We start from the raw sequence: 128,834 nt of genomic DNA, 5'->3' as shown, positions 1-128,834 counted from the left end.
AATACAGCTATAATTTCCACATGTTAAGAGATAACACCCAGCTTTACCTCACTACAGCCTGCACGTCTTTGAGATATGTGAGGAAACCAGGGGACCAAGAGAAAATCAACATGGTAGCTGGTGGAACATAAAAACTTTTCTCTGTTAGCACACTTCACACTGTCAGCACCATGGATTAGGCTTGAACTGGGTCACTGGAGTTACAAGATAGCAGATTTATTGGCTGCACGACTTTGTGACCCTATGAAGTGCACAACATGAATGGGTTTGATGAGCAAATGTTGGTGTTTGATGAGGATAATTGGAGGTATTTCATGCAACTGTTATTTTTGCCCTTCTCTATGGAAGAGGTTACGGGTTTAGCAGAAGTCATGGTATGTTGATATCTCATAGACAGTACTTAAGATGTCTAGCTTGTGCTGTTGGGGTAGTATGTCAATCAATCTGACTGCTTTGATCGGCATGTGTTGAGTTACTGTGGTAGCTGATCCCATCAGGCATACAGGTGGATACTTCAATAATATGCCTTGTCACTGTCCACTCTTCCCCATGACAATAATATTTAACTGCCTGTAAAGTGCAACAGGGACAACTCAAGGTCATGAAAAATGCAGAAGAAACCCGAGCTTGGAATGCTGAAATTCCATTGTAATTGGGGCGGCATGGTGGTGCAGTGGTAGAATTGCTGCCTTACAGCGCTAGAGACCCAGGTTCGATCCTGACTACGGGTGCTACTTGTACTGAGTTTGTGCTTTCTCCCCATGACCGCATGGGTTATCTCCGGGTGCTCCGGTTTCTTACAGGTTTGAAGGTTAATTGGCTTTGGTAAAATTGTAAAATTGTCCCTAATGCATAGGTCATAATTACTGTATGGGGATCGCTGGTCAGCGTAGACTTAGTGGGCCAAAGGGCCTGTTTCCGTGCTGCATCTCTAAATTAAAAACTGAGCTAATCTTTATATTATTCTGCTACCCAACAGCTGGCCAAATTGAAAAACTCCCCTGCTGCCAGCAGGAAATTCATTGCAGAAGTTTGAATAGAGCATTCCCTGAGGACCATCATGGTAAATCACTGGGCAGATTTCCTTTTGGGAGAAATATAGTTGATGGGAATCGTGGGCGACCAAAACATTGGGGCTGGCTTCAGCTTTGAGGCGATGTTACTAATTGCAATGGGAATCGAGATTTGCAATTTGGCAGAAGGAAGTTTGAAGGTTTGGTGGAGGGTCAGTGACGCACCCCCTTTACATGATTTATGGAGGGAATTTGTATTTAATCCACACCTCCTTCTCTAGTTTCCAAAATGGAATGATTTTACAGATGTACTTTGCCAGTTGCCAGTTACATCATCAGTCTGGGCACTTTCAACAATCTATGGATTCTATTAGGAAGTGTTTAGAGGGATATGTGTCAAATGCAGAAAAAGGCGACCAGCCCAGAATGACATCTTGGTTGGCATGGACAAATTGGGCCAAAAGGCATGTTTCCATGCTGTAGAGATTCATTACTGTCTATGACTCTGTTACAGGCAAGAACCCGGGTATTTATTTTCTGATTCCCTTGTCTTCCATGGATTTTATATACAAAAAGTAAAGCTTCATTATTTTAGAACGTTGATGTCATGAAGGTTTCTTCCTATTCCTGTCAAGCAATTAGAGTGTATGCCTATTGCATGCTGTGGAAGATTTAGAAAGTTGAAATAGCATCAGATGCTTGACTCGTTATTTTGCTGTTTACACTAAGACATGACATTGAACGAATGAGAAAAGAAGTTGCTATATTTGCTATTTGCTCTTTTTATTCATGTTCAGGATAGTTGTCATTGGCAAGATCAGCATTTAAGGCTCATCCAATAATTGCCCATGAATTGAGTTTGGAGGGTAATTAACAATCAACACATTGCAAACAAAGAACAAAGTGCTGGAGTAACTCAGCAGGTCAAGCAGCATTCATTGAGAACATGGATAGGTAACATTTTGGGACAGGACCTTTCTTCAGACTGATTATTAAGGGGGGGGATTGGAAAAAAGCTGGAAGAAATGAGGGACAGGACAGGTAATCGGGTGATACAGTTGAGGGTGGATTTTGACAGATGCCCATACCTTTTTTCAGTCACTCCTTTGTTCCAGCCTTCTTCTCCCCCTCACCCATACAATGTCTTGACCCAAAATGTCACCCATTCCTTCTATCCAGAGATGCTGTCTGTTCCGCCGAGTTACTCCAGCAATTTGTGTCTTTCTTTGTAAACCAGCATCTGCAGTTCCTTCCTACACATCAGCTATCCTTGTTCTTCAGAGATGCTGCCTGACCCATTGAGTTACTCCAGCACTTTGTATCTTTCTTTGTAAACCAGCATCTGCAGTTCCTTGTATTCAATACTATGCAGTCAATTTAGAGCCACTTATCCACCAGATTGAATAAGTACAATGTAAGTGGAATATTCTGGGCAGTATTAACTGCTAAAACTAACATGTTGCTGTCAAGTCCACTTCAGGTCAATATCTTGCCTTAGAATGTTCAAGCATGCTGCAGTGGGTTTCAGAAATATCAACAAGAGAGGAGACGGGTCTCAGCCAATTTCTTGTACAGGAATCTCAAAACATCTTGTCATCCGATAAGTTCTGTATCAAGAAAGTGCATCAGTGTATACACTTTCTTAGATACCTGAGAAGATTTGGCATGTCCACAAGGATTCTCTCGTACTTCTATAGTTTTGCTGTGAAAAATATTCTGATGGGATGCATCTCAGCCTGGTATGGTAACTGCTCTGCTCTTGACTGCCTGAACCTGTCGAGAGTGGTGAACACAGCCCAATCCATCACAGGCCCGTCACTTTCATCCAGTCCATTTTCACAGTGTGTTGCATCAGGAAGGCTGAATGTATCACCAAGGATGTCTGTCACCCTGTCCAATTCCTTTTCTCTCTTCAATTTCCTGCGGAAAAAAATACAGGAACATTTGGACAGGCACATGGATTGGACAGGTTGAGAAGGATATAAGCAGGTGGGACTAGAGTAGATGGGACATTTTGGTTGGTGGGCAAGATGGGCCAAAGGGCCCGTTTCCACACTGTATGACTCTGAAAGCTCTGATATGCACACTTAAGAACAGCTTATTCTCCAGTGCTATCCTACCCCTAAACCATCACCTCTTTCACATGGTGTTGCCACGTACTACTCTTAAATCTATTTTATTCAATTATCCTGTTATTGTACTTTCATATTTTATTGCACCACAATTTTGCACACAATATTGCATCAATTTGCTATTTTACACTTATTGTTGGATTTATCATTACTGTAATATATACTGTGAACTCTGAGCTTCACGGGAACTAGGGATAGTATTGCACCCTGGTATACACAAAGGCAACCTACATGTTGCAGAATTATATACACAATGTTGCAGCTGTTTCAATACCTGGTTACAGGTTGAGAATAGTGTAGCATTTATAAAAAAAGATACATTGGTAGATCAATCACTGCTGTTACTTGTAAGTTGCTATGTTCAATAAAGGATATTTGATCAGCTCCACCTCTCGTATTTGCCTGATGACGCAGCATTTCCACAGAATCTCAATATATTACATTGGCGTTGGGAACATAGGAGTGCTTGAAGGAATAACCATGTGTGAAGTAAATTGAGAAAGGATTATCCAGGTAGTATATTGATGCTGGCAGGCAGCAGACAATTCAGCGGACACGGCAACCTTGATTACTGCAAAGAGTCTCAGTTACTAATTGACGGCAGGGCTGCATGCACAGCAAGATGCATGTGAGCCGATAAGTGCCACAAATTCAGATGAGGACATTGTGAAGTGAGTAACTCACACCTTCAGAGATTTTCAAGAGATAGAAGTTTGGTGCAATGCAAAGGGACCAAAGGAAAAGCATGGTGAATATGTGGCCAGCAGTCGGCACAGACAGATAGCACAATGGGCTAAGAGTTCGGCTGGCGACCGGAAGGTAGCCGGTTCAAATCCCGCTTGAAGTGCATACTGTCGTTGTGTCCTTGGGCAAGACACTTCACCCACCTTTGCCTGTAATGGAATGTAATTACGGCGGCAGGCGCGGGCACACCGCGACGCCCTGTGTCTCCCTTTCAAGGGAGATGCTAAAAATGCATTTCGTTGTCTCTGTACTGTACACTGACAATGACAATAAATTGAATCATTTCATCACAGACTTCGTTGGCTGAAGGGCCTGTTTCCGTGCTGCATCTCTAAACTAAACAAACCTTAAGCAGCAGAGAATGTCATTGTTCCAGCATCTCACAATTAAACACTCTTGAGTCTCTTGACTCTTGCTTGTTAGAACGAGGTGTTGGTGAAGGCTCTTCATTATTGGTGATCCCCTTGGCACAATTATGTGGGGTTTACAAAAATCCCCTAAACAGAACTGTTGATAATGAGTAGGTTCTACTGTTAAACTTGAAAAAATGTATTTTTTGACACAGGAAACTGCTGATGCTGGAATCTTGAGGAAAGAAGAAAATGTTGGAGGAACTCGACGGGTCAGGCAGCATCTGTGGAGGGAACGGACAGATGACATTTTGGGTTGGGATCCTTCTGCAGACTGATTGGAAGGGTCTCAAGACTAAACGTTGTCTATCTGTTGTCTCCACAGATGCTGGGTGACCCACTGAGTTCCTCCACCACTTTCTTCTTTGCTCAAGATTTATTTGTTAACATTTTATCAAGATGGAACTATCTGATGCACATGCACAGCTGAATGTGGAATTGGAGTCAGAACTGCATAACAATTAATGTAGAAGTGTTGGATGCATTAAGTGTTGAATGCATCCACCAAGCAGTCAGCTGCATAGGATTTTCCATCTGAAAAGGATAAAGGAGATCTGTGCAATAATGATATTCTCATTGTCAAAGACATTAAAAAAATGCTTAGATGGAACAAATTGTGGAGAAAGAAGATGTCAACCTGGGTTCAGAATCTACAAGAACAGACACAGACATGTGACGGAAAGGTTGGACGCATTCTTTCCTTGAATGCATAGATGTTACTCAAATAATGTTCCAGATTTAGTCACCACAACTGAATCACCTTCACAAGTCTTCACACTGCTCTGCCATTGCTCTGGGTGACAAGTTGCTGAAGGGCAAGTAGATAAGTTGAGCCAATCTTAATAATCAATCTTTTCAGCGCCATTACAATTTGTACAAACTATTTGATATGTCAGCTGTGTTAATATTGATGAATTCCAGAAGCAAGAAATTATCCACGTTACACATACAATCCCAAGGCAATCAAGTGCTCTCCTAACAACCACACTGTTGCCAATGAACGAATGAGCAAAATACACGAGGCCTAATGTGAAAACAGTTCCTCCTATTACCATGGCAACAACTACAGAACAAAACAAAAATAAGTCACTAAATTCATTCCAATACACTCTCAATTATGTCACATATTCTATGCATACTATCATCTTCATCTATATATATATATATAACTAAAAGCCTCATCTTGTATGTATGTATGTATGTATGTATGTGTGTATGTATGTTCCCGAAATACACCCAAGACACTACACAATAGCACAACAATTTTAGGGGCACCTTACTCACCATTCGCCTGCAGTGTGCAGTATCAAGTTTTGTTATATTTTAAAAAGTAATTAACTTTATAAACTTTAATGTACTTGACAGTTTAATGTGAGTGTGGCGGCGCCTAACGGCAGCAGCTCGACTATAGTCATCTGTCTTTTTTTACATTTTTGTCTTGTTAAATGGATGTCTTGAGCTAGTTTTAATTATTTTTTTAGCTGTGTATATGTGGGAGGTAGAGGGGGGGGGGGGGGGGTTGGCTGCGGGGGAAACCGTTTAATCTCTTCTCTGTATGGGGACCAGACTTTTTTGCTGTCGGGTCTCCGATGTAGTTGGGCCTAACATCGTGGAGCCGGCGGGAAGAGCTGTGGTGGCGCGCGGCTGTGACCCGACTTCGGAGCTTCAGAGGCTCCGGCCGCAGGCCCGGTGGACAGGAACATCGGGAGCTCGCAGTTCCCTGGTGGGTGACCGCTTTTCGGAGCTCCCGCGATGGCAACTTCTCCCGCTGGAACCGCGGGGTTTAAAGGACACAGAGCCGGGGCCTAACATCGCCCGATGCGGCTTAAATGGCGACAGGACTTACAATCGTCCGCCGGGGACTTTAACATCGGAGCCCCAGTTCGCCTCGACGCTGCAGTTGGACTGCTGGATCCCGGGAGAAGAACAAAGGGAAGAGATAAGACTTTTGCCTTCCATCACAGTGGGGAGGTGTTGGAGACTCACTGTGATGGATGTTTATGTAAACTGTGTTAAGTGTGGGTCTTGGGTTTTTGTGTAATGTAAAAACTGTAGAAAATGCAATTTCGATCAAACCAAGTTGTTTGAATGACAATAAAAGGCATTCTGTTCTATTCTACTGTGAATGGGACAAGTTTCAATGTGGCAGTCGTGACTGTGCAGTGTGCTCCCACTTGCCGGGCCCGTCAGCCGCTCCCAGAAAGAATGAAGAAACGGAATTTGAAATAACTGAATGTCTCAGGGATCACTGACGCCACAGTGGTCTAGTACTAGTCTATTACAAAATAAATAGCTTTTCCTTAAACTTAGGGCAGTTATCAAAGGTCCATGGGTTTGTATCTTGAAATGGCTGAATTATTTCAATATCTTGCAATGTGGGGAAGAATAGGAAAAAGCAATGCTCACCACCCTGCTTCCATTGTAGACTTCCAATATTTCTCCCTTTTGAAACTTGAGCATTTGTATTCTAGACGTAGTACAAGCAGGGAGATACAATCAAACCTAATAAATCACCGTTTAATCCTTGACTGCAATATTGTTTTTAATTCTGCCCACTATACTTCAAGGGAAATAAAGAAGCCCTGAAGGGGCACAGAAATTTACAATGATGGGGGAGGGAACACTTTGGTCCGGTCAAGAGATCAGAGGCTAAACTAAAAGGAGGAAATTCAAGAAATATTCAACAGAACATATAATGAGGAGGGAAACAAGGAAGCAGAAACAAAGGTGGAGTTGTTCTCCTTAGAGCATAGTATAACAAAAATCAGTCTTCTGTCGTAATATATTTGTTTTATTTCCAGAGAATCACAAGATTTGTTGACTTGGTACTTTTTATAGAATAATGCAGCAAATAAACAGGTTGAACAAGATGCTAATACCATTTGTCCACATTTGGCCCATACCTCGACGAACCTTTCCTTTCCATCCACCTGTCCGAATGTCTTTTAAATGTTGTTATTGTACCTGTGTCAACTACTTGCTCCAGCACCTCATTCCATATGCCCACTGCCCTCTGTTTGCACAGTGGCGCCGTGGTAGAGTTGTTGCCTTATAACGCTAGAGACCCAGGTTCGATCCTGACTATGGGTGCTGTCTGTATAGAGTTTATATGTTCTTCCTGTAACCATATGAGTTTCCCCTGAGTGCTCTGGTTTCCTCCCACATTCCAAAGACGTGCAGTTTTGTAGATTAATTATCCTCATTAAATCGCCCTTTGTGTGTAGGATGCGAACCTGGGATAACATAGTTCTTGTGTACGGTTGATCCCGTATGCAGAAGGGCTTGTTTCCACGCTGTATCTCCAAACTAAACTAAACTAAATATAAAGTTATCCCGCAGGTCCCTATTAAATTATTCACTCTAGACCTGTCCTTGATTCTCCTACCTTGGATAAAAGACAATCATTCACCCTATCTATTCCTCTCATGACTTTATGCACAACTATAAGATAAACTTCCAACTTCCTTATATTCAATTCCCTTGCTGATGAAGGTCAGCTGCTAAAAGCCTTCTTCACCACCCTAACCATCCACAAAGCCACTTTCAGTGAACTATATACTTGTACTCCTAGATCCCTCTGGTTTATAAAACTCCCGGCTTTATTGTTCAGTGTGAAGGTTCTGCCTTGGTTTGACAGCGAAAATGTAATACCTCACACTTACCCGAATTAAACTCCATTTGCCATTTCTCAGCCTATTTGGCCAGCTGTTCACAATCCCACTGCAATCCACAACCATCTTTACGGTCCCTAATAGCACTTCCAGGTGAGACAGAGGTTCACGTGCACCTCCTCCAACCTCATCTTCTGCATTCGGTGCTCCCGATGTGATCTCGTTTATATCAATGAGATTAAGCATATACTCGGTGACTGTTTCACCGAACACTTGCACAAGACCTGTTGAATTTCCCAGTTACTAACCATCTTAACTCCCCTTCCCATTGTAACCTTTCCATCTTGGCCTCCTCCATTGCTAGATTAAGGCCACAAACAAACTGGAGGAACCGCACCTCATATTCCACTTGGGTAGCAATGGTATGAACATTGAATTCTCCAATTTTAGATAACTAACCTACAACCCCCTCCCCCTCCTTTCCCTTCCAAGGAGTGGAAGGAGAAATGAGGCAACAATGGACTTCTCGGTCTGGGGGCAGTTAGACAGAAAGTCCTTGATCCAGAGGCAGATGGGTTGGGAGAGTCCTAAATCCATGAGTTTGGTGATCAGTCTGCTGGGGATGATGGTATTGAAGGCGGAGCTAAAGTCAATGAAAAGCATCCTCACATAGCTCCCCTGGTGTTCGAGGTGGGTCAGTGCAGTGTGAAGAGCAGTGGCGATGGCATCCTCAGTGGACCTATTTGCTCTGAAGGCAACCTGGTGTGGATCGAAGGTGGGCGGGAGGCTGGCTTTGATGTACTGCTGGACCAGCCTCTCGAAACACTTCATGATGACTGGTGTGAGAGCGACCGGTCGGTAGTCGTTAAGGCCGCTGATAACAGGCTTTTTTGGTAGTGGGATGATTGTGGCAGACTTCAGGCACGGTGGGATGATGGATTTGCACAGGGACAGGTTGAAGATTTTCGTGAAGACCTCGGAGAGCTGGTCTGCACATTCCTTCAGAACCCTTCGTGTCACGCCATCCGGGCCGGCAGCCTTCCTCGGGTTCACCGCCCTGAGCACCCACCTCACTTCATGCTCCTTCACAGTGAGGGTGTAGTTGTTGTTGTTAGGGGCTGGTGGGAGAATGGTGACGAGCTCTTCTGGTTTTGCCTCGAAGCGAGCAAAGAAGCAGTTTAGCTCCTCTGCCAGTGAGGCGTCGCCGTCGGCCCTCGTGATGTTGCTGGGCTTGTAGTTGGTGATGTGCTGGATGCCCTGCCACACCCGCCGTGGATCGTTGTTGTTAAAGTGGTCCTCTATCTTCCTCTTGTGGGCCGCTTTGGCATCCCTGATGCCTTTCTTCAGGTTGGCTCTAGCAGCGCTGTACAGGGCTCTGTCGCCAGACCTGAAGGCGGTGTTGCGGTCCTTGAGGAGAGTTTGGACCTCTTTTGTCATCCACGGCTTCTGGTTGGGGTACACCTGGATGAGTTTGTCGATGGTGACATTGTCAACACAGTTCTGGATGTAAAAGAGTACCGTGGATGTGTACTCCTCCAAGTCCTGATTTCCAAAAATGTCCCAGTTTGTCCTTTCAAAGCAGTCCTGTAGCTGTGAGGAAGCTCCTTCAGGCCAAGTTTTAACAGTCCTGGTGGTGGGTTGAGCTTTTCTCCTGAGGGGGGTGTATGCTGGTGCTAAGTGAATGGATAGGTGATCCGACTGGCCTAAGTGTAGTAGTGGTGTGGCTCTCAACCCCTTCTTGATGTTTGAGTAGGCCTTGTCTAATGTATTTTCTCCCCTGGTTGCACATTTGATGTGTTTTCAAACTTGGGGAGAACTGATTTTAAGTCTACGTGATTGAAATCACCAGCTATGATATGGGCTGCTTTGGGGTAGGTGTTCTCTTGTTTGCTGATAGCGCTATGGAGGTAGCCTAGGGCTATGCTAGCATTAGCATCTCGTGGGATATACACAGCTGTAACTATGACCACGGTAAACTCACGTGGAAGGTAGAAAGACCTGCATCTAACTATCAGGTACTCCAAATCAGCAGAACAGTGTCTGTCTATGATTGTGGTATTTGTGCACCAGTTGTTGTGAACGTAGATGCATAACCCCCCTCCTTTGCTCTTACCGGAGTCTTTGTTTCTATCTTGCCTAATGCAATTTTTTTTCAGTTCCTCTGTCTCTCCAGTCTAGATCCTCTGTCCTCTAGTACATCTGGGAGATTGTTTGTGTCTTCCTTAGTGACCTATTTTTTTTTTTCTTCCCAAATGACTCTTGCACACCATACCCTAAACCAAGTCCTCTCTTGTTATCCAACATGGCAGATAGTCAGTTCATCAATCTGGTCAACTATAAGTAAGAAATCAAAGAGAAAAGTAAATTAAAGCCTGTTCTTAAATTCCCAGCTCTTGGGGATTCCCCCAGTGTATCAATGTTACCTATTTCCTCATAGTTTCCCATGGACAGCTAAGAACTTGAACAAATACCAGTTGATTGTTTCTAAGAAGTGATACATGTTTGACTAGTTGACTACTTTGAGATGTTTAGTAGCATAGTGGATAAGGGAGCATCTATGGATTGATTGAAAGATACTGCATGGGGACGGCCCTTTTGTCTATACTGACCTGTTCACATTAGTTCTACATAATCCCACTTTCACATCCACTCCCTCCTACACACTAAGATAAATTTACCGAGGCCAATTAACCTACAAACCCACATGCCTTTGGGATGTGGGAGGAAACCGGAGCATCAGGAGGAAACTCATGCAGGTCACAGGGAGTACGTGCAAACTCCACACGGACAGCACCCGAGGTCTCTGCTGCTATGTGCCGCCTTGTTAAGTCATAAGAAACTATAAGCAAAAAAGAGAATGTGCTGAATTGATTATTCAAGGTGTGGAAATTTTCCATAACCTCCATATATGAAGTGGTGAGTCAAGTGAGACCCACTTTTAATCCATTGCTTTGCCTCCCTCCTAGACATTGCTTTGATTCTTTCCAATGTCCCAAGATTTAGTTCATATCAGAACATTCTTATCTGCTTTCAACATGCTCAGCAGCAGAGGAATGTTCAGCTGTAAAGCTGTCTCAGGTATGCTCCCATGTCGACACTAACCAGGTGTCACATGGTCAGCGTGACCCCACTTCACACAGCTACATTTCATGTTGACCAGGCTTCTTTGTTTCCAATCCTTCTATTTAATTCTTTCTCTCAACTATCAGCAAGACTATGGGATAGGTGCATCAAGACAGAAGTTAGCTAATTACAGGAGGGAAGAATGATCATCATGATATGTTGAAGATAGATATAAAATGCTAGAATTACTCAGCGGGACAGGCAGCATCTCTGGAGAAAAGGAATAGGTGACGTTTCGGGTCGAGACCCTTCTTCAGTCTGATGTCAGGGGAGTAGTCGGTACAGAGATAAAATGTAGTCGGAAACAGTAAGACTGGTAGGAGAACTGGGAAGGGGGAGGGGATGGAGTGAGAGGGAAAGCAAGGGCTACTTGAAGTTAGAGAAGTCAATGTTCTTACCACCCAAGCAAAATATGAGGTGCTGTTCCTCCAATTTCCAGTAAGCTACCCAAGCGAAATATGAAGTGCTGTTCTTCCAATTTGGGCTGGGCCTCACTCTGACAATGCCAAGGACAGAAAGGTCAGTGTGGGAATGGGAGGGGGTTAAAGTGTTGAGCAACCGGGAGATCGGGTAGGTTTAGGCGGACTGAGCGGGAATGTTCAGCGGAGTTGCGGAGGGAACGGTGTCTGCAGAAAGCAGAAATGGGTGGAGATGGGAAAATGTGGCTAGTAGTGGGATCCCGATATGTTGTCATCATGATATGTTGCCAGGAAGAAATGACGTAAATAGCTTTCAACAAGTTTTCATGGATTATAAACATTGGCATGCCATAAACTCTAATTGGGCGATATTCTGGCTGTACTTATACTCCTGTCTATCATTACAAAGTGTCAAATGAAATCAGTAGCAATCACTTTTTAGCTGATTGCATCACTGTGAAATCTTCTGCCGAAGCATATTTCCAAGGCAGTATCAAAACAAAATGAACCCTGCAAACAATCTGGATAAACAGTTGAGTAGCTACTGTAGCGATTTAGCTGACTTTGTGGTCACAATATTAAACTTTGTTTTTCAGCAGGCAACTGAGGCTCCTCTAGATTGCAGAGAATGCTTAAGATGAATATGCAGTTGAGATTCTAGTTCTCCAACACGAGGAGGGGTGCATGGGAAAACGTGGAATTTTCCTTGCAGATAAATGTTACAGCAAAATAATTTGGACTGGAAAATGGACAGGGCATTGTCAATAGCAATTTGTTTACCTTTCCCAGTGAGCCAGCAGAAACATTCTGGTGCTATAGACCCTGCCAGGAAATCATCGACCTGTTCATCTTCAGGATTTTTTCTACAAACCCAGGTGGCTTCCTCGCCATTCATGATAAATGACTTTGCCCATACGCTTGTCCTATGCCCATCTTTACTGGCTTTTCTCCTATTTCCTCAGAGGATTTCATTATCCTCCAAAAAAAGGTTTCACTATTGTACGTGACAATATTAAACTGAACTAAACTGCAATCAGCTGGGTAGTTAAACCATTATGTCGCTAACTGAAGGTAGACACAAAATGCTGGAGTAACTCAACAGGGCAGGCAGCGTCTCTGGAGAGAAGGAATGGGTGACGTTTTGGGTGGAGACCCTTCTTCCGACTGAAGAAGGGTCTCGACCCGAAACGTCACCCATTCTTCAGTCTGATGAAGGGTCTCCACCCAAAACGTAACCCATTCCTTCTCTCCAGAGATGCTGCCTGTTCCGCTCAGTTACTCCAGCTTTTTGTGTCTACCTTTGATTTAAATCAGCATCTGTAGTTCTTTCCTACACATGCTGCCGACTGATGTTGTTTAGATGTTAAGGGAATCAACGGATATACGGATGTGATGCTGAAATGAAAGAGCAGTCATGATGCCACACAGTAGAATATGTGAATGTAGTACTCTGTAAACAATCTGATTCTTTTATCCAGGTACGTTCAGAACTGCTACATTTGATTCTTTTCTGTTGTGCTGCTTGCAACATGTCGCCACAGACAGGTGCCATCTTAATTTCCATGTGCTGGAAATGCACCCCTTGATTTTCCTGTCACACTTACACCATCATTTTCTTTAACATCGTCCCTAAGACTTAGACGGCCAAAAAAAAAAACCAAGAGCCACACGTTGGCCACAAACCCCCACCCCCACCGCTCTGTCAGTCAATAAGATCTTAGTTAATTTAAACCTGGCTACATTTTGAATTTCCTGCCAGTTTTTCATGACCCCCATCCCCCCTACTTTTCAAAAATAAGTTTATTTTAGACTTGAATATATTGTGTGATTCTACTTCCATAAGTCTGCAGTGAAGTTCAAAGATTCCCAATCTTCTGGGGAGAAGTTTCTCATCCTCATCTTAAGTTGTTGATTCTTTATTTTGAAACTTCATTGGTCAGTTATAGATAATCCACAAGAGAAAACATCACCTCAGCATCTAGCACACACACAATTTGTCTTTCTTTGCCTCTTCTAATTCCATCTCTGCAAATGCCCCTTTCTGTGTTTAAAAGACTTATAAATACTTTCAAGACATTGACAGTGTATTGTAATAATGCATTTTGTTACAACAAATATCTTCTATTTCTAAGGAGCCACGGGGAACTGCAGGTGCTGATTAACAAAAAAGACAAAGTGCTGGAGTAACTCAGCAAATCAGGCAGCATCTCTGGAGGACATAGATAGGTGAAATTTTGGTTTGGGGCCTTCGATGGTATAAACATTGAATTCTCTGATCTACTAAGCACAAGCAACACCTACCCCCTCCTCCTTCTCCCAAATCTTCCTTATGCCCTATCTAGATTCAGCCATTTTTCCCCTTTTCCCTCTGCAGTCCTCTTCCACCTATATCCCTTCCACTTAGTTTCACAAATTGCATCCCTTCCAACCTTATCTCTTTATCTCACCACACGTCCTTATCTCACATTTCTGGCCTTTGACCAAGCAACTGCCAATCAACCCCCCTATCCTCCTCCCCCTATCAGTTTGAAGAAGGGTCTCCACCCGCCATCTATCCATGTTCTCCAGAAATGCTGTCTTATCCGCTGAGATACCCTGGCCCTTTGTGTATTTTCCTCCATTTCTAATAGTTACATTACTGGATAAAAGTTTCCTTTCACTCACAACTCTTGTGTTGTTGATATTATTTTTAAAGAGCCAAAAACATCACAGTTATTTGATTAACACAGCAAAAAAAAAAAAATGTTGTCCACAAAATACAGTTCTTGACATTCTTTTCTTCAATGAAAAGGACAGCTTGCAAACTAAATCTGTTAAAATGAGCTGAAACATTCCTAGCTGTTTTAGAATTGAACAGCAGCTTGATCAGAGTCGACTTCTTCGATATGTTTGCTTTCTGTTTCTGAAACCGAGCCAAGCTTTGAATTTAAATTATTTTCAGAGAATGGTTTCTGTCTGCAAATGCTGTGCAGAAGTAACCATTCAGGAAGTGCACGAGCCAATCAGCCTCAATTTTATATGCTGGTAAAGAAGGCCGTCCAATTGCATTGGAGGTACTTTGCAGACTGACAGATCATCAAGCTTGTGTGCCAAGCCCTTCTCTGACTACTGAGTTACTGTCCACCATGTTTTTTTAAGTATTGACTTAACCCTGTGTTTCAGTACTATGCAACCCCAGAGGTAAGTAGTAAATAGTTTATTCTGTGTACTTTTAAAGTGTTAAAGTCTGTTTCCATTTACTTTTGTGGCCTGACTGCTGTAAAAACCAGCAATCCAAGTAGTTTCAGTAGTTACAATGGCAGTGTTTTTACTTTTTGTTCCCTTGGTCACATGTTAGTGCCATCTTGCTAAGCACTGACTCTGCTTAAAGTGCAATCATCTGAGTTTTTACAAATATTCCTGAAGAAGGAAGAATTGGCTTTAGTCTCACAAGAGTTTTTGATCCTCAGATCAAACTGAAGTGGCCTTCTCTTTAACAGAAGGTCCTTGCCCTATTGTGTAGCAGAGTCACATGCCTGATGGTGGGCAAATAGAAGAAGCAGCACAGGAGCAGGCTTCTGCCCTGCAGGGAATCAAGGCAGGCTATAGTTAGTTTGAATTACAGGCAAGATCACCATCGTCACCCACCAGGTAGGATACAGATTGCTGCTATGCTTAAAATTAGATCTGTTTCTATAGTTTAGTATATCTCTTTTTAGTGTCAAGACAAAATGGCAAATTACATTGGGGGGGGGGGGGGGGAGGTTTAGGTAGCATAGAAAGGAACATATGCTCTGATATTTAGAAATCATACCTGAGGTAGATGTGATATCTACAGCCCAGAACCAGACTGCTTTAAGATATTGCCTGCATGTGATATTGAATGCCTTTGTTCAAGAAAGGCTGACGTGCTGAGTCACATACATGTGGATTCAGAAGCTCATGAATGAACTGCTTAAAAATATGAACATGATTAATTTGTGCGCGTAATGGCACAGAATCATTTTGTTTGGGAATATTTGATGCTCCACAATCCGTGAATCAAATTGTGCATTACTGCACCAATTTTTTAAAATGTTAATGGTAAGAGGATTTTAATCTTGCAGGTTCATATGGTTTTCTCCCTGATTGGGAAGTTCCAGCATAAACATCCACCCTACATATCATCATTATTTCTTCCTCCTGAGCACTTTTCTGTTTGTTCCTAATCAAGCTTGCATTCTTGTGGAATGGGATTCATATTATAGATAGTCAGATGGAAAGATTACTAGTGCAATGAGGTTATAATGTTGTTCTTCTTTTTATATTTTCAATATGCTTTATTTTGTTCTCCAATGATATTCGCATTATATCGTGCCTTTCACAATATCCCAAAGCCTTCTACAGATAGAAAAGAAGATTTGAGATGTGGCAAGATAGACACAAAATGCTGGAATAACTCAGCGGGACAGGCAGCATCTCTGAAGTGAAGGAATGGGTGACGTTTTGGGTCGAGACCCTTCTCACCCATTCCTTCTCTCCAGGGATGCTGCCCGTCCCGCTGATTTACTCCAGCATTTTGGGTCTATCTTTGGTGTAAACCTGGATCTGCAGTTCTGTCCTACCCATTTGAAGTATGGTAATGTGCAACAACAAATTCACTCTTAAGTTCCCATCAACATGATTATGTTGGTGTCCTGATGATGTGCTATTGTTTAGTTTGAAAGATATTTTCCAAGTTACTGAGGATAACCCCACGTCTTCTAAATAGTGCATCTACCTAAAAAAAGGATGGGCTCTCAAAGATGTCACTACTCTATGTGGAAAAAACATCCTCTACTGCATTTGAATGTCACCACATTTCCTGGAGTGGTGTATGAATTTGATTAGAGATGCAGCATGGATACAGGTCCTTTAGCCCACAGAATCCACGCTGATCACACTAGTTCTATGTTAATTCCACTTTCTTATCCACTCCCTACACACCAGGGGCAATTTTACAGAGGCTGAATTAACCTACAAACCCGCATGTCTTTGGGATGTGGTAGGAAACTGGGGCACCAGGAAGGAAACCCACACGGTCACAGGACCAATGTGCAAACTCCACAGAGACAGCACCTGAGGGCAGGATCGCACCCAGGTCTCTGGTATTGTGAAGAGCATCTCATCCAGCTGTGCCATTGTTCTGCCCAATTCAGAAACTTCTAAATCAGAAGTGAGATTGTGCACAAGCTGTGCCATAATGAACACTGAATCTGATTCAAATTCGGAAAGCCTGTGAAGATAAGGAATTAACCTACCCCTGACAGTGATGTGCAAGTATGCATGCCTACTGCAACAAAATACATCTGCATTTTATAATCATCTTCCACTTACAATTTTTAATTAACTGCATCAAAATAATAATTGAAGCTTGTTATTAAGAATACCTTATGATACAGAATTATAATACCTTTTTTTTATACCACAAATACGTAAGACCTTGTTATTTATTTACCCTGCCCTTTGCTTTAACTGCACAGGCTAACGTTATTACGAATTGAAAGTTGAGATGCTCAAGAAGATCATACTAATGACTTCATCTTTTTTTTCTCTTGCTGCTTTCTCCCCCCCCCCCCCCCCCCCCCCCCCCCCCCCCCCCCCTCGGGTGATGGGGGATGGGCACGGGTGGGAAGATTTTCAAATGTTTGTCCCAGAAGTGGTACAGCTGCAGTCTGAAAAACCCGCGTCGGAAATCATGGAGAGTACCACGTAGCTGTCAGCTCCATGGCATTTTGCAGCTGATGTGCACTGCGCTTCCAGCCTCCTTTTATTTTAAATTGCATATTTACTGGGCAAGATTTGAAGGATTTCACTTATTTTACAGTGTAATGTTGGAAGGAAGGAAGATACTGCAGCTGATTACCGATTGAGTGGATAATGGTAAAATTGTTTCACGTAAATTTGCCTGCTCCATTCTTTCCATTTGTCAGTTAAAAATATACGCTTTATCATTTGATTTTATAACTCATTACAAATTAGGTTAGTAACTGGGGAACTGGCCCAACCACTCTTTATTTGCCACTGCCTGGTATTGTACGTTTCTTCAATCCTAACAATGGTGCGCACAAAGGAAGTATCTTTTTTGAGCCACGTCAGGCTATGACTTGATTTGTGGTAAGTCAAAATACTGTGAGTTACATTTATAAAACTGTTTTGCACAATACTGATGATTAATAAATAAATAAATAAGGGGCGAAGAAGATTTATATTTTTTGGTTGACCTATGCAGAATGCACAAAAAAATTAAACTTTCGTCTTTACCACATAATTCACTTTATTAATCACATTTGCACACTAGTGATGTTTAATGAAGAATTAAGTAAAAGTAAAGAAGGAAGTTTAATTTTTTTTGTGGTTGACCAATGCACAATGAAAGGGCGGCACAGTGGCGCAGCTGGTAGTTGCTGCCTCACAGCGACAGACACCAGTTTTGATCCTAACCTCGAGGGCTGTCGATGTGGAGTTTGCACATTCTCCTCATGACCACGAGGTTTTCCTCCAGGTTCTCCGGTTTCCTGACATCTCAAAGATGTACGGGTTTGTAGGTCAATTGGTCTCTGTAAAAAAAAATGTCCCTAATGTGTAGGGAATGGATGCAAAAGTGGAATAACAGAATGATCTGTTTCTGTGCTCTATCTCTAAACTGTCCTGCCCCCACTACCTTCCCCTCCCCCCACCACAATCAGTCTGAAGAAAAGTGCCGACCTGAATCGCTGCCTGTCCATGTTACCCAGCGATACTGCCTGACATGTTGAGTTATTCCAGCACTTTGTGTCTTTTTTTGTTGTAAACCAGCATATGTCTAAACTAAACAATGCATGTTTCACTTTCTTTCTCTTTGTTCTTCACTGCTCATTGACCAAATGCATGTGCAGATTGAGATGGAGTTGGCCCACTGAGTCCGGGAGGGTCTGGTAAATTCTGTTCCTGATGTTTGCTGTGGTAATCAATGTCAGTTGGACAGCAGTGAAGCATTAAATTCATCTTAGACCCTGAACCTGAATGCTATCCAGAAACCAGAATTGGATTATAGCAAGTGGTACAGTGGCGCAGCGGTAAAGTTGCTGCCTTGCGGCGATTACAGTACCAGAGACCCGGGTTCGATCCTAACTACGTGTGCTGTCTGTACGTGGTTTGTACGTTATCCCTGTGATCGCATGTGTTTTCTCCGAGAACTTCGGTTTCCTCCCACGTTCCAAATACGTAAAGGTTTGTAAATTAATTGGTTTGGTATGTGTATAAATTGTCCCCAGTATGTATAGAGTAGTGTTAATGTACGGAGATTGCTGGTCGGTGCTGACTCGGTGGGTCAAAAGAGTTACTCGCTGGTAGGCACAAATTGCTGGAGTAACTCAGCGGGACAGGCAGCATCTCTGGAGAGAAGGAATGGGCAACGTTTCAGGTCGAGACCCTTCTTCAGACTCGCTGTATCACTAAACTAAACTAAGTGAGAATGGGTTATTTGTTCAAATACAGAGCACAGAATGATGATGGTATGGGAAGAGGCTATTTGGCCCACAGAATCTGAACCCAGCTCTAAAGCAATGCAATCCTGCTGGTTCATTTCCCTGCCCATTCCCAAAGGACCTTCAAATTCATTTTTTTCCCCCAGATACTTATTCTCATTTTGAGAAATTAATTTGAGTCTGCCTCCCCTACAAACCCAACACTACATTCCATATCTTAACCATCACTGTGCATATCTAATATTATGTATTAAAAAATGTCCCACATTACAATAACTGCACATATGTGCTTCATATGCACAATGAGAATGCAGACTTGTGTATATTTGTGGTGTTAGGTGTAAATTGTTTTAGTTTCATTAATAAGAATTTCATTCTTATATATATATCAATTAACGTTTCAGGTCGAGACCCTTCTTCAGACTCGCTGTATCACTAAACTAGACTAAGTGAGAATGGGTTATTTGTTCAAATACAGAACACAGAATGATGATGGTATGGGAAGAGGCTATTTGGCCCACAGAATCTGAACCCAGCTCTAAAGCAATGCAATCCTGCTGGTTCATTTCCCTGCCCATTCCCAAAGGACCTTCAAATTCATTTTTTTCCCCCAGATACTTATTCCCATTTTGAGAAATTAATTTGAGTCTGCCTCTCCTACAAACCCAACACTACATTCCATATCTTAACCATCACTGTGCATATCTAATATTATGTATTAAAAAATGTCCCACATTACAATAACTGCACATATGTGCTTCATATGCACAATGAGAATGCAGACTTGTGTATATTTATGGTGTTAGGTGTAAATTGTTTTAGTTTCATTAATAAGAATTTCATTCTTATATATATATCAATTATTTGGATGAGAACACACGTGGCAAGATTAGAAAAATTGCAGATGATACAAAAGTAGGTGGTTTTGCACTTAGTGAAAATGGTTGTGAAAAATTGCAGCAGGAACTTGATCAATTGGCCAGGTGGGCTGAGGAATGGTTGATTGAATTTAATACAGAGAAATGTGTGGTGTTGCATTGTGGGAGTCGAACATGGACAGGACCTACACAGTGAAAGGTAGGGCTCTGCAGAATGTTGTAGAGCAGGGGGATCTAAAAGTGCAGGTGCGTGATCCCTTGATGGTGGAATCGCAGGTAGATCGGGTGGTCAAAAAGGCTTCTGGCACATTGGCCTTCATCTGTCAGAGTATTGAATATAGAAGTTGGGAGTTCATGTTGCAGTTGTACAGGACGTTGGTGAGGCTTCATTTAGTGTATTCAGTTCTGGGCACCATGTTATAGGAAAGATGTTGTCAAGCAGGAAAGCTTGAAGATTTACGAGGATGTTGCCAGGACTAGAGCGTCTAAGCTACAGGGAAAGGTTGAGTAGTGTGACTCTATTCCTTTGAGCGCAGGAGGATGAGGATGGTGTTTTAGAGGTATATTAAATCATGTAAGGAATAGATCGGGTAGATGCACAAAATCTTTTGCCAGTGCAGGTGAATCGAGAACCGAAGGACATAGGTTTAAGGTGAAGGGGAAAACGTTTAATAGGAATCTGAGGGGCAACCTTTTCACACAAAGGGTGGTGGGTGAATGGAACAAGCTGCCAGAGGAGGTAGTTGAAGCAGGGATTATCCTAACGTTTAAGAAACAGTTAGACAGGTACATCAATAGGTCAGGTTTGGAGTGATATGGACCAAGCACAGGCAGATGGGACTATTGTAGCTGGGACATGTTGGCCGGTGTGGGCAAGTTGGGCTGAAGGGCCTGTTTCCGCGCTGTATCACTCTTATGATTATGATTCTGTCCACTGTTCTGACAATGCTACAACCAGAAATACCTATTTACTTTGTTCTTGTCTATTCTTTATGAAATTCTGTGTTTGGACATCCCTTCTTCTATTGTCCTAATACAGCTCATCCAAAACACAGATGATGGTTTGTCATCTGATTGACTATCATAACTATCCATTCTCTTTGATGTGACTTGGTGACCCAGTGCTACTTATCTGTCAGCCAGTTGTGCGTATTAGTCCATGGATGGTTCCATTCGTCCCTCTCTTGCTGTAGTCACCTCCAATGTTCTACCTTCACACTCCTGCATTGTAACATCTGAACCTCCTTAATGACATTTCGGGTTTTACACCCCATTCTTTAAACCTCGACCTGAAACTCACCCATTCAGCTTCTCTCACGAGTTTTTTCATGGATTTTGCCTTTCTACATTTGTCCTGGTGTCTTTATGACTTATCTCTCATGATCAGCCCCCATCCCCCCCCCCCCCCCCCCTAAATGTTGAATTAATAAAAAAATCGGTCCTTGGTGATGGATTTTAATTATTTTGATTTACTGCAGTTAAGGCTGCTTTTATGAACCCGTATTCAAATCCTCTTGCAACAATGTACTGACCTGCTACAATATTGTGCATTTTAGAGATTTTCTTTGTGTTTGTGACTTTTTTTTAACTGATCTTTAGTGGCAGCTTTGTGTCTTTAGCTTTGACTCCATTCTGTTTCTACAGCCTTGACATTCTCACCAGTGTTCAGCTGAACTCTTTCTTATCACGATGCATGTTTTTCAACACTGGAATTTTGCCCCTTATATTTCTACCTTTTAAATGGAGGGTTGACTTGCTGGGATGGCTGGCTGTTTGCATGTATCTGCTGTCCCGAACTACTACTTCTTTTCGTGTTCATCTTCCATGTTTCAAATGTTGACATCGCTGTCATCGTCTGTCCTGAAAAGGACGCAAACTTCCGACTACAATCAGTAGGAACCATCAAGTTGCAATAGATGACGGTGGTAGCAGAATTAGCTCGGAATACTTCCAGTTTCCAGCCCCGTGACGTGGGCTTCTGCGATGGGGCCTGCCCTAGGCTATCTAGGTGGTAGAGATCACAGCTTTAGGATGTCTGTGGAGTAGGGTTACTAAATGTCCCGTATTAGCCGGGACATCCCGTTTTTTGGGCTAAATTGCTTTGTCTCGTACGGGACCGCCCTTGTCTCGTATTTGACTGCTACTACTCGGGTCGAGGGGACGGGTCAGAGCACCGCGTCCTGCGCCACCCCACACGTCCCGACATAGTGCATCCCATGGAGTGCAGCAGCAGTGCCTCGCCCATGGCCCCCTTGGCAGCCTGGACAGCTGTCCAACCTTCAGACCTTTGCTTACCGCCGACATCACCACCCCTCCTTCTCCTGGCTGATCATCGGTTCATGAGTTGGATGGGGTGCTGGACTTTGCACGCGACGTCACACGGGCCAAAACTCCTCAGCTGGCAGGCCGGCTGGGCTTTGTGTGCAGTCCAGCACCCAGGCTAACTCATCATTCACCCAGCCACGGCCAAGTCGGTCAACGAATTGCCATTAGGAATTTGTCCCGTATTTTGTTCTTTTGTCCCTTATTTGGGAGTGAGAAAGTTGGCAACCCTACTGTGGAGGAAGCTTTAGTGAGTTGTTGCAATGGATCCAATAGATGGAGTTGTACAGTAGCCACAGTGTAAGATAGTAAAATTGAATGAATTTGCAAGATAGTGTGCGAGGTTCTAGTCGAGTAGTTCATTGTTGTCCTCGTGGCACTGTTGAACTTCTCCTGTATTGTTAGAGCACAATCATCCAGGTAATTGGAGTGTATGTCAACCCCACTTCTAAATTGTACTTTTTAGATGATAGAAAGATATTGACAAGTCAGGAGGTAAGTCACTGACTTAAACTATACAGTTAATCTAAAATCCAACATGAAATGCATGCTAAGGTTATTTCCCATGCATTCATTGCTCATATTTATTGGTCACCTCTATTATGATGATTGCAGACTCTCAACCCCACTGCTACTTTCTTCAAATCCTTTCAATCCTGTTCTGGATTATATTCCCATTCTGTGCCTCACTTGTTGATGTGAGTCATCCAGTTCTGTAATCGCATGAGATGCCGGCAGTCGGCTGATTCTGGCATTTTGATCATTCTTGAACTTAAAACATTCCACAAATGGTGGACATGACTTCAGTTGTCTAGATCTGTAGTTTCCTCCTTGCCTCTCAAGTGTCCTTTTTGACGTGCTCCTAAAAATCTGTCTCTGTTGCAAAGGTTTTGGTCATCAGTTCTCGTCATTATTTTTGTGGCTTTGGGTCAACTTTTATTTCATAACATTCTTAAGAAGATGATTAAAGTAACCGCACAAATATAAATTATTCATATTGATTTTGATAATGATGATCCCTCTTATACCTTGAGTTTAACTTCAGACTCTTGGTGCTGTTTCTCCTAAATCTACACTGCTATCTTTGTCCACAGTATTACAGGCTTCTTTAAATATTTGTGCTCTTAGTTGTATTGAAATAACTTCCTGTTACACCTCGCCTCCAGCTGTCTCTCCTCAAAAAAATGTCTGCAACACGTTAGTGTTTTAAAGTTCTCATTTTGTAAATTTTCAAAGTGTTAGATTTGTAGCATTTATGTTAACTTCAAATGTGTACGCAGAATTTAATGTAGCTCCCAAGTAGCAAGACAACTTTCCTGGTCTGTGACAATGCTACAAACGTGTTTGATTTATGGTTGTGATCTAACAGCAAGTTTGCCTGTTGACTAACATGTATTACTGACGGTGTACATGACTAAAACTTGAATGGCCTTAATTGCACCAGCTAGATCAGGAAGTAGTGTTACTGTACATTTTGTGTTTTTATAAGCCATACACTGTAGGAGGAAAAGAGGACATGAGGTGTTGCGCATTATTAAGTCTTTGTTTGTCAGAGTGATTCAAAGGCAAAACAATGAGTGCGTGCTCTCTGGCAATGTGTGTTCATTGTAACGCTAGCTGAATTCAAGTGGGATCTGTGCAGGCAGTCAGCAGCACAAGGTGGGGGAGGGAGCGAGGAAATAAACTAAATTGAACATCCAAAAGCACCAAATTGAGTTTTAAAACTATTGTACAAAATGGCCACCCTTTTTCTCTTTCCTCAAAAGGAAAATAACAAAAATGTGGTTCAAAAATCTACTGGGGGCCTAAAGAGATGACAGATCAGTCAGAGAATTAGTAATTCTTTCTTAGTCAGATGATCTGATGTTTTCCTTAAACCATCTGTCTCATGAGTAAGCTTTATTTTTGTGCAAACGGTGATTGTCAATTGGAATCTGTTTGGACGTTGGAATGATTACTAACTGAGAAGATTGTTTTAATACACGACATATCAGTTTATTGCTACATTCAGATATTCATCCTCAATACAAGGCCTGAATCTCGTATAAATATAAATATTTTGTCAAACTTAGTTTAAAATGTAGCAGCTGGCATCGTACATACTCGAGTTATTCTCTGCATGACAACCCCTATACTCCAAAAATGCACAGGGTACGGCCTTTAAAGTTCCTATACCTGGGGAATTGCATGCATTCGCGGGACCTACCTAGATCTTCTTTTGTCAGTATTTTCAGCACAGTACAAACATGGCTGTGCCAAAAGGGCCTACATGCAAGAACAGGACCATCATAATTGTGGAAACCGTATCAACGCTATGCCATGAATGACTGAACATGGCTTTATTTGTGGTTTTTTTTTGGCAGGCTTAAATTTTCCTCTCACTCCCCTAAAGTCTCTGTGCATCTGTCTGCCAGTCAGCTGCACATATACTTTGCTGTTTCTTATAATCTAGGCTGCAATGCAGAAAGATGCTGTCTGTAACAAGGTAGCAGCCGCTGTACTGCTTTTCACTGCAAACCAATCCTGTCTCACCGTGCAGCATTTAGCCAATAGCTGTGCAGAATATGTTAAAGATTGACAATCGCAGTAGCTGGACTCAGAAAGGCCTTCTGGAAATTTCCTCCATCTTTGTTCCACCAACAACAAGGTAATTTCAGCCAAGCTGAAGAACTTTATATATTTTTAACAGTTAAAAGGTGTGATACTCTGTCATTTATGTAACATACACGACACGGCTAAAAATGAGCATTTTTTTCTGTTTTGTTAACAGTTTATATTTGGTGTTGATGGGATATGCTGTACAAGCTGTGAGACAAGAACAGACAGCCCAGTGCATTGACTCCTTATGCCCAGAACCCTCTTGGGATGTGCACTCAGCTCAATTCAACATAATATTGTTGTAAATGCTGTAGCAGAGACCAAAAGCAAAATTGTTTTAAATTGATTAAAATAATGATGTAATTCAGTGTCTAGGAAAAGCAGATGTCATGCCCAAGGTAAAAAGCTGGTTCAAACCAGTTTGAACAAGTCTCCCATATCTGTATCTACAATAGAGCTGCTTTCTCTGTAAATATTTCAAGGCCATAAACATCTTTTCAGTTGTATTTTAAGATTTGGGGCTATATTTGTTAAGCTGTACAGAACCAAATACATTTTACTTGCCTGCAGTTTACAGCCAAAGATATTTTCCTTTAAGGTTCTAACTGGCTTTTAATACCAGTGAAACGTTCTTTTGACTTTGTTTATGTTCTGTGCTAAATATTTCCTGAATTAAGTATTGGCTACATGCAGTTTAGTGGTTGTTTTGCAGTGCAATCTGATACAGTTGTTATCTTTTGATTTAATAAATGTAATTGTATCTTAAATCGTTCTGTGGTACAGGTTTGCAGGCTTGACAATTGCTGAAGTGATTATGGAGGGTGCCACCATTTTAGGCACAGATAGGAACAGACTGTGTGCCAGGCTCCATTTTTAGACTCTGCATATTGTAAACATTGTGCACTGAGGGCAAGTAAATGGTTGATAATGGTACATGCAAAGCAGCTCAGTTAACCACTGCTAACATGATTTCTGTTTTTATATTTAATAAGCAAATACATCCAGTGCAAAAATATTTTGATGGCAATCTGCTGATGCATGGTTATTCACTACCTCTAAAACCAAGAGACAATTGGCTTATGAATTGGGACTTTTTTTAAATGGTTATGTGGTATAAGAAGTGCTGGGTAGACACAATGTGCATCAAGACCCTTCTTTCCTGTTGAAACATTTCACAATTAAACCATAAATGCACTTTCCCATTTGAGTTTGTTTGGACAGATAAGATATTAAAGGTATGACTATCACGCAGTAAATGTTCATAGATCCTTATCATATACTCCTTTGATGATTGCATGATGCTGTTAATATTAATTTGCTTACATTCAAAGTATGTAATGTGAATATAGACCTTTGCTCAGTATGACTGCACAAGGAAGTCATTTTGTGGCCAATACATCATTGCAGGTTTTCTGTTTCATTCTAAATAACACGTAATGTAGTCAGAGAAAAAATAAAAAGATCAGATCTACAGATTTGAGGTTCTGTTAATTTGCCTAATACGCCCACCACTAACCATTCACTGTGGGGAGCAGAATATACCTTTGAGGGAATACTGTGAGTTGACTTGATCTACATCTGCTTGTCACATCTGCTAATTCCCTCACCCACCCAAATGAAAGCTGCATTTGTTTCCCCCTGACCCTGACAATGTTAGGGGTTTTTAAAGAATCACTTTTTTATAAATTATATTTTAAGTCTCTTGTGGTTTCTTATTTTGTACTGACACCTTTATTTAAGGTCAAAGTCTATAAAATATCCCATTACATCATTTTACAGAGAGAAATACCCTGTGTCTTTTTCAATACAGTAAACATAGGGGATATTTTGTAATGACTGGAAAACCTAACAGGTTTTTTCAGTTTTTGCCAGCAGGGCCGGTTAATTATCTTTGCAGTGACTTTGATTCATTCACATTGTGTAAAAGAAAAAGAATTAAAGCATTGCAACTGAGTCAAAATTATTTCGGGGAGAAAACAATGAACTGAAAAATACAAATGACACGGGCTGCTGCCCATGAATGTCACGGCCAATTTAATTGTGCATTCCTTCGTCACAATCTTTCTCTTTTTTTCACTCTCTTTACCCTGGGATTTTCCCTCTGCTAGTGAAGGCTCTGAATTGTCCTGAGGTATGAATTACATATTGGCACGTTTTCAACTCATAGGGTTGTTTGTTAGTAAACCTCAACCTGCCATTGTCTATGTTCAACATTGAAAGTGAACATATTTAATCATTGTATACCCATATCTAAAAAACATTGCAAATGATCAATCCTAATTGTGAGGAAGTAGCTACGTGTAACCCATGGCATTGCGTGGCATTATAGAGCATTTTTCTAACCAACATCAGTGAGATGCTAACAATGCATCACCAATATAACAATTTTGGGATGCAATTTATTTGTCAGGAAATAGCTGCCAGCATTTACAGTATCCAATCTTGGTACTTGTGCCCATAGTCTGAACACTAACAATAAATTACAGAAGGTAGACACAAAATGCTGGAGTAACTCAGCGGGACAGGCAGCATCTCTGGAGAGAAGGAATAGGTGATGTTTCGGGTCGAGACCCTATTTCCCTTGACCTGAAATGTCACCCATTCCTTCTCTCCAGAGATGCTGCCTGTCCTGCTGAGTTACTCCCAGCATTTTGTGTCTATGCTAGCTGATCTGCTGAGTTCCTCCAGCATTGTTTTTTTCATTTCATTCTTCCACTTAGGATCTTGACAAATTAAATTGAATTGCATGGTTATGGGTAGACAGAGTGGAAGAAAGCCAAGATGGACTTAAGGCCAGAACTAAGGAGCACACATAACTTTGTCCAGCCCTATATTTCATGACCAAGTTTAAGAGGGGTAAGACCATAGGGGAATCTGCAAAACAGGATGATTAATGATACCACTGAAAATTCCAGGGCTGTGTCTTGCACAATGAGAGATTAGACAAATGTAAACTGAAATGTCTCTTTTTATTATTGAAGTCAAAGGAACCACACAGCATTGACCATAAGTTGCTATTTGGAATATCCACCATGCAAGTCTGCAGGCTTTCAAGTTAGGGATTTGAGGGAAGCATTAAAAGGTACAGGAAGTCTCTAGTTTTGTTTCTGAGAATTGCTTGTAAGCTAGAAACGAAATGAAACAGCGTGTGGGAGAGGATCACAGAGGCAGGTGTGTCGGGAGAGTGAGCAGTCCTGGGAAGAGTAATCGTCAACCGACTTCATTAACTTTGAGTGAGTGGGTCATTCCCAGCTCCGCTTGGCTCAACCCAGTCCTCCATCATTACTGCTCAGGGGTGGGGATGTGGAAGAGAAGGCGAGCAGAAATGCCTTGTTCCCACTCCTTAGCATGTACAAAGCATCCACAAATTATGCCAACGTAATTTGCGGAAGACCTGTATTTTCTTGCATGGTATTCAAATGAAATGTATGCTTTTAACAAAATATTATTGCTTGTGAAATATAATTTTGTGCGATGATTGTCTAAAACTGTGTTGGTCTCTCTTTTCCGTTTGTATAGTTTGGCCGAGGACCCGCCTAAACAGGAGGAGGAGGACGAGGAGGAGGAGGAGGAGGAGGAGGGGGAAGAAGAAGAAGAAGAAATAGAAGAAGAGGAAGAGGAAGAAGGAGGAGAAGAGAGGGGGGAGGAGGAGGTGAAGGGGATGGAGATCTCAACCAGATCAAGAGGTAGGTCAAGAAACGCCTTCATATTAATCTGTTTATCATCTATCTAGAATGGCTCATGTATGGTGAAAATCATGAGGTACTTGTTCTATTGAAATCCTAGCTTTCTTGAGTGGTCTATATGTGTCAGATCATATTGGTTTGCATGTGTGTTTATAGTTATTTTACAGTTTTTATCCTTGTTTTCAAGTCTCTTGATGATGTCACCATTCCAATCTATGTAGCTTTCTGCAACCTTGTGAGGTATCTGGACATTTCTCATTCTTGCATCCTGACACTTATTCTAATGAACTTACCTATGCTGGCCATCACTTCAGCTGCTAAAACCTTACTAGAATTCAATCTTTAAAGCTGTCTGCCTCTCTTTCAGATGATCATTTTGAGCAGGCTTTTAATCACTTGACCTTGTGCAATGGAGTCAAATATTACTTGATAGTTCTTGTGAAACTTCATGTTTGGATTGTTTTATTAAGGATCTTGTAAAATATATTGTACTATTGTTAATCTGAATTGGAAATTTAGAATATAGATTTTGTTTAGATTTTGTTTATATTTTATTCCTTGCTGCATGTGTTTTTGTCCCCCATTTGCCTATTTTTCCATTAGAGCTGCTGCCTTACAGCACCAGTGGCCAGGCCTCAGGGAGTTTGCACATTCTCCCTGTGACCGTGTGGGTTTCCTCCTGATACTCTGGTTTCCTATGTCCCAAAATTGTGGGAAATTTAGTTTGCTGCCGCAAATTGTCCTAGGGTGTAGGTAGTGGATGCCAAAGTGGGAATAACACAGAATGGGTGAATGATGGTCGGCGTGGACTAGCAGGCCCGAATGGCCTGTTTCTATTCCGTTTCTTTCAATCATCAATCAATCATTGATTCTTAGCCAAGTCTTATTCTTTCAAGGACACCTAGGGAAGGGCAAAACCATTTTTTTGTATTAAAGATACATTTAGCTACATCTTGGAATAAGAATTTACCATTTCTACAACTTGGCTACCTTCTGATTTAAAAAACAAAACAAAACACGTTTTTCCTTCATATTGATAATGTAGTGAAGATATGTTTGGGCATTCAATGCAGTTGACCCTCAAACATGTAAACTTTCTCTGGGCCTAGTGTCAGAATGTTTCATGGTTGAATTTTAGGCATACCAACCGCATGAAATAACACCAAGCTCTAGAGTGCAGTCTTTGGCTTTGAAAATGCAGATCTTGCAGATATAAGCTTTCCATGACTGATCCTAGAACAATGGAACAGTTCAGGGTGTTACAATTTAGTGATATTCAAGTTTGGCCTCAGAAACTATTGACCAGTTAGAATTTTTCTGTTTTCCAAGAGTTCTGATAAGTTTAAAAAATAGTTTAACATTCAGTCAGTATTGTCTCTGTTCCTGCCCTATGTTGTGCTGAGCAGATTGTAAACTTATAAATCACTGGAAATATGCAGAACAATCTGCAGAAGTATATTTCCAATGTTTTAATTGGGCATTAATCTAGACTTTTTTTTCCTTTAGAGCAAGATTAATAGATTTTGCCAGTTGGTCAGATACGTATTTGGCAACAAAGTAAGCAGTTCTGCCTTCTGGCTTAAAATGAAGTTTAAGCTAGAGGGGATTGCTTTTTGATATTCAATTTTTGGATGACTGTAGGAATTCTTGTTTAAGTGGTTTATTGGTCAATAAACTAAGAGTTGGATTCTATTGTTCACCATAAGGTTTTTCAAAAGAAGTAAAAGACCAATGGGATACCTCTTGTGATAATTGGCATTTGAATTGTGCCTGTCTTTTTTTTAAAGGAAAAATAAGGAGAACAGTCAGTGATCACCAGTTCTGGCAAGATTGTCTTCAAATACTGGACTAAAGGGCCTGTCCCACTTGGCTGTCATTTACGCGACAGGCCGGTAGTGACTGACGCGCAACAGTCGTCAGATGTAATGCCCCTATAGGGTGATTTCACGAAAGGTCACTGGAGCGTAGATCCGCACCCACGTGACCGAAAATCTCAAGTGGAGGACATGCTATACATCCGGTACATGTTAGTGAATGGGAAAACATGCACTTTCCCACCCGTTAAAAACATCGAAAACGGCCAGTTTTTGAGCTGCAATTTACTGTGCCAGTCGGGGTGACCGTGAGGCACAGCTACCTAGATTTTCAGTCCAAAAAAAAGATAGAAACTAAGGTAAATTAAAGAGGGAGCTGAAGGTGCCAATCCAGCGGAAATGCTTATCGGACATTTGCCGTGGTGCCGTGGAGATTTAAAGATCCAAAATATCGGGAATTATCGCGTTTGCTCGCTGCATTTCATCAAAAGTAAGGCATTATTGACTTTTTTATCTTTATCGATGAACTGCAGCGAGCAAACGCGATAATTCCCGATATTTTGGACCTTTAAATCTCCACGGCAAATGTCCGCTGTTCACTTCCGCTGGATTGGCACCTTCAGCTCCCTCTTTAATTTACCTTAGTTTCTATCTTTTTTTGGACTGAAAATCTAGGTAGCTGTGCCTCACGGTCACCCTGACTGGCACAGTAAATTGCAGCTCAAAAACTGGCCGTTTTCGATGTTTTTATCGGGTGGGAAAGTGCGTGTTTTCCCATTCACTAAAATGTACCGGATGTATAGCATGTCCTCCACTTGAGATTTTCGGTCACGTGGGTGCGGATCTACGCTCCAGTGACCTTTCGTGAAATCACCCTATTCAAAAAAAGAGGTGAATGAAAAGTAGCAAGCTGCAGACCAAATTCATCTGTGGGAAGGAACTGCAGATGCTGGTTTAAATTGAAGATAGACACAAAATGCAGGAGTAACTCAGCGGGAACAGCAGCATCTCTGGAGAGAAGGAATGGATGATGTTTCAGTCTGAAGAAGGGTCTCGAAACGAAACGTCACCCATTTGACCTGAAACGTAACCCTGTCCCACTTGGCCGTCATTTATGTGACAGGCCGGTGGCGCGCGAAGATTTCATTCAGGACGAAATCCCGCGCGCAACTCCACACTCCTCCACGCCACTCCATGCGCCCATCCCGCGCTACCCACATGCGACCAGGTCGTGTAAATGGCGCGCAAATGATGGCCAAGTGGGACAGGCCCTTTAGAATCACACTTATTTTGCGATAGAAATATTTCTGTTTTCACTATAAGAAGAAAGATAACATTATTGTAAAATATATCACTATTGTGAAAGTGTTCCAATTCCTCTGTATAATTTGAAAAAACAATACAAAAAAAAGCAAACAGTATGACAATTCAGTCCCAGATTTCTTCTAAATAAATCTAATGCAGTAGCATTATGAAGGATAGACATTTATTATGTATTAAGTGTTAAATAATTTCATGATGGCATATGCTGTGAGGATATGTGGACCAGAGAGCCAGCACTGGATAGAATGATAAATATGGTCGAATTTGGGCACCTGAAGAAGAGGCATGAAGACAGAAGAGATGATGTGGTCAGCTATCTGAAAGTGAGCATCACAACTGTGAAGGCCTGAGATGTAGGGAAAGGTTGGGCAGGCTTGGATTATTCCTTGGAGTGCAGTGTGCTAAACGATGATTTCAGTTTAGTTTAGATATACAGCACGCAATCAGGCCTTTCAGCCCATCGAGTCCGTGCCAACCAGCGATCCCCGTACACTAACACTATCCTACACACTAGGGATGATTTACAAGCCAATTAACTTATAATCCCGCACGTTTTTGGGATGTGGGAGGAAACCAGAGCACCTGGAGAAAACCCATGTGGTCACGGGGAGAACGTACAAACATAGTACAAACAGCACCCATAGAGAAGATTGAACCCGGGTCTCTGGCGTTGTGAGGCAGCAACTTTACCGGAGCTGCCTCTAATGGAGGTGAATAAAATCATGAGGGGAATAGAAAGGATGAATACACACAGTTTTGTTTAGAGATGCAGCATGGACACAGGCCTTTGGCCCACTGAGTCCATGCCGACCATCAATCACTCGTTCACACTATTTCTATTTATCCCACTTTCTCGTCCATTCCCTCCACCTTAGGGGCAATTGTACAGTGGCCAATTAACCAAGATAGCTGCATGTCTTTGTGATTGGGGGAGGAAACCAGAGCACCCGGAGGAAACCTATGCGGTCACAGGGAGAACATGCAAACCCCACACAGAAAACATCTGAAATCAGGATCAAACCTGGGTCTATGGTGCTTTGAAACAGCAACTCCATCAGCTGCGCCAATGTGCTCTTTTTCCAAGGGCAGGGGAATCAAGAATTAGAGGGCTTAAAGTGAGAGCAAAGATTTAATAGGATCCAGAGAGTTAATGTTTTCACAGAGAATATGGAATGTGCTGCCAGATGAAGTAATTGAGGTTCACGATTCAAGATTCAATTTAATTGTTACATGTACCAATTAAGGTACAGTGAAATTTGAGTTACCATACAGCCATACTAAGTAAAAAGCAAAAATACACACAGCACATAAAATAAAGTTTAACATAAACATCCACCACAGTGGAATCAACATTCCTCACTGTGATGGAAGGCAATAAAGTTCAGTCATCTTCCTCCTTTGTTCACCCATGGTCAGGGCCTTTGAACAGGGCCGTTGCCGACGGTCCGCTGTTCAAGCCCTCTCGTCGGGATGATCGAAACTCCGTCGTAAGGAAGGATCGGAACACTATGGAGCTCCTGAGTCGGCCGTTTCTTATTGGAGACCGCTGCTTCACAGTTAAAAGTCCACAGCCCCTGCGGTCGGAGCTCCAACACTGGCGGTACTCGGCAAAAGATCCCAGGCTCTGCGATGGTAAGTCCGCGCAGCACCCGTGACTTGAAGCTCCGGGCCGGTCTCCAGGAAAGGCCGCACCACTCCACATTGTAGGCTGCAAAGGGGGGCAGAGATGCAACACGGAGAAAAATCGCATCTCAGTCGAGGTAAGTGACTGAAAAAGGTTTCCCCTGATCCTCCCCCACACCCCCCACATAAAACATACCAAGAGACATTAAAACTAACATTCAAGACACATACTTAAAATAATAAAAACAGAGAAGGGACGACAGACTGCTGGCGAGGTGGCCATTATGGGCGCCACCCGATTGTCCACAATGCAACTATGATCCAAATACAGAACCACACAGGTTATAACATCTAAAATACATTTGGACAGATACATGGATAGGAAAGGTTTAGAGGAATATATGCCATATTCAGTCAATTGGGACTTGCTTAGATGGGGCATCTTGATCGACGTGGATGTGTTGGGTTAAAGGGGTCTGTTTCTGTGCAATATGATTCTATGACAGGACAGTACAGTGGTAGAGTTGTTGCCTTACCGCGCCAGAAACCCAGGTTCGATCCTGACTATGAAGTCCTTACCGACTACCTGCAGGATGCAGGATTATATAAAGATTTATAAAATCATGAGGCAAAATGGATAGGGTGAATGCACTTAGTTTAATTTAGAGATACAGAATTACAGAAACAGGGTTTTCTTGCCCATCTATAGAGAGTGGTTTGGGACTACGAGTAAAATTATCACCCTGTTGAGGCAAAAGTAATTGGTCATTAAAAAGGATGTACACTGTGTAAAAATGTGCAGCTTTGAATCTGCTTTACAATGGCAGCAAGTAATGCATTAGCACTTACCTGCACAGTCATTATATTGAAGAAAATATTTAATTAACTGAGAAATGTATGTATGACTTGGTGGTAAGTTATAAGAATCCATCCAAAACAAAGATATTTAAACCCTTTTTAGTTTTCTCTCTTCTAACACAATGGAGCTTGCACTCGCTTACGCTACCTACATCATAGCAAATGTCTGTGGTACTATATATTGCACAGCCAATTTTCATTTTTGCTGGAAAATGTTTGCGAAACATGGGCAGGTGGGGCTGGCATTGATATGGCATCTTGTTTGGCATATGGAAGTTGGCTGAAGGGCATGGTTCCATGCTGTATGGCTATGATTATTAATTTTCTTCCTTATGCTTAAGATTTCTACTTTTGAATTTGATTTCCCAGATAGTTGAACTCAATAGCTATGGTTGATAAGATGCCATTTTAAATTGATATAACAATATTCAGTAGTCAGTTTCCTATGGTTCATTAACATGCCCTAAGGATATTTGTACATGTTTGGTACAGTACTCCGGACTAGGTCAGGGGAAACAACAAAGAATTGATTTTTATGATAGTGCATTTTACCTGGGACAGAAGGGGCAACTTAACTGAGACTCCACCAATTACGATGGAAAAAGCTGAATCTTCCTTAGGTTTCTGAAACTGTTTTCTCTTAATAGAACATGGTCATTTTGTTGCCATGAGTGAATGTTTGGTTTAATGTTTAGAGTTTATTTTTCAGATCTTGGTTCGGGAGAACGTACGGGTCTGAAAAGAAAGCAGCTTAGCCCGCAGCCATCTTCAAATGGGCATTCTCCACAAGATGAATCATTGAGTCCAATAAAAAAGAAGAAAAAACCTGGTTTAGCCAATTCGAGTAAAGAGCAGGTATAGTAACATCCGAGTGTGTCCAATTCATGCTCTGATACTTTGTAATTTTATCAAGCTGCATCACCCCATATTATTTCATGGTTATAATTTGAAATTGATTACAAAAACCAAGAAAATATAAAGAAGAATGAAAGACCATCTATGAACAACAATCCAAATTTGAAATTGAAAACATAAAAAGCTGGTAAAATAACCAGTGCAGGTCAAGCAGCATCTGTGGAAAGAGAAACTGATAATGCTTTGGGTTTTTTTGTGGTCTTCAATTCTGATCTGCAACCTAACCATGGAATCAACTGCAAAATGGTTAATAGTAGAGCATAAACCATCTCATAAACTTCCAGGACACCATTTATAATCCATAACTTCACCTGACCACAATTAAGAATCTAGATTCAGTTTAGAAATACAGCAAGGAAATAGGCCTTGCAGCTCATCCTGTCCTTACCAACAACTTGCAGGATGCTAAAGGGTGACCGTATCAAGGTTTAAACATCATGAGGCAACTGGATAGGGTCGGTGCACAGTTTAGTTTAGAGAAACCGAATGTACTCAGGCCCTTCTGCTCACCAAGTCCACCCTGACCATCAATCACCCATTCATGCCAGTTATCCCACGTTCTCATCCATTTCCTGCATGTTTGGGTAATTGTACAGAGGTCAATTAAACTACAAACCCACACGTCTTTGAGATATGGGAGGAAACACGAGCACTCGGAGAAAATCCATGAGATCACAGGGAAAATGCAAACTAAACACAAACGGCATCCAAGGCCATGTTAGAACCCTGGTTTCTGACGCTGCCAACTGCACCCCTATTCCACCCCTGTGGAGATGAGTGTGTTTTGTCAGCTTGGCTTTTAGAACTGCAAATGCCCTTCTTACAGGAACCTGTCAAGTTTCCTTCTGAAGGAGTTACTGTTACTTTAACCAATTAATATTTTGAAAATTTGTTCCTAACTCGGGTATGCTGTGCCTTTTTTTGTGGGGGGGGGGGGAAATCAGCTGCATATTCAAAGGATATATTTTAAATTTAGTTTAGTTTAGAGATGCAGTGCGGAAACAGGCCCTTCGGCCCACCGAGTCTGTGCTGATCAACGATCCCCGCACACTAATACTATCCTACACACATTCCCAGCCAATTAGCCTACAAACCTGTAAGTCTTTGGAGTGTGGGAGAAAACCGGAGCTCCCGAAGAAAACACGGGAGGTCACGGATAAAACGTGCAAACTCCGTACAGGCAGCAGCTCTACCCCTGTGCCACCTTGCCGCCCTGCTCTATATAATGCTGGTCTATATTTCTGATATAATAAAAGCTGCCCAGCTCAAGAATTATTAGTAAGTGTGGCAGTTATTGCCCAAAAGTGCAATATCTTCATTGACATTAAATGGTAAGCCGAATTTGGCTTAAAAAGATGGAGATGCCATAGTTATTTGAGCAAAGTAAGAGAACGATCAATGATTGCAGAGAATTGTCAATGTCATATTCCTGCATTAGTGAGTAACATTTTTTTCTGGTCCAAAAATGCTCAACCTCGTTTTTTTCATAATTTTCTTTTCTGTATGTTGACATGGTTACTTCATGTTTATTTTATTGAAACAAAAATAGGAAATTAGCTACTGCTAGTTTTGCAGTGCACATCAAATTGACTGCAAATGTTATTTTAATTTGATTTTATTAGATTTTACCAGTGCTAAGATCCTTTTGTAGCTAAGACCTTTGATATGTACTATATTTGAACCTCTGTGCAGCAGCAAATTGAAAAATTAGTAGATTGATATCAAAATATCAAGGATTTGGAACTTTTACGAATTGACATCTAAATCTGACAAATCTAAATTTTGTTTTAATCTGCTCATCATTTATGGATTTAGTTTGGTGTAATGCAGCTTCTAAATTATTTAAACATCTTTTAGATTTTGCAATGTTTTATTTGTGACTTGTTTGATGACAAAGTTAGATAGGTTTGTTTACCATCCTTGGAATTATTTTATCTATCTGTTCAGCTTATAAAGATGGTAGGGTAGCTTTCTCAGTATTTTCAAAACTGTACCTGTTTATCATACCCGTTTGTGTTTCTTAGACACAACACTATGCATGTGACATGTTGGAAGGTGGTCTAGTAAATTAGTTTCTTTCTAAATTGAGTCTAAAATTCAATTGATATCATCATGGTTTTTTGGTGCAGGTTAACAAAAAAGTAACATTATAATTTGAATGTATCATAATCTGATGTCCAAGCTTATTTATTGTAAGTAACATATAAGACCCCTGTTATGAAGCAGTCATACACAAGTGTCAGTTTTAAATCGAGTGCAAAGCTTCTCTAAATGTACTTAGTTATCAAGCTCTCATTTACTTTTGTTAATCTAGATATCCTATGTTATGTGGGAACATTGCTGGTATTCTTCTAACTAAACTTGGTGACAAAGGACCAATGCTCTGAGCACATTTAGCAAGATTTAGGTGGATGTGTACGCAACGTCTGGCTGTGCATCTCATTTCACAGATACTTTTCTGAAAATGGCAACTGCATTCCAATTGGAGTCTCCGTAACATGTCTATTTAACCATTGATTTTAAAACAAGGTAATACAAGACCAAGTATGGCTTTGTTGTTCCAAATCACTTCCTAATCTTTTTTAAACAAAATCACTGAAGTATAACTCTTGAAGTTTATTTGAGTATACAAGCTTATGACCATCAAGCAGATATTATATGATCTGGGTACATTGCTGTATTGATAATCCAACAATTTATCCTGCCTATATTAAATCTAAATTTTATCTGTCGCAAGTTTAATTTTACATTTACAATAGGGACGATTATCAATATTACGAGGGGTCAATGCAGTCTCGTAATGTGCAGTATATTTCTCAATCTTTCAAAAAGTGCGGTCCTGTTAATATATCACAGATATAGTGCTTATTCAAAAACAAAATGCAAGCCTTCATATAAGAATAATCTTAGCCAGGATCAATATTTATTGTTTTTGGTTCAATTTGGTCAATAAAAATTAAAAACAATGTATCTTTTTACATTTTAATTACAATTTCCCATGTACAGGAATGTTACATTCCTGTATAGTATAAAAACGTAATTAATTTCTTAATTTCTTTGTCATATAACATGCTGAAACACGCATCTTCAACTGTAAGCCAATAGCAAGATATTTACCCGTGGGGCATGCCTCTCACTCCATGTCACACTTGACAACATTTGAGAGAAACTTGGTTGGTTTTAGTTGCCGAGAAATCAGAAAGAAAATAATTCACTTGCATAATCAAAATGCATTTTATAGCCAATTATAGATTGTGGTTGGAAAATGTGCCATTCAGAACAGACATAAGGTATCAATGAGACTACTGGAAATGTACAACATTTAGTTGACAGTTAAATGTTGACCAGGGTTCTAGTGGAGCTCCTTCGTTGTATTGTAGAATCTTGCTTGAATCTGGAGGAAGGCATATCCTTAGTTTAAACTCCTATCTGAAAGTATGCAGCGCTGGCATTAAAGTACTGCTTCAGCACTGAAGTGTCATCCAAGAGCCTTTATTGAAGTAGAGTGGACTAAAGTCTTAAACCGTAGGATTATGTGAGTGTCAGCTTGGAGGTAAGGCTAATAAATCGATTGATGCCATGGCTCAGATCATTATTTTCCAATGTCAATCCCTTCTCTTTATTGGAAACCAGAGATAAAACATGCTAGTGTAGTGGTCACTATTTCTGAATATACACTTTTAAAAATGTATCCACAACTTTTCAAATATCTTGTACGCTGACATTTGGCTCTTTTTATGACAAAAAATCGATTCTGTGGTTATAGGTTGGTAAAATTGAACAGTCAGCCCATGTTGGCATCATTTTATAATCACATTTTTATGCAACTATTTTATTGACATTGATAATGATTTAATGCCGAAGAAACCTATTTCTTCTAAATGCACATGCTCATGGAACGCCTTTCTACTTTTATCCTCTGAGGTAGTTTTGTGGATAAATTGCTATTATAATGGTACTGAGAAATTATTCCCATTCCAACATTGAAATATATTATCAGTGTTTTTTGTTGCACTGATTTGTTTTTCTTTATAAATTTGTATTTGAGAATTGATGAACAGATTTGGTTCCCAGAGAGAGAGAGAATTAATAAGTGCACATGAAAAGGCAAAAACATTACAATAGCAATCTATAGAACTTACAAAAACTACGAAAACGCTAATATTTGGTCAGTGTGACCTTATCTCGTAGAATTTATGACATTTGGTGTCATTATTTTTATATTAATTCTGAAAAAAATAATACGTTGGAAGCTTGGTATTCATTGGTCAGTTAGACTATGCTGACTTCAGTAAACGTCTCCATTTTCTACAAGACACAAGTTGAGAATGCACACCATTTATGTAGAAGAAAGCTCAACAACATTGAAGAAACTCGGAACTCAGATCTAAACCAATGTGGTCCACTCTTTTGCAACTTTTAACCTTCAAATCTTCCATCACTGATGTATTGTTTCCACCTGCATCTGCGTGGATGTTATCACTGTTGCTATTTTCATTATTGCCTGGACAGCACAATTAATGTTTATTTCAACACATGGACTATAGTCATTCAAGAGGATGGTCTGCCACCACCTACCTGGACAGTTTAGGCTGGGAAATGGAAGCTGACCTTGCATGTGACACTTCCATTCATGAACAGTCATTTATCAATACAAAGTCTGCATCTTAGGCTTAAGTGAAAACAGATGATACCTTGTTACTGCCATAGTCTTGGCTACTATATGACATCATTTGTGGTGTTTACACATTGACTTCATTGATAACTGTTGATCTGGCAAAAAATTTGATTGTTGAAATTTTGTTCCAGATGCTCAAAAAACATTTAATAATAATAATAATAAATTTTATTTATGGGCGCCTTTCAAGAGTTTCAAGGACACCTTACAAAAATTTAGCAAGTAGAGGAAAAACATGTAAGCGGAATGAAATAAATAGTAGAGACATGACTAGTACACAAATTAAAGACGGAATTCAATTCAAAACACAATATTAGGCAATTAATGCACAGATGAAAAGGGAGGGGGACGTGGGGCTAAGGATAGGCAGAGGTGAAGAGATGGGTCTTGAGGCGGTACTGGAAGATGGTGAGGGACACGGAATTGCGGATCAGTTGGGGGAGGGAGTTCCAGAGCCTGGGAGCTGCCCTGGAGAAGGCTCTGTCCCCAAAACTGCGGATGTTGGACTTGTGGATGGAGAGGAGACCGGCTGATGTGGATGTGAGGGTTGGTAGGGGGAGAGGAGGTCAGTCAGATACGGGGGGGGCAAATGGTGGAGGGCTTTGTAGGTGAGGACCAGGATTTTGTAGGTGATCCGGTGGGAGATGGGAAGCCAGTGAAGTTGTTTGAGGACTGGAGTGATGTGATGCCAGGATTTGGTGTGGGTGATGAGTCTGGCGGCTGCATTCTGGACCAGTTGGAGTCGGTTGATGTAGGTGGAGCTGATGCCAAGGAGAAGTGAGTTGCAGTAGTCCAGTCGGGAGGAGATGAAGGCATGGATGAGTCTTTCAGCAGCGAGAGGTGTGAGAGAGGGTCTGATTTTGGCGATGTTGCGGAGGTGAAAGAAAGAGGTTTTAATGACATGGCGGATGTGAGGCTCAAGGGAGAGGGTGGAATCAAAGATCACGCCAAGGTTGCGGGCCTGGGAAGATGGGGAGACAGTGGTGCCGTCGATGGTGAGAGTGGGGTTATTGATTTTGCTGAGTGTGGATTTGGAGCCTATGAGGAGGAATTCTGTTTTATCACTGTTGAGTTTGAGGAAGTTATGTTGCATCCAGGTTTTTATAGCTGACAAACAGGAGTTGATATGGGAGAGGGGGGGGGGGGATTTGGTGCCGAGGTAGATCTGGGTGTCATCGGCGTAACAGTGGAAGTCCAGGTTGAAGTGGCGGAGTATCTGACCATTTGAGATGGCAACCAATTTTGCTTACCAATGCATGGATAATTGATCATCAGATCAATAGGATCCAGAATGATCTTAAGACACGGGGTCTTCTGCTGCACCACATTTTATCTTAAACCTAACATAAACAGTAAATATGTAGGTCTAGGTTTATTGTCACATGCACCAAGGCATAGTGTAAAGCTTTATTTTGCATGGTATCCAGTCAGATTAGATGATACTCTACATAAATACTATCAAACTCAAGTACAATATGTAGAGCATGGGGGATGATACAGAGTGCAGAATATAGTTCTCACCATTGCAGTGCACCAGTTCCACAGACAAAGTCCAATATCCCAATGAGGTCAAAGTGAATTGGACAGTGACCAAGCTCTGTGTGGAGTATACGGTTATAATGAAAGTATCATTAAGTGTTGCATAATTCCAGAAATATGTACAATATTAAAGTTCATTCTTTTCAGTAAAAGTAGTTTGACTTTTAAGCATATTTAAGTATACCTTGATGATAAATTTGGCCAATAGAAAATCTGTGAAAAACTTGGATGAGGAAAGATTGTATTTAAATCTTTGGATTTATAGAATTGGAAACTGCTGCTACTTTCTTATGGTACTAGTGGAGCATGCATAAGATGGACCGGTATAAAACCAAGCCATTTCAGTTCTTACTGATCAAAGTTGCTAATGGGTAAAATTGTTGTGCATGTTTTAGACCGCTGCTTTATATTGTTCCAATAAGCTCTCAGTTGATACATTTGCATGGCATGTTTGTTGACTATACTGTTTTGATACTTTTGGCTAGTTTTGTTTCATTTAGGAAATTTGATGGCTGAAATTTTTTTAATTTAGTTTAATATGTGCAGTTGGTTCTGTTAATAATATACTTGCATAATGTAAATTGATGAATTATAATACGAATTATGAATTGGGGAACACTACTTGTATAAAGAGGTCAGAATTGGTTAGTACATGATTTTGATCAGGAACTAGAGAACCAATTGAAAGTTACTTTGGAAACTAACAAGCAGAGAAATAAGCTATTTTGGGAACAAAGGTCTGGAGGGGAAAACACTTTCCATACTTCCTGTCTGTATGTTCATTGCCTTGTTAGAACATGGCTGCTATTTAATCTGCGGGTGGCCATTGAAATTGACAAGCAATAACTTCTACTGATACTCATGCAAATGAATTTTATTTATCAATGTAAAATGCAGCCTTTAGTATTTTCAGCTTGCAGTAATAAAAATAAATGCAGCTATTAAAAATATCTTTTAATTTTGAAAATCCTGTGGGAAGGGGAATAACTTTATTATTGGGTCTGAAACTCTAGCTCCTAACCCATTTTCCACACATGTTTTTATAACACAATTTTCCGTAATGCGAGGTTTCTTTGTGACACAACCTTCATGTTATAACAGAGCTAGCTACCTGTACACTGTAACCATGTGATCTGAGCAATTTTGCATGATATTTTGCCTCACTGAGATGGATTACTTTGAGCATCAACCAAAACCCGTGTGGTTTTCTTAATAACCCTCTTGATTCAACAGCAGCATGTTCTATCGTGCCATTTAAACCTGCACCTAATGGTGAAACAGTGACAAAAGTACACTTATATTGTTTAGCAAATCAAACTAATCACGTAGTGATATGTGGTGCGATGCATCATCCATTGGTGACTGTAGAATCTTAATATTTTCATCTTCAATAAGAGGATGGACATAAATTCCGTCATTTCATCTATGCATCATCGGGGGAAGTATATTTTTGTCTCTGATTTTAAAATTGGACACTTGTTCCCTGGAACCTCTTGGCTGGATTACATTTTAGTTAGACTGTTTAAAATTCTCTATTTTTCTTAATCTTTTTTCCCCTCATAGTATTCAGATTTTTCAATTTTAGTATGAAGCTTTTATTCATCAGTATTTAAAAAGAAAATGGTATGAAGCATTAAGTTAAGATAATTCTCATTCTACCTAGACATTTCCATAGGTGACACCATCTTACTGCATCCATTGTTCTGTGTTGTCTCAAAGAGAAATGGTTAATCCAGGCAATTTCAATGTAAAATTATAAGCAGTTAGACACAAATTACTGGAGCAACTCAGTGGGTGAGGCAGTATCTCTGGAGAAAAGGAATAGGTGATGTATTGTGTCGAGACCCTTCTTCAGACTGAGTCAGTGGAGTCAGGGTATAAGTCTTCATTGCTGGAAATATCTAAATGACATTTTGTTGGCATAGAAGACATTTTGAACACAATTTAAGTTTTGGAGGGTCTATCCCAATTTTCAAATATTTTGTCCCTTTCTTTCAGCTTTGCTTGAATTTTGTTTCTCTAGTGTGGTGTCTATTAGGTTTCTAGTATTATCTCTCTGCCATGGTCCAACTTTTATGTTTAGACATTTTTTTAGATCCTTTTTAAAGTGTTCTCAGGAATTGAGACTGAAATATATTACACTTTATAAATTCGAAAAGGGGCTTAACAAGTAATTTAACAGGCTCCCCTTTCCTCCTAACATGTGTGCTAAAATTTGTTGGACTGACTAGTCACTAATAGTTTATCATTAGCTGGTTTAGATTGAGCATCATTAATTATTCTGCATGGTCTTTTTTTAGTTAGTTTAGTCTGAGCATCATTAATATTTCTGCATAAGTAAAGAGCTTCAGAAAGCTTTGGATTATTGCACAGTCATCTCCTATCTTATAACTGTATGTAATTTGAAGGAACCGTGCTTTCTAATTTGGCCAGCCTGTTACATTTGTAAGTTTTAGAGAATTGTCCATCAACTTGTTCTTGGGATTAACTCTGTATTTTGATTTGCAACAAACAGAGTGCTATTTAATATAAGATGCTTATTTATCAGCAATTGATCGTATGTGTTGAGAAATGGAGTGGACCTTGATCTTGGTGCCTTCCTGTCTCCTAACTTAATTTAGTGTTGTTGATCAAATGCAGTAGATAATTAAAATCCTCAGGTTTGATGTTACATTAAATTATTACTGTCTTTCGTAGAAGGTTGACAGAAAGACTAAGCTGGCTCAAGTTTGACTAATTAATGAACATGTTGAGCTTTAGCAGATCCAGCAACATCAAGTGTCACAATGTGATCTTTATCTGGATCATGTAGTCTCTTCATCTGTCTTGAGTTGCTTTTGCTCGCCATTTAGCACCGTTATACAAATTTACTGCATACATTGATTGCATTTTTTAATCTAACATGGACAGGCTACTTTCTTTTCAGCATGATGTGTGTTCACAGTATATTAGAGCCCATTTGAGATGTTCTCCAACATTTCTTGGACATTGCCTTTCTTTCCTTGAGTGTTGCTCTCACTTAGGTCAACTATCATTTTTTGTTGTTCTTTTACCTTGCCACAAATTCATCCCATTTCTCTTCCAGTGACTCTTGTGTGTGTCCCTGATTACCTGCCTCTGATTAGATGGTTGTCTGTACAAAAACATATATGTTCTAAATATGTAGTGGAGCCAAACTACATTCAAGACTTGTTCCATCAAGGCTGTATTTCTAACAATAAAGTAGGGGGGTTAATTAGTTGCTCCAACACATGGTTTTAGCTTGCAATTAGTAACAGCAATGATCTTTATACTTTATTTTCAAATTAACAATTTTGGATAAATGCTCTGTGGACTCCAAGAGGTTTCAGTCTTGGTTCTGTGCTTCTGCCTCGGGAGTAGGATTGAAGTTGGAATTTCTAACAATGCTGAATGCTGGCATTTAAGGATTCAAATTGGAGAGAGCCCTATTAGAAAATGAAAGGATTCTAATGTAAAGTTAACTTTCACGCACAGCACCAGCCCAACTAAAAATATCAGAAAGTAGAACGTCAGTCGGAAGATAGTGGTCGTAGAGTACGAGGGTGCCCCTCTGCCATTATAGATGCTCTCACTGGGGTCTCCTCAATATCCCACAGCTCCGCTCTTGCTCACCCTCCCCCCATTCATAACAAGGACAGAGTCCCCTTGTCCTCACCTCTCCCCCCCCTTCCATCAGCCGTCGCATACAGCATATAATCCTCCCACATTTTCGACACCTCCAACGGGATCCCATTACTGGCTGCTTTTCCCATCTCCACACCTTTCTACTTTCCGCAGAGACCGTTCCCTCCGCAACTCCGTGGCCAACTCATCCCTAAACTAACCCCTCCACAGGTACTTTCCCCTGCAACCGCAGAAGATGCAACACCTGTCCCTTTACCTCCCCCCTCGATTCCGTCCAAGGACCCTAACAGTCTTTTCAGGTGAGGCAGAGATTCACTTGCACCTCATCTGCTGTATCCACTGTTCCAGGTGTCAACTCCAATACATTGGCGAGACCAAACGCAGGCTCAGTGATCATTTCACTGAACACCTTCACTCAGTCCGCCTGAACCCACCTGATCTCCTGGTTGCTCAACACTTTTAACTCCCCCTCTCATTCCCACACTGACCTATTTGTCCTAGGCCTCCTCCATTGTCAGAGTGAGGCCCAGCACAAATTGGAGGAACAGCACCTCGTATTTTGGTTGGGTAGCTTACACCCCAGCGGTATGAACATTGACTTCTCTAACTTCAAGTAGCCCTTGCTTTCCCTCTCTCTCCACCCCCTCCCCCCCCCCAGTTCTCCCCCCAGTCTTACTGTCTCTGACTACATTTTATCTCTGTACCACCGACTCCCCTGACATCAGTCTGAAGAAGGATCTCGACCCGAAACGTCACCCATTCCTTCTCTGCAGAGGCGCTGCCTGTCCCGCTGAGTTATTCCAGCATTTTGTGTCTACAGTTAGAAGATAGTGACTGAAGCAGCAATAGGAGATACATTCTGGGGAAAATAAAGACAAGAAGATTTTACAATGAGCATGTTGATCAAAAAGAGGAGATACTCGAAGACTGCACCATATTGGAAGAAATCAGGAAAACAGGAAAATTGCAAAAAGAAGGATTAAGAGTGGATTATCTTGTGGCATAAGAAAAAAAAACATTATACATAGTGGTGGTTCAGATTTGAAGTGGGTAATGGAAATGGATTCAGTAATGCTTCTTAAGAGGAATTGATAATAATTGAAGTGAAATATTTGCAAGCGAGGCAGAGCTTTGAGGCCACATGGATGTGTCTAAGTGAGAACGTGCAATCTTGATGGGCTGGTTGACCTCTTCTTGTGCTGCATTTTCCCATGATTTGTAAATAAAAACCCAAATGCTGGTATAACGTGGAGAAATGTGAAACTTTGGTGGCAAAATCAGGAAGGCAGATTTTGATCTGAATGGTGTCAGATTAGGAAATGGGGAGGTGCAACGAGACCTGGGTGTGTTCGTACATCAGTCACTGAAAGTAAGCATGCAGGTACAGCAGGCACTGAAGAAAGCTAATGGCATGTTGGCCTTCATTTCGAGAGGATTTGAGTTTAGGAGCAAGGAGATCCTATTGTAAATGTACAGGGCCCTGGTGAGACCGCACTTGGAGTATTGTGTGCAATTTTGATCTCCTAATTTGAGGAAGGACATTATTGCTATTGAGGGAGTGCAGTGTAGATTCATGAGGTTAATTCCCAGGATGGTGGAGCTGACATATAATGAAATAATGGGTCGATTGGGCTTGTATTCACTGGAATTTAGAAGGATGAGAGGAGATCTCATAGAAACATAAAATTTGTAAAGGATTGGACAGGCTGGATGCAGGAAAATGTTTCTGAAGTTGGGGAGTCCAGAACCAGGGGTCACAGTTTCTGAGCTGAGGAAAAACTTCTTCGCCCAGAGAGTTGTGAATCTGTGGAATTATCTGCCACAGAAGGCAGTGGAGGCCAATTCACTGGATGTATTCAAGAGAGAGTTAGATTTAGCTCTTAGGGCTATAGGAATCAAGGGGTATGGGGAAAAAATAGGAACGGGGTACTGATTTTAGATGAACAGCCTTGCTCTTATTGAATGGCGGTGCTGGCTCGAAGGGCCGAATGGCCTACTCCTGCACCTATTTTTCTATGTTTCTATGCTACATATATCTTTGCCTAATCTGTATGTTTTTTAATGATTTGTGGTAGCATTATTCAACAAAAAAAAATTATCCCTGAAGGTTTTTCCAATTAATTGCTTAGTAACTTTTCATACTTGGTGAATGATGTATTTTTAGTAATAAATTCATGAAATTGCATAGTGGTTATATTTCCAGAATATATTTTTTTACTGCATTCCTGAATGTTTTACTTGGCAATAAGCAGAATACAGCTAACAACAGTGTGGGGTTTGTATGTTTGGCATTTATAGTGCAGATGAAAGTGTAGGGAATATTTTACTTGTAATTCACCATTGCATATCCCTGCGGGTTCTTATTCAAAAGGTGAGGAAGATGGAGGATGAGCATACTAATTCAGATGAGTTGGCATCAAAATGATAAAAGCCAGTGATTTACCTTTTTGACTGATCTATTTTGAGCTCTGTCCGATCTCAAATCAATGAAAATAGAACTTCCAGGAAAGAGTGGGGAATTTCCTGGGTTTGTTAATGAATACAAAATTATATAAATGTGACATTAATGATTAAAAGAGCAGCTAAATGCCTTGAGTCTCAAGTAAATAGCATGCATTTTCCCCGTATGTTACAGATTATGTTTTTTTTATTTTATACAGACCTTTATCCATCCAGAGAATTTGTAACATATTAAAGAAAGAAGAAAGATTTTAGTTTTCATGACCTCCAGACTCGCCAGTATATTTTAGCCAGTGAAGTACATGCTAAGCAGTCGGTTTGTGCATGTGCAAATTTGAAATAAGCGCTGATATTATTTGATTTGGATGCTGGGTGATCAACAAATGTTGTGTTAGCGGGCGGTGGGTACGTGCTCATATAGGCTATAGCTATTACTCAACTTTCTCAGATTCCTCAACTTTATAAGAAACCCATGCCACCCTGGCTACACTTTCATTTCACTCCTGCCATTGGGAAGAAGGCATAGGAGCCTGAAAACTGTATGATCCAGGTTCAGGAGCAGCTTCTTCCTCACAACCATCAGGCTATTAAACACTATAATTTCCAAATAAGCTCGGAACTACATAGATTTGGGGAGATTGTTTTTGTCTTTGCACTATTATTATATGGATGTATGGATATATATATATATATATATATATATATATACCTGTTGTGCTGCTGCAGGTAAGAATTTCATTGTTCTGTTTCTAGACATATGACAATAAAACACTTTAGACTCTTGATCTTCTTCAGACTGAAGAAATGTCCCAAACTGAAACATGACGTATTCATGTTCTCAAGAATTGCTGCCTTACCCACTGAGTAACTCCAGCACTTTGTGTCTTTTTTTTCCCCACGATGGAATGAGCGGCATGGGCAGGTAGTTGAGGCAGGGACAATCACAACGTTTAAGAAACTAGTTAGACAGGTACATGGATGGGACAGGTTTGAAGGGGTTTGGGCCAAACACAGGCAGGTGGGACTAGTGTCGCTGGGACATGTTGGCTGGTGTGGGCAAGTTGGGCTGAAGTGGCTGTTTCCACACCTATGACTTACATGGGCAAGAAGTGGAACTACTCCAGCTTACCAGTTATCTTTCCAACATGCTTGGAAAGAGTGAGAAAGGCACTGACTCCTGGTTGCTAAATTTATTCATTCTATTTACTGCAACCTTTAAGATTTAAAAAAATGAATTAACTGTGACTGGTGTCCAAATGCAATCATAAAAATAAAAGTGAAGGCATAAAGACAATGGAAGAGACAAATACACACTGTGAGCGAAGGTGACTAAACATACAAACATGACAGAATTAAATGGAGGCCAAAGGAACAGCAGATGCTGATTTACCAAAAATATATATCAAAGTTCTAGAGATACTCAGTGGGTCAGGCAGCATCTCTGGAGAACATGGATCGGTGGAGTTTCAGGTCAGATCCTTTTCCACCCCCATATTTGAAACGTCCTCCAGAGATGCTGCCTGACCTGCTGAGTTACTCCAGTACTTTGCTTTTTTTTGACAGAATTAAACATCAGATTCATTCATAAACAGGTTTCAGCCACTGGCATCTTATTGGATGATCTATTTTGAAATACATTTTCAGATTACAACTAATTACAAATTTGCGATGACTGACAAAAGTCATTAAAAAATACAAATTGGTTGGTTTAGGGATTGTTTAAAATACATAGATGTGAATAAAGTTATAGAACAGTTCAGAGTTCCAAAGGGAAGTTATCCTTTTTAATAGCAACATGTTAAGTTTTGTGCTGGAAAGTTTTACAGTACTTAATTTACCCAAGTCAGCCACAACACAGACTCTGTAATTAAAATCTGGGTCCTTTGTTTTCAGTGATCTGGAGCAAAGCATCAGGGAGTTGGAAGTATTGGAGTATTAAAGCAGCTGAATGGAGACACAAGAAACTGCAGATGCTGGAATCTTGAGCAAAACACAAAATGCTGGTGTTACTCAACAGGTCAGGCAGCATGTGTGGAAGGAATGTATAAGCAACATCTTCAGACCACATAGGCATCTTTTTGGGTTAGGACCCTTCTTCCGATTCCAATTTGAAGAATCGTTCCAACTCAACATGTCACCTATCCATTCCCTCTTAAGATGCTGCCTGAACAACTCCGGCACATTGTGTTGTGATTAAAGCAGCTCAAGTCAGCACTGGCCAAGTATATTCATGGATTTTAGTTCTTTGAGATGTAGGTACATCATTCTTTGATGAATCAGACACCTATCACTCTTGTTAAGGCACATAAAGAATGCTTCAGTATTCAGTTCCAATTTCTTTACCCATTGGGAAAGAGCCTAAAACATCATGTCATACTTTGTCAAAAAGTACCCTTTCTTCATTTCATTCTTTCTTCCACAATGTAGCCAGGTGTACCACCAACACATCTCCTGCCTCCTCCTGAATCTCAACACAATCCGAATGATAACCAACAACAGTTTGGTTTTCCCTGTTCATCGACCTACCCTGCCAACAAGCTCAACACACTTGCCTCCACCTTATAGCTTAATTTCAGGCCATCAAGTGGACCAAGCCATCCGCAATCTCATTGTCCTACTTGACCCAAAATGGAACTTCCAATCTCATCACAAAACCTACCTTTAGTTCAGTAAAGTGATCAAAGGGGCTACTTTCAAGGTCATAAAGAAACACTTGCCAAAACTCACTTGGGGCTCCATCATGATCATTCAACCCTAGCCTTGCTCCAAATACGGAGATTTCCAGAACTGATCCAATAGTGTCTGCTTTGACATAGGAAACAGGACCCCCCCCCAAAAAAAAAATGATAGTTCATAGGCGGAAGATGAGAGGGAGAAGATTTTAAATGGACCCAAGGAACAACAACTTCTCGGAGAGCCATGGAATAAACTGCCATAGAAAGTGGTTGAGGCAGGTTGAGTGGTTGAGGTCCAATAATAACTTTTTTAATGCATTTGGGCAGATTCATGGACAGGAAAGGTTTAGAGGGATATAGGTCAATTGAGAGAAAATAGTACTTGCTTAGATGGGCATCTTGGTCAGCATTGACATTGGGCTGATGAGCCTGGTTTTGTGCTGTGATACTCTGTCTCTATAAAGACAGCATTTACCCAAACATGGCATCAAAAGTGTTCCGGTAAATCCAAAGTCAACTTGAAGCAAGGGTAATAAAACGCTCCACTATTTAGATTCCTGTCAAGTACAAAAGCAAATGGCAGTGTTTATCATAGATTAATTGGTACAATTCTTGAATATCTGTAGTTGCTCCTTGAGGCGGTGTCTCAAGTCAGCCATCTTTAATTGTTTCAACAATGATACTTGTGTCAAGGGGTTGGAAGCAAAGGTAGTTGCTCGTGAATCAGAAGGAGTGCATTCTACAACATTTATACAACATGTGGTTCAGTCATGATGAAGACTATTATATTGGCACATTGGTAGGCAGTCAGAACCTTTTTCCCAGGATGGAAAAATCAAATGCTAGAGGGCAGAGCTATAAGGTAATGGGGCAAAGTTTAAAAGGAGATGTGCGGGGCAAATTTTTATTTTACACAGAGGGTGGCGAGTGCCTGGAAGGCTTCACCAGGGTTGGTACTTGGGGCAGATACGATAGTGACATTTAAGAAGGTTTTGGGTAGGCACAGGTATATGGAGGGATATGGATTATAAGGCAGATAAGAGATGGTCTTGACATCATGTTCAGCGCAGACACTGCGGGTTGTAGGGCCTGTTCTTGTTCTGTACTGTTCTGTGTTCTAAGAAAAGAGGACTCAAAATTCTTTGAGGCACTGGAATCAGTCGTGGGATAAGAGGAACCTGTACATTATGTCATAGCTGGGAGATTCATACCAAACTTTCAAGACTTGGGCATCTGCATAGAGCAGTAGAAATAAGCTGCACACGAGAACTGGAGTGGTAGATGACACTCATGCAGAAAATAGTACAGTTTTAAATGGGAGCAGACTATATGAGAATACGGAAGGAAATAAAACTGACATAGATTATATAATTCTAAGCATCATGACTAAATTCAATGAGCTGCAGAAACAGCTGTGCAGGAACATGTATAGCCATAAATGAAACTTTACCTCCCACAAAAAATGGTCAGGAATAGGCACTTAATATTGGCAGATAAAAGATGTTTAGAACAGACGGGGAAGAAAAAATGTGGGTGGGATGGAGGTACTGGTTAGAAAAAGACATTATAATGCTGGAGGGAAGGCATGTTCTTGAGAAGTCAAATGTATTATTCACTAGGTTAGAGTTGGATAACAAGAAGGGAGCCATCAAATTACTGAGGGTTTGCTCCAGGTTTCCCAATAATAAGTGGCAGCATAAGGAGCAAATCGGCAGGGAAATTACAGAAATGTGCAAGAACTATAGTTGTGATTTTGGGAGCTATCAAATGAAACCTTTGATTGGCTAGAATAACGTTAAAGGGCAAACATAGCAAAGACTTCCTCAATTGTAATCAACAGAAAGACCTTGGCCAATGAGGCACAGAGCAACATTGAATTGACTTCTGGTAAGCAAGGTGATCCAACTGCACCAAAGATCAGGGAGGGGGTACTTGGGAAGCAGTGATCATCAAGTTAAAAAGGTTTACATTAATAGCACCGAATGGCATGGAACAATCAAAAGCAGAGATTCTCAACTGGAGGAGGGCTTACTTCAATGGAATGACAAACACCGAGGTAATGGAAAATTAAGTATTGGAGATAAAACTGCAAAAGAACATCAAGTAACATTTTTAAAAGGGGAGATGTTTTAGGTACAGACAGGATAACATTTCCACCAGTTGGAAAATTAAGGGAAACATAACCAGTACAAAATGACAAAGGATGCCCAGAGGCATACAGAAAAAGGGGAGGTTTGATGCGAATCAGATGAATAACTCGAATATCAGCTTGAAGGCAGTTAATATAACAAGAGAATATAAACCAGAGGCAAGGGTTAGCTGACATTTTAGAATGAATTGTTTATACCGTTGGATTGTTAAACGACCCAGGTGGAATAGGAGGTGTGGTTTCTCTGGTTTGCATTTGGCTTCACGGGCAGTGGAGAAGGACAAGGACGGAAGATCAGTTTGGGAAATGAAAGGAGAATTGAAATTGCATGCAACTGGGAGCTTGTGATGGCCTATGGCGTCAAAGCACAGGTTCTCTGCAAACCAGTTACCAAATCTGCATTTGGTCTCTCCAATCAATGCAGTGTTGGCCACATCGGGAGCACAAAGTGTGGTAGACGAGGGTGGAGGAGATACATTCCAATCATTGCCTCATCAGGAAGGGCTGTTTAGTCCCTGGAAGGTGGCGAGGAATGAGGTATAGGAACAATTTTGCACCTCCTACAGTTACAGTGGAAAAATGCCAGGGATCAGGGAAGGGTGGATAATGATGGATGATCTGACCAGGGAGTCACATGATAGTGATCACTGCAGATTTGTTAACTTTCTAAGAAACCTCGTGCACATCAAATCTCCTCAATCTTCTAAGGAAGTAGAAACATTGATTGGCTTTCTTTATGATTGCATCAATGTGCTGGGTCCAGATGGGTCGTAACCTGAAACATCACCTATCCATGTTCCCCAAGAGAGCTGCCTGACCCACTGAGTTACTCCAGCAGTTTGTGTTTTATTTTGCATATTTGCACCTGCAGCTCCTTGTTTCTCCGTGTTATATTGTGGCACCATTTGCAGTATTTATCAATATAGGTCCATGTGGGATGGTTTATATTCTGTTTCCAATTCCACCACTTTTTCAGTCTGAATAATTGTTTTCATGCAAATTTGAGCATAGACCTAATAACGATGCTCCCCTCACTTGAACCAAAAGCTCAGAAATATCTGCTTTTAAGGTGTGGTTCCAAACTCTCTTTAACATGATCTCAAACTCTGGCCAGTCATCAACATTGTGTAATAAATCATTCTAATGCTGTAAGTTCCACAAAATGTAAGAGCAATAGTAAAGGAGAGTAAACAGATATATATTTAGTGTTTAAGAGGGAACTGCAGATGCTGGAGAATCGAAGGTTACACAAAAAAGCTGGAGAAACTCAGCGGGTGCAGCAGCATCTATGGAGTGAAGGAAATAGGCAACGTTTCGGGCTGAAACCCTTCTTCAGACGGGTTCCGTCTGAAGAAGGGTTTCGGCCCGAAGCGTTGCCTATTTCCTTCGCTCCATAGATGCTGCTGCACCCGCTGAGTTTCTCCAGCTTTTTTGTGTAACCTATATATTTAGTGTCTTAACATAAACACAGAAATCTTCAGAAATGACACTTGTTAACATATGGCATTTGCATCCATTTGTTTTGCTGAATAAAACATATCAGGCATGTGAATGCGAAAATGCCCTAGCTATTACCTTTACATGTGATTTCACATCCTAATGGGAGCTTGGCATCGTGTGGGTTTCAGTTTTATATTGTGAATTTGCATGTACCTATTTGACATTTGGGCAACGCTGTTCCCAAATAATAGCTTCCATGCTCAAACTGGTCAAGTCTGAACACCATGGTAATAAAATCACTTTTTATTGCCCAATATTTATTTTACATAGTGTCTAGAGTGGCCATGCAACAAATGGTTTAATATATTTGGCATAATATTTGGTTTTGTTAAAACTTCGCCAGAGGTACAGAGTTTTTGAAATGAGCATTTGTCTATCATGCATACCTTCAACTTTCCTCTTCTCCTTCAAAGAGCATTAATTGTGAAATTTCCAATTTGATTATTTTAGGACACAGCCAGCTAATATTACAAGAACATCACTCTGGAACCATGTCTTTAACTAACTTAAAACCACTCAAAGACCTAATTTACCTTTTTTTCCCCACTCTCTGATGGATTTATTTACAGTTCTGTTCTGTATTCAATATTCTTCATACTTCAGTGATTTTGTTTTAGGGTATATACTATGGATTGTGTCATTGGTATCAGCTGAAATCGGTAAATTAAAGCTTTTTTTATTTTAAAAGTTCCCTTCTTTCATAACAGCAGCACATATTTCCATTTGTGGGTTGTATGCTTAGGGAGAATAATTAATTTTTTGTCAGTGATTCCACCTAATTTAAGGAATGTAAGTAGCATAAGAGCCAAATTCAATGAATTCAAGATCACAAAGTTTGGTGCAATATGCTTTGAATTTGTGAAAATCTGCTTTGCAAAGATAATTAAATATTCTTGAATACTTCACTTGTGCATCCACCCTAAATTGTCAAGTTAGTTCAGCAATACAGTGTGGCCATTGCATTGCATTGAATCCTCACCTTTGATTTCTTGATAATTCCCAGAAATTGATGCTATAATTGTTCTTGCCAAATCAAAATGCTCTACATCACTGTGTTATGACTGAAATGCCACAATTACAATCACATTGACAGAACCTATCTGATGCACCTCTGCTGGGTGTAGAAAAATCTCCACCAAGTTGCAGTAGCGCCATTGTATTTTGAAGGTTGGACCATAATCTCATAGCCTATCCATTGCAGAATAGGTTCCAATTAACCAATTTGTAGTACCCAATTGAATGTAGGAGAAATGAACAACTGCAAAATAGTTTGACTTGTGATGGCCAAGGATTACAATGGAGTTTTTAAATGTTGAATTAGTTTGTAGCATTTCTCCTACTAATAAATTTAAATGTCATTCACATGGCCACATTTGATAAATTTGACTTCCATCACATCTAGAGATGGATGACAAATAACTTTGGAAACTGAGCAGGCTCTAAGGACTATTTTGAACAGGGAGGAAAGGAAGAGAGATCTATGAATGAAATGCCATGGTGTACTACTGAAATAGCTGCAGTACGTAACAGTAGGATGTAGGAAATCCTGACCATAAAAGGGGGATCAGTTATGCAGAGGCTCCAATTGGATACATATATTTTGATAGGTAAGGCTACTGAAGTGCTGGTCAACATTGATGAACAATTTTAAGTTAAGGCATCGATTAGGGTTTCATATAGGCCCATAAGTTCAGTTTTAGTTTACTTCAGAAATAGTGTGGAAAGAGATCTTTAGCCCACTGAGTCTGCGCTGACCAATGATCACTCGTACATGAGTTCTATGTTATCCCAGTTTTGCATCCTACACACTAGAGGCAATGTACAGAAACCAATGAACCTACAAACCTGCACGTCTTTGGAAAGTGGAGAACCCAGAGAAAACCCATGCGGTCACAGGGAGAATGTATAAACTCTGCGATGACAGCACCCGTAGTTAGGATTGAAGCCAGGTCTCTGGTGCCGTAAGGCAGAAACTCTATCGCTGCACCACCGTGCTGTCGAATAAATGGAGGAGCAATGGGAATTAAAATACCAGCAATTGAGCTTCTGATGAGCTCAAGTTTATAGCTGATGGATGATGGATCAGGATAACATTAGAGCTGTTGAGACTGATGATAACAAAACCATTATCATTGGTTTCAACAGTGGGTGGAGGCACGGATAAACATGGGCATCTTGAGGTTAGATATAATGACGGGGCCTGGCTTAGCTTGAGAAACTGGTCAGGGTGCATGATAGAATCAGAGGGTTGGTACAGAAGGCGTGTAGGGACAGAGACCAAGGAACATGTTTCATGTTAAGCTGGTATCTCTGTAATTCTGGTTTAATTTACTGTGCATTGAACAAATATTTTCAAAAGGTCAATGGAGGTGCCAGATATTTTTGGTGCTCGGATTGATCAATGGTTTAGCAGTGCTGTTAAATCAAAAATAATAATAATAAGCCCTTCCAAAACTGAATGCAGTTAATGATTCTTATACACAAGATAATGGCCCGCCTCCACATGACCATGGGGTTGGAGGGGAAAACATAACTGTTCTTCAAAACTTAGTTTTCTTGGAAAAATACCAGGCAAATAAATTGGTAGCTTTTGTTACCCCAAACGTGAGGAGCTTTAGTAATATTGCACAGAGAGTATATATTGGTATTCACTGTTAATACATTTGCAGTATTTTTCAGTAAATGTAGTTACTTTGTGTGTATTTAGTATTTAAAATTGCAGTATTTTGTGAAGTATATTATTTTTACTGTAGTGTAATTGGAATACCGGTACTTGTTAGGTATCAAATTGCTTATTCAGATGGGTTTCTGCTACAATTACTCAATAAAATATATAATATTTTCAGCAATATTTTTTTGCTGAACCTTAAACTCAAACCCAATTGAGCATTGCATTCTTTGCTTTCTTCCCCCACTTTGTCTAAAACGATGGATATCAGTAACTTTTACTACTTTTATCTATTTTGTATTCTTTTACTTTGCAAGACAATGTAAGAAAAAGTATGTGCATGTCTTGTAAGTAAAGAGTACAGTTGCATGAATTTGACCAGACTTGCTTGTATAATTAAAAAAACAAGCTTGTCATTAATTTGTCATCTTCTGACTGTCTTGTAATAATCTAGCAATCTTGTTCAATGGACGGTTGTTCCTATTGCATTCTTAACCATCTGGTACTCAGGATGAGAAGCCTAACAGAACTGGTATTTTTTTTGCACCCTAACAATTGGTGATCATCCCATTTTGAAACCAAGCCTGTTTCTCTTGCCTGCCATTTCAGTTGACACTTAGACGTGGTCCCTTTGCTTCTATGAAGCAGCCATTCACCAAAGACCTTCTTCATGTTGTACCACAGGATGGTCGAAATGACTTCTATTGCTGGGTGTGCCACCGGGAGGGCCAGGTTCTGTGCTGCGAACTCTGTCCTCGTGTCTACCATGCAAAGTGTTTAAAACTGAACGCTGAACCGGAAGGGGACTGGTTCTGTCCAGAATGTGAGGTATGATAAAAAGATAGTTGAAACTATGGTGAGGGAAATGGGTTTAAATTTGTACAAATTCAAGAATAAGAAAGTGGGATTTTATTTTGATTATATGTAATAAATAAATTTGGATAAAAGATGCATGAAGCCACAATTCATAGGATAAGGTTCATCAATAACACAAACTGGTATGGATACAGGGAACTAACTGAGTTGCTAAGGACATGACTAATTTCTGTGAGCTTAATTGAATATTTCTTTATTGTATCATTAACCCTTTGAGCTATAAAGGTAGAATTTTAATCAAATAATTTATTGATTTTCTTTTCCTAAGTTCCAGGTTTTGTAGTTTTGTTAATTCATCTGTAGCACTTTTACAAGCAGCAGCTTTAGAAGCTGGCAGATAAATAATTCACAATGTTTTCCAAAGGGTTAATGCGGTAACTTGGTCCTAAACTTGATGGCGTTGGACTCATTTGGGACCGTTGCCATTCAGACTGTTGTACATTTCATGAGTAAGAAGAGTATCTGACTGAAGATTAATGGTGCACTCCCTGGAAGACTGCATTTTCAACGGCATGTCATTATCTTTATTGTGCTGAGGTGGTTCCCAATCCATACAACAGAAGCAGATTTGTGTTTAAAAAAAAAAAATAATCCTTCAATCTGTTTGCTTCACAGAAAATCACGGTCGCTGAATGTATTGAGACTCAAAGTAAAGCTATGACTATGCTCACTATAGATCAGTTGTCTTACCTGCTGAAATTTGCACTACAGAAGATGAAGCAGCCAGGAGTAAGTACAAATGGCAATTCTGTGAAATGACTGTTATTTTCCTGTGACTTCTAAAAGGGACACATTTCTGATGTTTGTTCAACTTCTCGGTTAAGGGTCTTGAGTGGTAGTGAGATTACACACTAACGGGAGGGAGTATCAAACTGAAATAGATAATGCACTTCAATATTTATTAATAAAATAAAAATAAAGAATCAAATACAATGCTGAATAGGAATCTTTTAAATGGCGTAGTGTCAGAAATATTAAAAGGTAAAACAAGAAACAACATGATCACAATTTTTCAATATTCCTTTGGTAAAGTAAAGTCAGCTATGAGTCAATCAAATCATGAGGCACTTGATTTTAATTTAATATACTGATCTGGAACAAACGTAATAGCAAAATAATCTACTTCTTTATGCCTCTTAATGATTTGCTTAATTGTTCAACATCTAGCTGCCATTAGCTACAGAAGTAAAATCCTTTCTGAGAGTGCAGTCCCAGTGCTCAAGATCTTACTCCTTGCAAATATAAACTGCAGCTGGAGTTTGTCAGAAATTGTGCTTTGAAAGAAATTAGACGGCAAGGTGGCACAGCGGCAGAGAGCCGGGTTCGATCCTAACTATGGGGGCTGTCTGTATGGAGTTTGTACGTTCTCCCCGTGACCTGCGAGTGTTTTTTCCGGGAGCTTCAATTTCCTCTCACACTCCAAAGACGTACAGGTTTGTAGGTTAATTGGCTTTGGTAAAATGGTAAAATTGTACCTGGTGTGTGTAGGATCGTGTTAGTGTGCAGGGATCGCTTGTCGGCACAGTACTTGGTGGGCCGAAGAGGCTGTTTCCGTCCTGTATCTCTAAGTTAAACTAAACTAAATCAGTGACATTTTATCTTTTTTACTTCGGTCTTTTCACTTCAATGCCCCTGCAATCAATGGAGTGGGTCTCTCTCAGATGACCACTGAAAGTGTTATCCAGTGGAGATTCTCTTCTATCTTCCACTATCACAGCTCCGAGTGGATGTTACCACATCATGTGCTGACTACCTCCCATATGATTGGGGAACATGAAACAATATACAAATGATTCATGGAACCGAGCATTGACATATTAGTATTATTTCTGTCAACCTGACTGTATATGATAGATTTTAATTAAGGTTATTGCAACAATATATTACTCCGATTCACTCAGAGCACAGCTTTTTACTGCCTCCAAAACATTGTGCAAAATTGCATTAGTGGCCCAACTGGCTGTGCTAAACGTCATTGTTGGATTTGTCATGCCATGGCTAATCATTTGCTGCAATTATGGAGCAGCTGAGTTTCTTGTTTGACTTCTTTCTCCAAAAAATGAAACAAAACCCAAGCTTTATTAAAGTATTTTCCGAAACAATTATTTTGTTTCTAATTATTTGTAACTTTTAAAAATACTGTGCTGCTTATTAACAGACTGAACCCTTCCAAAAGCCGGTTTCATTAGAACAACATCCTGATTATGCTGAATATATCTTTCATCCAATGGACATCTGCACATTAGAAAAGGTATGTTTTCGGACCTCGGGACTCTTATTAACAAATTAGGTCCCATTTGCTTGTGTTTCTGTTTGATTTTTTCCTCTCTTTTCTTAATTGTGTAATTGCCCCTTCTTGTCTCTCTCTGCTTTCAGTTTGGGACTTTTACTTTGGAAAATCATGAAATCCTAGTTCAAAATAAATGCACATTTGTATAACAATTTCAGCATGTTACAGTCTAGTGCCATCCAGTGGCAGAGAGCGTATTTAACAGCATTGTACTTCAATAAATGCACACACTTCCAATATTATGCACAATACCATTGTTTACTAAAATATCTGTCATTGCTAAAGCTATGTAGCTAAAATATGAACCTGTTGGTTTATTAGTTATTATACATGCTTTGAGTATAAAAGTTGGTTCATGCATGTTTTATACCAGGGATCTTTTCCTGCTTGATTAGGAAATTGACTTGAGCACTTTGGGGAGCAAGTCAATTTAGTGAGTCAAATGTTTGTCTTCCAACAATTGGACATCTAATGTTGCCATCCAGTTTACCCGTTGACAGACAATTTGACTGTTAAATCTACAACCTGCAAACTGTCTTTGTAACTTGTAGAAATAGTGATAATCCCACAGGCAATTGGCATGAGAACATGATTTAAATGGCAGATAGACACGAAAATCTGGAGTAGCTCAGCAGGATAAGCAGCCTATCTGGAGAGAAGGAACGTGTGATGTTTCGGGTCGAGACCCTTCTTTAGACTGGATAGGGATAAGGGAAACGAGTGAACGAGATTTAAATGGCTCCTGCTTTTGCATTGATCTCTTGCTCTCTGTTTGTCAGCCTCATTGTAGAGCTCAGTATACAAGTATATAATTACACAGCATTGCTGTGGTTCTATTAGTTATTACAGTCTATAAGCATGGTGTGCGGCTGAGATATTTGCAGTCTGTGCTGGTGTCATGGGCCAATGGACCTTTTGCCCAACTGACCTAGTATTTATACTGTTGAAAATCTTCCATCATTGGGGTGGCACGGTGGTGCACCGGCATAGTTGCTGCCTTACAGAGCCAGAGACTCGGGTTTGATCCTGACTACAGATGCTGTCTGTTACAGAGTTTGTATGTTCTCCCCGTGACCGCATGGGTTTTATCTGGGTGCTCTAGTTTCCTCCCTCATTCCAACGATGTACAGGTTTGTAGGTTAATTGGTTTTGGTAAGAATTTTAAATTGTCATTGGTGTGTAGGATAGTGCTAGTATATAGAGATCGCTGTCGACGTGGACTATGTGGACCAAACGTCCTGTTGCCAAGCTGAATATCGAAACTAAACTAAACAGCTTGTTCCTTGCCTTTCTCCTTTATCTAGATTCTCCTCAATGCATCTGACCTTTTTAATTCAACCACTAACTGTAGAAATGGGTTCCATGCTCTAACCTTGATGTGTAAAGAATTTACTGAATTTGTTTGTGAATAGCATATAAATTTGAATTTGAATTTTGGAATAATTAAAGGGCGTGAGACAAAGTAAGTTTGTGTCTTCCCTATAAAATTCCTTCATAATTTAAATATTTTGTCTTAACAGTCATACAGCACAGAAACAGGCCTTTCTGCTCACAGAGTCCAAACCAACCATCAACCACCCAATCTCACTAGTTCTATGTTACCCCACTTTCGCATTCACTCCCTTCACACAATGGGCAATTTACAGTCCAATTATGCTACAAATTCAAGTATCCTACACATTTATAGACGAGCAGCAAGGTGTTTTTTTTTTTTTATTGATGGGTAGGGTGTTTGAATATATTTTGTCATTTCATAAGATATGGGTGTTAGTGAAAAGCTCGGTGATTAACAGCCATTTTAAAGTTCCCTTGAACTGAATTGCTTACCATGACATTTCAGAAGGGAGATAATATCCAGCTTTATTGCTATGAATCTGGAATTCTTTATACTGGGAAAGTAGGTCAAATTTATTTCCAAGAAACCATTAGTGAACAGATTTGTTTTAACGGTATTTCAGTAGTTCCACCATACTGCATTGCTACTTTCATGTGGAATCTAGAACTTGGGGGCAGACCAAGGAGTCATCCACTTAAGGTGAAGATGATGAGGAATTTCTTCTGAGGCCCAGGATCTATTAATTTCTTTATCACAGGTTTATGGATGCCGAGTCAGTGAACACATATGAGGGTGAAGATCGATTTTGGTTATTAGGGGAATTGAGAGTCGAAGAGAATGGGCCGGAGAGCAAGGCTGTGCCAAGAATCAGCCAGAGGGTTATTGAGCAGAGAGGTTTGAGGGGCCATATGGCTTACATCTGTTTCTGTTCTTATGTTCTGTTATTCTTCCAGATTATTCAATTATTAGAATTTATGATTCCCAGTTACTGTGGTGAATTTGAAATCGAATCCAGATCATTCAGACCAGATCTCTGGATGATCAATTCAGTAATTATTTCACCGTGTGTACCCTTCACTGTACCCTTATTGACCAACCTTACCAGCCCCTTATTGGAAATTGATCACATCTTGCTCGCTCTTCTTATTAGGATGCTTTATTTTATGGTATTGTTAATCTCTGTTGCTTCTTTAAATTATTTTTCAATCTCCAACACACCCTTTACTTTTTGCAGCTGTTTTCTTTTTAAATGTGCGTATTGAATGAATTATATGTATTAAAATTTCCTCTCCACATGTATCCCATATTCTTTACAATTAAATTCTGCAAAACTTTTGGGAAGTATATTTTTAAAAAGCACCTACTATTTGTTTAATTTAACAGGCCTCTCTCATATTTGGATATTTTTTTTATTGTTGAGCATAGCAGATCTGGATTTGAATGGAATGGCTCTGCCCAGTAAACTGCCTGTAAATAATTAATTACTGCCATAAATTATAAAACTTGTGCGATTTATGTGAATGAACCTCTTTTTTAAAATCTTGTGCTTGTTGTAACAATGTTCCAGAAGCCAATACCAAACAAAATCTGAGACCGAATGATTCATTTTGCTTTTGAGACATCAAACATAAAACAACAAAAGGTACAGCACAGAAACGGGTCCATTGGCCCACAACATCTGTGCCAAACATGATATCAAGCTAAACTAATCTAATCTACCTGCACATTATCCATAGCTCTCCATTCCCCACATATACCCTCTCATATCTGCTTTCACCACCATGATCTTCCGCACATCTTTAAATTTTGTCCCTTTCACTTAAAGTTCTGCTCTTTAGTCTGACATTTCTACCTTGTGAAAAAGATTCTGACTGTTTACCCTATCTATGCCTCTCTAAATATTTGGTCTCCCCGCAACCTCTGGAAGCTCAGAGAAAACAATTCAAGTCTCTCCAAATGGCATATAGCTAATAGCTAATCAGGCTGCATTCTGCTAAACCTCTTCTGCACATTTTCTAAAGCCTCCACATCCTGTAATGAGGCGATCAGAACTGTACACAATATTTAAAATGCATCCTAACCTGTCCTATAAAGCAAAATCATGACTTACTGACTATTTACACACTGAATTTTATCTCCTGTTCTGCGTTATGTTTACATATTCTGTTGTGCTGCAGCAAGTGAGAATTTCATTGACCTATCTGGGACACATGACAATAAAACACTCTTGACTCTTATACTCATTCATTGTCCCAACCAGTGAAGGCAAACATACCATAAGTTGTATTTACCACGCTATCTACTTCCATTGCCATTTTCAGGGAGCTGTGGACTTGGACCTCAAGATCCTACTGTACATTAATGCTTTTAAGGGTCTTGCCATTAACTGTATACTTACATTCAACATCACACATTGCAACTCCTCACAATTGCTCAGTTTGTGTAGCACCTTACACCTTGTGCAATCCTGGTAAATGCCATTGTTCAATGACAACAAAATGACTTGCTTGTACTCGAGTTACACTCTGGGCAAGTTGGAGTGTATCTCAGTCTACTCAGTCAATTGGATTAAATTACCATGCTCTCACTAAAGATAGACTACATTGTGTGACCTTGTGGGCTTTTCCAAATTGTGGTTGTGTAATAAATGAATATGCATTTAATACCACTGAGTATTTCTATTCTTTCAGAATGTCAAGAAGAAGATGTACGGTTGCACTGAGGCTTTCCTAGCTGATGTCAAATGGATATTGCATAACTGCATAATATATAATGGTGGTAAATATCATCGTTAATACACAATTTCTTTAAAAATATATACATTCCAGCTTCATTCTCCTATTCTGATGGATATCTGTGGTGAAGGAATATGTGGATTCTAGGTATCTTTGTCCTAAATTATAGAAACTTGCTGCAGGCATAAAATGACACCACTGCTATCTAAATTAATATGAAATGGACATCTTTTCATTATCTGCCATTCTTGAATCCTGTGTTTTGGGGAAAATCCAGAATTACAATCCAGAAGTATCATGTTGCACTAAATTTCCCTGATATTGTTGTACCCAAGTGCCATTTGGGTACAACTGTGAATGGGAATATTGCTGATGATTTATGTTAAAGTTCTGCTGTATAACACCAGCCAACTAATTGTAATTCTTACAAACCCCAATTTCTGGAAAAAGTAATGGTTGTTTGTGAAATGGCCTCCTTTAGAAACAAAAACCAAGAGTAGGCCATTCGGCCCTGAGCCTGCAAAATATGATCATGGCTGATTCCAACTTGTACCTGATACCCTCTGATGGCCACAAGGGCCACATCTAACTCCCTCTTAAATATAGTCTTGTACACTATATTTCCCTGAGCCTATAGCCTCGAGTCACATTATGATTTTGATATCAGTGCACATTCTTGGACATGTAATTACTTATTTTGGAAGAAGAAATATGTTGGACAGTCTTTATTTATTTTCTTTCCTTTGGTATTAGGATGCTTTGTGGACTTTGTTTGAATAAATGGCATGCTATCTAACAATGGTGGGCACCAAAGTTCAAACCAAATTTGGTTTTGTGCATGTTGGCATTTGCCATAAATGCACTAGATAGTATCAGAGGGTGGGAGCTCCCACAGGGTGAGGACTCTGTCAAATTTCCCCCATTCACTTTCTCTTCCATTGCCAGTGCATACTGTAACTATTAATATAGTATCTCATTGCTACTCTAGCTGATGTCTGCTATCTTGGTATTTACTGAAAATTAAACCATTGACACTTCATGCTCTTTGCACAACTGGAACACAGTGTTTGTGGAATATTTACCCACCAAGTTAAAGAAGCACTTTAGCATGAGAGATTCCAGCAACTCTCACTTTTCATTAAAGCTGAATTGCAATGGTTTAAGATTATTCATTGTGGTATCAGATAAGATGTCAACAATTATTTCCACTCTCGTCTATTTTCTTCCAATAGATTCTGTGCCTTTTGGTACTTCAAATTAGTCATAGTTGAGCTTTGATGCAGTCAAAGTTTCCTCTTAAGTGCACAGGTGCAACACTTAAGCCAATTTGATTTACTCATTGTAACAGCAATGATGGAATGAGTACTTTGGACACAGCAAATAGTTTAGGCCCTTCCCCGCCGAATAGCGTTCCCCGTACACTAACACCATCCTATACACTAGTGACAATTTACAATTCTTACCAAAGCCAAACTATGGAATGTGGGAGGAAACCGCAACACCCAGAGCAAATTCCATGCGGTCCCGGGGAGAAGGTACAAACTCCATACAGACAGCACCCGTAGTCAGGATCAAACCTGGGTCTCTGGCTCTGTAAGGCAGCAACTCTAGGGCTGCACCACCGTGCCACCCTTGTGAAACCTGTGCTTCAGCACTAGCTGTAGCTTGGCCGGTCTAGCTCTACCAAAAAATTCCCCATTGCTCAACAGTAACTTATTGGCAAAGTGTTGGAAGCAATCTGCCTGAATCCTAGTCTTACACAATCATCTTTCCCATCATCTGTGCACCGTGTTCCATGGGATGAACAGTAACGTTTATTTTAGCAACACCTTTAAGCCCATGGTTTCCACCACAGGGAAGGGCAAGAGAAATGGATGTCTGGAAAATACTTCCAATTCTTGTGCAAACTGGCTTGGATATAGATTACCATTCCTTCATTGGAATGGAGTCAAAATCCTGGATTTTCCTTCCCATGCACTTTCTGGGATTACCTACAGCATACAATCTACAACGAAGTACAGAACAGAGCCACACAGGGACTGGCCCTTCAGTCCACAATGTCTGTGCCAAACATGATGCCGTTAATTTAATCTCATCTGCCTTCAATTGATCCATATCTCTACTATTTCCTGCAAATCCTTGTACCCATCCAAAAGACTTGTATCGCCTCCACCACCAACGCCGTGTTCAAAGCACCCACCACCACTTTTTTTCCAGAACAATTGCTGATTAGCTTTAAATAGCAAAAACCCTTGAAGATTAATTCACCACTGATGACTACCAGGAGAATATTTTTTTTTATATCGATTCCTGTCCTTGGCAAAATGCATTCATGCACCTTCAAATTGCTTGTTATGATCAAATAGGAATAATATCTTTCTTCTGCCCCATAGTGTTTAGCTCCATTATACAGTGCAGAAGGTTGAGGATTAAATTATGGCTTGTATGCCTTAACTACTCAATGGATAATTTTGCAATGGCAAATGAGCTATAATTATCACGTATGCAGTCATTTCAATAGTATTGTACTGAAAGAAAACATAGAGAGATCGAAAAGCTTTGCAACATGTGTCTTGTGGCCTTTAATATTTATCTGAACTAGTCAAAATGGGATCAGTGTCTTCTGAAATATGATATTTCTGACAACGTTACACATACGATCTTGTATTGTGTAATGCAGCTTCTGCTCGTCATGATTTGATCCATTTACTGGTTTAGAAAAGAGACAATTTCCACTTAGTCAAGCAAATGTAGAGTAAATCCGAAACATGTCACAGTGTAGTTATTAGGTGCACTCCTCATGTCATTAAATTAGATGCCAGTGTCATTCTGTGTTCTGTTTTTAATATCAATAATAGATTTCTGTGTTGCAGCCAATCATAAATTAACAGCAACAGCTAAAGTGATCATTAAGATCTGCGAGCATGAAGTAAGTATTGATGAGGCATTTGTGTGATTTTGTATTTTTATACTCTGATTTAATTGGAATTATTTAGACAGGATCATTTACTTTGGAATAAACCTATGTTGTTCAAAAAATTGAAACACAATGTTAAACAAACCATTCAGATCACAGTCTGAAAGAGAAAAGCTCCTTTAACCTTTCTGATGAGATTCCTCCTAATCATCCTTCTATTCTTCTTTTCTCTGTCAGCTATTCACTCTCTCGGATGTCCACTGTTTGTGGTTTTAGTTGATGCTTTGCTCCATTGAAGAAAAGATGTGGTTTCAAGCTAATATGTTTCTCCTCTTTCCCCTTAAAAAATAGATGAATGAAATTGAAGTTTGTCCAGAATGCTATTTGGCTGCATGCCAGAAGAGGGACAATTGGTTCTGTGAGCCTTGTGTAAGTTAAAGTATTCTGTAAACTGAATGTCAAGATGTCCATTAAATCAAACAGCTGATCCCTTATGATCTTTAAGAAAGAACTGCAGATGCTGGAAAAATAGTTTCTCCAGCATTTTTGTCTACCTTATGATCTTTAGTTTGCTTTAAGACATTTCTAAACACCTTTACAATCATCCTTTCCACTATCCAGAAGTGGTTATTTCTAAATCATTGCTCCTTCACTCAAATAGATGCCACAGAGAAACATATTTTCATTAGTGCGCTATTGTTGGGCAGTGGGTCGTTGGTCAAGGAAACGAGAGGAAATTTAAACATGACATGAAAGTTTGCAAAAACCATCCATTGCGCTTCTCACCAGATATTGATCACATTATTCAAGATGAAAGTTGGTCTGAATCCACTTAACTTCTTGATGTGTTATCATCACCCAAAATTTGTTATCCCACTCCAGGTCAGTTCCTAATCCTGTTCAAGGGTTGTGAATTTTCAAATTGCATCCTCCAGTCCTCTATGAAGAATAGCTTAGTTCCTTTACATGGACTACCTTCCACTTATCTTATTGATCTTTCAACAAGTGGACTCTGAGTCTTTGTTCAATCTGGTGGAACAGACGTGTTGTTCAGACAGAGGGTAATTATTGGCGTTTTTCATCAAACTTATACAATCACAATTTTTGGGCAACCTCTACCTTTTGCCACTGAATCAGTGAACATAAAATCTCTGATACCTGTGGAATACTTCCCTGCTAAACTTAAGGAATGGAATTCTATTTCCCAAAAACTAAATCAAAACAAGTACAGTGGCAAGTTGTTTCTGAATAATGATATTGAGTAATATTTTGAGTCAAAGTAAAACTGACTTCTCTCAATTTCTAGTCTCTGCTGTGAGGCTTCAGGGCACAGTCTGGTTGTTTTCAGAGCGATAATTTAGGTTGCAAGTAGCGGGCATGAACTCTGGGGAAAGCTAGCACAGTAGCAGGACACTGCATAACTGCCAAGAGTGCTGGTCGCGATTTCCTTTAAAAAAAAATGATCGCTGTGTCTGTGGCCTGCAGGGTTAATGCTTGTGCTGTGCTACTGATTTTCCACAGAAGAATTGTGTTTAAATATTGTTTATTAGGTGCAGTTTGCCTATATATATAACCTATTGGTTATAATTACTCGCATTGAACTTGTGTAATTCTTCATGTTCTACTTGATCTTCTCCATTCAGCAATGCAGTAATCTTCCAACAGTTCAGATTTACCTGCCTCTTATCACAATTTTTTTTTGTTTTTTGTTTGCAGAGTAATCCCCACCCACTTGTCTGGGCAAAGCTTAAAGGCTTTCCCTTCTGGCCTGCAAAAGCACTGCGGGACAAGGAAGGACAGGTTGACGCGCGATTCTTTGGGCAGCATGACAGGTGAGTAATGTGTAGGAATGAACTGCAGATGCAGGTTTACACCAAAGATAGACACAAAATGCTGGAGTAACTCAGCGGGGCAGCCAACATCTCTGGAGAGAAGGAATGGGTGATGTTTCAGGCCGAGACCCTTCTTCAAGAAAATAATGTTGTTGTTTTAAGTGTACTATTATTCATGTGGCCAGAGCCCCATGCCAAAGTTTATTTGCTTTTTGCTAACTCACAGTGCATGATCTCAAGTTCTGGAGTGGGGCATGAGTGTATATCTTGAGGCCAGAATAATCAGAGCACCAATCCACTCTTAATTCTAAATGGAACATAGGGTGTGTTTTCAAAATCTAAATTAAGGAATGATTTGTCTTAAGAGCATCCAACTGCATTGCTATTGGTTAAGGAGTTCCTAGATTTGAATTCAGTAATGATGAAGGACCAGCAATATAATTCTAGATGTGGCTCAGTGGTACCCAAAATGGTGGTGGTCCCATGCACCTGCTGCACTTGATCTTCTTGGTGATGGATGGTTTGGGAGGAGCTTCCAAAGTAGCCTGTGTACTCATGGTGGAGGGAATTAATGTTTAAAATGGGTAATGAAACGCCAGTCAAGTAGGTTGCTTTGTCCTGCATGATGCGTTGCTAGCTGGCATTTGCGCAAAGTGGCTGGTTATCCCCTGAGTTTACTAAATCCTGGCAATAACTCCATGCATTGATGTGGCTCCATTTACATAGCAAAACACCCCAAGGCCCTTCACCGAAGCATTATCAAAATTTGACTTTCAGCCACATGAAGAGATGCAAAGACAGATACCTAAATGCCAAGGAGGGATTTGAAAACACTGAGGGTAATTGTCTTAATCAGCGATGCCACACTGGAATGAATTGTATATCAGTGACCCACAAGCATGACCATTGAAAATAACATGATATGACGATGACAAAACGTGTTAAAAGATCTCTCAAAATTCTTGACCTCTGGCCCTTGGATCAAAAGACAATCTGATCCTCAATGGGTTTGATTTGCATTTATAAGTAACATGTTTTTGTCATTGTGATGTTGGAGCCGAAGAGAAAATATTGGCAAATAAATCTAAAAGAGGCATTAATATAACAATTTTTTCTCCTATACACAGGGCTTGGGTTCCAATAAATAACTGCTACCTCATGTCCAGAGAAATCCCCTTTTCTGTGAAAAAGACGAAAAGCATCTTCAATAGTGCAATGCAAGAAATGGAGGTATATGTGGAAAACATTCGTAAAAAGTTTGGAACATTCAATTATGCACCTTTTCGGTCACCATACACTCCCAACAACCAATTCCAGATGCTGAAAGATCCCCAGAACCCAGCCGCAGGAACTGCTAAGCCTGATAAATATGAGAAAATCAAACTAAACTTTGATATGACTGCCTCGCCAAAAATAGTTCTCAGCAAGTCTCTGTTAATCGGTGGTCCCAGTCAGAGAATTTCACTAATGGACACGCCTCGTTCACCAATGAGCACCAATTCTTCAGTGCACACTGGTTCTGACCTAGAAACTGATCCTACAGAGAAGAGCATGAAAGCTACTTCCAGTCACTTTAGTGCAAGCGAGGAGTCGATGGACTTCATTGACCGGAGCACAGGTATGATATACCTTAACTTTAACAACTTGTTTCGAAGTGTATGTTGAGGCAGCATTTGATGGAGCGGGAAGGAAAAGGTGAAATTAACCATCTTTTTTTTCAAAAGCTATATAAAAGGAACCCATTGGAGAGGTTGTACCTTTATAACTCCTTCAAAATTTATGCTTATAAATTTGATTGCCAATTTTTTTTCGATATAATTCCCATATACACTGTCCCCAGTAGGTTGTGTAAAAGCATTTCAGTTGCCCTGCACTGAGGACTGTCAGTTCTGTTTTCCAGACATCACAGTAGAACAGAAAGTTTTATACCAGAGTGGCATTAGACCTAAAATGAATTGGGAATGGGTGACTGTATCCCAGTAATTTTATTGGGAGGCAGAAATATTGTATCATTAAGTCGACAGATGCTACTAGGAATTTGTGCAGTGAAAAGTGAAAAGATTTAAAAATAGATGTTGAAGATTGACACAAAGTGCTGGAGTAACTCAGTGGGTCAGGCAGCATCTCTGGAGAAAAAGGATCGCTGCCGTTTCGGGTCGGAACCCTTCTTCAGACAAATAGACGCTCTAGGGTTTTAAAGAGTAATCTAAACATCTTAAAAAGTAAATCTAAAAATATATGGTCTTGGATTTTAAGAGGGTAGTTTTGCATGCCGTTTCCATAGAGAGTTCTGTATTTTGGAGATGATGTGCTGATGTTACCAGTATGTAAAGATCTTCCAAGTAATGGAGACTGCAACTTTGGTCTGGCAAACTTGAAATTGTGTTGACATTATTAATACCACCTTACACAAGATTCTTAATGTTATTCCAACAGAAAGGAGATTTGAGGATAGGTAAAGGATTATCACTGAATATGGAATTTGTCTGGCAGATGAACTTGATCTTAAAAATGAAGAAGCCCAGAGTCATGCAGGGATCATGCATTAGCTTGATGGATTCTATGTTCTATGTCCATTCACCCATTCCCATTCTGTGTCGAGTTTTGGATGACAAACCTTCCTCCTCCAACTGACTTCATGTTCATTTGTGGTACAGGTTACAAACAATGTTCAAACCTGAAATTCTCTGCCCGATCCACATTGATCCAGTTTGTTTCCTCTTTCAGCTTCTCCTGGATCTATGAAGACAAGTCAAGCTGGCAGTGTGTCGGGCAGCCCAAAACCCTTCTCTCCTCAGTCCTCCACTCCCATTGCTGCTAAATCAGAAAGGACTCTGAAAACCCCTCCTACGGGCAGCATCCTTAATCTAAACCTTGGTTAGTTGTGACCACAAAATGTTTTTTCCATTGGCTTTATGGGATTTTTAGTCAATCTATGGCCACGTGAAGAGGCTGTGTGGGAGCAGTGTATGTGCATGCATTGGGATTGTCCAGTGTTGTGTGCCATCTTCTTTTAGCTATTTCCAGCCAGGGAAGGGGACTTTGAAATGAGTAACGTACATTGTTTGAGAGGAAATTAGATGCAGAAGGTTGGACAAGTATCACTTTTTCAAAACAAAAGCTTTGTTTTATGATTCAACAAGGTTGTCCCAGTAACACACCATCCCAGTTATTTTCATAGTTTATTTTTCATTGTATATTGTAGGCCACAAGATAGAGTAGGGAGATTGTCATGCAGTTTTCTATATTTGGTATGATTGAAAAGTTGTTTTCTTTCATTATTACTTATTCTGTGGCTTCAGCTGTGCTTTTCATTTCTATCGTGGTCCTAAAACAGTAATAGCTTGGTATTCTGTCCAATTTATTGTCTCAAAGGCCATGTTGTCATTGATTTGCCAAACTCCATTGTTTTCACACCATCTCTTAATATTGCATTCTAGAATGATCAGTATTCTGAGACCATGTTCCACATTGGCTTTGGGTCACCTCTCTGTCTTTTCAGATGTCTTCAACAGAGGCTTGCTTCAGGCTGATACCACATCATTGGTTTTGCTTTCTCATTAATGTTTTATTCTGTCCTCTTGTCTGATAGATCGCAGTAAAGCAGAGATGGATCTGAAAGAGCTGAGTGAATCTGTGGTGCAATCAGCTCCTGTGCTCCTCACTTCACCCAAAAAACACCCAGTCCGGAGCAGTTTCCTGCTTAATCTCGACAAGACAATAGAAAGTTGTAAAGCACAGTTAGGTGAGAATGTGTTTGTTATTTATCAAATTTTAAGGCTTCAGGAAGGACTTATTCGTTCTTTGGAATATCAGTGTAATTAAAGTTTGGTAGAAGATTTTTTTTCCTAAACTTAATGGTTTGGAAGGCAGGAGAGTTGGCATTTCACCTTTTAATTGTTTGTTTGTGGTATGCATTTTTTAAGGGACAAATTAATTTCCCCATACCTTTGGTAAAGTTGGAGTGATGCATTTTAATGGACAAGGAAACCAACATAGACACAAAGTGCTGGAGTAACTCAGTGGGTCAGGCAGCATCTCTGGAGAAAATGGATGGGTGACGTTTGGGAAGCCTTCTAAAGACTCGTCAAATCAACATGATGGATATGACCTGCTAAAATACATTTATTGAAGAGAAGTTTAGTATTAATGATATTTGAGATAGAGATTTGTATTTACTCGCATTTAATAGAGAATCCAGCACTCTGTCTGGAATTGCCAAGACTAAGATGTGATTTAAAATAATTTAGTGTGGCTCCACCCAGTGGGTAGGCCACTTATTATGCGAACCCTCGGCAGTCGGTGGTAGGGTCACACGACTGGGTAATGGCGGGAAGGAGTTGTCATGAGGTATAAGGGTGTGCCCCGGTATAAGTATTGAGCCCCGGGTCAGCCTTCCCCCATTCGCGTGTGTGTTGTTCTCTTTACTTCAACAATAAAGATCTCTTTGATTCACCACACATGGCTTGCTTATTCGCCTGCCATATTGGTGACCCCGACGATCCAAAACAGTCATTTTGGATTTAAATCATGGACGCAGTCAACTATCAACCTCAACAGCCCGAGGTCGCTGACAATCCGGCCCAGCAGAATTTTGTCTCCCTGAAGTTGCCCGTGTTCTGGACATCGCAGCCCAGTTCCACGTTCGACGCATAACAGCCGACGACACGCGGTACTACTATGTGGTCGGCGCGTTGGATCAGGAAACGGCCGGTCGCCTGATCCCTTACCGACGTGCGCTACCGGATCAGGACAAATATGAGGGCCTTAAAGCGCTGCTCTTGCAGACCTTTGCGCTCAGCTGCCCGGACGGACCGCACAGCACGGCTCATACGTATGGGCGGCCTCGGCGATCGCAAGCTGTTGGAGCTCATGAGTGAGATGCTCACCCTCATGGATGGGCGTCGGCCCTGCCTGGTTTTCAAGCACACCTTTTTGGAGTAGATGTCGGACGACATTCGCCTACTGCTCACCGGTGAGGATTTCGCAGGCCTCCTGCTGTTAGCGACGGACGAGCTGTGGCAAGCCAAGCGGCAGGGTGGTGACTCGATCGATCAGGTATCGGCTGGAGGGCCCAGAGACCAGGCCCTATGTCCACCGGGAGTTCAGCTGCGTCGCCAGTCCTGAACGACCCTGGTAAGGGGAAGTGGTGTTACTACCACCAGCGCTCGGGTCCCGCAGCCCATCTGTGCCGCCCGCCCTGCTTGTATCCGGAAAATGCCAGGGCCGGCCACTAGTAGTCACTGCGGCGGTCGGCCTGAAAAATCGCCTCTACACGTGTGGGATCGACACTAAGGACTCGGGCGCGGAGGTTGGCGCTTTACCCCTGTCGGGGGTGGACACTCGTTATGGCAAGTGGGGTCCTTCGCTGACTGCAGTCAACGGCAGGTCCATATGGACGTTTGGAGTTCGCACGATCATGCTCATCTTTGGCCCATGCCATTTTACCTCGACCTTTACGGTGGTTGATGGTTTCCCAGCCATTGCTAGGCACAGATTTCCTCTGGGCCTAGTCTCTGTTAGTGAATGTGCGGGATCAATGCCTCGTTCGCCTACCCTTTCGCTTTCATGCCTCCGGTTCTGGGGGGAGGGGGGGGGGTCCTGTGGCGCCACCCGGTGGGGAGGCCACTTACTATGTGAACCCTCGGCAGTTGGGGATAGGGTCATATTACTGGGTAATGGCGGGAAGCAGTTGTCATGAGGTTTAGGGGTGTGCTCTAGTATAAGTATTGAGCCCCGGGTCAGCCTTCCCCCATTCGCGTGTGTTGTTCTCTTTACTTCACCAATAAAGATCTCTTTGATTCACCACGCACGGCTTGCTTATTTGCCTGCCATATTAGTTCAATTTCACATGCACATTGTGTGTTTCCAGGAGGCTAATGGCAGCCAGTCCAGATATGATTGTTATCCCACTGTGTGTGGCCATGGGAAAGGAGGGCACGTAGTCACCGATCAACGTACGCTGGGTGCCACGATGGCACTGACCCGGGCCACTGTACATCCAGTCCCAGCCCCGTCTGCCTGCACAGGGGAGACAAACAGTGAAACGGCGGCGTGGCGAGTAGAGCTGCTGCATCACAGTGTCAGAGACCACGGTTCCATCCTGACTACGGGTGCCGTCTGTGCGGAGTTTGTACATTGTCCCTGTGATCACATGGGTTTTCTCTGGGTGCTCTAGTTTCCTCCTGCAGCCCAAAGTGTGTGTTTGTAGGTTAATTGGCTTTGGTAAAATTGTAACTTGTCCCTAGTGTGTAGGATTGTGTTAATGTGCGGGGTGATCACTGGTCGGCGCAGACTCGGTGGGCTGAAGGGTTTGTTTCCACGCTGTATTTATCTGATCATCTTTGTGATGATTAAAATACAAAGACTCTAAACTCGTATTTTAGAGTCTTTGTATTCTGATCATCACAAAGATTATTTGTTTCGTTGGACTGAAGAGATATTGGCAAAAGTTTGAATATGTAAGTGCTGTGCTCTATGAGGCATTCTATACTGCATTGTAGGACCAAATGATAATGTGTGACCTCTTTTGGAATACAGGACAAGATTAGAAAGCCCTATTACTCAGAAAATAAAATGTTACATTTTTCATAGATAACTCGCACGAGTTATCTCCCTCAAATTGTTAATCTTGTTAATTGATTTGAGGAAGGACTGCAGTTAATTTTCTTGAGAATAATCAGTTTAATTTATGACTGTTATAAAATCCAATGATCCCTGTTGGATTTTGTATGATGTATTTTGAACAGTGATTACTGTTCCTTTGTAAAGAAACAGCCTAATGGTAAAGAAAAGATTAATAATTTGATTGAATTGCTGGGATTTCTGCAGCTTTCTAAGTCATAAACCAGCAAAAAGGCTACTATCCAGCTTCTCTTTACTTTGAAATGTATTGGCAACTTTTTGGGAATTTTGGGGGCATTTCTGCACAAAACAGTTATCATTCACTTTCAAAAGCAAGTTAGGAACCAAAGCAAATACTACTTTGGCAATTTCCTGGCGGTTTATTCTGCCAGACTTTAGATGAAGTTCACTCTATACTAACGACCGTGTAGCCGGACACAGTGCAAGCTCCATCCTCAAGTTCACCGACGACACCGCCTTTGTTGGACGAATTACAGATGGTGAAGAGTCAGAGTGTAGACATGAGATCGATCGACTGGCCAAATGGTGCGATCACAACAACCTGGCTCTCAATGTCAGTAAGACCAAGGAACTGATTGTGGACGTTGGAAGAGGAAGGATGAGGATCCATAAACCAAAAGTAAAACAATACCGATTTTTTGCATGGGAATTGATTTGATCCAGATAGTTCAAATCACTTAAAAATCAAGGGGATTGTCCTTGCCAAATTTATGCCAATTATATTCTTGTATTTTTTTTAAATCTTATGGAGATTTTGAAGTTGAATTAGTTCCACTTATGCTGCGAAATTACATTTTTATTTTAAAGCACCACCAGGCACCAATACTTCTTGCTCTCTACTGGCTTGTTTTGACAAGTTGCATATAAGAGCATCATATTGGTTAATAGGAAATGCTATTAATAATGGAGTTAGTGCACTCTATATTGGAATATTCTTTAGTTTGATACGTTTATTATCAACTTTTGAAGCATGTACATTTTTTTTGAGACTTCATTGATGATATGTCTGGTATTATTTCAAAATTCTATATATTCTTATCCCAAGGGATAAATGAAATTTCTGAAGATGTTGATGCGGGTGCGGAACACAGCGATTCTGAAGATTCAGAAAAATCGGACACTTCTGACAGTGAATATGCCAGTGATGAAGGTCCAAAGCTAAACAACGGACAAGAAGAGAGAGAGGAAAAGGATGGTACCAGGAGTGAAAAGGAATCTCCCTTTGTGAAAAAGAAGCCTAAACATTTAGTAGTTCATGGGGAAGTGAAGCAGGAGACCAATCCAAGTTCTCTTGTGGCCAAAAATGAGGCTCTGGGGAAGGAAAAGGCAAATGGGGATTCGGACAAAGAGCACATTGAGAAAATTAAAAATCTACATCAAGGAACAAAGGAGAAACTGGGAAATAAAGATGAGACTGATTCTCCAACAGTGCATTTGGGACTGGATTCTGATTCTGACAATGAACTAGTTATCGATTTAGGAGATGAAAGCAAAGAAGCTGTACGAGAAGGCAAGAAAGGTGAGAAGAGCAAAAAGGAGTCAACACCAACAATGAAAGAATCGCCAGCCTCGTCAAATACGGAAAGTATGTATACTTAAACCTGTGCTTTCCTTAATGGTATTATACAGTGCCCTCCATAATGTTTGGGGCAAAGGCCCATCATTTATTCATTTGCCTCTGTACTCCACAATTTAAGATTTGTAATAGAACCATTAGACTAGTTGAATCAGAAATTTATTGGCTTGGTATAGGTTTCTGTGACGTTATTTAATAGAGCCATATGTATGGTATGGAAGCAAGCCCCTATGACCCACCTTGTCCATGCCGATCAAGTTGGCCTATTGGGCTAGCCCCATTTGTCCACATGTGGCCCATTGCCCTCGAAACCTTTCCTGTCCATAAATCTGTCCAAATGACTGAAAAGTCTATAGCTTCCTTTGGCAGCCTATTCCATGTACAGACCTACTCTCTGAGTGGGGAAAGCTGCCTCTGAGGTCCCTCTTAAAAATCTCCTCTCCCAACTTAAGCCTGTGCCCATTAGTTTTGGAATCTTCCACCCTGGGGAAAAAGACTGTGACCATTCATTTTATTCTTGCCCCTCATCATCCTTTACACCTCAATAAGGTTCAGCCTCCCACACTCCAAAGCAAAAAAAGTCCCATCCTCTCCCTGTAACTCAAGCTTGCAAGCTCAGGCAAGATCCTGGTGAATCTCCTCTGCATCCCCTCCAGCTGAATGACATATTTCCTGTAGCTGGGCCACCAGAAGAGCACACAGTACTCCAAGTGTGGGTCTCACCAACGACTAGTACAGCTGCATTGTGATGTTGAAATAAGGGAATACAATAACCTAAACAGGAAGGAAAGTCTTGGGAAGTGCTTTCTTCAAAGTATTTCACTCTTTTTGTGAATAAGATGATTGTTTAAAAAAAAAAATCTAGTTTGGCGTCTTTTAATGTGGGATGTTAATTTTTACAGCGGGATTAACATGAACTAAATTTTCCTCAGTACTAGCTTGATTCATGGTGCAGGGACGTAGATTTTTTTTGGTTGTGATGTGCCATATTTTATAGGAGGTTCGTCCAAAAAGGTGATGATATGAAGAATAAAAGTTACATCAGATTTTTAAAGATTAAATATTTTCACTGGAAATTTCAGAGAGAGTGGTGGGAGAAGGAATACCTTGAACATAATATGCTCTTTCCACCAGCTTTCCATTTTATTACAATGAATATTACAATCAAAGAGTGAATTGTGAATTGACTGCTGATTATCGGTTCTAATAGTTATAAGGGGAAAAAGTAATATTCCTAATTATGTGTATAGGTAAAGCATCACCCACTGCAACCGTCTCCAGTCAACCTAAAGGTGAGGTTGCTTCTTCACATCCCAGTCTCCCAAGCCAGACCCCTTCAACCACTATAACAACAGCTGCCAGCGCGGTGTCCACATCCACAGTTTCAGCTGCCACTGTTAGCAACAGTCCGGTTAAAAAGCAACGGCCTTTATTGCCAAAGGAAACCGTACCATCTGTCCAACGTGCAGTCGTGTGGAATCCCTCGACCAAGTTTCAGACCTCCTCACAGAAATGGCATTTGCAGAAGGTCCAAAGGCAGCAACAGCAGCAGCAAGTGCCGACGACTCAACAGCAACAGTCTCAGAACACAGGAACGCGATACCAGACAAGATTGGCTGTGAAAGGTATAAATATTTTGAGTCTAGCTCTAAATCTGGCAGACGGCAAACCGCATGTTAGCGGTAATTTTGTTATAGAGTCATACAGCATAGAAGCAGGCTCTTCAGTCCAACTCATCCATGCCGATCAAGATGCCCCATCTAAGCTAGTCCCATTTGCCCGAGTTTAGCCCATATCCCTTTAAACCTTTCCTATCCATTACAGGCATGGAAAAAGTCTTGATTTTGTACTGGGGCAATAAGTAGATTGATCCTGTCCGTGATTGTACAAAACAGTCACAGAGAGAAATACACAATAGCTCCTAGGGGTTCATCGAATTATCTTGAATAATCTGCAGCATCTCAATCAAAACACAGTTTTTTTAAGATTAACGGAGTCAGCATATTGAGATCTACCATTTTTCCTTAATTGCAGGAAAACAACTCCCTATTCTTTATTGGCACCATGAACTGTACGAAAGAACAAAATTTATAAGTTCAGTTATTGCCGCTTCCAAAATGGTCAAAGCTCATATTGTACAAAAGTTGGTTATGATTTGAGAGTTTGGGAGGGTTTGACTGATAGCCAAGAAAGAAAACTACAATTCAAGGACACTGACCTATTCTCACTTTTCATACTTTGACTTTACTTCCTATTGCAGCTGTGCAGCAGAAAGAGGCAACTCTGGCAACTTCCACTTCTTCCATTACTTTGGTTACAAGTACGTCATCTCTATCAGCAGCAGGCAGCAGTTCAGCAGTCGTGAACACAGCCTCCAGTTCGGTGTACAACACAGATCTACCCATAGCTACTCCATCTGCTGACGTTGCTGCTGATCTTACAAAGTATACAAATAAGGTTTGTATTGCAGCTATGATTGAAAATACCTGCGACATAGAATTTTGTACAGAAATTATGACATAGAAGTAGACCATTTGCCCCAGTCGACCGTATCAATATCACATTGCCGAACTGTAAATACTTAAACCCATTATCCTGATTTGATACTGTTCCTTGAGCCAAATTTGAATTTCAATGTCAGCCTTGTGATCGTCAGGGAAAAAAATGAACTTTTCACTATTGAGTATGTACAAAATTAATTTTAGTTTGAGAGATGCAGTATGGAAACAGGCCGTTTGTCCCAAGTCCGCGCTGACCAACAATCACCTCATATAACTCTTTCCTCCACTCAAGGGACAATTTACAGAAGCCAAATAACCTGTAAACCTGCACATCTTTGGAATGTGGGAGGAAACCAGAGCACCCAGAGAAAACCCACACAGTCACAGTAAGAATGAGCAAACTCCGTACAGACAACAGCTGGAGTCAAAATCAAACCCAGTCTCTGGCGCTGTAATACTGCAACTCTACCACAGTACCACCATGCCACAATTTTGCAAGTCTCACTGTCGTGCCCCACATAGGAAACAAATGACTTAATGGCCTGTCCCACTTGCATGCGATTGCGTGCGTTTGGCGCGACCAACTGGAAGCGGAGTTCGCAGGAAGTTTGCGCGTGACGTCATTTACGTCATGCTTATCAATCAGCTGGGCAGGAGACGGGCCGACTGAATTTGAGCGTCGCACGGCGTCGGGCGGTGACGTCAGCACGCAACGCCACGCGCTAGGCATACGCCATCAAGACGCTGTGTACGACCGCAAGGCACCTGCGTGCCAACAGGCCGTTGGCGCACGAAGATTTCGGTCACTGCAAGATTTTCGGAGCCCTGCACGATGCCGGGACTAGCCCTGCACAACTCCGCGCTTCTAAGTGGGTCCTGCCCCACGCAGCCCTACAGTGCCCGTACGGCTCAAGCGACCACGAGGTCGCGTAATTTGCGAGCCAAGGTCGCGTAAGTGGGACAGGCCCTTAAGATCATGAAATCAAAAATATAGCAGTACAGCTCTGTAAATTAAACATAATTACAGATTTATTGAAGCTAGATTATAATCCCTCACCTCTTTCAAAAATTAAATTTAGAGAATCTTTAACACAAATGTTAAAATAGTTTGCCTCTGAATAAACTTTTTACTTAATGGCTAACACAATGCTTCATTAAATATGCTCCTATAATAAATATTCCTTCTGGGTTTTTTTTTAATGATGAGCAAACATTGAAAAAAATGTGCAGGATAATTAAAGAAATGAGGCTTCAAAGGCAGCCAAGTAGTGTCTCGGAATAAGGATAAAATATTATAATGAATCAGAACCATAAAGCAGGTAATTAGACCTGGTTCTGTTATAAGTTGTCATCTTCAACGGCCTGTTGCAAACATGTGAAGGTCACAATCCAGTCAACCGTCATAGATTGAAACTTGTAAACACTATTAATTAAATTCATCATTTGTGGTCTGTGTTCTTTCTCTCACTGGTTCAAGCATTGAATAATTATACATGCTAATTCAGCTCCATTTAACATATTTCTTGACATGAAAGATACAATACCAATGACGATGGGCAATCCATATTAACATTCGATCTCTTTAACGTATCCATTCAATCAAAATGGGCATAATTACCCTTCCCATCAACATTACCATCAAGTCAACCTCGGTGACTGCCAATCACCCCCCCCCCCCCCCCCCCCCGGACACTTATTATTATTTATTCAAATCGTTTGCTATGTCGCTCTTCCAGGGAGATGCTAAATGCATTTCGTTGTCTCTGTACTGTACACTGACAATGACAATTAAAATTGAATCTGAATCTGAATCATCACCAACGTAAAAAATATTCCGATTCTTGGTCACGTCTTCTCCCGTCATACCCCCTCCCCCCACCGATTTAATATAAGAAATAGATCAAGAATAAACCATTCAACAATTCATGCCTGTTGAAAACAATATCATTGCTGATTTTTACCTCCATTCCTATACTAATCTCATGTTCCTGCATTCCCTTTGATCTCGGGGATTACCATTCATTTTGACAACATAAAATATCTTTTCCATTTAACCAACGACAAATCTACGACAAATTCACTCTTTGGCCATGCTAATTTCTTGATTAATCGATACAACCATTACTTTTTAGATGATGGAAGCAATAAAAGGAACAATGACTGAAATCTACAATGATTTCTCCAGAAACAGCTCTGGAAACACAATAGCAGAGGTTAGTTTATTGGTAGTCAAATTAGAGTTGTGCCGTTAAATAACATCACTGACATTAGCTGACCAATCTGAATTACTGGTTTAATTTCTCATCTGGCAGATTCGACGAATGAAAATTGAAATTGATAAACTGCAGTGGTTGCATCAGCAGGAGCTTGCAGAGATGAAGCATAATCTTGGTAGGTGCCACAAATCGGCCTTCTTTTCTATTTTACTTAATATATTGGATGAATAAATCGTGTAATTTTTCCTCTACATGCCATAATATGTTATTTTGACCAGTAGATTGCAGAAGTATATCAGCATGCAAGATAACACTATGCAAAGTGGTTTCCTTTTTCTCATGAGAAGTTTCAAAGCCTTATTTTATGATATTTCCCTAATGGTGCAAATGAGATTAAAATGACATCTAACTCCTTCATTGGCTATATTTAAGAGGGAGTTAGATGTGGCCCTTGTGGTTAAAGGGATCAGGGGCTATGGAGAGAAAGCAGGTATAGGATACTGAGTTGGATGATCAGCCATGATCATATTGAATGGCTGTGCAGGCTCCTGCACCTATTCTATTTTCTATGTTTCTATGAGTGGAACATAGGTGTTTCGGCTGCCCAGCAATTTGAAACTTGACAGAATTTATTTTTACTTTTCCATTTGCTGTCAGTATACAACAATCCTTGGGCAACACGCAACCTATGAATTGTAGACACTGTTCCCTTTGGCACAAGAATTAAGATCCAGAGACGAAAAAATGAAGACGATTGGTTAAACAGCCAGAAGTGTCGTGAAGAAGTACTTTTTTGCGTAGCATATGGGTAGAATCTGCATTGGGAGGTGCTGGATGGTGGTGGCAGGAAATACAGGTCCACCACCGTTTTTCCGGCGCCCTTGGTTCCAGAGCCTTTCTGGATTATCCGTTTTGCCGGACCAACAGAGGTCACGGCCTTGTGGGGACCAAGATACCCACCCGCAAAATCGGCCGTGGAAGTCAGCTATGGGAACGGATCTGCCCTCTCCAGCCCGGCCGGAGTTCCAGAGCCCCGGCTGCAGGTAGCAAATTTATCCCATCAGTTGGCTGCGGAAGTCGGCTATGAGCTGCAGTTGGCAAACTTGACCCACAAATCGACACATTTTCAGGGAGGAGGGGGTCTTCGGTGGTGGGTGGGTGGGGGGGGGGGGGGGGGGGGGAAGGTGGGATGGGGTGATTTTGCCCAGATTAAAGGGGGAGAATCAGGACCACCAGTTGGCGGAACATCTGTGATGGAGCTATAGAGGGAGAGCTGATTACGGTATTGAGAAGATAACTGGAACATGAAAATGGAAAAAAAACAGGGAATAGGGAGAAGGTGAGGGAATGGGGCCAGCTAGATTGCTTTTGCTTTGAACTGGTTCCGAGGCAATAGGCCAAGTAGCTTGATTCCTTCAATGATAGAACCTATCATAAATAAGTTCCCATATTTGTAAGTACACTGATTTTTCAAAATTATCTCATTAGTTATCTTAATTTGACTGCATAGAACATAGAGCAATGTTGCGGAAGAACAGCCCCATCAGTCCACAATGTCTATGCTGACATGATGGCAAGACCAACCCTTGTTTGCCTGCACATAATCCATATCCCTCCACATCCATGTGCCATCCAAAAGTCTAAAAGTCGCTTGTACATGTCACTGACTGTGTATTCCAAGCACTCATCCCCCTCTGTGTATATAAAACAAAACTTGCCCCACACATCTACTTTAAAACTTGCCCATCTTATCTTATAGCTATGCTCTCTAGTATTTTGCATTTTCTTCCTGGAGCATACATTCTGACGGTCTATGTCTTTCATAATTTTACATGCTTCCGTCAGGTCTCCCGTAACCTCCGATGTTCGAGAGACAACGATACAAATCTGTCCACCTCTCTCTGTAGCTAATACCTGCTAAACCAGGTATAATTATGGTAAACCTCCTCTGCATCCTTTTCCAAAATTGCAATTCATGATTAAGAGTGGATTTAAGCAGTAGTCATTCAGCATGTGTTGTCCTCCATGGAGCTTACGGATTTTCATTCCACCTCTACCACGGAATTATATAATGCTCAAATATTAAATTGCATACCTTTTTCATGTAGGAGTATATTTTTCTAGTCTGGTGGCATTTTTTGCCAGAGTTGGTCAAGGAGTAGATTGCATGTAGAAGCTCCTCTCGGATCTTGAAGTGAGGGAAGTTGGACACCTATCTGGACACTTCTTGAATGATGTAAGAATGTTTCCTAGTCGCAAACGAAGTGAATCTGCTCAAAATGTTGGTTCTGACTTGCAGCTTGTTAAAATCAAAACAGTAGGATGGGGAACTGAAATACCATTAAGTAATTTGTTGACCGTGTTTTTGTTTTAGGAAATCTGTTCTTCAATCCTTTGACAAATAAACTGTGGTCATTTCCTGAATGATATTTCAATTTGTACTTTACAGAGCTAACAATGGCAGAGATGCGCCAGAGTCTTGAGCAGGAAAAGGACCGCATGGTTGCAGAGATCAAGAAGCAGATAGAGGCGGAGAAGCAGCAGGCTGTTGACGAAACTAAGAAGAAGCAATGGTGTGCAAATTGCAGAAAGGAGGCCATCTTCTACTGTTGTTGGAACACCAGCTACTGCGACTACCCTTGCCAGCAGGCACACTGGCCAGAGCACATGAAGTCTTGTACTCAGTCAGGTATATAGTGCTGCACATTCCCCCCCCATCCTGAATGATTACAGCACGGTAATGCATTCTTCTTTGTTTAAAAAGGGATTTAACCGAGGCGCGGCTGGTAGGGCTGCTGTCTCACAGGTGCTGTCTGTGTGGAACATTCTCCCTGTGACTACGTGGGTTCTCTCCCACATCCCAAAGATGTGTGGGTTTGTAGGTTAATTGGCCTGTGAAAATTGCTCCTCGTGCGTAGGAAGTGAATGTGAAAATGGAATTACTCAGGAACTTGTGTGAACAGGTGATCAATGGTTGGCGTGGACGCGATGGGCCGAAGGGCCTGTTTCCATGCTGTGACGTATAAGTGATCAATCAATCAAAAAAAAATGCGATTGTCAAGCTTTTTTTTAATGCATGTGCAATATAATTGAGATTATTTTTGTTAAACTCAATTTAGTGTTATAATTGCTTCTGGCCTGCCCACAGACCTGCCCCTGATATCCCTATGGGGTTTCCCATTGAGCTACTGGCATGACCTGAGTCGGCTTGGCTGGGTGTTGTCTGCGAGCATTAGGACAAGCCAAGCTATTGCTCCTCAACCATCAACTTTGAATGTGGAGAAAATGTAACCAAAACAGTAACATAGTTTTGGTCGCAGTATGGCTGTGGTACTGTCTCTGAGGTATGAAGTGTTGATACTTCATCTCATTTGATTTCTATGCCACTTTTTTCAGCAATAAAAATACGTGGGCATAGTCTTCATTCTTTACAAAGCAGCTGTAGGCTTAGATTAATTCAATTACCCATAAATGCACTGGCATTGAATAAATTTGTACAATATGCAACCACTGCTCCACATAAACAATACTTCTTGAGATGGAATCAATGTAAGATTGCTACCATCTCCCCAGTTCTGCTTTGTACTTGTTGCAGTCATTTCAGCAATTTGGTTTTAACCACTGTGTGTTTTGATTGTAGCCACTGCCACTCAACAGGAACCAGAATCAGAAGTGAACTCCGAGGCATTGAATAAAAGTGCACAGCCAGCCCCAACTGTCCAGCAATCGCCACCGGAGGCCAAAGCAGGCCAAAATGACAAGGATCCCAGCCCAGATAAGAATAAGGAAAATGTCACAGTAAGTTGAGCTTGGTACCAATGTAAATAATACTTTTTCTACACACTCAAGGCTTTAGTATTCTCAAATATCTTGTGTTTATTTTTAAACCTGTTCACCCTAAGGATGTAGCTCAGATAAAGTAAAACTAAAATAGTGCAGATTTTTATTGACCAGTGCGCTGCTAAAGGAAATCTGTTGGTTATCAAATTTTGTCCAACCACATATTGGAGGGTCACTGATTAAAAGCTTTTCCAGAGACTTTTTGAAATTTGTAATCGTGGCTATTCTTATTTTCAGTTTTCGTGTTCTTTTGATCATCTCCTTTTACATTCTATTCGTAAACCATTATTTTGCTCCTTGTAACTTGTACACAGTGCTCTTTTTCTGTTATGTAGACTGAAGCGGAAATATTTTGCAGTGTCAGGTACATAACTAGTTTTTGCTTGGATATTGAACAAGATAATTAAAAAATTCCTGTGTTTCAATAACCCACCTGAAAATATTTAATATAAAGCTTTATCCACCTCCAATTTAAAACCAATGTAATGAACAGATATATAATGTAGCATATATGGCACAATGTAATACATTAATTTCTACCAACATTTTTTAAAGCCAAGACTAATTGGATTTGTGATCAATATTTTCTTGCCTTTGTTCACCAATAATTTTTGTCTTCTATCTACCTGTACACATAGCTTGTTTCCTTGCTCCAGTTGATTGGTCAGGTACTGGACATTCCCGCAATAATGCCATTGATTATGTGACTACAATAGAGATTTGCAAATGCATAATAAAGCTCAGCGTCACTTAGACTCGTAGAATTGTACAGAAACAGCCCTTTCAATATACTGTTGTCAACCTTTTTGCTCATCTATACTATTTGTCTGCATTAAGTCCATATTCTTGCCTATTCAGTTGTCTGTCTAAACTTCTTTTAAGTTCTGATTACATCTGGTCTTACCACCTCACCAGGGTGAGTTCCAGATTTTCACCTCTCCTGGTGTTAAAAAACCTTGCTCCACAAATCTCCTTTAAAACTCCCCTGCCTCACTTTTAATCGACACGGTCTTGTTCTTGATGCCCTTATCATGGGGGGAAAGATTCCAACTCTCTGCCTTATCTATGTCCAGCCTATGAAGACAATCATGCTAAATGCTTTCTTCACTGTCATATTCACCTGTGCTGCTATTTTCAGCAAACTACTGACACGAACCCTAAGGTCTCTCTGTTTATCACCCTGCCCTGCTAGTTATTATTATAGACTTCCCAAAATGCATTACTTTGCACTTGTCAATATTAATTTCCATCTGCCAGTGCTCTGCCCAACTTTATCTTGAATGCATTATCAGAAGCATCTTGCACCCTTCTATATCTCTCATTTCCCTCTCCCCTGACTCTCAGTCTGAAGAAAGGTTCTCGACCCGAAATGTCACCCATTCCTTCTCTCCAGAGATGCCGCCTGTCCTGATGTGCTGGACCATTTTTTGGATTTCTTGATGTTCAGTGATGCAAACATTATTCCAAACAGCAAGGTTATGATCTCCAATAACTGGTCAAACCAGGAATTTTTGTCACTAGGCAGAGTGAAAATCAGTAGACAAGTAAATGGACATGAATCCTGCGCATTTGAAATCAAAGAGATTGTTGTAATGAAGGTTGTTGAGCTAGGACCTGCTTCCTGATGGCCCTGTCCCACGGTACGAGTTCATTACAAGTGTTCTCCCGAGTTTTAAAAAAATCAAACTCGTGGTAAGCACGGAGAATGAACGTAGCTGGTACGTCGGAGCTCGGGGACGTCTCTTAGTGGCTCGTAACGCTAACGGCAGGTATCGAGAAGACTCGCTAATGGCAGGTAACCTCGGGAAGACTCGTGAAGATTGTTCAACATGTTGAAAAATGTCCACGAGAGCCCCGAGTACCGACGAGCGGCCATTACCGTAAATCTCCGAGTTCGAATCATGGCAAACTCGGGCAAACTCGGGAGAACTCTTGGAATGAACTTGTACCGTGGGACAGGGCTTTAAGGGTCTAAACATATTCTGGCATGAATATGTGCTTCAGTTGAAGTTCATATATGTAAAGGGACACAATGGGTTAAAGTGGGCAGTGGGCTTACAATGTTCATCAGCAACTAGAAAGGGAGTAACATTGCTCCACCCAATGTACAACATTTGTGGCCCCATCATCAGCTTAGATAAGGAAATCCCCACTGCAAAGTTTAGAATTAATTTTCCTTATTTACACTGTAGATATCCAGTAGTTGCAACTATCACAAACCTGATGGTCCATTTTTACACAAATAATATTACTGAGACCTTCATCAATTATTGTTTGTGGAATAAAATGGATTGCACTGCAGCTTCTGGTCTCCATGGAAGAGCAGTAAGCCATGGAGATCTGTAAGTTGCTGTTCAAGATATCCTGCCCATCTCTGAATAGCTTTGTACTACTACCTCTAGTGGATTTGTCATTAAAATGCATGAAGTTGAGATGGTACAACACTTACCCATCACACATGTCAGGAAAAGATTAAGTGTTGCATATTTAACTGCAGTGTGAATTTTTAATGTTATTTACACAAAATGTTGAAAATTTACACTTTACATTGTGGAGTCATAACTTCAAATTTTGATTATTTTTAAAATATTTTAAACCATTAAAAAAAAACTTCACTTTGTTTTACCTTTCCTAGCCTCATTTCTTTTTCTAAGCTTTTTAAAAAATGAAATGTTTTAATTTGTATTTATCAGATTTACTTTTTTTTTTTAAAGTCTGACTGCTACTTTCCTGGTCTCACATGCCACAAATATATTTGGAGAATATTTTGATGAAATAGTTCTCAATTTGTTCTATGTTGTCATACAGAAGGCCATGATGAATTGCTAGCATTTTGTAAAAATAGAATTCTTACACTAGAGAGAAGCACGCATATTTTCAACCCACCAGTCTGAATTGGATTACACCTAAATTTTAGCATGATATTAATTTCCTGCATCATCCCTACTCCCTAAACGAGAAAGAAACTTAAAAAGGGATGAATAAACTTTATGTGTAGAAAGGAACTGCACATGGTGGTATATATCAAAGTGCTAGAGTGACTCAGGCCAAGTTGCATCTCTGGAGAAAAAGAAAAGGGTGACATTTCAGGTCAAGAAACTTGTACGGTGCCTTCTATTTCTCACTCCTATTTTCCTTGTCACACCAGTACTATCTATAGGTAACACCTGAGATTTTAATGACCACATTTTGAGATGCTGAAATGCCGATTTTAAGTACTTAAGCCACTGTCCTTTACTAAAATGCGCACTGGGATTAATTTTCAAAATATTATTAGTACTTGCAGCTGATGTTACCTGCAGGGCATCTGTTATAAGAAATTCATCTTTAACTGGTGCTTGATTCTCAGTGCTGGTTTCTTTAAAACTCCATTGTTAAGTTGAAAACGTTCTAGCAACTACGTTCTAGCAACTACGTTCAAGCCAGAAGTAAAAAACTACAAAATATATATGAATTAAACCAGCAACAGATTCTGCAAAGCTAAACAAAAGGACAGAACGCACAAAGTGCTGTAATAATTCAGTGGGTCAGGCAGCATCTCTGGAGGACATGGACAGCTGATTTTTTGGGTTGGGATCCTTCTTCCTCACAAGGGCCTCGACCCAAATTATCGCCTAGCCATGTCCCCTAGCACTTTTTTTGTAAAGCAGCATCTGCAGTTCCTTGTGTCTGCAAAAGGAGAAGGAGATAGACACAAAATGCTGGAAGAACTCAGTGGGACAAACAGAATTGGGTGACGTTTCAGGTCGAGACCATTCTGACTCATGGCATGAAGACTTTGAGGAGTATTACTTGCTCTTCAAAATTAATGTCAGATATTCAAGATTACTGAAGATTACAGATTGCAGGCCCTATTTGTGTAGCCATATAGCCCTGCCAACACTGAGGAAAGAAAATAAATTTGAGTGGATACAATGAAGAGTGGAATTTAATGTTAAAACTATCTTCCTAAAGCTTTTATAGAACTCTAAACCTCCCGCTTAACCAACAAGTGAGTAATTAGACGAAAGAAGGAAGCTGCAATACATTGATTTAAATGCACTTTATTCTGTATAAGAATTATTGTCCTAAAAAAAATCAATATATTAAAACCAGGAGTTGTTAATACATATTTGTAAGACATTGCAAATAAAATTCTCTTTGTAATACTGTCATTGCAGGTAGAAGCAGGTGTGACCAGCCATCAGCCTATTAAACTGGTCCAAGTCCAGGCACCGTCAGCCACCTAGATGCTAACAGCTCAGCCCACAATCGTAAGTACAACCATTTACCAACTAGACAGTTCTTGGCAATTGGAGGAAAAACAAAATACCATGAACCAGATCGAAATCTTCACAGATCCCTTGGGTTGAAAGTGGTGCTTCTATTTCTCTAAATTACCACATTCACTCATTTTCAAATGTTTGGGCAAAACATCCTAGCATCTTAGAATAATTTACTAAAATCTCACTAATGACTAATCTTTGTTCCATCCTACGGTAAAATGTCCCCTCTGTACTTTATTCATTCCACGTGTTCTCAACTATCCACGTTTCCTATTAATCCAACTTCTGAAACTAGCTGCAAACATAGTAAATGGCAAACGGGGAAATCCTTCAATTTTTCACCAAATTAATTAAAAGTTAAATACAATGTCTAGCCCTGGAGAGAAGCCATTGATGCTTATCTAAATGGTACATTGGCAAATGTGTTTGCTTCTTTGGGGTATTATGGTGGAGCTGATGGTCTTTATGATGTGTTTTTAAAGTGTGTAAACTTTATTTTTCCCTTTGTTTTAAATACAGTCAAGTCAAATACATCTCATTTTTTGAGATTGTAACATCCTTTTAGTACCGTTTATTCAAGGGCAGAGCTAGCCTGTTGTGGAGCTGTAGGAGTTATGTTTATTACACACAATGTCTATTGTGAGGCTCTCTTTATATCCTTTCTCCAATGCACCTATGTAGTGGTTTTCTTGTACTGGCTGTGTATTAAAGCATTGTAATTAGGAGCCAGGCCCTGCTTGGGTAAGATGAGTTAGAACTACCACTTTTCCCATTTTATTGTTTATTTGCTAAAGAGTAAAACTTTGGTTCAACTCTAAGGCATTGCACCTATTATTGATGAATAGTGGTGTTCAGGTGTCACTGTAGAGCTCTCTTTCTGCGCAGAATATTTCCAGAGGATTCAGTTTACCACCACAAAGTTGAAATTCGCTTTCAGGTAAGCCAAATAGCTCTACCAGAGGTGATTTTAGCAAATTTGCTACTTAACTCCCATCTACAATGATGTACACATAATGCACCTTTTGAAGCAAAACGAGGCTGAATTAATTTGTACTAAAATTTTTGTGTTCTCAATGAACTTGAATAAACAAATACTCGAATTAACAGAAATGCGAAATAAATGTTTAGTTTAGAGATGCAGTGTGGAAACAGGCTCCGGCCCACCTTTTCCACACCGACCAGCGATCCCCGCAAATTAATACTATCCAACACACATTAGGGACCATTTACATTTATGCCAAGCCAATTAACCTGCAAACCTGTATGTCTTTGGAGTGTGGGAGGTAACCGAAGATCTCGGAGAAAATCCACGCGGTCATGGGAGAACTTACAATCTCCGCACAGACTACCCCCTTGGCAGGATCGAACCCGGGTCTCTAGTATTGTAAGCGCTGTAAGGCAGCAACTGTACCGCTGCGCCACCGTGCTGCCCTTGGAGCATTGAATGTATTGGAGATATTCAGAAATTGTGAAGAGGAAACAGGTAGCATATTAAGTCAGTGATTGCAAAGTTATTTTCCCTATGTGAAACATAGGTGAAGACATTACATTATCAATTACTCTCTGTCACGGTCGCTCTAGCCCTCCCGCTCTCCCTTTTTGTTTATGATGGTTCAGAGTTGCAATTTCTCCATCTCAATGACCCGGTTGCTTTCTCTGTGTGTACAGCACATGCCTTATAGATTGCCAGTTTGTGCGAGTGGCCTTGTTGTATATTTATGGTTTTCATCAGTATTGGAAAAAAATTTGAAATGATAAGGAGACTAATTATAATGGGTGCAGTGATGAACTAATAATACAAAGATAGGAGTTCAAATCTCAACATGGAAAAATACAGTCATTAGTAGTGACCACTATTAGTACTAAACAGTCGTGAAAACACATCTGGTTCATCATTGTTCCTAATGGGAAGAAATCTGCTTTCCTTACCTGGGTCTGGCTTGCCTATGACTCTAGACCTACCTGTGCGGTTGACTCTTTAATACCTGAATTGGCCGAGCTAGTCAAACGGTTTAATAGTAATTATAGTTGTGCAGTAAATGCTTGCCTTGATGGCAGTAGCCCAATCTGAAAACTGAATCAGTAAATAAAAAATAATGTTTTCTTTCTTTACCTCTTCGATTTTATCCTAAAAGATGAGGGGAGATATTCAAACAATTATCATGTTATGACGGTTTATACACATATGCACTCAATTTGAGGAAATGGAGCTTGATATGGCTTATGACTTGATCAATGGCCATATCCAAATGTTATGAAAGAAGCAAGCCATCATCTTCACCGTTATAGGAGTACAGCAGCAATTCATGTAGAAAGTGGAGTGCTGCTGGATGTGAAGAGGTGCGCATGGTTTGTGGTGTAAAACCTACTAAATCCATAATTCTTAGATTTCTACTTAGCTTCTGGTTTGTTGGGGAGTCAGGTGATGCATGGTGTTTATTGGCATGTCTTTTGTGAATGTACCTATTCGATGTTCATGGGATATAGTCTGGAGTGTGTCATTTGCTAGATGCTATTTGGACAACTAAGGTCTCAGAATTATGGGTAGGATATGAAACTTAACCTTTCGATGAATACTGTCTTTTATATTGGGAACAAAAAGATCGACGGGTCCTTTACTTTTATTCCTCATGTAAGCCAAGAGCTTGATAATTATTCACGAGCCCTTGTCCATGCCCTTGGCTTGCCCTGTGCTAGTTACTGTTATCACATTAAGAAAACTAACCTTGAACATAATTTGCAGTCATAAAGAAAGTAACAATCTGAATGCAAAACTGCAAAGTTATAGAGTGCACCTCCCACCTTTCATGTCACCTCATCTCAATTTTTGCAGCAAACAACTGCAAAGTCTATTATTTCTGGGGGAGGGGGGGGGGGGGTTTACACTCTGGCTGCCTTGAACATGGTTGAATTGATGGAACAGTAAATTGTGGATTGAAGTTGAATCATTTTTAAGAGCATAATGTTTGGAAGCTCCCTAACATCAGTTGAACAACTGTGCAACTTGCTGTTTACCGTTGGAAGACTGAGCACTTAGAATAGTTGACCTTGCTGACACCATATGTCTGCTGTTATTGCAGTTAACCTTTGAACCTGAAACATTTAAAAATTCTCATGTCACAAAACTAATTAGAGATTTCTTCAATTTGTTGGAGCTTAGCAGATAGGTCAATTCTTAAAAGCTTTATTTTTTGCCAATGCAAAGAATAGTTGTAGCTGGCTGTTGATATAAAGTTACACCAGTGATTTTACCACATTGAATAGAATTACAAGGACCGACAAGTCTGCCACGAATGTGCCGAGTACTGCCCATCCTCCTGGCAAGGAGGTACTGAATGCTGAAGAGCTGTGCGTGTTATTGTGCTTTGCTTCTACTGTTGCCATCAAATTAGGTGGACAACTGCACTGTGCATAGCTGGGGACTTAGGCTGAGGAAGTTCCTGTTGTGAATGCAAAATAATCTAATGATCTGTGTTCTTTTAGCCTCATTGATCATTAGTTTGGGTGTATGGTAGTGGGGAAGGCCACAAGTTTGCCTTGATTCCTTTGTAGTGGCACCTGCTGTTGCTCGCAAACAAGTATCAAACCCTGCGGTTGGAATCCGCGCGCACGTGACTCTGGGAGGGGTCGTGTTTTTGCGCAGTTTTCAGGGCTCTGCCCTTCGCTCGTTGAGAGACCACCGTTGTGACCAGTTGTATTTCTGTGGCTTTGTCAACACCGTCATCGGTTAATCAGATTAAGAATAAATTTGATTTGAACAGACCGTCTTTGTCTTGATCCGCCAAACCTTGAACATTTTGACTGTTGCCGCTTACGACCTAGTAAATTATTTTAATTAATGCTGAGATAGAAAGAAGCAGCACGTGGTAAATACTGATAAATTTGTTGTGCCTCTGTACCGATTTATATTTGGGGGCGTGACGTACACTAACATTTTATTAGCTTAAATGCGGTTGTTTATCTTGGTAGTTATTATATATTCTTGTTGTAAGTCGCTGTTGCATCTGATAATTATGTCTCTCTTTGCTCTTTATTGCCTAGTTGGCAAAGGGAAGGCATTTACAGAAATTAAAACGTAGGGTGTATTATTCCAGTGCGGTCTGGGATGAAAGCAGGCACATTAAGTGGTGGAGCACCATGAGCATATATTTTCCGCATGACTCCACACAGCAGCTCTTGCTTGGAAACAGTAACTTTTGTACTTTTGCATTTTGCCAGACTGTAGATTTTGACTACAATTGAACTTCAATTCCTCAGCGCTTTCATACTGTTTTCCTGCACACAGGTCATGCCCGTTGTGGCGAATTCACCGGTTGGAGTAACGACTGTGCAGCCTGCGGTCCAGTGCGCCCAGACCACGACCCCTGTGCAAGCCCACAGAGCCTGAGAGCCCCAGATTTAATCTGAGGACAATTGAAGAAAGCAGCATAACGGAGCAAGACTTTGCATGGGAATTCATCAGAACTGCCTTCGTTCTCCAACCTTGAACAGACACATTGGTTATCTGCTTTGTATATAATAATACAGAGCTTTTGTGACACTACAAAATGCTAGCATTAAAAAGAATTTATGCAAAGTCTACAGAAGACGACCACATCTGGCAATTTTTTCTTTTTTTTCCTAGAATTTGTCAATTCTTGATACTCCATCCCTGTTGGTATTTTCCTGTAATGTGACTTGATGGAAGATTGTAGGCTCTAGTTTCTGAAAATGTAGTGAATTGGGGAACATATACAGCATGCGACAAAACTAAAAAGCCTTTAGTAGTTGGACCACGGCATATAATATTTATATGTAGGAGTCTGTGAAATCCAGTGATGTAAAAGCATGAAATGGGGGGTGGGCCATGTCTTGGCATTTCTAATGAAGGAATACAAAATAGGGAGGTATGTCTTGCTGCTCAATGTTTCTCTTCTCCCCATGTTCGCTCTTGTTTCCTCTTGGAGTGTCTGTTTTTTGAACAGGAGTTTATGTATATGAGATAATCCTTGTGTTCAGAATCGTTCCAGTGCTTTTCTGATGTGTATATTTTTGTTTTTTTTATTTTTCATCCTGATTTATACAAGCAGTTTGTACAGTTTTCAACCAGTCCTGATGAGTCAACGTTAAAATAAAAATTAGAAAAAAAAATTGACACTAGTAAATTTACCATTGTTTTTGAGAACATACTTGCTAGCCTAACTTGTGAAACAGGATTGCTTTTAGCATATGGAAGTATTTTTTCACATTTCTTTGTACAAAGTTTATATTAAAAATAGATGAAACAATAATGATGTGTATCTATTTTCCATTGCCAATTCGCTGGTAGTTTATGAAATCAATCACCGTGAAGTGCGGTAGCATTCATGTTGAACTGATCTCAACTGTGGCGCTGAGCAGCAAATGTGGATTTGCACTCCTGAATTTCTAATATACATGCATTTTGCTCTGCTGTACAGAATGGAGACTGTGTGAAAGATTAGATGAAAGTATAAGCCATCTAATTAATTAATTATTTGATGGTTTGCAGCTGATATTATGGGATGGAGTTTAATAGTTATGGCTATGTGGATCATGAATCATAAAACCTGACTCATTCTGTGTAGACTGTGAGTTCATAAGTAAGTACAAAATTGATTGCTGATTTTTAAAAACGATTAAGACTTCAATGACTGGCAGCTAAGTGTGTAATGTGGCTTGGTTAACACGTGGTGGGGCTGTTGTCCTTGAAAGCTTAAACCTAGAAAGGAGTAAATTTTTTCTACTCATGAAAATAATCACTAGACATGAAGCATTAGCGTGACCTTATAGGATCCTGCTTTGCTCTCAGCATGGGTAACGTTCTGGGAGAGGTGAATTAAATGGACATTTTCAAAGTTATTGTGGAATCTAAAAGCTCATGGTGTAGGTGATATGTTTTAGAGAGAGATACAGCATGGAAGTAGGCCCTTTGGTCCACTGCTCCACACCAAACATCAACCACCCATTCATAATAACCTTCCACATAACATTTTTATTCTCTGCACATTCCCATCAACTCCTCTCAGATGCCTTACAAGGAGCAATTTACAGTGAACAATCGCCATGTCTTTTAGATGTGGAAGTAATTCAGTGCAGCCAGAGGCAACCAATACAGTTATAAGATGGAGGTGCAAACTCCACACAGACAAGGTCGTGTTCAAAGCCGTGTCTCTGGCTCTGTAAGGCAGTGGCTCTACCCGCTACACCACTGAGCCATTATTCAAAGGAAACCAGAGCACCTGGACGAAACCCTCCTGGTCACGGGAATAATGTTGGCGTGGATGTAAAACTGCCTGCTTCGTGATTGGTAGGCATAATAATGTATTTTTCTGGTTCTGGGTGCCAAGGCTCAACGAGTGATCAACCATAGGGATCGACGTTGAGCCTTTTTACAATTTAAATAAATGAAGGCATTGAGCGTTAGCTTGCTGATAACACGACAATGTGCAGGAAAATAAATTGTGAAGTGGGCATAAAAAGGCCACGTATAGGTTAAGTGATTGAGGAAAGATCTGGCAAATGGTTGGGGTATAATGTGGGAAATGTGCATTTGTCCATTTTGCAGGAGAAGAAGCCAAATGCCCAGAGCGATCTGGATGTAATGCATGTGATTTGTCCTGGACCCGCCATATCGAAGCAATGGCCAAGAAAGCACACCACCTAAAGGCGGCTTAGGAAGTTTGGCATGTCCTTAAAAACTCATCAACTTCTACAGCTGCTTTGTAGAAAGCATTTTATCCGGATGCATCACAGCATTAGAGACCCTCGCACTATCTTTAATCCGACCATTGGACTTTATCTTGCGCTAAACGTTATTCCCTTTACTCTTTAACTGCACACTGTGGATGGCTTGATTGTAATCATGTGTAGTCTCCACGGACGGGATAGCAAGCAACAAACAAGAGCTTTCGCTGTACTTGATGAAAGACTAAACTAAATTAATTCATTCTGGTCTTGACACATTGGTTGCATCTTATTATTATGTTACTTCAACCATTTTAAGAGTAACACATATTTCACATTTATTTGAGGGGGAGTGCATTGTTCCTGTTTGAATGGATCAGACATTGGCATAGTAAGTGCATGTGTCAGACGATTCATGAGGACCTCAGGTTTTGCTGAGCTGACAGATTTTTGTCAGGGTGATGAGAGATGCTGGAATAAGTGGCTTTGTTTCTGTTGAGTATATCTGGAGTACATGCAGTAATTGTCGCCCACAAACAGCACACTCTCGCCCCCCCCCCCCCCCCCCCCCCCCCCCCCCCCCCCCCCCCCCCCCCCCGATCCTCTCCCCTGAACCCTGGCTGACCTTGCACCGGTTTCTCCCCTCCCCCTCCACCTACATCCCTTCCAGTGGTTACACAACTCACAACTTTGCTACCCTTGAGTTTCACAATTCGCAACTCTTTATCCTTTTCAGGCACAAACCTTCCTTTTCATCAAATAGTGAAAGACCTGGAATAGAGTGGATCAGGAGGGAACGTTTCCACTAGTGGGAGAATCTAGAACTAGAGGCCAGAACCTCAGAATAAAAGGACGGTCCCTTTGGAAGGGGATGAGGAGGAATTTCTTTAGTCTGACGGTGGTGAATCTGTGGAATTCATTGTCACAGAAGGTTGTGGAGGCCAAGTCAGTGGATATTTTTACGGCAGATGTAGATAGATTCTTGATTAGTATGGATGTCAGGGGTTATGGGGTTAAGAGGGGAAGATCGATCAGCCATGATTGAATGGTGGAGTAGACTTGACGGGCCGAATGGCCTAATTCTGTTCCTATCACTTATGAACATGAGTATCCCAGGCCACCAATCTGCCCATCAAACAACCTCCCCTCGACTGTATTCACCTATCACCAGCCATTTTCTGTCCTGCCCATCCTCATTTTCAGCTCTCTTTCCCGATCCCTTACAATCAGTCTGAAGAAGGATCCCGACCCAAAATGTCACCTATCCACGCTCTGCAGTGATGCTGCCTGACCCACTGAATTACTCCAGGATTTTGTGTCTCGCTTTAAAGATTCATAGTGTCTCCATTGTGGAGATGTAGGTATTTAATCACTTAAATAGCAAAAAAACATCAGTGTTTACGAAAGCCAATGAACCCTTCTTATATTTTCCAATGAAGCTCAAGGTGTCAGTCCCTCATGAGTCCTCAGTGCCATCTACCTGGACCAGGAGAGAGCTGTACCAGGAATGGGTTGGTAGGAGGGTGAACTGGGATAATGCAACCAGCGCCTTTAAGGACGGCGAGGAACATCGGTTCGTGGGAATTGTTCCAGTACATCGAGCGTGCGGGCCGACCAATCTTTGGACTGAATAATGGTGCCAAAAATGGCAGTGCCAGCATGTGTAATATATGCAAAAAGAAATTCCCCGTGTGTTTGCATATCTGACTAATAATGCACTACTGAACCATGTCCCCAATCTCTTATCATGTGTCCAGTTCTTCATTAAGGATGAAAATTCTGTGTTTGCACAAAGGGACATGTCGTGTGTAGTTCACTGATATAGTTTTCACAAAATATCCGGAGAAACTTGGCATTTAATACTGAGATCATTTTTAAAAAGTAAATTGACACCCGTTGCAGCACTTGATGTGCTACATGTTGTACGGCTTCATATTCTGATTACAACAACATAAGAATTGACACAATTATACCACTGGTAATGTCTTTCCAAATGGTTTGAGTTTTATATATTGAGAAATGTTCTTTTTTTTTTTCATTTTGCAAGGTATACGAGGTTAACGTACAGTATTGATGGCTCCTGGTTTCTATAGAGCAGTAAACATTTCCTTTCGTGACTGATGTCTATACACTTCCCCAGTCCCTTATTGCTCAACCCATTAACATTTAGACTGTCAGCCTCAGGCAATGACAGCTTTGGCTTTGGCCCAAAAGTCAAAGATTGCTTTACGACCTCAGCAAAATGTCAGGGTGAAGTTTGGCTGCTTCTCCTGTTAAGGTTTCCCACTCTGCAATTATCTCAATATGCGTGTATTGCACCACCTTGGCTTTGATGGGCAGAGGGCAATTTGCTTGCTCGATCATCTTCATCATCAGAGTCCCTTTTGATGGAAATTGCATTGACTCCTCTTTGAATGGTGCTTTGCTACTCCGTATCCAATGCATGCACCCAGTCAGAAAGGCCAAGAGAACGTCATGGTGTTGGCAGATATGCCTTAATGACTGCTTGATGTTTCTGGGAGGCATAAAGTCAGCCAGGGTTCCGACTTCTTTCTCCACACAGTGACTCACTAGCTGTATATGACTTGAACATGGGCAGGACTGTGCTTGCCTGTAACATTGAAATAGCTCGTAGTGTTTCATTGTCTGGTTTCCCTTGTAATCACTTAGGTGAGGTTCAGATGAATGGCATCCTGGAATTACAACACAGGAAGGATTCAATGCCTTCAGGAGAGGAGGAGGAAAAACTAGGGAGGCGTGATAGGGGAACTATTATAAATCTTAGTAATGCATTCATTTTCTCAGAGGCTACTAAATAATTTGAAACTTGGCTAATTGCTTTGAAACCGTCAGACAAAATGTACCCCCACGGCAGGCTGTGACTTTAGCTCTTGTTACCGGAGCCAAATTTAGTTTTGTGTAAGAACATCCTGCCACTTCACTCTGTCTACTGTCTTTGAGATAAGCTACATTCCCCCCACAAGAATAGTGTTCTGTCATTCATCCCTCTAGGTCTGAAGCAAATTGGAGCATCTTGTGGAGTTCTTGTTAAGGATGGAGAAAGGACATGCCCTAGTTTTCAAAATTAGTCACATACAAGGAACAACAATACTCAGAACACAATACAGTACTGGGGGTATCTTGTCTAAAACCCAACACGCGCCATTGTACAACAAAGCGTTTGAAAACATCACAGTGATATTATAAATATTCCTGTGAACCTGGTGAGTATAAAGTAAATGGGAAATATGCAAGCAAATCACAGGAAGGAACTACAGATGCTGTTATACCGAAGATCGACACAAAATACTGGTGAAACTCAGTGGGTCAGGCCAAAGATTATGGAGCATCTCAGGATCTGAGGCAAATCTTGTATCTGGCCACAAACCCACCCAAGTTCCTGATCCTCGGAGTTTCAGGCACCAAGCCGGGCCCCAACCACATTGCGATCCCAGGCTCTGGCGACTCACCCCGGTTGTACTCTGGACCTTAGTCTCACATTCAGATTAACAAGTAAGTCAGTAGGAGTCTGAAGAAGGGTCTCGACCCGAAACGTTACCCATTCCTTCTATCCAGAGATGCTGCCTGTCCCGCTGAGTTATTCCAGCATTTTGTGTCTATTTTTGGCTTAAACCAGCAACTGCAATTCCCTCATATATAGATAGTGGATCATCTGGATTTACAAACAGTTGAATTCCGGATTAACAGAGCCTTACTACAGTAGACTGGTCTAATGGTCATGGCCTTGTATTCCCTAATGTGGATCTCTTTCACTGCCAATAATGCTCCAGAATGGCATGCAGCAACTTTTGGCATTTATTTATGTTGGTATAGATCTTGGATGGCTGGGAGTATATGGAGAAGTGGTAACAGGGACTTGTGGCACCAAATTATCCTAAAGTAATTTAAAATGCCTTTCCATATTTTAAATTATGAGAAAAGAACATAGTGATGAATTCTGCACCATTGCACGAACGTTGGAAACTCTTGTGATTTCCTTTCTTAATGGGATAGACAATCGGCAATAGACAATAGGTGCAGGAGTAGGCCATTCGGCCGTCGAGCCAGCACCGCCATTCAATGTGATCAGGGCAGATCATCCACAATCAGTACCCCGTTCCTGCCTTCTCCCCATATCCCTGAATTATAACAGGCAGCATCTTGTTGACTGTGGCAAGCAGTTCTGAATTCAAAATGGACAGAACTATGAGCGTGTTCCTGTTGCGTATGGTCTTAGGAATAGACCTCGTGGCTCTTCATGTCTTCTCTGCCATGCATTAAGATCACGGCTGATCTGTTCCCACTCACACTCAATCTGAAATTCCATCAGATTATGACCACTTTTCTCCAGAGGATCGTTTATTAATCAAATCGTTATTTAATTCTGCCGCATTACATTTGAGATTCTAATATACTCTGGTCTTTTGTAAATTATATTACGGATTATTCTAAGAAATTGCCCAATCACATTTTATGTATTTGCCCTCAAGTCTGCCTTTGCCAATTTGATTTATTATGGAGAGAGCAAGATAAAAGTTACCCACGATTATTACAGGACCTTTCATATAAAATCTCAAAATTATTAACAGTGTAGTTTAAAGTAGTTTAAAGAGGGCCTATTGACTAGTACCAACAATGACTCCTTTCCCTTGGTCTCTTATCTCCACTCGATCTAGTTCTACATTTAAAAAATTTGTGAAGATAATTTGTTGTTCAAACAGACCATATCTCATATTAATAGGGCTATTCTGCCTCTACTTCCTCAAGATATTAGTTTAGTTTATTGTCACGTGTATTGAGGTATAGTGAAAAGGTTTTGTTGCATGCTAACCAGTCAGCAGAAAGACAACATATGATTACAATTGAGCCGTCCACAGTGTAGAGATACATGGTAAAGGGAATAATGTGAATTACGTTTAGTGCAAGATAAAATCCAGTAAAGTCCGATCAAAGATAGTCCGAGGGTCTCCAATGAGATAGTTAGTAGCTCAGGACGGCTCTCTAGTTGTTGGTAGGATGGTTCAGCTGTGTGATAACAGCTGGGAAGAAACTGTCCCTGAATCTGGAGGTGTGCGTTTTCACACTTCTGTACCACTTGCCTGTTGGAAGAGCGCAGAAGGAGAATGTTCAGTTCTCAGTCTTGGATACCAAGAAACATTTTTAATGTATTTCCAGCATCTTCAGGTTTTGTTATTCCCTGGAAGTAGTAGTTGTCAGTAAGTGAATTCTTATCTCATTATTTCAATTGTGTTGTTCACCCAGAGATCACTGGTGGTATGTAGCACTGGATAGGGTTCTTGGTATTTAACTAACTGAGAACATCTAATAATGAACTTACTCTATAAACCTATAAATAAATGTATCAATATATAAACTATAGGGAGAGCAGGCTAGAACTGTATGTGTTGGAGTGCAGGAGCATGAGGGGTGATCTTATGGAGATGGATGATTATGAAAGGAATAGGTAGTGTAACTGCACAGTCGGGCGATCAAGAACCAAAGAGGTTTACGGTGAGAGGGAAAAAGATTTAATAGGAACCTGAGGGACAATCTTTTTACCCAAAGGGTGGTAGGTACATGGAATGAGGTACTGGAGGAGAGTGTTGAGGCAAGTACTATCACAACATAAATATTTGCACAGGTACATTGAAAGGATAGGTTGAAAGGAGGGATTTGGGCCAAACGCAGGCAGGTGGGGCAATGTTGGTCGGAGCGGGCAAGTTGTACCTTGATACAAGGGCTTGATTCCACACTGTATGACTTTATGACTCTCTAATAGTGCTACTATTAATTACTACTTCAACTCGATGAGGAGGAATGTGGTCAGGGTCAGACTACTGCTGCTTCCTGGCAATAAAACCCCAAACCAAGGAGGCTCTAATGAATTCCTGGGTAGAAGCCTCCCTGTTCCTTCAGGTGAGGGATGAACTTACATTTGCACTGCTCTACCTTCCAGGTGAAAGGTGGGCCCGGTAAGATGAGTCAGTCACAGGGGCAAAGAGAACAGAGAGGCATCTGTTTTTGCAGTATCTGTCATCTTTACATGGAATGCACCGCAAAATTAGACACTGCACTCTCACAACATTGCCAAGCATTGACTTTGTCATATATGTTTGAAAAACAGGTGAGGTATGAGAAAATGATATAAAAAAATGTGATTTGACTGATTTGTTGAAAATTACAGCAAATTTTGCTGTTTAAGTAAATTATTCCCGACCTGTTTTTTTTTTCAAAAATGTAACACAATATTAAATGGCCATAGGTGTTAGTTTAAATTAATCTTTATTTTGGCACTAGACAGACGCTGATTAATGTCAAAACTATCACAAGCTGCTGCATGAGATGATTTGTAGCCATTTGTACAGAATTTAAATAACTTGAAAAGTGAAACCTGATTAAGTCCACGGATGGTGAAACATTATTTGGGGTGAGTTTCGGGTTAATTTCAAGGAGACAATGATTTATCTTATTGCTCAATATAGATTCAAAAAAAATGTGATAATGTAATAAGGGACAACAAGACAGAACTTAGGATTTTCTCCTCACGTCCCAAGAAATGCATTTTTGATTTCTGCCAATCTCACAACAGGGCGAATTTAATCTTGGGTGGTCATGAAAGTCTGGGGCTGGTGAATGAGTAGTGTGTGTTACACCCTGCCTGATTTAAGCTCTTCCAAAGTTGTCACTGACAAAGGAAGGTTCCAAGCAGAGGACAACCATTTCAAGAATAGCAGTCAATAGGAGTCTGAAGAAGGGATCTTGACCTGAAACATCACCTATTTCCTTTCTCCAGAGATGTTGTCTGACACGCTGAGTTACTCCAGCCTCATGCTTCAAGAATCGCAGTTGGAAAGATATAACAGTGATGGAAGGGAGGTTGAAAAATATGAAGATATAAAAAGGTTGGGGGTATTTGGAGGGTAAACTCGTGGGAAAGAGTTGGGACCATGAAGCGGCCATGTAGGATGGATATTCATAAAGGTCGACAAAAAGCTAAAGGGTATCCAGAGGTGGGTTCAACATGATCAGGACGTCAGGTCATGAACATTGAATTCTCCAATTTAAGGTAACCTTTGAGGGGGTTGAGAGGGGAAAATAGATCAGTCATGATTGAATGGCGGAGAAGACTCGATGGGCTGAATGGCAAATCTTATGGTGTTCCCCTCTCAATGCATTTCGTTGTCTCTGTACTGTACACTGACAATGACAATTAAATTGAATCTGAATCTGAATCTGATCTGAGTCCTCCTGCATTCCTTCCTCTGGCCTCACAATTCACAACTCTTCAACCGGTCTGTCTCACACCTGCTTTGACCTCCGGCCTTTGTTCTCACCATTTGCCCATCAAATCCCCCGCTTGCCTGTGTCCACCTATTAGCTGCCACACATTGTCCTGCCTCAAGTGAAGAGAGTCAAGATTCAAGGATGTGTCCCAAAATGGAACAATGAAATTGTTACTTGCAGCAGAATAACAGATATGCAAACATAGAACTCTGTAAACACCCTAATAAACAACAGTTAGGTGCGAGATATAAATCTGATGAATACAACGTCCAATTGAATACATAGATACATGACCTCTGCTGTGCCCTATAATGTACTGTTCCTGGATGGTCCCTACTGGGTCGAGGAGGTGCTGGATTCCCATCCTTTGCAACTGGCAAATACGCTGGAGGCCACTGATAGATGAGCAAAGAGGTTTGACTACGAAACTGTCAGGCCTGGGTGTTTAGTTTAGTTTAGCTCAGAGATACAGCGTGTCAACAGGCCCTTCGGCCCACCGAATCCGTGTCGACCAATGATTACGCCAAACATTAGTTCTATCCTACTCTCTAGGGACAATTTACAGAAGCCAATTAACCTACAAACCCGCACGTCTTTGGGATGTGGGAGAAAATCAGAACATCCGTAGAAAACCATCTGTCCCATCTCCGTTCCGACAACACCCGTAGTCAGGATTGAACCCGGGTGTCTGGCGCTGTAAGGCAGCAACTCTACCGCTGTGCCACCGTGCTGCTGACTGTGCTGCTGTGGGCTTTGGGCTGGAGGAAGGTGCTAAGCACAAACGCTTCTACATAAAACTCCGAGCTGTTTTTTTTTAAACTTTAGTCTCTGCAGCCAAAGCACCCGGCATCAGCTGACATCTGCATTAGACTTATTTCAAATGATTAAAACCATTAAAGCTAATTTGCCCATTGATCAAAAAATTGTTCAATAAGAGATCCTAGCTCAAGCAAAGCACTTCTGAGCAGCCTTTCATGAGGATTATGCCAAATGTAATCTGCACTAGATCTGCGTTCTCATTCCTTTTGTAAATGTATTCTAACAGGAGCAGCAGGCAAATTTCTTATTTTTGGAATATTTTCTGGTGGTCCAGATATAATATCCAGATCACATTTTACTGCAAATATTATACTTACTCATTCCACATAATTGTGTCAGTCATAATCAATGTCACATGAAGAATTGTTAATATAATATTTTACAAGTAAAAAACAACTTGTTCAGTTGCTTTTATGTAATCAGTTGATGGCATTAGGGGCAGGATATTTCAATTCCATTCAGGGGCATTTAGTTTGGTTTAATTTGGAGATACAGCATGGAAACAGTTTCTTTGGCCCACCGAATCCATGCCAACCATCGATCACCCATTCACACTAGTACTATGTTATCCACCTTCTCATCCACACTTGGGTCAATTTACTGAGGCCATTTAACCTACAAGCCTACTGTCTGTGGGATGTGGGAGGAAACCGGAGCACCTGAAGGAAACCCACGTGGTCACAGGAAGAAAACATGCAAACCCCATGCAGACAGCACTCGAGGTCAGAATTGAAGCCAGGCCTCTGGTGCTAAGTGGCAGCAACACTGCCATTGTATCACCCATAAGCATTATATGAATATAGTGCCATTATTAATTAATACACAGTTAATTATATTCACAGTTATATAATATTTATTTGGCACAGCATTATGATTATTAGTTCAGAAAAATATCATGAATCACAGAAACAGGCACTGAGTCTTTCATTTACATTAATCCCATTTTTATCATCACACTCCCATTAATTTCCCCTCAGATTCTGCCATTCACCTACACATTAGATAAAATTATAATAGTGATATTTAGGAATTTGGGAGGAAATCTAAATAATCACAGGGAGAACAGTCAAACTCCACATAGATAGCAAAGGCGGTCAGGATCAAATCTGTGTCATTGGAGCTGTGAGGCAGCAGTTCTACTATGTGTACTATTCCGCATCTCCATTCCAGTCTCCAATCGTATATAGTTTTTGAAAATCATCCCACCAGTACAGATTGGATTGGGACAAACAGAGTGTGTGTATTGATCAGTAAATCAGGGGCAGGAATAAGCAAGGGGCTTCTTCAAGGAAGTAGGCCGTTCATCCATTTTGTCTGACTTGCTTGCAAAGGAAGAGCTATCTATTTAGATTTTAGGAGACAATTTCTCATAAATTGTAAGTTGTTTCCCCAATGGGAAAAATGGTAGAAATGAAATTTGCATGTATTAAATGTCAAGAAAACATCTGAAAATATTCCACACTTAAGAACATCAGAAACAAGGGTGGCACAGTGGCACAACGGTAGAGTTGTTGCCTTACAGCACATGCAGCGCCAGAGACCCCGGTTCGATCCCGACTACGGGTGCTGTCTACGGAGTTTGTACGTTCTCCCCGTGACCGCATGGGATTCCTCCGAGATCTTCGGTTTCTTCCCACATTCCAAAACACATTCAGATTTGCAGATTAATAGACTTATTACAAATCCTAGTATAAGTGTAAATAAATGTCCCTAATGTGTCTAGGATAGTGTTAATGTGTGGGGATCGCTGGTTGGTGCGGACATGGTGGACCGAAGGGCCTGTTTCCGCACCGTGTCTCTAAACTCAACTAAAAAAGTAGGAATTGAACATCAATGGCCAACTTGATCCTTAGCTTGAACTCCACTTTCCTGCCAGATCCCCTTAATTCATGGTTCAAAAGTCTCAGTGAAGTAACTATTCTTGTTAAAGTGGTTGATGCATCTGCATTTTGCAGCCCCTAAATTAATTTTGAGGCATCACCCCAATTTGTGTCTTTTGATTCATAGCTTTCCATTCTGGAATATTTTAACATTGGATGATACATCTCCACACACAATATTTCAACAGAGGTATACTCATTTAGTTCCAAAAAAAAATTAAGTGTTAGAAATGTGTCTTTATGCTGGCAAGTCATCATAAATCTATAGTAACGAAGTGAAACCTCTTTTGGTGGATGTGTCAATAAATTTTGGCTAAAACAAATCAATAATCCATCGTTTAATCAGTAATTGTCAAGTAGATTTGTGCTGAAAGAATCATGGGAAATCTTGCAACACTTTTCTTTAAGAGGATCAGTGTAGCATCAAGTTGATTAAGTCGTGAGTTATTACTTCCATTCAAATCCATTGAAAGTTCACTTTGATTTCCATCTGTTGTGACATCTTTGCAACATACATTTTTGAAATGAAAAATATATCCTTTGATTTAAATGGACACCCTAATTATCGTTTTCACACATTGGGGAGTATCCTAGTATTAGGTTCTTATTTGGTTGGTAAGTCATTGTTGGGATTATAACCATTGCCTTGTGTTGCTGTTGCATTTTTGTTTGTGGGAACTTGCTGGTGGCAAATTGGCTGCAGTATTTCTTGCATTACAGAAGCAATGACACTATCAAAGTCCTTCATGGGAAGTTCTTGTAGACGATCTGCAAGGGACAGTAAAGACACTATAGCAATGTAAACCTTCCCAGTATGAATCAGTATGATCCTAATTTTAGTTGTTCAGAGTTGTTGAATAGGTCTTGAAAAAGACTAATTGGCAGAGGCAGTTCCACAACTTCATACGTCTCAGATCTTAGTATTTTTAGAGGTACAACGTGGAACCAAGCCCTTCAGCCCACTGAGTCCACACTGACCAATGATCACCCGCACACACCAGTTCTATCCGACACACTAGGGACAACTTATAGAAGCTACTAAACCCCTGGCTACATCCTCAGAATCTGCACAGACTGGCTGGCAGAAGTATTCAATGACATCCTTAGCCTCTTCCTGCTCCATACTGAGGTTACCACCGGCATTAAGAGGACCACTATCATCCCAGTGCCAAAGAAAATCAAGTTAGCGTACTTCAATGTCAACTATCCAGTGGCTCTAACATCCACCATCATGAAGTGCTCAGAGCAGTCATGATGCACATTAACTCCAGCCTCCATGGCAGCTCCCGGCAAGCAGGCCCGACTTACCCGCTGCAGACTGACATTGGTAGAGGAATTGCCCACCGCATATCTGCGTTCGAGGAGCCGCCCGGTAGGTCCGGTTCGCCCGCCGTGGGCTCAGAATCAGCCCTGATCCACCGGTGTCAACAAAAACTGCGCCACCGAGAGCGAGGAGGGACTAAGTGCGAGGTTGACCAGCAAGAGTAATGGAGGGACCCGGCGGAGGGACCCGGCGGAGGGACCCGGCGGAGGTACACGGCGGAGGGACCTGGCGGAGGGGACCCGGAGGGGGGCGGAGGGAAGGGGTAAAGGGGACCTTCTGCCACATGCGGCGGCAGGCAGTAGATAGGACTGATCGGTACTTTTGTAACTTTGTCATATGCAAAACAAAGCTTTTAATTGTATCTAGGCACCCTTGGTACATGTGACATTAAGTATCAACTTGCTCATTCATCCATTCATTCATTCATTCATTCATGCATTCATTCATTCATGCATTCATTCATTCATTCATTCATTCATGCATTCATTCATTCATCATTCATACATTCATTCATCATTCATTCATTCATCATTCAATCATTCATTCATCCTTGTCTGAAAAAGGGTCCCGACTTGAAATGTTACCCATCCTTGTTCTCCAGAGATGCTGCCTGACACGCTCAGTTATTCTGACACTTTGTATTTATCCTTGGATTAAACCAGCGTCTGTAGTTCCTTTCTATACAGCCTTGATCCACTGCAGTTTGCCTACTGTCCAAACAATCCACATCAGATGCCATCTCCCTGGCCCTATATGTATCGGCAGAACATGGAGATAATGAGGACATCTACGTCAGACTACTATCTATTACGTATATCTCTGCCTTCAACACCATAAACCCAGCCAAACTCACCTCCAAATTCCTGGACCTAGGATCAATGACCTCTGTTATTGATCCTCAACTTCCTGACTTGTAGACCATAATCAGTGAGGACAAGCAATAAAAATCCTCCAGAATAAATCTTAATACTGGTGCCCCACTAGAGTGCTTTCTCAGCCTCTTACTCTATTCCTTACGTACTCTCGACTGTGCAGTAAAACTCTGCTCTAACTCCATTTACAAGTTCGCCAATGACACCACCATAGTGGGTTGGATCTCGTACGATTCGGGACAGAATACTAGCTTAGTAACATAGTGACAAGACAACAATCTCTCCCTCAATACCAGGTAGACAAAGTACATAGTTATTGACCAGGAAATTAGGTCATGTAACCCCCCCCCCAGTCAGCATCTGCGGTGCCGATAGTCAAGAGTAAATATCGCCAACAATTTCTCCTGGTCCAACCAAATTGACACTATTGCCATGAAAGCACTCCAATGTCTGTCTACTTCCTCAGAAGACTAAGGAAGTTTGGCACATCTTCAATGACTCTTACCAACTTCTACAGGTGCATCATAGAAGCTATCCTATCAGAAAATATCACAACTAGTTTTGCCAACAGTTCTGCCCAAGGTTGCAAGAAGTTGCCGAGAGCTGTAGATGTAGCCCAGTCCACCACTCAAACCAGCCTCTCCCCATCAAATCCACTTGCCCTTCATGTTGATGTTTTCTGAAGAAGAGTCCTAACCCGACACGCCAATTATCCATCCCCTCCATAGATGCTTCTTGAACCGCTGAGTTCCTCCAGCACTTTGCGTTTTACTCAATATAATCAAAGATTATCACAACCCTTTCATGCCCTCTTTTCCGTCTCCTCAGTTATTGATGTTCAAAAGCTTGGACACACCTACCATCAGATTCAGAAAGCTTATTCTCCGCTATTATCAAGCTAATGAACATTCCTCTTGTAAACTAAAAAGAGTGAAGTCTCAATCTCCCAACCCACCTCATTGTAGCCGTCGAACTTTAAAAAAATTGTATTTTCTCAATAGCTTTAAGGCTATAATGTTGCAATACTACATCCTGCACTCTGCTATTTTTCTGTTTGCACTATCTGATTTACATGTGTACACGTGTGTGTATGATTTACATGTGTATGATTTGACTGGATAGTACACAAACAATGTTTTTCACTGTATCTTCACTAAATCAATACCAAATGATATACCTCAACTTGCACTGCTGGTAGATAGCCTTGAATGCAGAGATTGCTTCTGTGGGTTTTAACAATAAAGGGAGGTGGTGTTCAGGAGAAAACATATTGCCTGGTTGTTGATGGGCATATTTAGCAAGAATGCAGAAGATGGACAAGTCTTCTAGTCCAGGTTGATCCTTGTACAATATCATTTAAAGAAGGGTGAAGAGAAACAATGTGATGTAATGTTGAAAGAGCATTAACTTTAAAGGGCGGCACAATGGCACAAAGGTAAAATTGCTGTCTTACAGCGCCAGTGACCCAGGTTCGATCCTGACTACGTATGCTGTCTGTCTGCTGTTTGTCCTTTCACCCTGTGATTATGTGGGTTTTCTCCGGGTGCTCCAGATTCCTCCCAAATCCAAAGACGTGCAGGTTCATAGATTAATTGGCTTCTGTAAACTCTCCCTACTGTGTAGATTAGAACTAGTGTGTACAGGTGATGGTGGCCAGTGCAGACTCAGTGGGGCTGAAGAGCCTGTTTCCATGCTGTATCTCTAATCTAAGCGAAACAAAACAAAACTTTTACCCAAACTGATTTCTTAGACCAGCGCACCACTTAGAAATTGGCCTTTGAATGTCCTTAGTTTCTCTGCGTGGTTGATTAAAGTTTGCGGCTTTAACAAAAACTAAAACCTACAGCTACTATCAGCTTTGTCTAAAAGGAGAATTGTAAGGCAGCCGTGGGCAAACTTGAAGCCTGGAACAGTTTTCTCACCCCTTAGAATGAATGCACATGAAGACATCCACATCCAAAAGAGCCGGTCTCCATCCATGTTAAACATTTGCTTAGGACAGTGGCCACCTTCCATGATGATTCATTTCAACTCCTTTAGAAATGTTTCCTCTGTCACAGTAATTGCACTTGATGCCCTACCCCACCCGGCAAGTATGATGTTGGCCTTGAACATTTCAGAAGATCCATCATGATCTTTCCACATTATTTGGTATTGTTTCAAGTGCCAATGCTCCAATGTTCAGTGCAGGGCTAATGTCCATCAAGCCCTCACCATCTTCACATATATTAATAAGATCCAGCTTAGTATTAATTCTGTCCAGGGGGGAACTGTAGATGCTGGTTTAAACCGAAGACAAACGCAAAAAAGCTGGATTAACTCAGTGGGTCAGGCAGCATCTCTGGATAAAAAGGAATAGGTGACGTTTTGGGTTGAGACCCAAAACGTCACCGATTCCTTTTCTCCAGAGAGGCTGCCTGGCTCCCTGAGTTACTCCAGCTTTTTGCGTTTGTCTTTAGTATTCATTCTCATGGCTGCCATGATGTCTTAGAGGTGTGGTAATCCTCATACTGGGGCATTTTGAATGACATGCAGATTAAATTGCGATGGATCCCAAAATCAACTGTGTCCTTTTATGCACATGACGAAGATAAAATAGAGTGGGGAGAATTGTGAAATGCATCTATTTGTCGTTAAAATGAGAACCATTCCATGAATTGGGGACACATAGCTGAAAGTGTCCAGGTTTAAATTTAGATACGGTGGTGAAACAGGCCCTTTGGCCCATCGAGTCTGTGCCGACCAACGATCACCCGTGAACTAACACTATCCTACACATTAGGGACAATTTAAAATTTTACCGACGCCAATTAACCTACAAACCTCTAGGTCTTTGGAGTGTGAGAGGAAACCCGAGCACCCTGAGAAAACCCACATGGTCACAGGGAGAATGTAGAAACTCTGTACAGACAGCACCCATAGTCAGGATCGAACTGTCTCTGGCGCTGCAGTAACATTACTGCTCTGTCACTGGGTTTATTCTTGTATCAATACTGTGGAAAGCTTTGTATTGCATCCTATTCAAACAGATCAGATATCCCATAGAGATGCAATTAGTTCAAACTCAAGTTTGTAGCTCTGAACATTTGCAATTAAATTGAGAAATGCCTGTACTGGTTTCAAGGCATCTAAATGGCTTCCATTCAGCAAACACCAGTGTACAACACTTGGGTGTCTTGGTATGTATACGAAGGAACTGCAGATGCTGGTTTCCACCAAAGATTGGCACAAAATGCTGGAGTAACTCAGCGGGACAGGCAGCATCTCTGGATAGAAGGAATGGGTAACATTTCCGGTCGAGACCCTTTTTCAGACTGAGAGTCAAGGGAGAGGGAGAACGTTTTTCCTTCCATTATTTACTATGTAAAAGAATGTGTGTGTTATGATTGTGTTTATAATTTGTTTGGTTGTTTTGTTGTTTGTCTTTTGCACAAAAGTCCGCGAGCATTGCCACTTTCATTTCACTGCACACCTCGTATGTGTATGTGACAAATAAACTTGACTTGACTTGACTTGACTTGACACAGAGTCTGAAGAAGGGTCTCGGCCTGAAGCGTCACCCATTCCTTCTGTCCAGAGATGTTGCCTGGCCCTCTGTTACTCCAGTTTTTTGTGTCTACATTTGGCTTAAACTAGCATACGTAGTTCCTTCCTACACTTTACTTTTATCAAAGTGTTTTAGGAATGCAAATAGTTACACCATTTCTAGGGAGGAAAGATCAAATACCACAGGGCATAGGTTTGAGAGATGCTGGCTTGCTTGCTCCCTTATGGACCAGGTTTATCTCAGTGCTCTTGATATTGTAAAATCTGCATGAAATGTCATAATTTAACAAGGGAGTCTACACTAATCAGAGTGGCTTAATTTGTCCACATAATATGGTATAACATGTCTAAATTTGATTTTATTAGGCAGAACGTTTTGACCAACAGATTAAACCTACATCAAGATGTTGATATAAAGGTTCTGAAAATTAGTTTGTTTTTTTATATGTAAGTTACTTCAAAGACAACAGATGGTGAAGCAAAAATGTTGGTGTTGACTTCAGAATGAAGATTCGCCAGGACAGCATCGTGGCGCCGTGGTAGAGTTGCTGCCTTGCAGTGCCAGAGACATGCAGACCTCAAACGCAAGAAGAAGAAGTGCAAGAGACATGGGTTAGATCCTGAGTACGGGTGCTGTCTGTATGGTGTTTGCACGTTCTCCCTGTGACTGCATGGGTTTCCTCCCACATTCCAAAATACATACAGGTTTGTAGGTTAGTAGGCTTCATATACTGTTAATGTGTGGGGATCGCTGGTCGGTGGGCCGAAGGGCCTGTTTCCACGCTGTATCTCTAAACTAAACTAAAAAAGTAGGAATTGAACATCAATGGCAAACGACCCTTAGCTTGAACTCCACTTTCCTGCCAGATTCCCTTAATTCATGGCTCAAAAATCTCAGTGAAGTAACTATTCTTGCTAAAGTGGTTGATGCATCTGATCCATTTCCTTCCACAATCCAAAGACGTAGAGGCTTGTACAGTAATTGGCTGGTGAAAATTATAAATTTTCCCTAGTGTGTAGGATAGTGCTAGTCGAAGATGATCGCTGGTCAGTGCGGACTCGGTGAGCTGAAGAGCCTGTTCCTGCACTGTATCTCGAAACTAAACTAAACTAAACTAAACTAAACTAAACTAAATTAAACTAAACTAAAACTCAACTAAAACGCAACTGAACTAAATCTTAACTAAGCTAAACTAAACAAACGAAAGCAAAGGAAAATAAGTGCCGAATAAGTGTCACAACCCGAAAAGTCACCTATTCATTTTCTCCAGAGATGCTGCCTGACCCGCTGTGTTACTCCAGCATTTTGTTTCTAGCAGTTTATTTTTATAATATTGAAAATAAGAGCTGGCAGATTCCTTGCAAATTTTCTATTGCTGCAGTTAAGGCTTTATGAGTCAGAAGCTGGAGATGTTACGCAGAATTAAAGAAAACATTTTTTCCCCCTTTGAAACTACTTCTAGCCCGGCTTGTCAGAAGTGCTCGTGAAACGATGGCTTCAGATTCAAACGTGCAAGCTTTCTAAAAGCACAACACAGCCAGCACTTGTAGCTCCAAAGCTGTTCCATATGTCCTGCTACCTTTGAGATGTATCGTTTTCATCAAAGGGGTCCAGGGGCTTCATTCACATGTTAGGTCCATAATCCAGTACAGCAGACAATTTGGCAATCATTTGTAAAATATAAATTTTTTAGACAAGAATAAGGCTCATTCAACAGGAGCGGAAACAGGGACAACATTGTACTTTCTCACAATTGCTAAACTGAAAAGAAGGCGAAAGAAAATCTGACTCCCTGCTATGTAAAATATGTCAAGAACGTGGAATCCAAAATCCAGACCTTAACATAAACTAATAACAAAGAAATTCTGTCATAGAAGTTTATTGAATGTCGTTATAAAACTGTTGAGAGGAAGTGGTTAGGTATGACTATTGTCTATAATATTGACCAGCTGTGGAGGCTGAATATGAAACCTCATGAAATCAGACAGAATTTATAAGCTGAGAAAGTGTCAGTCCTGATTCTGATAAATTGTAGACATTGAACTAGTTGACCTACTTCTTCTTCTTCAGGTCAGTAAGCACTCACTGACAACACAGCGATGGGAGCAGATAATTCCCCCGTCTTGTGAATGGGGGGACATATCAGCCATTGTTCACCAAGAATTTGGGGTGGACAACCTAAAATAATAGTTATTCTTTTCTGTTTTAATTTCAAGATACTTTCTCTACTTCCTCAAGTAATATCCTTGGTACTGATAGCACTCTTACGCCTGGATCAGTAAGTATGTGGTTCAGCTGGTAGAGCAGCTGTCTCACATTGCTCTGAAGACCCAGGTTGGATCCTGACCCCGGGTGCTGTCTGCATGAAGTTCACATGAGCTCTCTGTGACGGTTTGGTTTCCTCCGGTTACTGCGGTTTCCTCCCACATCCCAAAAACGTATGGATTTGCAGGTTAGTCGACCAACCGATCAATCGACCAATCGATCAACCGATCAATCGATCAACCGATCAACTGATCAGTCGACCAGTCAATCAATCAATCAATCATATCTGGGCCTGACACTCCAGTGCAGTGCTGAGGGGGTCAAAGGCACAGACTTTGAGGCAACAGAAGTGAAAGGCAAGTAAGAGTCTTACCCAGTTTGCATAAAGGAAAAGTTGGTCTAAGGAAGCCACCATCTCCTTGCACTACATTCAGCCCTGGATTACCTTGACAATATGAAAGAATGCTGTTCATTGACTATAACAGCCTTCAACACCATAATGCCTAATAAGCTCATTCCTAAAACTCTGGGCCTTGGCTTGACTCTGCAACTGGCTTCTGAACTTCCTGACTTGCAGACCTCAGTTGGTTAGTGTTGGTTATAAACGTTTTCTCCACCCTATCCCTCAATACTGGTGCGGAGGCATCCATGTCACCAGCAACCCAATCTGTTCCTTTCACATTGATGTGGCGACCAAGAAAGATCATCAGCGCATTTACTTTCCTTGGCTTCGGAGAAGGTTCGACAGTACTTCGAGGATTCTCTCACATTTCTAATGATGTGCAATGGAAAGGATTCTGATGAGATGCATCTTATCCTGACATGGCACCAACTGTCCTCTCGACTACCTAAACATGCCAAGAGTGGTGAACATAGCCTAGTCGATCACAAGCTCATCATTTCTTCCCATCCAGTCCGTCTACGCAGTGATTTACATCAGGAAGGTTGAAGATATGGTCAAAGATGCCTGCCACCCATACCATTCCCCTTTCTCTCCTCTACTTTCTTAAAGAAGATACAGGAGCTTGCATGCTTGGATGTCCACACATAAGAACACCTTCTTCTCCATTGCTATCCGACTCTTGAACTAAATACCTCCTTCCCGGAGATGCTACCATAAACTCTTACACTTAACTTTACCTCAGTCAGTTGTTCGATTATCGTACTTTAATATTTTTCCACTTTGTGTTACACTACAACTACATTATTCTGTTCTTTTGCATTCATAGTTACATTTATGATTGTAATTATCATTACTGTATGGATATTGTTTACTCTGTAAGCTTCTTGTGAAGAAGGAATTTCACTACACCCTGTTGTACACAACAATTAACTGGTCTAATCTAATATTAACACAAAATGCTGGAGTAACTCAGCAGGTCAGGCAGTATCTCTGGGGAACATAGAAAGGTGGTATTTCAGATCAGGAGCCTTTTTTCAGTCTGAAGAAGTGTCTGCTTGGGACCCATTTCGGGTTGGGATCGTTCTTCAGTCTGAGGAAGGGTCCTGACCCAAAACGTTACTTATCCAAGTTCTCCAGGGAAGCCGTCTGACTGCTGCATTACTCCAGTATTGTATGTTTTGCAGATGATTCTGGCATCTGCAGTTCCTTGTTTCTTCTCACTAATCTAATATAAATGTTTATCTACCTAAAATCACTAAAGGAGATTGTCACATTCGTTTATCGTGAAATCCTATGTGTGTAAATGTTTCTCTGGCTGTGAACTGCTTCGGGTCATCCTAAGATTGGATAGAGTGCCATGGAAATATTCTTTCTATTCGTTCCTTTTTTTTCTGTCTTACGTGAATCAATCTCTGCAGTTCACTGCACATTTAGATATTGATCAGAGAATGATGGTGCAGTTGAAATGTTTCTCCAAAGATTGGGAAGAAAACTCAGGAAAGCCACCGATCAATGGGTTTTCCTTGCACTTCCTGGTGGCTAGTTTGAGATAAACATTGGTGGATGCTCAACTATAGATAAATCAACACTTACATCAAGAACAGAATGTTAACCTAAACAAAGATGGATTTATTTTGTCAGAAAGGTCACTGTGGTAAAGATAGCCGATTGAAAACTCTGTGCTGGGTAAGGAATTAAGTGAAGTAATGTCACAGCAAAACAAAGAGGACTTGGGAAGAGCTTTATGTTGAGGCAACAGGTTCTGTTGTGTAGGAAGGAATTGCAGATGCAGGTTTACACCGAAGATAGACACAAAGTGCTGGAGTAACTCAGCGAATTAGGCAGCATCTCTTGAGAAAAGGAATAGGTGACATTTTGGGTCTGAAGATGGGTCTCGGCCCGAAACGTCATCTTTTCCCTTTCCCCGGAGCTGCCTGACCCGCTGAGGTTCTGTTGTGGGTTTGTCAGTTTCCAGTGAATCTGCAGACGATCCATTCGATCTGCAAATGTCAGATCTATCTGTGCTGAATATTCCCAGCCTCTTACACCTAAAGGGCTTATTCAGAAAAATGCAGGGACGGGAACCATATTAATGAAAGATTTGAGAGTCCGATGCTCCAGGGTTACCCAGGAAAGTCAGGTCTGTTAAACTCTTTTGTATTTTGGGCTTTAGAAGACCTTAATATCCTTTGGAGTTCCAGTGCCCATGTGACTCCATCTGTTGACTGTAAACCACCATCAACATTGTTTTGACAATTTTTAACAACACAGATGTGCCACGTTTAATTCCAAATACCATTCAATGAACGCTAATTGATGCCGAATGGCTCCTTGGTTGACAGTGGTATTTCCTGTATTTCCAAAGAGCGAGGGATATCACCTGACGAGTAGTCGGTGTGATTTACTTGCCCCCCCCCTCCCAAGTTCGTGTTGGAACCAGAGCAGGCTGCCGTCGCGTGAACGGGGCAGATTTCAGGATGAAGTCAAAGTGGCCTTAAGCAAGATTGCCGGCTTTTTATTACCACTGACAAGTTTACTCACCTCATCATCCTCCTCCACGCAGAGAAACACATCAACATTCTGCAGGGACATAAAGAGATGATCTGACTAATTGGACCTGAAAATATGTCTTATCATCGTCCAGCCATTGTTCTATTGTTGCTCCGCGCTTTTGATGACATGGGAAAAAAAAACCCCAACCAGCCGGCAGAGAGGGGAACTACAATCGTTTTAATTCCCCTTAGATGATAGCCTTCCTGACATTAAGTTGCGTCGCTGGAGAACAGCCTCCCCGAGAGACGTTGGAAGAGGATGCCATAACTTTGCCTTTCAAGAGCGAGACTCTGTGAACGAGCAGGGGAAACAGCAGGGATCATGTGAATAGTCTGCTCAAACAGATCCCCTCCAACCTGTCAAGTCTGTAGCCCCAGGTAGCATCGGCAAACCTGACAGCTTGACTGGTGTGTCTATACCTGATCCTGAGCAGCCATCAGAGGAGAACCAAGTACATGCATTAATGTGAACTGGAGGGCAGTCCAATACCTACGGCACAGTGTGATGTAAGAGAGTGTGACGGTTCTTTTGTTGCCAGAATGATAAATTATGTCCGCATAGGGACATTAGTGACTCACAGATTTATCTTTCCACGTCCATATCTGTTCTCAATTTTAACCACAGTTCCATGGTTCAAAAATTCTAATCATCAAACCTGTTCGGTCATTTTCAAACATTTATGTTCGGTCGATCGCTAGAGAGCAAGGATTTTTTTCGGGGAAGTGATTCTTTCTTTGTGATAACTTCAGAAGTTCGGCTTATTAATGAGATGGAACCATGTGATACAAAAGCAAGCGATTTTCAATATAACCATAAAGTGACAAATCTCTTGAAGAGCAATTAGAGGGGTGTTTTATTTATGATGGTACGGATTTCAGCCATCACATTCATCCCAGGATTTGGAAAATTATTTCACCACGTTTAGGTTTAGGCTTAAAGAGGGTATTTTGACCTTTCTGCGAAAGGTTAAACCTTTAGATTGATTTTTTTTTCCTGTAGGATCCAATGACAGCTGTGCAGTCTGTCTCAGTACTTTACCTAAACAGTTTTGTAACCTCCATTTGCAGAGTCCCTCAGGCCAACCTTGTGGCTCATCACAAGCTTCCATCTGTTACATGTTTCACATAGGGGGTTTCCTTTAATGTCTTAATATCGCTCGGTTTTAAGATCTGTGCAACAGTCTGACGACCCAGACCACATAATGTGCATTACTTCTGAGAACAATTATGCTAAGACTCTGGAAATTTCCTGGTGATTTTCTACCCAACTAATAGGGTCAGCTTGAAAAAAAAGATCTTTTATATGAAGCGCGGCACGGTGGAGCAGTGATAGAGTTGCCGCCTTACAGCACCAGAGACCCGGGTTCGATCCTGACTACGGGTGCCGTCTGTACAGAGCTTGTATGTTCTCCCCGTGACTGCATGGGTTTTCTCCGGGTGCTCCGGTTTCCTCCCACACTCCAAAGACAGACTGGTTTATAGGTTAATTGGCTTCGGTAAAATTTGTAAATTGTCCCTAGTGTGTAGGATGGTGTTAGTGTGCAGGGTGATCACTGGTCGGTGCGGACTTGATGGGCCGAAGGGCCTGTTTCCACATTATATCTCAAAACTAAACTAAAGTGAGTTTAAAGTCCTTCTCGTTGATGCCCTCCCACAGTGTGCTTTCCACAATGAAGACTGTAGCGGGGTAAATGGTGACTGAGAACAAAGAGGTTCCTCCTCATACAGGAAAAGATCAGCGTTGCACTTTATGGAGAACCGTGGGCACAGAATCTGCTACCTGACACACCAAATTGGAGTGCCTAAAGCACTGCGCTGCACCTTTACACTCGACAAGCTGCATCATTTTGTGTGGAATCACTCTTCACCCATTGTAAATAAAGGAGAAACTATTTCCTCACTGAGGTTTCACTGAGAAGATGGTGTTCATAAGGGATAGGAGTAGAATTAGGACATTTGGCCCATCAAGTCTACTCTGCCATTCAATCATGGCTGATCTATCTCTCCCTCCTAACTCCATTTCCTGCCTTCTCCCCATAACCTCTGACACCGGTACTAATCAAGAATGCCAGTGTTGGCATTGGCTTAGATAGGGTAGACAGTCAGAACCTTTCTACCAGGGTGGAAATGTCCAACACTAAAGGGCATAGCTACAAGGTGGGATCAGGGAAAGTTTATGGGTGATGTTTGGGACAGATTTTTTACGCAGAGAGGGCTGGGAGCCTGGAACTCCTTGCCATGAATGGTGGTGAGGCAGATACGAAAGTGGCATTTAAGAGACCTTTAGATAGACATACTGAAGTGCGAAGGATAGATGGATATGTATCCTGTACGGGCAGATCAGAAGGGTTGAACTTGGCCGCATGTTTGGTGAAAACATTGTAGGCAGAAGGGCCTGTCCATGTGTTGTCCTGATCTATATTAAAGGAAGATGTGACTATCCTGATGTAACTACAACGTGGTGAATAAATGGTTCCCGTCTTACCATTGCGGAGTGGTGATATCATGGATAAGTGTGTCGAGAAAGAAGGGTAGTCAGGCAAAGTAACAGAGTCCAAGAAAGATAAATTGCATTTGATCTACGTGCAACAATGTGGTTTGATAATTTTACACTGAATACTGCCAATTGTAGCTTTCTCTTTTCCAGCATGTCGTTGGTTTTGGTTTGGAGGATTTCACTGATTGAGAATTACACCCATACCTGACTTTGAAACACTAAGGATGAATTCCAGTTAAAAAATGCACGTCCAATGGTTAGATTGAGAAGAGCTCTGTGGGGTTTCTAACGAATGTGATGCTTATGAAGAAGGGAAGAGGCCATGAATAAAGTTGGTTCTCCCAGGATGAAGCCACAGTGTTGTACTTGGGGTGTGCCGATCTCTGTGATGCCCGCAAATGCAGGATACTCAACTGCAAAATCTGTTGGTAGTGGGGGGCTGCATTCATGAAGGCGGCATAGTGACGCAGCAGGTGGAACTGCTTCCTCACAGCGTCAGAGACCCGGGTTCGATCCTGGCCTCGGGAGCTGTCTGTGTGAATTTTGCATGTTCACCCTGTAACTGTGTGGGTTTCCTCCGTGTGATCCGGTTTCCTCCCACATCCCAAAGACATGTTGAAGATAGACACAAAGCGCTGAAGTAACTCAGCCGGTCAGGCAGCATCTTTGGAGAAAAAGGATGGGTGACGTTCCGTGTCGGGACCCTTCTTCAAACACGGGTTTGCATGTTAATTGGCCTCTATAAATTGCTCCTCACACATGGGGAATGGAAACAAAAGTGGGATAACAGAGAATTAATGCACACAGATGAACGATGGTCGGTGTGGATCTGAAGTTGGGCCAAAGGGCCTTTTCCTCTGCTGTATCTCTAAAGAAGGCTTTACTAGGAGAATCAAAGTCCCGCTAAACAGACTAAACATCTCAGGCTGCACTGTGTTTACTGAAACGTTCATGCCAGGTCATAAGTAGTCGGCATTCTTCTGCCAGTTAGTGCTCGGGGGCCTGAGGGCTTTAAAATCAGATCTACTTCTATCTAATTCTGAAGCAGGCAGGGTTAATTGCTGTCTATTACCAAAGTCCCACATTTGGATTTGAAGCAAATTTGAAGCAGTCTTTTCTGCTGCTCTGGTAAATTGAGGAGTTCTGATGTTGAAAACAGTCGCCCCCAAAAATAAATTGTTTATCCTCAGCATTTGTAGGATTCCAAATTTAGATCACACCCCTACAACTGAAATGCTCACAGTGTGGCTCCACAAAAGTCTCATTGCTTTGGGCCAGGTTTTCACACTTCTGCTCTGTAGGGGAAACTGAATGCCAAGGGCGCCAAAAGTTCTACTCCTTGTGTGTTGAATTTAAATATTTAAATATATTTTTCTGAACTGGCACCTGGAAATACTTTAGCCAAGAGATTAATTACTATTTGTGGGGTAAATGGGAACGCTGCCTCCAGCAATATGAATGTCTGGCTGATGAACTCAGTTAAGACAAAAAGGACCTAAAGCTGATGTGTGTGGTTTAATCGTGTTACCACAGCTGAAATTTATATTAGAGGCAACAATCATTCTTCCTTCTCGTATTAAGTAAATATTTTTCAGTCACTTGGTAATTTTTTATCGTTCTTCGCCCTTGCTGAGAACGCCTCAACGCAAGGCGTAAAAAAAGTACTAAGGCAACAATGTGTTCCCTGACCACTGTCAACACTAGCCTGATATGGACACAATGGAGTGCATGAAAGACCACTGCCCTTTCATATGGAGATGGTAGCATCATGGTTAAGTAACTGGCGTCATATCCAGAGGCTCGGAGTTGAATCCCACCCTGACAGCAGCGGAATTTAAATCCAAGGAATTAAATAAATCTAGTCTCTCCGAAAAATCGTGACCAACAAACCACCAGGTTATCGTAAAAAAAATAACATCTGTTTCACTAATATCCTTCAGAGAAGTAAATCTGCTGTTCTTACCTGGAGCGGCGTACATGGGACTCCAGCTCACAGTGATATGTTGACTCTTCACTGACCTCTGAAGTGGTATAGCATGCCACTGAGTTCAAGGGGCAATTAAGGAAGGGCAATAAATGTTGGCCTTGCTAATGACACCCACATACCGTGAACGAATATGAAAAGCCGAGGGTGCTCAGTTACTGATCTGTTGCATTTCCATCCTGAGGTGCATGCCTGATGTTTATTATGCACCACGTTTAGAAATAACAGCAACGCCCAAGCTAGTGGATATATTCAGCGCAGAAAGAAAGGCCGAGTCAAAAATACAGCACGCGGACTTCTACTCCCCTTGTTAGAAGAGTGTGATTGTTAGATGCTATGCTAAAAATAATATCAATAAAGAAATTGGTTCTGAATTCAAGATATGCACAGTAAATTAACAATTATATTCTATATTAGGATTGAAAAAAATTTAGGGCAGCATATTGGTGCGGTGGTAGAGTAGTTGCCTAAAAGTGCCAGAAACCTGGGTTCAATCCTGACTACGGGTGTTGAGCAATGCTGAACTACTATCTAACTCTTTGATGACATACAGACTATCCTTGATTGGACTTTGTGGCTTTACCTTGTACAGTGTATATAGTATATACTGCCAATTGATTGATTGTAATCATGTGTTTCTGCTGACTGGTTAGCACGCTACAAAAAGCTTTTCACTGTACCTCGATACACGTGACAATAAACAATGAACTGAAACTGAATGGCGTTTGCCCGCTCTCCCTGTGACCACGTGATCTTTCTCTGGGTGCTCTGGTTTCCTCCCACACTCCAAAGACGAACAGGTTTGTAAGTTAATTGGCTTTGGTAAAATTGTAATTTGTCCCTACGGTGTAATAAAGCGCTAGTGTACGGGGTGATCGATGGTCGGCGCAAACACGGTGGGCCGAGGGGCCTGTTTCCGTGCTGTATTTCTAAAGTCTAAAGTCTGAAGGTCAGATGGTAGTGATGATCAATGAGATATGTGTTTAGTCAATTCAGTGTCTTCTTCTCACCAGGTTTGCAGATTTTTTTGTGCCCTGGGAATTTACCAGAATTTTTATCAGAGCATAAGTGTGAAAAATTGGCTCAAAGTTATGAGGCTTTTGTGGGATTATTTTGTGGGAATATTAAACAATTATTTTTTGGGTGCCTGTTTTCAGCAGCAGAAATCCTCAATTTACCAGACCAGTATAAATTCAGATCAGAATTAAAGACAGATAGAAATAATTAAGAATTCTTTGGATCACAATATTTACTGTGACACTGGAACTGTAGAAGATTCATTCGTGAAATGTAATTGGCCAGAGTTGATTATGTTAGTTTTAATGATGAAATGCTGCCTTGTCAGTAATTCAACAACAAAAGCTTTTCACTGTAAATTAAACTCATCCACTTTAAGAAATGTCCTAATTTCTTTTTAAAAAATTAATCTTTAATTTTTGATCAAATACATTTTACAGAATTACAGAGCATATATTGACAGGTTGAATCATGGACTGGTTTGGCAACTTGAATGCCCAGGAATGAAGAAGATTTCAAAAAGTGATGAACACTGCCCGTTCCATCATGGGCACTGACCTCCCCCCCCCCCATCAAAGGGGTCTCGGGGTGGGAAGATTGCAACCTTCACGTGGTCCGCCCTGTTTCGACGAATGCAATCAACCTGGCGTGCACAATCAAATAAGATCAAATAGAACAAGTTACCTACAACTTTAGGCTGTGCACGCCATTCAGAAGAAGAAGAAGAAAGGAGTCTACAGGATGCGCTGCCTCAAAAAGGCAGGCAGCACCATCAAGGACCCACACAACCCCGGTTACACTCTCATTTTACTCCTGCCATCAGGAAGAAGGTTTAGGAGTCTGAAAACCGTGACCTCCGGGTTCCGGAGCAGATTTTTTCCAACAACCATCAGGCTTTTAGACACTACAAACACCAACTAAACTTCAAACTAAAGACTTTCTCGGTTGCAATTGGGACTTCGGGCTTTTGTTTTGTTTTGCACGAATATTGTTTTTTTAATTTATTGAACTTTTTTTGTTTGTTTTATTATGTTATCTATTTAATGCTGTGTTTACAGACTTGTTATGCTGCTGCAAGTAAGAATTTCATTATTCTGTGTTGGTGCCTATGATAATAAAGCACTTGGAACTCTTTCATCTTTTTCCAAGCCTAATTGCAGCATCAAATACACTCATTGCTCATATGTAGTCCCACAGTTATATATGTTTTAACTTTGCTTTGGAACATGTTTAGTTTTTAAAGATACAGCGTGGGACAGGCCCTTCAGCCCACCAAGTCCATGTCAACCACCGATCAGCCGCAAACTTGTTCTATTCTACACACTACGGACAATCTTACAATTTACCAAAGCCAATTAACCTACAATCCTGTACGTGTTTGGAGTGTGGGGGGAAACCAGCGTACTGGAACTAAAATTTGTTTAGCTTTGTTTATTTTAATTTAATTTAGTTTAGAGATACAGCTTGGAAACAGGCCCTTCGGCCCACTGAGTCCATGTTGACCAGTGATCACCCATCCTACACCCTAGGGACAATTTATAGAAGCCAATTAACTTACAAACCTGCAATTTTTTGGAATGTGGGAGCAAACCGGAGCACTGGGAGAAAACCCACGCGGTCACAGGAAGAATGTACAAACTTTGTACAGACAACTTTGTATAGTCAGGATCAAACCTGGGTCTCTGGCGCTGTAAGGCAGCAACTCTACCGCTGCGCCACTGAAGACTCTGGTTTACACAAAAGGATGCAAGGTGCAGGAGTAACCCAGCGGGTCAGGCAACATCTCTGTGTCCGAAGATGGGTCCCGACCTGAACTGTCACGTACCCATGCTCTCCAGAGATGCTGCCTGACCCGTTGAGTTACTCCAGCTCTTTGTGTCTGTTTCACTCAACAAGTTCTTCCTCGGGAGAACCACATGAGGGTTGCGTGGACTATTTTCATGAGTCGGCTCACTGCTGACGGCCAAATCCACTCGGACGTTTATGATTAAATATCCGTCATGAATGGTAGGGTGAAGGGAAAACATTTGTATTATGTGTTTGTGTGATGTGTTTGTGGCTTGTCACCTCCCTCAAAAAACTGCACAAAATCATAATCAGATAAATAACGAAAAGGAAAAACCAATGGATCAGATTTATGAATTTTATGGAAGCTCAGCAACTTAATGTTCCACGCTACATGTGTTAAAGAATATGTGAGAACGTAGACTGTAAACCAGTGTTCTGGGACTTTGCTTCAGTTCAATTGTGGTTGCTTAAGTTAAGAAGATTCCCCGGAGAACTCTGGTCTAACTGGGTAGTTGTTTTATACAATCCCAGAGCATAGTATATCAGAGCATGAGACTGCTGTGCCACTGTGCATTCTATATCTCACCTCAGTGAAAGTACGGGTAAAATGTTGCTTGAACTAAACACAAGGGCAAACGGAAGTGGGAGTGTACAGTGACGCAGCTGGTGGACCCGTTGCTTCATGGCACTGGAGACCAGGGTTCAATCCTGACTTTGTGTGTTGGCTGCATGTGTTCCCCCTGTCGCTGCCCAGGTTTCCGCCGGATATTCTGATTTCCCCTCACATCCCAAAGACATGTGGGTTGGTCGGTTAATTGGTCACTGTAAATTGCCCCATATGTGTGTGTAGGTGACTACTACATTCTGGGGGGAATTGATAACAACATGGAGAGAATAAATGTGTGAGAAGGAACTGCAGATGGTTTAAACCGAAGATAGACACAAAAAGCTGGTGTAACTCAGCAGGACAGGCAGCATCTCTGGAGAGAAGGAATGGGTGGCGTTTCGGGTCGAGACTCTTCTTCAGACTGGTTAGGGGATAAGGGAAACGAGAGTTATCGACAGTAATGTGGAGAATTGTTTATCTCTCTATGAATGATTTACTTCAGACATGAACTCATCCTTCGTGCCAGATAGCCATCAATCCTCATGACATTGTCAAATAAAAAGTTCTAGAGCATTCATATATCAGTCAAGGTCTATCAGTTTTCTTGTTTAGCTGTAACCTAATTAGACTGTAGACTTTTGTAACCCTGACCCATTTTGCTTCAGCTTTAGGACAGTATTATAGGTATCCATCTAGATGAGTGTGCTGGTAAAGTCACCTCACTGGTAACCCACTACCTGGAGCTCTCAAGTTTGGTGAGGACACTTGGTCAAACGTTACGATGCCATCAACAGGCCCTGACTGTACATCTAGCAGGGAAAAAACAGTAGGGTTTGCAGCAGGTGAAGACGGTGGGAAAAATACTCTACGTCAGAAGAATCACGAACAAGGCAGTATGACTCTTAAGAGTCGTAAGTTATATAGTGCAGAACCAGGCCCTTCAGCCCATCTCCTGGAACGACTCATACGGTTATGGGGACCTGATGTGGCAACTGAACCGTCCATCACCAACTGAAGAGAGCGCTCTCGACCTCCCATCTACCTCATTGGAGACCTTCGAACTATCTTTAATCAGATTTTACTGGACTTTATCTTGTACTAAACGCCATTCCCTTATCCTGCATCTGTACACTGTGGACGGCTTGATTGTAATCACGTGTAGTCTTTTCGTTGACTGAAGAGCAAGCAGCAAGAAAAGGTTTTACTGTACCTCCGTATATGTGACTATAATAACAAAACCAACCAACATTTCCTATCCATGCATCTATCTAAATGCCCCTCAGACATTGTAATTATATCCATCTTCATCATCTCCCTTGGCAGCACGCACCACACTCCCACCACCCCAATTTCTTCTCCTCCCATCCCAAGTCCACACCCTCTACTCTCCAACTTCCCCACCCCTATGACATTCATTCTTAGACTTTCTTCCACTGGGACTCCTATCCTTCACTATCCTTCTACTCTACAGTCCCCACACATCCAACTTGTCCTGAACTTCCTGATTCTGAGTCGACCACGGAACTCAATGCTGCCGAGAAGCCGATGAACCAGGTGATTTTAGATTAGTTGGGAGATACAGTATGTAAAGAGGTCCTTCGGCCCACCAAGTCCAGGCCAACCATCGATCACCCGTTCACACTAGTTCTATGTTATCCCACTTTTACATCCACTCCCTACACACTAGGGGCAATTTACAGAAGCCCGTTAACCTACAAACCTGCATATCCTTTGGGATGTGGGTGGAAACCGAAGCACCTGGTGAAAACCCACATGGTCACGGGGAGAATGTGAACAGTGGCAGCACCTGAGATCAGGATCGAACCCGGGCCTCTGCCGCTGACAGGCAGCAGCCCCACCAGCTGCACCACTGTGTGCAACCCAGCACTTCAATATTCTAGCAAGAAAGCATCAAGGATCAGGAGCTGAAATAACAGAGGCCTCACCACAGATGCATTTCTCATTGCTCATGTCTTACCCAATCATCCTTCACCCAGTCAGAATTAAAACTGGACCCAAATAAATCCATTCAGGTAGTGGCTTTGTATTTTGTCAAGCCCACTGTATTTACAGGTCTTAATGCTTAATCTGTGAATTTTGTTCACTTTTAAGAGATTTTCTATTAAACAGTTAATCAGCAGTATCCAGAAAACTCCTATTAACTGCTTGACTTCCTCAAATTTTGTGACGCAGTCCTATGGACCAGTAATGTGTTTTCCATACTGGTGTATCTAATTGGAACAACAGCAACTCGTATTTGCATCCTGCCTCTAATGCAGTGGAACGACTAAAGGCATTGGCTAGAATGTTGCCAAACAAAACTTTGCAACGAGGCCACAAAAATAAATATCAGAGCAAATGCATGGTCAGTGAGTTGGGTTTGAGGTGCATTGTAAAGGAAGAGAGATCAATAAAAGCTAAAGTGTCCAGGATGGGAATTTCAGAGTTTGGGACCTTGATAGCAAAAGGCGGCAACTTTTGGTCAGCTACTTGATGGATTGAAAGACACGGCGTGGAAACAGGCCCTTCGACCCACCAAGTCTACAACAACCATCGATCGTTCACCCTAGTTCTACAGTATGTTATTCCCATGTTCGCATCCACTCTCTGCAGAATAGGGGGAATTCCTAAAGTCCAATTAACCTCCAAACCCGCACGTCTTTGGGATTGTGGAGGAAACCGGAGCACCCAGAGGAAAACCACACAGTCACAGGGAGAACATGCAAACTCCACGCAGACAGCACCCGAGGTCAGATGGTATCCAAGATTCTGACGCTGTGAGGAAGCAGCTCCACCTGCTGCACCACTGTGCTGGCCTAATCAAGAGGATAATAAAACCATTCTAATCCTGATTTCACCCCAAAGTCACACAAACAGACCTCTGGTACCTTCTGAAAAGACCCAACTCACTTTGCTATCTTGCAGTAATTGAAAAATAAGAATCTAAATGGTAATGTGCATCCCCCACTTTCCCTCTTCCTCCGTTTTAGTGAAGGCCCTGAAATGAACACAGAATATAGAACAGTACAGCATAGGAACAGGCTCTTTGGTCTCATGATATCTCTGACAATCATGATGCCTAATTAATGAATACCTTCTGCCTGCAGATGCTCCCTATCCCTCCATTTGCTGCATATCCAGACATTGTGGGCTGAAGGGCCTCTTCTCGTGCTGTACTGTTCGATGTTCTATCTATTTGTCTTCTTCAATGCTGCCACCTCCACCCCTGGCAGCGCGTTCCAGGCACCCACTGCTCTGCATAAAAACCCGCCTCACACATCTCCTTTAAGTGTTCTCCCTCTGACCTTAAACCTGTGCCCTCTAGACTTCGACATTTACTCTCTGGGAAGAAGCATCTGACTGCCGACGCTATCCATGCCTCTCAGAATTATATCAACTTCTATCAGGTTTCCCCTTTGCCTCTGATTCTCCAGAGAAAAGAATCCAAGTTTGTTGAACCTCTCCTTCTGGCGAATACCCTCTCATCCAGGCAGTTTCCTTGTAAACCCGAATGTTCTTAAATCCACGCAGAAGAAATCCATTAATTTAGTAGATATTGTGGTTGAATGTGTTAACACCAAAGCATTGAGGACATTGGTGTGGATTTTTGAGATGAGGCGCAGGTTGCTCAGATTTGAACATGATAATTTCAGAGAATTACAATTATTCAATCATAGAGCATAGAAACGGAACTGCACTCACTGCCCACCCTAGCGCATCCCATATGAATCCCATTTTATGCTCCTTACATGTGCATCGATTCCCCTCTGATTCTACCTCTTACACGCACTCAAGAGGCAAATAACAGAAAGAACTGCAGATGCCGGTTTAAATCGAAGATAGACACAAAATGCAAGAGTAACCCAGCGGGACAGGCAGCATCTCTGGAGAGAAGGAATGGGTGACGTTTCGGGACGATCTTTCAATTTACAGTACAATTTACTGTGGTCAATTTAATTTAAGGCAATTTAAAGTGGCCAATTAACCTGCCAATTCACACGTCTTTGGGATGTGGGGGGAAAGTGGAGCAACC

At 41.1% G+C, this 128,834-nt stretch overlaps 1 protein-coding gene across 12 annotated transcripts; it reads left to right on the top strand.

The window, feature by feature from the left end:
- Window positions 1-14,488: 14,488 nt before the first annotated feature.
- zmynd8 (zinc finger, MYND-type containing 8) lies at window positions 14,489-94,548 on the top strand. 12 transcript variants are annotated; one of them, XR_008725162.1, is made up of 23 exons: window positions 23,371-24,765; window positions 28,236-28,402; window positions 34,730-34,875; window positions 56,859-57,077; window positions 57,741-57,854; window positions 59,284-59,376; window positions 63,442-63,529; window positions 66,345-66,415; window positions 66,755-66,832; window positions 68,120-68,235; window positions 69,363-69,853; window positions 70,963-71,112; window positions 71,828-71,980; window positions 75,926-76,465; window positions 77,707-78,081; window positions 78,717-78,913; window positions 81,090-81,170; window positions 81,270-81,348; window positions 83,623-83,862; window positions 84,814-84,971; window positions 89,174-89,266; window positions 90,164-90,215; window positions 93,564-94,548. XR_008725162.1 is itself a non-coding variant. In XM_055652156.1 (22 exons), the coding sequence occupies exons 1-21, from the start codon at window positions 14,619-14,621 to the stop codon at window positions 89,240-89,242; spliced, it is 3,639 nt and encodes a 1,212-aa protein (XP_055508131.1). In that variant the 5' UTR covers window positions 14,489-14,618; the 3' UTR covers window positions 89,243-89,266; window positions 93,564-94,548. The 12 variants fall into 12 exon arrangements, 11 of the variants coding, with proteins under 11 accessions (XP_055508131.1, XP_055508136.1, XP_055508137.1 ...); XM_055652156.1 differs by lacking the exons at window positions 23,371-24,765; window positions 90,164-90,215 and adding an exon at window positions 14,489-14,632; XM_055652161.1 differs by lacking the exons at window positions 23,371-24,765; window positions 90,164-90,215 and adding an exon at window positions 14,930-15,082.
- The last annotated feature ends 34,286 nt before the right edge of the window (window positions 94,549-128,834 follow it).

Source organism: Leucoraja erinacea, chromosome 21 (assembly GCF_028641065.1).
Source record: "Leucoraja erinacea ecotype New England chromosome 21, Leri_hhj_1, whole genome shotgun sequence".
In the NCBI taxonomy this organism is placed as follows: domain Eukaryota; kingdom Metazoa; phylum Chordata; class Chondrichthyes; order Rajiformes; family Rajidae; genus Leucoraja; species Leucoraja erinaceus.
The sequence above is the reverse complement of the archived record's forward strand: the minus strand, read 5'-3'. Positions and strand labels throughout refer to the sequence as shown.

What these genes read in the sequence shown, in the direction of transcription:
- zmynd8 (XM_055652154.1), top strand. Translation starts at nt 24,683, where the DNA reads ATGTTAAAGATTGACAATCGCAGTAGCTGGACTCAGAAAGGCCTTCTG. An exon ending in AGAAGATGAAGCAGCCAGGA is followed by an intron (nt 57,855 to 59,283) that starts GTAAGTACAAAT and finishes GCTTATTAACAG; the next exon opens with ACTGAACCCTTCCAAAAGCC. An exon ending in ATTGGTTCTGTGAGCCTTGT is followed by an intron (nt 66,833 to 68,119) that starts GTAAGTTAAAGT and finishes TTTTGTTTGCAG; the next exon opens with AGTAATCCCCACCCACTTGT.